The following is a 141,513-nucleotide window of genomic DNA, read 5'->3' as shown; positions in this document are numbered from 1 at the left end:
TGTGGGAAAATCGTGTAAAATTAATTGGACAAATATTTTTGTAGCTATTTTTTGTAAATCTGCAATATTAAAAATATATTTTTGTACTCCCGTGATTGAGTAGGATTCCAAATTCCTAAAAAGAACCATAAACCACTAAAAATGAACCAATTGAAAGCACAATTCATGAATTTTACGACGCAGACGGGCCGCAGACACTTACAGAATTCTAGCAATGTAGGAGTTCGTCATCTAGTGAACAACCTATCAATAATTTTACGATGCGCAGACGGGCGCGGACACTTACAGAATCCTGCCTATCAACGACCTCCAGTCGAATAAATTCTATTTAAAAAATAATTTGGCAGATTTTTAACTCTGCTTCTGGCCACTAATTCAGGCTGCCGAAATTAGCTGGAATTGGCAGCCAACAAAAATTTGCCCCTAGGTATAAGTGTGAGCATGAATGGTTGTTTGTCTCCTTGTGCCCTATGATTGGCTGACCACCAATTCAGCGTGTCCCCCCCCCCCCCCTCTGGCCTGAAGTCAGCTGGGATAGGCTCCAGCACCCCCTAAGACCCTAGCGAGGGTAAAGTGGTCCAGTAAATGAGATTTTTTTATGAATTGTAGGAGGATAATCTTGCGATATCGCCCACCTCTAGAGCACTGAATCATTGACTTAAACTTAGGGCGAGACAGCTATACCTGTGGGGAAAGGGAAGGGGGCTGGACAGTGGTAGCCCGTTTAAGCTCACTGTTTGTTGGGGTCGACTGGCAGGAAACTCGGCTGGAACTCTTGGATTGACTTGGCAGCCCTGCCACTGTCAGGGTGATGGGATTGCTAACTGGTAGATTTCCTCCTGGAGCAACCTGGGAACAAAGAATTGGAGATGCTATTCTACTGCTACTACTTTCATACAGATATTGAAAAATTGGGGCTAGGAAAGTTCATGTTTATAATTAATATGAATTCTGAATGTGACAAAGTCTGTTATAATTGAAAAATAAAAAGACTGTCATCAAGTAAAAAAAGAATCACAAAAAACTACCGTATTTTTTGGTACTGTAAGTCAGACAAGCTAAAAATGCAGGACGAAAAGGGGAAGAAGGTATACATGTCGCACTTGAGTAAGAGTTTGAATTTTTGTTTTTAAAATAATTATATTTTTTGGTAAGCCCTTCTCAGTTCATTGTATAAGTTACAGGGGATTCTATGGGTTCGTCGTGGTGACCCTTGAGGACAAAAATCCACCCACTGCCAATGTCAACACAGGTTTATCAACACAGCCCTGCAGCGCCTTCCCTGGGGTTCAGTGTAAAAAGAACATATCATATCATGTAATAATGTGTGGATAATTTAACTAATAAGACAGTGGAGTATAATTCGCACCCCCAGCCAAATTATTATTATTTTTTTCAAACTGCAACTTATAGTCCGGAAAATACGGTACGCTGTCATCATTTGTCCGGCAGACCTTTGTAATCCAAATGTCTTAATGGTTCAGTAGCTATCGATCAAGGGAGCTTGATTTTATTATTTTTTTCTTTAGATCAGCACTGATCAATTATTTGCGGACTTATTGTTGCCCGTGTTGCCTCTAGTTTAAGAGTTAGCCAATAGAGGGCAAACTCACACTGATGCTCTTGTCCCATTGCATATTCACTGAAGGCAAAATCTAAAAGTATCTGATTCTGTTCCGGCAAAAATAAAGCCATGCATGTAGAATCCGAGTTAGCCAGTAACGGATTTGCGCGCTCTGTGGGTGTGGTTATCATGCATCTTGGTTGTTGAGATATTTAGGGAATGAGCCGGATGGTCATAGTTCATTAGAACTTGTTTTAATAGTAGAGTGGCTCTAGATAGCTGAGGTAAATTCCCTGCATGCTTCTATGTTGGGTCTGAAGTTACAGATCCCCATACTTACCAACCGTGCACAAAGGAAAAACGAGGCATGAGACTGTGTTATATTTTAAAGCAACCGCGCGGCTGGGGAAGGTTGGAGGCGCGAGTCCATTATGGACACGCACTCGGCTCTGCGGACCTTCTCCCCCTCCTAAGTCCCAAGTCGCGCTTTTATTAGGTTTCAGCAATGATGTCATGGAAAAGGTACAACAGTCACTGAGACATGTTAAAGACATCATTATGATTATTGACAGGTTGTTCTTTGTTATAGGGAATTTGGATGTCACGAATCCTTGCATATAATCTCTCAATACGTGTCACGGTTAAATGTCATAGGGACCTTCAATCAATATTACAATCATCAGTGTCACCACCATCATAGGTGTCACTAAGTGTCACTGTTTGGCTGCGGATTTGTCATAGAGCCAATAGGTAATATGTATGTCCTTTGAAATGCACTTGTTATTGTTTTACGCAACTTTACATTCTAAAATACTTGGCCAATAAACTTCATTGTTATTCTAATTACAGAAGAGGAAAGACTGGTGTGTTTGGGCATCATGAGTAGCAGGACAGAAAACTCTCCAAAATGGCAGAGAAGCCTACACTGACCATAAAAATATATTAACAAACGATACAATACAATTCCGTTGTGATAGAGAGGGAGTATGCGTGTGAGGGGCTACCGACAAATAGGGAAAATTTTGGAGAAGTACTGACCCTAAGTTTTTAAAAATTTGGAAGAAAGCATAGCATGGAAAGTTCCCGAAATTCAAAGACCAAACATAAAACCTGTGTGGCAGATGAGTAAACCACTAATTCGCATTGCTGCCCTTGTCTGAGTGTATGTACCAAGAATAAACACAAAATTACAACAGTCGCTACTTACAGGACTTTGCATTCAGGCTTATTGCCAGCCATATTCATTTCTTATTTAAGTCTAATGTATTTTTACTCATATACTTGATCTGTAGTGTTAATTTATGAATTCAATTATCTATACTGTGGCAGAAGAGTGCAAACTGTACATATATTCCTTGTCCACATACCTGTGTGAAGACTAAGCCAGGCTGGCCAACGATCTGGCAGGTCTGCAAAATGGACTGCAGGCCGTTGGCAGCAGAGAGCTGGTGAGCAGGTATGACAGTGATGGTTTGAGGCACTGTGTGCACAGTGCCATTGAACTGTTTCCTCCTGGCTTCCTCTACTTCCTCTGGGGTCCAGCTTACACCATGCTTCAGTCGTTGGGCAGAGAACCAAACCTGAACATTGAAGGGAGTAATTAACCTTGTTTTTTTAAAACATTTTTATTGGATCATCTTTCTCAGCAAAGATGATCTAACCACTGCCATTTTACTACCTTAATTTGTTCTTCTGTGAACTGTGTTTGCCCTGCCAGACTGTTAATCTCAGCCATGGAGGGATAGGGAAACTTCTTGTAAGTGTTACCCAGCAAAGGGTTGATGTCCATTGCTGCGCTATATGAGGGAATGCTACTCAGAGGAATCAGCAATTGGGGTTGAGCTGATGTATTTTGCTGGGCCTGAAAAGCAGAAAGCACCTGAAGAAAAGAGGACAAAGAGAAATATAAATTAGTATAAGATTAGATGCAGGAATGTTTTATGTCACAAGTTTTATTAAAGTTGTTATTTGAAGGATTTTGTGTCTGTAGCACTTTTTTGCTAGGTTTATAATATGCTACCTGAGCCAGGCCAGGAGGAATAACGGTGGGGTTTAAAATTGATGACTTTCTTGGTTGCTCAAAGGCTTGGCTGACCAATAGGTTGCCTGTTCCAAACTTCATAGAGTCATTAAGCAACATCTCTACGGACACCATTGGTCCCAAAAGTGCTTCTATTGGCTCCTGCTCTCCTTCCATCTCAGCCTCTACACCTCCTTCAAAATACTCCACGGCTTCATCTGAGGCTTTATTCGAGACGGCAATCCTTTTAGGTTCTGATTTGGCCTTCATCCTCATGATTGGGGTCTTGCTGAGTGAGATGGCGCCAATACTTGTGGTATCTGGTCCTGCTTCCTCGAGTGTGTCACACTGCAATTCCTTGTTCAGATGGGCAGTACCCTGAAACTCAGGGGGGTTAGTAGTACTCCACTTTACTGATGGACTGAGGACGTCTTTTTCTTCTAGGCTGTTGGACTCCCCTACAAAAACAGAACATTAATTAAAACCAATGAATCAGGTTTCACGAAAATACTGGAGAGTGGAGAGAGAGTGAGCAAAAACTTTACCAATGTCTGGTGGTGTTTTGACAACCACTACAAGTTCATCATTCTCCGCTGCTGTGTGATTCTCTTCTATTGTCTCCTCCACCCTCACACCCTCTAATTCCATCGTCCTTTCAGTTGGTTCTTCCAATTCTTCGGAGGGTAGCACCATGCAGGGTGTGGTAGACTTTCGGCGGCTTGACATTGTCAAATTTTATGACCTTCTACTCAGAGTGAAGAAAGTCTGAGAGAGAAGAGTGGCGGCTCATGCTTTATGCGGCCATGTTCTTAAAGCAAGATCCAATTTCTGGTGGAAGAACAAGTAGAGAGGGAAATAGTTTGCAGATTGCCAGTTTTACATAATTAATTCAAAACTGTGTGTGGAGTTGGTCGTTTTCAAGCAGCGAACAAAATTAAATGCGAGGCCTAAAATGGGGCAGATTTTTAAAATAAAAAGTTTAATTATTGTTAAACCATACAACCACAATAAACAACCACTATGACTGATTGACGACTAGTCTGATGTCTCATCTGCCTTTCACCTAAAGACAGCTGGGATAGGCTCCAGCAACCTTTATGAGGATGAGTGGTACGGATGATGATGACGATCTGGCCCACAATATATTTTTTGATATTAATGTTCTCCAATTTGATAAATCCACAAATGTGTCAAATTGCAGCCTTACACTAAGGAGTGTTATTCCACTGAAGGAATAGAGTAAATATGGGTCAATAGTTGAGCAAATACTAATCGAATAAGGTGCATATTTCTGTCTAAGCATTACTAACAAGGAGCAGATTGTTGAGGTTTGTTTAGTCTCAGCACATATCTTGTCTAAGAGAATGAGGCATATGTTAAAATAAAACAAAAAGTCACCGCTACACAGAATGGACGACATGACTGCCTGAGGTGGTCATCCCAGGACTGCCTGGAAGGGACAAAACAGCACTACCCAATACTACCCAAGTGGTTAGCGTGTCGGCCTCACATTGAGTGACCTGGGTTCAAATCCAGGTCGGTTCACATGTGGAGTTTGCATGTTCTCCCCAGGGCTGATTGGGTTTTTTTCTGGGTACTCTGGTTTCCTCCCACTTCCCAAAGACATGCATGGTAGGCTTATTGGACACTCTAAATTGCCCCCAGGTATGAGTGTGAGCATGAATGGTTGTTTGTCTCCTTGTGCCCTGCGATTGGCTGGCCACCAATTGATGGTCTCCCCCGCCTCTGGCCTGAAGTCAGCTGTGAAAGGCTCCAGCACCCCCCGCGACCTTAGTAAGGATAAATCGGTTCAGAAAATGGGATGAGGTGGGACATTAAGGTTAATTATAAGATATTTAACATGGTTTGCCTGTGCAACATTTTGGGTCATTATGGAGGTTCAGTTAGACCTCGATTTCCAAAACTACTTTGCTGTACATTTTGCCTGAAGTACTTGTCATAATGAACTTGTATCCCAACTACCTGAATATGTATAGTTTCATTTTGAATAGGTAAATTGGTTAAATGGGAATTGAGATACTTGGAACAGCTCTCATTATTCTTAACGCAATAGTTAAAACTACAACAAAGAAAACCAGGGGAGGAAGTCCAATATTTGATATAGCGTACATGATGCCATCATAATTTACAGGGAATCATAATGTGTATATTTAGTAATAACGCAAAAGCTATATCGTTACATTAGGTGTGAAACAGGTGTTCACGTCTGTGCTAACTTCTAATCTTGGACAAGGATATGAACGAGAACACTGCCCTAAAGAAAAATGCAGCTCGGTTATTCGGAGACGAGCTAGCGATGTTAATTCATTGTTTTGAAAAGGAATGAGAGCGATTGATAATTTGGGGCGTCTATTTTAACGATGGGGCATGTAGCATGTGTATGACGAGGGCCAAGTAGCCAGTGCTAGCAGTCATGAAATTCTGTACATTGCATCTGCAAGCTAACTTACTGCAACTACACAAGCGTGAGCGAGCGCCGTGTTGCTGCCAGGCTGACGAGGCGAGGCGAAGACTAATTTCCTGGGTGTCCCCAGAGAAGCTGTCGGTGTCTTGTCTGGCCGCCTCGCTTGTCTTCTGCCCTATCAGCGGGCTAAGCATTCAACCACAGCCGGGCCGGGGCGCACTGGCGGCGCGGACGCTCGCCAGACTCGTCTGTCGGTTTCCCGAAGCCGACGGCGGGGATACACGCGCAGGCAGACCGGTAGAGCGGCTCCCAATCCCGTCAGCAGATGCTGGAACCACCGGGCATCTCTCACCCTCTTCCAAACAGGTTATTGTGTGTCCCGGCAAGTGCTGTGTATGGCTCCATGAATAAAACCACAGCGGTTACCACCATAGGGTGTTTGCCGGTGCTGCATTAGCTGACCTAATTCTCAATTTTAACAGCGCATTTTTTTAACAATGATCAGCGTCATTATTCGGATCCGATGTGACGTCATTCGTCAGCGACTTTGGGTGCGATAAAAAAAATTCGAATGTATCGGAATTGTTATTTTGCCGAAAAATAGAACTTCGCGCTATCAGTTGCGCCTAAAGAAATGTGTTCTTATTTAAAAGTGCAAGTAAGCAAGGCGTTATACGTATCTGTTGCCGTGCCAACATGTCCTGACATGACCTCGTCAGGGCAGCACGAGACGCTACTTGAGGCCAAATCTGACATTGCACCCTTTTTTTTCTTTTAATAAACACAACCAGAACATTACTTCGCAGTATTTTCAGTTCTTTAACATTGTCAACTGCGCTTGATCGCAAATTATTTTGCAAAATCACTGCCCCTGAGTCGAGATATAAACAATTCTTGAACTACAATCTTGGAATTTTAAAGTGCACCAAGAGAAAGCATTCAAGAAATATATTTCCGTACACAAATTACACCATATTTAGATACCATAACACCCACTTATGTGAATCACTTTTCAATTCCAATTCCAGATGTCCACTCCAATTTGACTGTGAGGGCTTGCAGAGATAATTTGCTGCTATCCGTCCTCGTCCAAAAGGATTGAATATCCAGCGCCGTCAATGGCAGCCAAAGAGTTAAAATGACAATAACATTATTTATAAACACTAAGCCATTTATTAAATAGAAACCATAGTAATTACAGAGGAGTTACTTTATGCGTAAAAAATATTACAATCAAATCACTGGTTGTGTGTTTAATCACTGCAGGCGATGACCATAATGTAAGAGTTACACATGTGCATTATGATATAAAAAAAATCTAATTTTTCTTTAAAAAATGTCAACAGAAGTCATCAATCTCTTGCTCCATCTCCTAGTGAATGAAAATACCAAATTAGGACATATAATTAGTAATAACCGAAATAACAAATGCACATTGCAAAAATTAATGGTTACTGATGTATTGTAATAACCTGTATCCCACATTAGCATGTCATAAATCTCCCATGAGGTGTCCTATACCAACCTTTATTAATGCAGCTTTGTGGAGGTCTCTTCTGTGTCTGTAGATACATTGGCAGAGCAGAGCATAGAGTTTCTCCAACTTATCCACCTCATAACCATCACTCATAGTCACAACTTTGTCCAGTATTCCCTTGATAAGGAAAATAAACAATACATCAGGCTAAGTTGTTTCCCCGTTTTTGGGACTAATCAAGTTCATTGTAGTTCATCTCTTGAATCATGATGTAGCACACCAATGGTCAGCACCAACCTTTAATTTGTCCCTGTCCTCTATCAATGAAGGTTTTTCCTGATCTTGGATCTGCGGAAGGTTTTCCAAATCCAACTGCGGCAGCTGAACAGTGCTCTTTGAGGCCCGTGTCATGCGCCTCGTGCTTATCTCTGACAAAAAACAAAACCACATAAAAATAAAATAAAACAACATAGCTTGAAGTCATTGAAGACAATCAAACTGGTGTACTCATGTAATAACGAATTTCTTAATTTCTGAGAACTACCGCAGTAAAGCCAAACCTTCAACTCCAAAGTGCTCTGTAGCGTCGCTGTCTATGGTGACCACCTCAATTGGTTTAAGCTGTTGTGCTGCAATCTTGCTGTTGCTTTCTTGCATCGGCCTCTGGAAGAATGTCTGATTGCCTGTATATGACAGTCCACGTTTTTCTCCTTCAATGCTAGTTGACCTGTGTCCAACTTCCAAATTAAAATGAGATTTGTCAATTTTTTGTCTTGTGCATGGTCCTCAGCAATTCTTTTTTTATCATTTTCACTCTGCTTACCGTCCATTTTAACTTCCTTGTGTTCATCTTTGTCCATCTCTGCTCCCGCTTCTTTCTCTACCTTTGTTTCTTCATCCGCATCGTCATCATCAGTGCTAAAGTGCATATTTTGTTTGGACATGCGAGGTGAGGAAGAAGACTTTTTTGCAAAGATCCCAGAGGACCAACGGCTCCTCCGACGTTTCTTGCTCTGCGCTGGAAGATCAACATACCATATTTTTAATATACGCCCCCATTTAACATACCCGGGTATATTAAACGGCGCACAAACGAGTGTAGGATCCACTACGCACTCGTTGTGACGGGGGAATCAACGTTTTGCAGACTACAACAACTTACTACTCAGGTAAGAACTACTTACTGCTGAATAAAGTCTGACATGGAATTTTAATGAACGTAAGTATCTATAATTATGCCCCCATGAATACCATGAAAATCTTGCCAAAAAAGCCGAGTTGCCGTTTAATGTACCTGGTATATTAAGGGGTATATTAAATGGCGTACAAACGGGAGGCTCAAAAAAGCAAAAATCATTTAATATTCCTCAGGATATTAAACTGCAAAATATGGTAGGTATTGGCTGAGATTTGATAAGAATCCTTGCTATATTTTTTCAAAAATACACATTTCAAATACCCTTGTTTTTGAGGGTAATATATGTAGACGAATTTGAACCACTAGGAGTCGGCACAGGTGAGCCTTTTGCCTGTTCTCTTTGTGAAACCATTTTGTTTTCAGTCTGAGGTTTGGTCTGTTTGGGGAGGACATGCTGATAGGACGGAGCATCAATAGAGCAACCTGTGAAGAAATACAAGATTAGGATGTCAACTAATTAAATAGACTGACACAAAATTGAGTGAACTAAATCATATATCAGTGATGTTAAACTCCATTAATTAAAATATGGGGCAAAATTAAAACCTTTTGTCTCCTTTGTCAAATTTGTTTTTACATTTTGCAAAAGGGACAAAAGGTTTTAATTTTGCCCTCAGAAATGTATTTATTTGTGACGCACGCACCTCTATTGTTGCGTGCATTTTTTATTTCATCACAAATCTTTTCAAAGTTTTCATCTAATTCCTGTTGTATGATGGCATGCACGGCGTCCTTCAGTGCGCATGCCTTATGTCGAATCTGACGGTCTAGAAGAAAAAAAAAGTAGCAAAGTGTAAGAATACTTGGGTCATCTAATTAGACCTTTACTCTAAATGAGAAATCATAATTGTGCACCTGAAGGGTCTCTGTTTGGGTTGTATTTAAGTGCATTCTGCCAAATGAGATCGACATCTTGAAGAAAGTCTTTCACTGTTATGTACTGATGAAGGTCAATCTTTGAAAGCACAGTTGCAAGGTCCATAGGCTTTTTTATCACAACAGCATAATCTGGAACCTATGAAATGGGTGCATACAATACAAATCAAGCATATTTTAATGTACATTTTTAATTTTAATATTTGACAACTTAGATTAACTTTGTTCAAGTGGAACTTCAAGAAGCCCTCCGACGTTATCCACGTCAATGATAATGAATTGAATGTTTTTTTTGTCCTTATACAATTACTAAGTCTGGCATTTACAATGATGAACATTATAAGTCATTTGGAACTAAGAGAAATAGTCACCTCCTCCAAATCCACAGGCTTAGTGAAAGCTTTGAAGCGTTTGTCGTGGGACAGGCGGTTTGTAACATCCCGTAAGAAAAGTCGGAGCTCTCTGAGGGTATTTTCCTCTTGTTCCGCTAGTTTTCGGGCCTCCTCTTCTTCCATCTGACGTGGCGGTAGAAGAGGAGCAACAGGAAGTAGCTCTAAGGAGTGGTCTGCTGTTGTGGAAAGTCAACAGTTTATTTTTATGGTACTCAAACAATGAATCCTAATCTATATATATATATATATATATATTGTTTTTAAAATGCATAGTTTCTCTCACCAGATTTTTTCTTAGATGGAGCTTTAGCAGCTTGAATAAGGATCAGGTCCTGAAAGAAATTCCTTCTCTCACGAATGCTAGGGGCTTGAACATTGTAAACTCCCCCGTACTCGATCTTAAACAACTCCTGAATCTGCAGAAAAACAGTGCCGGTTGAAACTGCCATTTTGAACAGTAAAATGTTCATCTTCTACCATTTAGACCAGCCTTAAACCCAATATGGTTTTCAATGAATTTCATACCTCAAAACTAAGTGAAGAATACGGTAGACTACATGTAGCAACAAGTAGGATGGGAGCGAAGGCAGGGAGGGAGGCGATGAGACTGAGGAAAGTGGCTTTTAATGCAGCGCCTACTGTCTCCCACAACTGTCCAATGTGGGGGATGTACAGGACACTTGGAGATGTCCGCTTGGCTTCGAGGAAAATCTGCAAAGCATGTAACATTGTGGCATGAACAATATGGAAAAACATACCGGGCCACCGTCTGAAGGATTAGATGGTGGAGTCCAAACAACTTTACAAAAGGAGGGCTGGTGATAACAATGAATAACGCTTAATTAATGATGAATAATAGATTATTGACAAAAAGAAATCACATATTACTCACATTAATAAATAATCTAATTTATGAGTAATCTAACCATGGTGTAACATCACTTCAAATGTAAGGTTATCGCTGTTCTCAGTCAGATAGCAAAGGTGAGATAAATTATATATTTTGTTTAGCTGGTTTCCATCATAAGATGTGATTGGTTTTATGCGAGTAGTCATCTACAAATACACAATTTTATTAGCGTTACCCACTGAATGTGACTTTTATTAGATTTACCTGTGCACAAGTTTCCTCCGGTGCTGCTGCGCTAGCTCCAAACAGCACTGCCATGTCCAGTGTGTAGACTGTAAACTTCTCAAGAGCATGAAGAACAGCAGGAGCAAGATGGGAGGTTTGACCTGAGCCATGTCGACCCACCAAAAGCAGCCGGGGACGGTAGGAGGTTGGCTGGCTCAATGCACTTCTACCAAAAGAGGGGAAGAGATGGGGGTAAACCTTTTGAGAATTGATTAAATCAATCACTAAGACAAGTGCAGTAGGGGAACCTTTCGATATTGAGGCTTTCCCTTGATACAATGGTATTTTGAGCGGTCTGTCCATTACATCGTTCTTCATCTTCACTGAAGACATCATCGTCAGACATATTGGACTGATCTAGAAACACACAGTCATGAAGTCTGGCTGATGATGGAGATTTAGTTTTTAAACCTTTCATGTACCTTTTCTCCTTTTAAAACCCTGTTCAGCATGTGGGAACAATTTGCTGACTGTGTCTAGGATCACTTGCAGAGCAGCACTCAGTAATGGACGGACTGCAGGCACCAGTGCCTTGGCAGGTGATACGACAGCTCTGTTGGTCACATTCAACATTTACATGAGATTTGTCTTATTTCCTCAAATCTTAATGTAAATCGTGTATGTTTTGTCATGATCATAAAATAAGAGATTGACATATTCAAAATATATGTACAGCTGTATAACAAAACATGTAAATGAAAGGTCTAATGTTAATAGGGGTGAGCTACACGGCCTAAAAATAAATCAAATGCTTTCACCAAAAACAAAATCTATGACTTTCCCCAAAAACCCTCCTTTTTATAATTGTTTAACATAAAAAACGACAAGAATTAGTTGCATATGACGATGTACAAGTAATAATATTGGCCATACCTCTGTGCAGCAGGCACTATCTTGGACATGGCGGACACAAAATCTTTAGCTGTGATTTCGATAGACTCAACATCAAGTACAAGTTTCTGTGACGAGGAGTAGATTTGCGGATAACGGCGCCGTAGTGCACAAAGTGCCGCTTCGGAGCATACGGCCTTGATGTCTGCTCCGCAATAACCTAAGGAGAGAAAAATTGTCTATTTAAACTTGATAACTATGTAACAAAACTTGAAATTATTTGTATTTAAAATGTATATTTCTTTCAAAACGGCGGTGCCTAAAGTTGAGCACAAGCTGCATTCAAAGATTTGGAGATGAAATTTGTTCGCTATGGTACTTAACCAAGATTCAAGTTAATTTTTATGCTCCTGTTAGTGACCTCCATGCTTTTAAACAAGCCTGATCGCACTCCCATTCATCCGTCTACTCGAGTGATTATATTTTAGTTCCCTTGAGGCATAGATGACACGGCCATTTGCTACACCTCCCAAGTCTCACAAAACCATTCATTCATTCATTCATTTTCTGAACCGCTTATCCTCAAAGGTTCCGGGGGTGCTAGAGCCTATCCCAGCTGACCTCAGGCACCAGGTGGGGGACACCCTGAATCTGTGGCCACCCAATCACAAGGCACGAGGAGACAGACGACTATCTACGCCCACATTCATACCTTGGGGCAATTTTAGAGTGTTCAACCAGCTTACCATGCATGTTTTCGTAATGTGGGAGGAAACCGGAGCACCCGGAGAAAACCCACACAAGCCTAGGGAGAACATGCAAACTCCACGCACAGGACTGACTGGGGATTGAACCCAGGATCCCAGGTTTAAAAAGAACAGGAGGATGTTAGGCACAGGAGACCTGCACTGACACATTGTTTTCAATTTTTATCAACTAAATAGATATAGTTACGAGTTACTAGATAGGATGTCAAACCCTCTCGTACGGATTGCATTGTTGTAACAGCAATTACATTTTTCTACAACCATGTCATCACTTGCAAACATACCAACACATTTATCAGCCAGCTCTTCGATGAAATTGTCAGCGAGTGGAGGTGTCCATTCTCTGGTGTGTATCTTCAAAATGTCACTTCTAGCCTAGGGGGGGAGGATTGAGATAATGTTTTGACATTGAATGAAGGTAAAGGAACATCGAGAAGGTCATCAACTTTCATGCACAATTTCATGCACCAACTATTATATATTGCCTGTCTATCATTATTTGGAAAAGATTTAACTCACTAAATAGTTCACAATGCACTCAATTATGGCTAAAACTTAAAAATCACTCTTTTTTCTATCTCTTAAATTTAATCGGAAAATTCAAAGCTGTACGAAAACCACCTCACAGTGGGTTGAGCGCAAGCAGATCCATTTATAAACAAGCTTTTTATTGCACGTTTTGGTTTGAAAAAATATTTTTTGCAGGTGCTTCAGTCAAAATTTGAAAGGGCTACAGTAATTTTGTTTTATCTTCAGATGACGCAGTGAGCTTCTAATAATTTTTGGTACAAAAAAATAACCGTACTCCATAAGGCTTTCTGAAATTCAGTAACTGAATGTATAGAAACCCATGTCCCAGTTGTGTGTTTTTCATGCTAGTACCTCTCTGTCAGGGAGGGAAAAGAGGAACTCCCTGTCAAAACGACCTGGTCGTCTCAGAGCTGGGTCGATGGAGTCCAGTCTGTTGGTGGCACCAATAACCACAATCTCTCCCCTGTTATCGAGTCCATCCATAAGAGCAAGAAGGGTTGACACGATGGAACTATAGAGACAATAATTAACCATTCAAATGTTATCTTCTGAACAGAGTGAAAGAAAACAGCTCTTAAAAAGAAATATTAAAAGTTAACCCTGTCAGGATAACACATTTTTATGTGTGATAGTTTTATAAATTGCCGATATGCAATGTTATTGTTAAAACAAATGTGGCTACTAACTGCAGTGACAATCTATTCTATTAAACCACTCTTTCAGATGTAACAGCAATTACATTGCAATGAAATGTCTATTCCTAAATAAAACCTATAAAAATACAGGATACCTCGTTTACCACGGTAAAAAGATCTGCCGCAAAAGGTGAATAACGAGATATAGGGACAGCGTTTTATTGGGTCTATCTAATATTATTTTGACTTTTATAACTCTCTGTGCTATTATTTTGATACTTAGAAGTATGTATACTTTTATTTTGACTTTTAAAACTGTATACTGTTATTCAACTCGCAAAGCTAGACACTCACCCCTTGTGGACAATGAAATACTTTCCAATTTTGGCTTGCCTTTTTCCCCCCTCCCATTTCATGCTCTTGTATCACTGTTCTTATACTATACACTTTTCATACACATTTTGCGGATCCAAGCTGCAATACGTGGAATTGGCGATAGTCGATCAGCAATGTGGCGAGATATTACTACTTATATTAAAATCACAATGCATATATACGCTATTTGAAAGTTTGCTAAACAGTAGAATATAAAAGGAGTGAGAGTAACCAAATGCCTTTTTTGTTCTTTGCCAATTAGAGCCAATAAAAGTTGATTTAATCCAAAATGACTATCATCTTGACCTCCAAAGTGTACATTAGCATATTTGAAGCCACATTTTTCAATTTTTTGCCAATCAAGTTTTTAATAATGAGTATCAGTAAAAGTTATCTTTGTGCCAAATTATATTACAATAACTCTAGACATCAACATTTATGTTGAGAATGCATGCATCCATTTTCTGAGACAGTTATCTTCCCAAGGGGGAAGATCACATTTTGAACAAGACTGTCCCTGGTTCAGAGCAGACTAAATTGATCCGTACACTGTATTTCACCATCAAAAAAAGGAATAACTATGAATTAGAATAGAGATTGCAAGCCAGCAACACACCTCCAACATTAACAATTCCTGGTCTGACAAATAAACAGTCATTCTGAATGTAAGAATAAAATTCCAAAGGTGCATTCTAAAATCCAAGTCAGCTCAAGGAAAGCTCACCTGTGGATTTGGTCCTGTCGACTGGACCTTACCGGAGCCAAACCATCAATTTCATCAAAGAAAATTATAGACGGACGCATTTGGTATGCCTAGGAGAATCGAAAATAAAATATTTTCAGGAAAAAGTGCAAAAGAAAAGGCAATGTGAAATTTTGACAAAGCATGAAATGTCTGATTGAAAATGCATTCTGTGTTAGTTTACCTGGTCAAACAGAAGACGTAGCTGTCTCTCAGACTCTCCAACCCACTTACTAAGGCAATCCGCACCTTTCCTCATGAAGAACGACACCTTGTGTTCTCCCTGACTGCATTCATTGGCCAATGCCCTGGCTACCAGGGTTTTCCCAGTGCCAGGGGGTCCATAGAATAGACAGCCCCTGCAGCCAAGAGAAAACATTGGCAATGCATTAGAACCAATTAAGTATTGTAATTAAGTTACAGTATGTGAGTTCAATACAAGGTGACATTTTTAAATCTACCTATCAGGGCCTTATTTAATGTGTTTAAAGTTGAAAAACCCACAGCATCAATATTACTGTGCAAAACATGAAAAGGAAAATATAAAATGAATCTTGAAATGAAATGATGAAAATGAGCCATCATAAGCAGAATAATTTCAGTTTTAATTGTGAGAAGGCACCTGGTAATCAGAAGTCTATCATCGTCTCTAGAAAATGTGCTTTTCAAAAAGGAATTACACATTAATTACACTTTTTTTATATTACATTAAGTCGATCCTGCATGAGGTTGCATCAAGTATGCCATGCCACTGTATGACTTTTACCTGGGTGGCTGAATGCGGAACCTCTCAAAAACTTCTGGGTAAAGTAGAGGGAAGACCACCATCTCCTTCAGTGAAGAAATGTGTTTGCTCAAGCCACCAATACTGTCAAAGCGCACCTGTGTCAAAATGTTTTGTCAGTAATAGCAGACCAAATAATAAAAGAGTGTCCAATAAAACATTTATATTAACTGTTGGAGCATACGTAACTCATTGGAACATTGAAACTATACACCAGGGGTGACGAACACGGGAATCTAAAGCCGTATGCGGCTCTTTGCTCTTTATCATATTTTGTATTTACTGTGGCTTTGCCCGTTTTCCTGATCTCCCCCACACCTTTTCCTTTTATAATTATAATTACCATTATTTTGAAATATATATACAGTTGTACTACTTACGAATGCCTTTACATACCATATATATTCAGGTTACAAACAAATATGGGAGATGGGGCCCCATTTGGATTGGATTGGATAACTTTATTCATCCCATATTCGGGAAATTACATTGTGGCAGTAGCAAGAGGGTGATTAGACAGAACTGCAAAGCAATTTGGCATAGTTGTCTGAGTATGCGTCACAACATTAAGGAGGTTAAGTTGTATGTTTTAGGTGATGTTCATGTAATCAGCTGCTACTCGAAACTCAACCCTATTGGAAAATGTCTTTCCATTTTTTATTCATGTTACTAACTTGTTAAATCATTTACTTATCTTCTTTCTCTTTTTTGCATACATTTTTCAAATAAAATTGGTATACTTCTATCATTTTTAAAGGATTTAAGTTGGGTAGTACAATTTATGCTAATTCATTGTAAAATATGCTTCTACTTATAAAAAATACAAGTTAAAAAAAACACTTCTGAAACAAATACATTTGATAGGTAGATTTATATACATATGTGGCCCGGACCATTTTTTTTTTTTTTTAAGTATATTTTCAATTAGGAAAGATTGTTTCTGTCCTCACCGTTTTGACGACGTGCATGGGGTCAACATCAGCAAGACTAGCCCCTATTTTCATGCGATCTTTGTGAATTCCGAGCAAGTCATCTTTGAGCATGTTCATCGGCAGACATCTGCATAGAAGCAAGACACATTTCTTTAAACCTTAACATAACCTATACAAATGATATCCACAATCTGCTTATTTTACACAATCAAGCAGTGTGCACCCTCTTCAAGGGTGATAGTTGTGAATGCAGTTTATACCAAAAGATAACTAAATTGCACTAATTAACCAGTCTTATTTTTGCAACCAACCAAAAATGTTTGCATGTTGACATACTATAATAACTGACTATAATAATGTATGAAAAATTATTTGAGTCTTTCCAACCCCCAAAATAGACTTAAATATTCATGTTCTATGACTTCTTTCTGCAATGACTGTTCAGTAAGATAACCAAAATGTTCTATTATCCCCAGACATAACCATTTATTACACCCTGTTCTTTGCATCTAGGGCAGGGGTGGGCAAACTATCCTACCAAGGGCCACAGTGGGTGCCGATTTTTGTTCCAACCCAAAACGTGTGTCAAATGTGTCAACTGAGCATTTAAGTTTATGCTTTGACTCTGCTCCTACCTGTTGACAGACTTGGTCCTACTTTTTCTCTTGCTCTTACTTCTTCTCTGAAAAGTCTCATCTTCTGAGGAAGTAGATGTAGAGTCGCTACTGTGGAGGGCATGTCTCCTCCTGTGAGGACAAATAAGGCAAGAGAGGACATCAAATTCAACCGGCTTTGAACATCAAACATTAACCTATGATGGCCCAAGAAATAAAGTGAATGAAATCAAGCACATGCTTTAATTTGATCCATGTTAAGAGCAAATTTTTAATATAAAAAAATCAGATAAAAACAAAACTAACAGTAGTCAGTTAAGGCCATGAGTTGCCATTGTGAAGTCATGCTCAGTTGCATTGCATAGAATAACATGTTCACAAATGAAAGGAAATGATTTACTTATCAAGTTTCAAACAAACTAGCATGTTTCACTGTGACAAGAAAAGAGCTACCCAACAATAGACAGTCAGGACGAATCTTACCTATCAGTTTCAGTCCTGATCGTAGAAGAGAATCGGAGAGGAAAAAGACATGGATTGCAAGTTGGATTTAACATGCATTGCTGATACTAACAAAAAGCAGGGTAAGAAACTTTTTTAAGAAAAAGGTTGACATATTGTAAGAAGCAGGTCACATTAAATCATGCAAACATGCAGTTTTTCACTATAGGTTTGTACTTTTGCAGTTTCAAAACTTTTGATCATATCATTTTAGTTGTTTTACTCACCAGTTGGTCCTTTTTCTGTTGTAGGGACTCCGAGGAGCTGTGGAGCTAAAGGGGAATCTGTGTCTGGTACGGGACGAGTGCCCTTTAAAGTACATGCCGCGCTTTCTTGGCACTCTGGTCTCTCTAGCATCCCTGGATCCTTATATAAGGGTACAATAAAGACAATTTAGAACTTCACACGCTGATGCACATGGTGAATTACATAGTCATGTGAAAAAAATGACCACCTTGCGGTGGCGCCTGGTATAGAACAACATTTTTCCGCTGTCTAAAATCATAACGCCTTGGATTATCTTCTTCATCGCCAGCATCCTCATCATCCTCAATGTCCTCATCATCGTCATCTTCCATGTCCTCATCGTCATCATCTTCGTCATCATCCTCTTCATCATGATTATGTTTATCGCCGATGTAAACTAGAACATATTCAATTTGTATTTGACAACAGCATATCAATTAAGTAATTATTTAGAATCACACATTAGTTTTTCATTTCTCATTTGGTTTTGTATGGTATACTACTTGACCATGAACTAGTTTTTCCCACAGATAAACAGTACTGAACTATCAAAACAGATGTGCATATTTTAATATTGGTTGTTTTCACCATAAAGACATATAGCTCATTACTAGTCTGTAAAAATAATCACAGATAAGATCTTCAGTGCCAGACCATAAAAACACTGAACTCCAAAAAGGGAAATACATGTCCAAACATTGTTATTTCTCAATGATCCTGGAGTACTCTGTGAGTGATTGTCACTATTATTGGGCCCTGCAATTTGGCTGGCATCCAATCCAGGGGTGTCCCCCGCCTGCTGCCCGCAGTTGGCTGGGATAGGCTCCAGCACCCCTCACAAACATTGTGGGGAGTAGCAGTATGGAAGATTAAAGTTTTGAATTGTTTATTTTCACATAATGTGATCCATCAGATCATTAAAAAAAACAAGATTATACTTTTTGATGCTATTCCATTCCTATTACGGATATTCTATTTTTTTTTTTCAAATGTGTCTGTATATATCAATGATAAACCCTCCCTCACCTTGGTGATTCTTGGCATCATCACTGTCCAGATTGGGTTCCAGCGAACTCCTCGCTCGGCCTCGAGTATAAACACCAAGCTGCTCAAGGAAAACAATGCTTTAAATTCTTCCCCCAATTTGTTTGTATAAAGAGATTGATCCTCGATATTGATGCAAAAATAATAATAAACAAATAAGGTCAATAGATTGATGTATCATCTATCGTGTTTGTGCTGGAATTTGGATTTTATTAAGGTGTTTTATTAAATCAATTTTGGTTTTAATTCATGTTCTTTTGAGATATTTTTTTAACATTGTGGTTTCAACACTACTGCTACGTACATATTATAAAAATGAGATATTATTACCTTTTTGTCATTGTTTAATCTGCAACGCAGGTTCTTCAAGTCATCCATTTTTTGTAGTACAGCCTCTGCCGTACTGAGGGAACAACAGAATAATCCTTGTTAAATGAATATACCACTGTTAATAATAATATTCAGACTACCGTATGAAAAATAGATTAACATCATCGGCATGACAAAATGATTATCCAACTCACTTAGTGATGAGACGATCATAAATAACAGACTGATTCCGGGAATTTAATTTGTATTGGGTGATTCTGGAACTACGACGTAAAGAGTGTTCCTCTTCGTCTTCGTGTCTTCTTAAGTTTACACGGCTTCTTTTGGGGGTAGATGACGCTTCCACCTCATCTGAAACATCTTGAATAATAAAAAATAGGTTATGACCGGATAAAACATACCCGCTCCTAAAAATCCATTCCTGATAAACAGAATGCATAAGAACTTGGAAAATAAACAACTCCATATTGACGTACCCCCTTGCAGTTTGTGCCAGGTTGATTTATCTCCTTTCTGTAGCCTGGAGGATTTCCTAAATGCACAAAATGGTTGTATGGATGGATAGAACACCTATAATAGCAGGTCAATAGTAGCATTTAGTTACATTGTTTTTTTTTTTTTTTAAAGTCCTTGTTCATTTAAATAAAAGGACCATATCGGAGGCATACTTGAACTGTTAGCATCTGTTGATAAAACTTCTCTTGTCAGGGAGGTAGGATTCTATCCATGAGGCATCTTAATTACCGTGAAATGCTTGCAAACATGCATGCAGCATTCCCAACAAGCAAGAAAATTATCAGTCTCGATGACCAGTGGGACAGAGGTTTTAGTCGTTCACCTTGTTGCGTAGCCTCCAATCTTTGGTTCCATGTCACGTTGGCCTCTCGTTTTACAGAAGTCGTAGAGACGGCTTCCTGACTGCATGAAAATTCAGATTTGGAAAAATTAGTTTGTTCTTTGAAATGTCATATTTGAGAAAGTGTAATATTAAGGCCTTGCAATCATTATCTAAATGGCAATTTCAAGACTGCCATGCTGATCGGACACATAACGTACTGTCCCAAATAAATGGGGGGAGGGGATTACTTTAATGGTCTTTGTCATTGTCATAGGGGGGTTATTAGATATAATCAATTTAGATTTTGAATGCTTCAAAATAAGCACAGGTGTATATCAGATTTATAGACAATCCATATTTCAGAGGGCGGCCAGGGAGCAAGTGGTTGGCGTGTCAGCCTCACAGTTCTGGGAATCTGGGTTCAAATCCAGGTCACGTCCACCTGTGTGGATTTTGCATGTTCTCAGCGGGCCTGCGTGGGTTTCCTCCGGGTACTCTGGTTTCCTCCCACATTCCAAAAACATGCATGGTAGGCTGATTGGATACTCTAAATTGCCCCTACTTATGGTTGAGTGTGCATGGTTGTCCTTTGTCTCCTTGTGACCAGCAATCGGCTTGCCACCGATTCAGGGTGTACCCGTGCCTCTGGCCCGGAGTAGGCTGGGATAGGCTCCAGCACCCCCCGTGACCCTAATGAGAATAAAATGGTTCAGAAAATGGGATGAAATGAGATTTCAGATATTAGTGTACAACTTAGGCCATTAACATACATAAATGGTTTACTTAAGGTACTTCCTTGAAGCTCGATATGTGGGAATTTCACTTTTATCACAAAGCTTACTTAATCGGTCCTGCAGAAGACTTCTAAGGAGTCATAAAAAATATTAATGGTGACTTCACGGACCCGGTTGACCGTGGGAAATTTGAATATTCCACCCATTCTACAGTGAGGTGACTACATTCAGGAAAATCTAAAAAAGTAGGAATGTACTGTAAAATGAAGGTCAGCGTACTGACAAGAAATTTAACTTGTGCGGTTACTGCCATTAGTTTTAACGTTTATGGTTGAAAATCTAGGTCAATAGCTTCCGTTTAGCATTGAGACCATGTTAGAGGAGCACATTTGAAATAAACGCGATGTTATGATGTTGTTTACTTTAATCTTAGAAGACTAGCAACTGCATAAGAGCAATTGCCATGAACACATCAAGGGTCTATTATGAAGGGGGTTGCATTTCTGCTCACTAGGCTTTAGCTCACCGTCACTTTGTTGTGCTCAGGGCTGCCAAGATTATCATCCAGAGCACGGGATGTCCGAGTTGATCGGGGGGATTTTATCTGCAAAGCGGGAACAAGAGATAGAAACTCCGAGCTGGTGTCCAACTCCATCGACCTCCTATTTGGAGTTGTTGCCACCGGTTGAACGACTAAACCGGCCGCGCTGCTGCGTAGTATCACCATTTCGACTCCGGTCCTAAGTTATAAACGCACGAATGACGGGCAGTCGGTCACTACAGCATTAAAATGCATCTAAAATTGAACGTCACCAGCCACGAAAAAACAAACGCGTATATTCGCGGAGGCTAAAACACAGGAGTCGGGCGTCTTCCTGTCCTTGATTTCTGGCGCCACAAACGTCAACATAGCGGTAGTTGGGTACGAGAACTACTTGCACGAGGAGAAATAGAACCGAGGTTTAATTTGATAAAACCCTATAACTCCCTGCCTGTAGTTCTAAAAAAATAGACCATGTTTGAACATAAAAATCGACCATCGCTTGTGAAATAAGGAAAGGGACAAGAAATAGGAGTTTTGTTACATTCGGGCGGATGTATACAGTGGCATTTTTTGTTCGCCGCACCACCACTTAGTTTTTGAACATGGATGGAGCGCGAATTTGCCGTCAAATGCATGCTGCGTTCATTTAAGTATAGCTTGGTCCAAATACTTTGAAATGACGCTGACAAAAAAAAAGATTAATGCAACCACAAGACACTATAACATTTTTTTTAAATTGTTTTTGTCATTAACACAAAAAGAAAATACAGACTGTGCCCTTCCAAGACATAAAAGAAAGCACGTGATGCAAAACTGCTTTCCAAAGCAAACTTATATTTAAGCAGGATAACCTTAAGCATCCAACTAGATCATGCTGACATCTGGTTAAGATATACTAGTACTTAAAATGTTGATGACAGCTTGAAATTTCTGTCAAACATGAGTCTGGAGATGTCAGATAATTTGGCCGAGAAGACTTGAGGTTTCACTTGGAAGTCGGAATCCACATTGGTAGTCAACTCTAGAAGGGAAAAAAGGATAGTATTACAATGGCAGACCTAAAGACCAAAGCTGCATTTGTGATATGTAACGGGCACAGGCTACCCCCAGCTCTGTTCCATTCTCTTGTCATTTGATCAGAAGTATTTGGAAGTAAAACACACTATTACCCAATGGCGTGTCTACAAAGGGTACTTTGTCAAAACTAATGTGCTGCTATTAGATAAGTACATCTTGTTCCAGCAACCAATTATTTTCTCACTAAAAAACTGAAAGTAAAAATACAAATATAAATCTGCACAAGTCTATTTTTGACAAAGATTTTTATAGCATGTCTAATATATTCAATGGGCTGAAGCTTTCCAACACTTGAACACTTTTTTGACAAAGGCTGTCAGCATTAATTCACTAGAAGTGGACATCCATCAGAGTAAATGGCAGCCAATGAGTGTCAGAGCTTGATTTTACTGACCCCAAAGACAAATTATCATCCCGAAATTCACAGAAAACCCCCAAATGTTGGCTCTATGAAACTTTCATAAAATAAATACAGGCCTACAGTATCCTAACAAAATTTTTGGGAATGATAGAGCAATGTTGCAGTTACCTACTACTATAATATCATCTACACATTTATTAATGAGTTTATTGAGTAAGCCCCATCACCATGCCGAAGGTGCCTATGCAATGGCTGCCAGGTAGTCTTTGACTTCTGCCGGGGTCAGTCTCTTGAATCCGGCTTCGTTGCAGATGCCAACCTCAATGTTCTCCTCAGTCATCTGACCTTCAAAGCTTTCCTGTAACCCAACATTAAGTGATTTGTATACAAATCATGAGGAATTACTCAACATTTATAACCAGGAAATGTACCTTCAAGGTTAGAATGGCAGTGTGGATCGCATCTTCCAATTCCAGGTCATTGTTATATCTAGAAAAGCACAAAAAGAAAAGGAAAAAAAATTACATTGGATTTTAATGTGTTACAAACTGTTATAAAGTGACGGCATAAATGTTGAGTGTATTTTAAGAGCGGCAGTCACAGAGTATTGAGTTTTGTTTAACTTTAATGATTTTAGTTCATACATTCTACAAAGTTTGCTTTGATGTATTGTCAAAAAAAATGTAAAGTTGAAGACCATCCACATTGTGGTGACCATCAGGACAAATTATGTCAAAAAAATGTGGGCACCCCTGTAGTAAGCATTCATTTTCTCAAGTAATTAGATAATAAAATATATATATGACAAAACCCCTCTTTCAAACTGCATATCATTGTCAGGTCATATAAGAGAATGCAAGGTACTGTCCAAGTTGAGTATGAAATAAGATACCTTTTTTCAAGGAATGTTTTTCCATTAACATAGTTTTTTCCCATGGCTGTGGCTTTCCATGCAAAATATGCCCCCTGCAAAGGGGAAGGAAGGAAATCAATTAAATAATTCTTTTATAATCATAAATTAAAACCCATACAATCAGGATGACTGGCACACAACATGAATCCATGTATTAAGAAAAGTAACAGTTGAACATACTGAGGGGTCTGACTGGAACAGGTAAGGCTGATCTTCATCCCATCCAGCTATCAACAACGAGACTCCAAATGGGCGCACTCCACTGCAGAGGGGAGAAAAAAAGTCAGAATAACCACACGGCAAGCCATAAAATATCTTCCGTGTCGCTTAAAAAAGTGTAAACTGGTGTTGAAGGGCGGCCTGGCGGGTGAGTGGTTAGCGTGTCGGCCTTTATGGTTCAATTTTTTTTAAACTGCAAAAATGATTAATTGCACATGCAACCTCATAACTAGAATGCGATAAGCTAAAGAAAGGGACACAAACAGTATGACTTTTGTTCAGTGTGGAGCGGCCCGATGCATCACCCACATGATAGCTAATAGTCAATGATAGGTGAGTGTTTACTTACCCAGACTGTGTGTACTCCTGCATTACAGATGCCACTCGCTGAACAAGCTGGCCTGTGGGGATAGGTTCTTGATAAACAAGGAAGTACTGCTGTGCCAGCTTCCTTGCTCGTCGGACCAAAACTCTACAAATACAATACTTGAATTACTTTTTTTGTGGATTAAATAACTGTAATAGCAACAGTTAATAGGGAGAAAGTTGCTACTTGATGGACGAAATGTTGAAAAGAAATCCACACCTGTAGTCAGGCCCCATGCCACTGTAGACCATCCCTATGTGCTTTGTGATTGGCTCCACTTTGTGAACACTCTGCTCATCATACAGAATAGACTTCTGTTTCTTTTCTGTAGCCAGGACGACCCCATTGGAAGCTGAAAACATGTCAAAAATCCATCAGCCATTCTCAAGTATTTTACAATAAGAGACTTGTCTTTAACAATTGCACCTGTTTACCGCACTATATTTTGTGAATAGATATGGTAAATGATTCATGTAACTGATTTTTTAAATTTAATTCAACATGTACCCAGTAGGACTGCCAAGATTAGTTCGATGTCAAAGGAATGTGTAGTAAAGTTCATCCACAAACAAATGAATTGGCTCTACATGCATAATAAGTACAGCAAATTTTAGAAATCATTACCTTTAATGCCGACTGAAGGGGCTCCGGCAGCTACAGCAGCCAGCGCATATTCAATCTGCACTAGTTTGCCCGAAGGGCTGTGGAAGAATTAAAATTATTAGGGAAACAATGATCTGATGCATAAACAATAGACTTGCCGACTGTCTCCAAGTGCAAGTAAAACCTCATTTACATTAAATAAAGAGACAGTAACAACCTATGTTCTCAGAATGGCAAGTGAAATTTACAAAGCAAATATGAAAATGTTCTCTAGGGCAAGTTTGGTTTACTTGACATCACAAATAAAAATACACGCGTGTCTAATGGTTAGCAACATGCTAACACTATTTGTAGCTGATTCATTGCACTCGTAGGCAATGGAACATAAGATATTAGTGCTATAAATATAAATAGAACATAGATGTTTTTATCTAATGCGAGTAATTTACGGAATGGCAAACAACATGTTTATCTCAAATTTTGAATTTAATGTGTATCTTAAAAACTTTACCTAAATGTAGTCAGAGAGAAACTATAGCCGCGCTCCGCCATTGTCCTTTTCTATATCTCTTCCTCTTCCTGTTCACGGCGGATTGCTATCAACAGGAATGTGTATACCGCCATCTACTGTACAAGAGTGGCCAACTTCTATTCTAGAGAAGATACGTACTGGATAAAAAGAGAAAATATATACATCAAGCCAGTCCAGTCATTCTCCCGTGCACTTCCTTAGCCCCCTTCTTTCTGTTTAGTATTTATAGTTTGAGCCCTCTTCCCAAGCATGTATGTTAGATTAATTATTCCTATATCTAACCTTGCGTGTCTTCATACCATTTCCTATCTCCCCTGTTAATATAGCAGATATTATCAAAACCTTTTTGTACAATATATGTTCTTCTGCTCTACTCATTGAAACTATATCATATGATTTCATATGATGACTCTTTCAATGCAAGGCATCTAATAAGAACACAACATTTCCAAGTGGACTATTTTTTTTATTCGAAATTATATATGTTATACTTTCAACGAAAATAATATATTTATAAATAGTAGCGATAATTGGCCGCTAGACGGCAGTAGCATTTGCACGTGTGGCCTAAACTGAAGAAGAAAATTTGTCAGATTTGTCGCGCTCTACTGACGACACAACACTGACCGTCAGAAGGAGTCCCGAGTCTTGACATGTATTAAACGAATTAAACAAAAAGAACAAAATGATGAATTTGGCTGCGTTGTTGCAAAGCTTAAGATGCTCCTTGCTACGCATTGAGAGCAGACTTATGCAGGCATCTGGAATTGAGCGACAGCAAGGTGAGTTTTACGTTTTTGAAATGTATGGTCGGGCAATCACGCGTTGGTCTCTGTAGTTCCAGCTTTGGCCATCAATGGCCCAAGTCTACTGCCTAATTTTCAAGACCAACAAGGGAAGGGTGGCCAAGACATGGAGGAACTCCCCGGAGTTCTCGACAGCATCTTCTGGATGGCAGTACCCAAGAAGAGACGTACCATCGAGGTCAACAGAACAAGGAGAAGGGCAGAACAAAAACTCATCCGGGTCAAGGTATACCTGGTCACTGCCCATGTGATTTTCTTATTTTATCGTCGTCTACAACACAAATATTTACTCTATAAATCTCAAGGGGTACCAAAGCGACATTAAATTGATAGACATGGGGTTTTGCTTTCTGGGGTGTATAGAATTCTTATTATGGTGTGCATAACATAACTACATTTACCTACAACCTTAATACAGTTTTGGCTCTATTTACGAAATTAATTGGTTCCAGAACTTGTTTCGTAACTTGGATTTTTTTTTGTAAAAAAAAAAAAAAAAAAAAAAACTTTTTATGTATATTATTTCATTAGTCCCATGGGCCTAAAAAAATAACCAACTAAACCCTTTAAAAATAATCTGAGTCTCCCAGTTTTGTATGCAAGATGTGAAAGACAAAACTAGAGAAAAGTATTTATTAATGTGTTCAAATGAATAAGAAAATGAAAAATTTGGTATGTACGTCATTTGATTGTGAGTGTCATGTAAATATATCTGACTAAAACATTCACCTCGTGCATCTCTTCTTCAGGACAACATTGAGCCATGTCTAGAGTGCGGCCATTTAAAGCAGAAACACATTTTATGTGGTTTCTGTTATGCAAAAGTACGCAATGAAACCGCTCTGATCCGACATCAAATTAAAGCGATGGAGGGTGGACCTCTCAGGGCCCCAACGGTGGAGACGGTTGTCTTGTATGCAGATGAGAATGCAACTGAGCTGGACAAAGACAAGAGGATAATCGAGAGACCCAGGAAGCGCCCCGCCTGGTTCGGCCAGTAATGCCTGACCCGTGCAAGACCCACCTTCAGTTTACTGCACGTCCAATCATTTGCTTTAATAACCTGTTTATAGTCATTGAGGCTTCTTTTTTGCCAGTTGCATGTCATGAATTTGGTTTGCTTTTATTGGTGTACACAATGTGTAAGGCAACAACTAAAAATGAATTATTATGTTTGATAAATATGTGAATAGAACAATAAAGATGCTATTGGATTGGATAACTATTCATCCCGTCTTTGGGAAATTTTGTTGTTACAGTAACAAGAGGGTGAGGATGCAGAAATGGGAAAATAGGAAGGGTCTTTTAGGCATAAAGATAGGTAATGAGTAAGTTAATAAATAAATACATGAATAAGCCACAGCTCCGGGCACCTGCAGAACAAAACCAAACACAAAAACAACAACCTACAGCATAATGTATACCCAGGCTGACAGCTGTAACAATGTTTATGCTGTTTTATTCCATATTATTGACTAGATAATGCTCATGTTGCCTCTCCAAGGCTAAGTAGAAACAAGCCCCAAAATTGGAAATCACAAAGATACTGAAACAAAAGCTTACATCAAGTTTTTAATGTGTGCAAATTACATGGCATTTATAAGGTCACTCTATGTTAACATTGTAAAGGGACTGTAAATTAACTAAGAGTAATTTTGCCATTAAAATACATGCCAACATGACATTTACTTTGTATGAAGATTCTAGTGTCACTTCAGAAACTTATCAGTGAAGTGTGTATTTCTGATACTTGTGAAATCAGTAAGAGATATATGCTAGTCTTCATGGTAGAAGTGGAGGAATTTGAGCTTATGCATCTGCACATTCCAATGAATTCCATGATAAAAACGTTCAAGATGGCTTATCAAGTAAAAGGTTGATATTCAAATTCAAAAAAGAATAGATCCAATAAATTAACATTAGATTCCATTGTGTGCAACAAATGTTACATCACACATTCTGACTTAAGATTGCAAAATAAACTATTCACACTTTGATTCATATTATCCAATGTGGATATCATTTCAGTACATTTGTACTACCTGGTTTAAGCTAAAGTGTGTCATTTGAGATGACTTAATAGGGACAAACTATTTGGAAGCATTTCATAAACTATAACAAAATATCTCATTAATACATCATGCTTATTCCATTGCTGATGCAGAATTCAAACTAAAATGATTGCCTCATTTTGTGTCGGGCTTTAGGTTTTTCCCTAAAATGGCCGCCTCAGTTCTCTTGTGTTTTTCAACAGTGACCTGCAGCTGCCAGTTCTTCAGATACACCCACATGAGACTACCGTTTTTTCTTTTGTCCATGTTCATCAGATTTGCACAGTGCTTATCCCTCTTGAAAATTTCTCTAAGATCAGCCTCCAGATCAATTTCCTCCGCGAGAGGCTCCTTGACGACCTTCACAAGTATGTTTCTCTCCATTTCCAGACGCTTATCTCGAGGCAGCAGTAGGGAACAGTAAGCATCCTGGCGTTCCACTAGTTGAGCCTCGACCTCTTGCAATGTGGCATTAGCTCTCTGGTACCACTTGTTCTGTTGATCCATGGCTTGGTGCAGCACAGCTGCTCCGGCTCCAGAATTGATATAGCTTTGCTTCTGTTCCTCTAACCAGTCACGCTCCTGTGGAAAATGACACCATTGTTTGGTAATGTCAGACCTTTACATAATTGAGTGACCTTTGAAAGTAAACCTTTGTAGCTGACAAGTACGGCGAGTCAAACAGGAGTTTACCTCTTGTAAACGTTTCCGTTCTTCTACCAAATGATGGCTCTGTGAGATCATAGCATGCTTATAGCCTTTCACCCTCTCTCTCTCCTTCTCCAGCTCCACCTCCAAGGAGGCCACGGCTTTGCGTCTCTCTGTTAATGTCTCCTCGTAGCGTGATTCCATTTCACTCTTAACCATGAACACATCCCTTTTGTATTTGGATTTGGCTTTTTCAATCTCTCTCTCAGACTCCCGAGTCCAGATCCAACCTTTTTGGAAAGGAAAATAACCATATCTTGAGCAAAAAAACTCAAGTGCAACATATTTTTTGTTGTTGTTTTAATTGAAGTCAGCATAAGATGAGAGTCAGTCAGTCGTAAATTGCAATCTGCAACCGGTAAGTTTATTTGCATTTGTATTTTCCAACATTGTAAAACTTTTTTTCCCCACTTTTGGTTCCATTTGCGGCGCTAACATTGCGTATGTGCTTGTGTAACTTACGAAATGCAGCCAGTCCTAGCATCGGCACCAGTAGAGCATAATTCCACTGGTTTCCATCTGCTCCTCCGTCCTCTCTTTCTCCTGGGTTTGGTTGAATGTTCCATCTAGGGGGGTCATTAAGGTTGTTCATGGAGCCTGCTGCCACACAAAAAAAACTCAAAACATTACACTGTGGTAATCTTTAGCTATCTATAATTACTAGAATTGCTCATTTTACTGTATCTACAACTGATCAACATTTACTGTGTTTGTCAAACGTGTATAAAAAAAGTATGAAGAAGTAACAATCCATTTCATTAATTCATAACTTGACACTGGGGGATTTTCCCCCGCACATGATAGAACCTCCATTGGAGCTGTAAAATTACAGCATAACATTAAAAAAAGACCATAGCGCATTCTATTTTTTTTGTGTGTTTAAGAGATGACAAAAAATGGCAGTGCATCAACACCATGCATTCAGCATGTACATTATTTATGTTACCATCCATCTTTTTTCACAAATGATTATCTTCTCAAAAGTAGCAGCTGTCCAACAAACTATTTCAAATGACAATGAGATAATATTCTTAACTGGTTGACGGAGAATCATAATCATTATTAAGGCTGAATCGTTAGTAAACAAGGTAGCTGTCAACATTGAAACAAGTGAATCAATGGGTAAGAGGTAAATAGATAAAGCATATGAATGTGCACGATCTAAGGGCTTGATTATATTAGTACATTTATAATATCGTATTTAAAAAAATCTTAATAATAGAAATTATTATGCAGCATTTGCACCGTGCTTTTTGTGATATTTACAGCCCAGCTAGCCTGAAACGAGGCTAGGTCAAAGCTAAAAAGCTGGCTGTCATGTTAGCTTGCGCAAAGAGTATTTCAAAAAAAGAATTTAACGGGACTTAATAGCTGTGGCAGTACAACTATAAAACTTTTTTAAAAATACTATTTTGCAGTGTTGTAGCTCACCTTCAAAGATATGTTTGAGGTCACTTATACATTTGTTCTTGCTCGGCAACAAAAACTCTGGTTACACAATTTTAGCGTGTTCATCAAAAGGGGGTTGTTTGATTAGTTTTATCAAAACGTTTCAATTAAGATTCGTCATGATCACGGGCAAATAACTATTTGGATTTTTATAATCCATAAAATATTTATATGTAAAATAATGCCCGAGTTAAAGTTTGAAAAGTGATGCAACCAACCATTTTATTTAACGTCTCCCCCCATTTGTCAGCATTGTGGTTCATTCCAGTCGAAAAGAATACGTCAGCCACCACATTGGATCTGGGGTGTCGGCGTTTGTTTTCTATCTGACAACATGGCTGGTGTTCAAGTTGCCTCTCGCCTCCTCTCCAAGAGGATACTGTCCTCCAGAAAAGCAGTGAGTACGAATACTTGTAATATATGTTTATTTTTTCATCTGTGCATGCTGAATGTAAAATCAAGTCGTTTTTTTCCTCCGCAAAGAACGTGTTCCATTGCTTTCATAACTATGCTGTCTGACTTGCGTAACTGTGTTACGTAGCGAAGGGCTCCTTCAATGTGACACTAGACTGAATTGAATATTGGCTCGTAAACGCTAACAGATCCAAATTTGTGTTGATGTTTTCTTCTTTAGTAAATATATGTATTTTTATAATATTTTACCAGAAGTGATCCCGTTCCTTCACGAGTACCCGTATGTCTCGTTGTCCTTGCCAAAGCACTCTAGCTTCTGTTGTTAGCTTGATTTAGCGGTACATAGTTACATTGTTTTGGATAAGAAACATACAAACATTCTCGTTTTACGACTGAGTTCTGTTGTATTGTAAGGTAAAGACAACACATTAAATACGTGGATAAAAGAACATTGTTGTTTATTGTATGTGATTGATAACCTTTGAAGGTTTTTATTTTGTTACCATAGACAGGATCCACTCTATTTGTCAACATGTTCTCCGTTTTAAATATCTTCTTTCGTATTTAGCCAACTGTTCAACCTTTTTAATGAAATAAAAATGTTAATTTCTCCACCAGGTCTCTGCTACGGCAGTTCAAAGTGCAAAGAACTTGCACTTTTCCATCTATGGAAAGAGAAATGCAAAGGTTTCTGATGATGTGAGTTCAAATAACCATCCGGATGCTAAAAGGACAAATCAATAGCCTGAATATATTGATTTTGTTCCTTTCGGTGGTGGTTGATTTTGTAATGCTGTTGTACTGTATAGGTTACTGTAACCAGTAAAGTGGTTTTGTTTGTTCTCAGATCTCCAATCAGTACCCAGTTGTGGATCATGAGTTTGATGCCGTGGTGGTTGGCGCCGGGGGAGCGGGACTCCGGGCAGCTTTTGGGCTGTCTGAGGCTGGCTTTAACACTGCCTGTGTCACCAAGCTTTTTCCTACCAGGTCTCACACTGTTGCAGCACAGGTAGGCTACTTTACTTTTTTTTAAATCGCGCTAAGTGTGTTGTAATTTGACGATAAAATACAATCTCATAATAAAGGTGATGTTAATAGTTTACCGTTTTTCTAGGGTGGAATCAATGCAGCACTTGGTAACATGGAGAATGATGACTGGCGCTGGCATTTCTATGACACAGTGAAGGGTTCTGATTGGCTAGGGGACCAGGATGCCATCCATTACATGACAGAACAAGCTCCAGCAGCTGTCGTGGAGGTACACACCAATATTGATTTTAAATTCACATGAAAACAGGAGAAAAAAAACAATCCCTAAAAATTGCTACTTATATGTAATTGTTCCCACGTGGGCATTATTTTTAGCTCATCATTTTTTAGCTCATCTTTTAGCGATTTAGTTGGCTCCCCCACTGGATAACTTGAAACCTGCAGGCAGCCATAACTGCAATCAATTAATTAAACAAAAAAAAAACAACTAAAAACAGCATGTCATTCCCTCTTTATCACTCCACTAGTTGGAGAACTTTGGCATGCCATTCAGTCGCACTGAGGATGGTAAGATCTACCAGAGGGCGTTTGGAGGTCAAAGTCTTAAATACGGGAAAGGAGGCCAAGCCCACCGCTGCTGCTGTGTTGCAGACAGGACTGGTCATTCACTACTTCACACTCTGTATGGAAGGGTAGGCTTCTTATTTTATCCAAAAAAATAATTTGGAAAAGCCTAATACAGAACAATGAGCATTGTTTTTACTTTGTTTTTATCTCAGTCGCTGCGTTATGATACGAGTTACTTTGTGGAATACTTTGCACTGGACCTGTTGATGGAAAATGGCGAGTGCAAAGGCGTTATTGCGCTGTGCATGGAGGATGGATCTATTCATCGTATCAGAGCTCAGAACACGGTCATTGCCACTGGGTAAACGCACACATGAGCAACTGGGCACTTGTGCAATGCAATGTTTGCTCGTACACTTCAATGTACATGTGATGTAACCAACAAACGTCTGTTTTCCAGAGGTTATGGTCGAACCTATTTTAGCTGCACTTCTGCTCACACCAGTACTGGTGATGGAAATGCCATGGTAACCAGAGCAGGTCTGCCCTGCCAGGATTTGGAGTTTGTACAGTTCCACCCCACCGGTAAGAAAAGAATTGGCTTATTGCAGAAGCAAAATATCCACCATGTTTTATCTAAAATGAATAAATCACAGCAGATATTTGCTTAATTCCCCGTTCCACATTTATACTCTACACAGAGATATTTGAGATTTACGTGTGGAAAATGACAGAAAAAGGCGGAAGAATATTTGAGTTAAATACCAGCATTAAAAACACTTTGGGCCATTTTGACACAACCTGTTAACTAATGATGACATTTTGTGATGTTATCGCATTATATTCAAATTTGAGTTTACTGTTTTACAAATATCACTGATGATCCTTATCTTCTAGCATCTTGAAGGATTAACTTTAGACTTTGTTTAAAAGATGCTACAGACATGGACTTTTGTGGTGTTTTGAGTTCCATCTGCCTATCATTTTTGTACTGAATTAGGAATACAACAAATATTTAAACCATATTTTTGTAGATCCAGCATAGAGTGAGGATTGATTTTTACACATCGTTAAAAATATGCCCAATTTCTACATTCTCAGGGATCTATGGTGCTGGTTGCTTGATTACCGAGGGTTGCCGTGGTGAAGGAGGCATCCTCATCAATAGCGAAGGTGAGCGATTCATGGAGCGCTATGCTCCCAACGCCAAGGACTTGGCCTCCCGAGATGTGGTGTCCCGCTCCATGACCATAGAGATCAGAGAGGGCAGGTAACCAAACCCAAACACTTACTGTCCTTGTTCTCATGTTTGTTAAAAAGCAACGCATGTTTTACCCTTGATTTTAAAGGGGGGGGGGGGTCACAAACTCCACACAAAGTGGTCGGAAACCCCACGATCTCAGAACAGTGAGGAGAATGCTAAAGACATTTTTAGGCCACTTCATACAAGAAATTACTATAGTACATCTAGTAGAGCATCTTCAGACACAATCTAGCACGTTACTGAAAGCACAAAACTAAATTTAGAGTAACTTTCTTTGCACGTCTGTATTTTTTTTGAATATATAATTTTACAAGCGCTCAAAAGTGAATGTCTGAAATGTTGATATGAAGTATTGAATAAGACAAACTCGCAGTGATGTGATGTTGAGAGTCTACTGAATCTCGCGTGTTTGATTTTTCAGGGGTGTGGGTCCAGACAAGGACCACGTCTACCTGCAGCTACACCACCTGCCTCCTCAGCAGCTCGCCACAAGGCTGCCCGGCATTTCTGAGACGGCAATGATCTTTGCCGGTGTGGACGTCACTAAGGAGCCGATCCCCGTCCTGCCAACCGTCCACTATAACATGGGAGGCATACCTACAAACTACAAGGGCCAGGTAAGCCAGACTCGCCACAAACCACACTCCCCCGCAGCTCCCATCAATTCCGGATTTCCCCCTATCAGGTGATCACTCACACCAAAGGTGAGGACAAGGTGGTTCGCGGACTGTACGCCTGCGGAGAGGCCGCATGTGCAAGCGTTCACGGTGCCAATCGATTGGGTGCCAACTCTCTCTTGGATCTGGTGGTGTTTGGCAGAGCCTGCGCCCTCACCATCGCTGAGGAGCACAAGCCCGGTGAGGAAACTTTTCACAAAAGCATGCAACAAAGAGAATATCATATACCGTATTTTCTCACATAAAGCCCGTATTTGTAACTCAAAACAATGACTGAATCAAGGCTACGGCTTATATGCGCACAAGGCTTCCTATACTCTTTTTCACCAGTAGATTTCGGCAAAGTAACATTTACTATTTTTGGGTTATTTTGATATTGACCCTAAGGTGCTTTTAAGTCATACGACATCTCAGAAATACCACGTGTGATGATTTTTCTTAAGATTTTCCCTTCAAACTAACACATTTGTACTCCATATTAAAACCATCAATATGGAGGTGAAAATTGTGAATCAGGATTTTAAGGGTGTGGCTTATACATGGGGAAATACGGTACATGACTGATGTATACATACAGAATATCGAGGTCTTAAACAGGGCAGCAGAATTTGTCAATAATTTGGAGACTCAGCGGTTTGGTGTATTTCTCCCCAGGTGAAGCACTTTCCCCTCTAAAGTCCAGTGCAGGTGAAGAGTCCGTGGCCAACCTGGATAAGATGAGGTTTGCTAATGGTAGTCTGCGAACCTCTGAAATTAGGCTCAATATGCAGAAGGTCAGTAAACAAGGAATATGTACACACACAGTACTCTATCGATAACATGGCAACTTATTATTATTATTTTTATATTCATCCAGGCCATGCAGTCCCACGCTGCCGTGTTCCGTACTGGTTCTGTCCTGAAGGAGGGCTGTGACAAAATGGATGCCATTTACCAGACTATGGACGATATCAAGACCTTTGACCGAGGTAAAGCTTCGCCGAGCACTCAAGGGTTGCCAACGCTAAACTTGGAGCGATGTTCAATATGTGAGAAAATACAGTGCTTGAGCAAAAATAACATCCTGATTTCCAATGGACTGCTAGGAATTGTGTGGAACACTGACCTGGTGGAAACTCTGGAGCTGCAGAATTTGATGCTGAACGGCGTGCAGACCATTCACTCAGCTGAGCAGAGGAAAGAAAGTCGAGGAGCTCATGCCAGAGAGGACTTCAAGGTACCCGTTGTGGAAGATTTAGTGGTTTTCAAGAAATCTGTCGTCATTGCCCCTCTAACATGATGTCTGGTTGTCATTACAGGATCGCATTGATGAGTACGATTTCTCCAAGCCCCTGCAAGGTCAGGAGAAGAAGCCATTTGAGCAACACTGGAGGAAACACACCATGTCTTACGTTGAACCCAAAACTGGCAAGGTACTGTACATGCCTTATTATTGTTAGCGACCGTGGCGGAGACATTTTTGAGCCCTGAAATGAATTATTTTACTAATACATCCCCAAATTATGTGGATCATCATAGGTCACCTTGGAATACCGCCCTGTCATTGACCACTCTTTGGATGAACAGGACTGCGCTCACGTGCCACCTGCCATTCGTTCTTACTAAGAACCCCTCCAAGCACAACAAGTACTCGTCAAATACTCATTTTGTGGAGGTGTCCCTACTATACGCAGGATATCAAGGGGAAATGATGCTTTACTTTGCCTGTGTGCTTTTAAAGGCTGTTTGTCACTTCTTGTGCATCACACGAACACTCCATCTTTGCCATTGTGACGTTGCTGAGCTCTCATCTCTCGGGTTTGCATTGCTTTAAATGCATTTTTTTTAATATTTCAGATTCAGGCTGGACAAGAAATTGTTTTACTGTAAGGCAATAGAGAGGTTTTGAAGAAAGTTGTAAATATGACCTAAACATACTGCCCCATTATCATGGTCGATTAGACAATTCACATTGGTCAAAGGTAAAATGTAGACATCTTCATAACAGTTGCCTTGGATAGCATACATTTGTGATCTTTTGGTGTGTTTGCACTTGACAGTAATGAAATATAATATCAATCGTGCTTCATATAGCTATTTAATGTAGCAGCTGGTATCTATCGATGACAATATGATGCATGAAGAAATGTCTCGTGTACAAGACAACGGTGTCAATTAAGTACTCAAAGCTTTTTCTTGCTACAAATGTGTGTCGAAGGATGGAATATATGGATGTTAAAGGAAAGGAACAGCGCTTGCTTATCAATACTTTCTTGAACAAGTTTTTTTTTATTATTATATGGAAATGATATCAATATGGAGTGGATCCTCTTTGAATTAAACGCACAGAATAAATGAAAAATGATATTGGTCGGCTGGCATCACTTAGACTTGGTTTCTTCAACAGCATTGTTTGAAGTGGTGTGATTTAATTTATTGCTTTTTTGACGCATTGTTTGTTTTATGATGAATAAAAGGTAGACAATACAAGGAAACAAGTGTATCTTTGATTATTCTATAGAAAAGAATACCTCAACTTGGGAATGCATTGAAATAACCACATTGAGGCTCACTATCTGTTTGTTTAAGGTTAGGAAATACAAAATCAAAATGAATAAATTGTTAGATCCATAAGCCTGAGACAGTTTAGTAATTAATAATAATAAAAAAAGCGATCAATTTGCGTTAATATTATTGCAATATCATACGTAGGAATGCGTACTTTTAAAGCTGCCACGAGATGACAGCAAAAGCATGACAACATGTTGCCCATGAATGGCAATGTACGTATATGTCAGTGGTGGACCGTCAGAGCCTGCGAGGCCTTCTCTGCTGGCGTGAAAAAATATCTGAATTACAGACTAAAACTTTTACCCAGAGGTGTTAAAGTGGCGGCCTGTGGGCCAAATCTGGCCCACCACATCATTTTGTGTGGCCTGAGAAAGTAAATGACGAGTGCCAACTTTCTGTTTCATGATTAACTTAAAATGAGAATTGTAGATTGTTTCACCGCAACTTTGAAAGTAGAAATTAAAATGACATAATAGTGATTAACTAGGATTTCTTTGACATTTCCTCATCTGAAAAGGATTTAATTTGCCTATGAGAGTAGCCAAGATGGCTTGACAGAAATGGACTTGTTTTCTCGAGGGTTTCAGTCATGGTACGTTATGAAAAGATCAAATATTATGTAACCACAATTCCGTATGTTTGTAGACATTGTCATGTTAAATTTATATGGCTTAGGCCGAAAACAAGTCTGACCTGTTAATTTTTTTTCCCCATTTGGTTTTACAATCAACTTCCCTTTGTTGAGTTCAATGGCCTTTGCTTTTTCAATAAATTCCAACATGTCCATGCAATATATTTGTATAGGTAAGATTGTTGCATCACAGGAAAAAAAAATACAATACCTAACAGCATTTACAGTGGGCTACTCGGTGGATAAGTGGTTAGCGCGTCGGCCTCACACTGGGTTCAAATTAACTCACCTGGGTTCAAATCTAGGTCGGTCTTTCCCTGGGCATGTGTGGGTTTTCCCTGGGTACTCCGGTTTCCTTCCACATTCCAAAGACCTGCATGGAAGGCTGATTGGACAAATTGCATGAGTAAATGAGTGTGAGCATGAATGATTGTTTGTCTCCTTGTGCCCTGCGATTGGCTGACCTCTGGCCCAAAGTCATCTGAGATAGGCTCTAGCACCTTGAACCAATGAGGATAAAGCGGTTTGGAAAATGAGATGAGAACAACATTTACAGTTCAATTATCATACATTGTCTGTAACTCTGATGAAAAAAAGCAAAGAAATCCAAAACTTAGAGTGACGGTTATTCTTTTTAAAATATTTGGACATTTGTTAGAAAGTACGGGATTGTTTATTCAGATTTGGATAAGGGAAGAATATAAACAATGCAGAGACAAACCTCCAATAACAATCACTGAATAACAACCGTCTCACCGTCAACATGACGGTTGAGCTGTTTTCAAACTTCTGTTTATTTTGTGACCAGCAGTACACTTCCTTATTTGGCTGCATAGAAAATGGATGTGTGCTGTAAGATTGCAAAATTTCAAGAAGGGCCAAAAAAAGTGGCATGAAAATGTCATGTTATTTGGTTTACGTGAATAAAAATATACATTTCTGACAGTTAATTATTGCTTACACGGGTAAAATGCAGAAGCGTAGTAGAAGTACTACAATAAATCTGAGTACAGATTAGAATGGGTATATGTTTGGCGTAATGACAATAAACTATTCGGTGAAACTATTTCAGTGAAACTAGGTAGAAACAATTGAAAAAGGAAGGGAAACGGATGTCTATACATTAAACTTTTGGACCATTCTAATGCCAATAAAGTTGTGTCAAACATCATTGTGTTAAACATAACTAAAACAGATCTGAATAATCTTCAAATCATGGTTTAGCTATATTTAACTGCTGCAAAGAAATGATATTTAACGTTCGAAGTGATAAACTTGATTGTTTTTATTCATTTCTGTACTGCTTAATCTCACAAATTGGTCTCTAACTGCTCAAAATTGGAATTCCTTCCTCAAAAACTAGAAGTTGGTTGGACCCTCATTGACATTTGATGATCCATATGGCACACAAGCTGCACAGAAGCCAACAGGAAAAGACTGCAGAGGGTAAACACAGCCCAAAAGATCATCAACTGCCCCCTACCTACCCTGTCCACCATCTATTACAAATCCTGGTGGCTAGGAAAGGCAAATAGCATCATAAAAGACTACACATCCTGGCTTCCACATCTTCAACCTCCTGCCTTCTGCCAGGTGCTAGATCATAACAGCCAAAACAAACAAGATTCAAGGACAGTTTCTTACCTAGAGATGTCACCATACTAAGCTCCGGTTCTGGACCTAATCAAGACTAATGTCTTATCCTGTACTTCTACTTTAGTCACTTTTTGTACCTGACTACTTATTTATGTGACCACTTATTCCTGTTGACTACTTATCTATTTATTTCTTATTGATTATTTATGTTTGCACTTTATGAAGTTTAAATCTCAAATTTGTATAATGAAACTAAAGGCATTTGATTCATTGTGAAAATGAATTATTTTTATAATCCTGTTAGCACACGACCGAAAATATGATTCTTTTACTACAAGCCCTCTTCTATAACGTTTTTGACTTCAGAGCCTGAGGTAAACCCAACTACCTACCTGGATGTAGTCTATGTGAAAATAATGGGATCTACAGATGAAATGAATGCTAGTATTGGTGCTTGGCTGATAATAGATATGAATTGACAGTATAGTCGTAATTCTATCGTCTTTTTCTGGCACCTTCTCAGGCATTGATTAGTTATATTAAAAATGGTAAGGTGTACAGATTCTGACCAAATTTTTTTTAGGACAAACATTTGGAAAAGAGGAATTTTGTTGAATTGTGAGTAAATCAAAACACATCAGATCTTCTACATCTTTTACATGGCATGGTATGGAAATGGGTTATGTGGACAATATCTACACCAAGATCAACACAACCACCAGGTAGGCAATTACGATCATATAGGTGCCGATGCCAAGTCCCAGAGACACGTGGTTCAGGGTTCTGGCAGTCCGACTGCATCGTTCGGCTGACAGTTGATCCCCACTGTAGTTGGCTTCTCGAGTCTAGAATAAAAAATTTAAAAAAAAACATTGGTTTATAAATAGAAATGGACAATATCTATAAAATTGATTAAACAAAACTGCCTTTTAGCACTATTATTATAAATTATTTTTCGGACTATAAGTCACACTTATTTTGCTTATTCATTTTATTGTAGCTGATTCATTTTGTATGTTGCTGTTGTATTATTGAGCACTTGTTTTAACTTAGTATCACACAAACTGTCAAGATTCCCCTATAATGAGGCCTTTCCAAAGAATATGCCCTTCGTCCAAATTCCTTGTGCCTTTACAAAGAACCAGCCCTTTGTCCAAAATCCTTGTGAAGTTGATTAACAGGAGGCTCCAAGACAGTCCAGACTGAGAAGGGAGGCAAACGGTGTAAATCTTCCGATCCAGGCTGATAAGGAGACGACTGGTGCTGATCTCCAAGGCCAACGGAGATGCGTGGACAATGGACAAGGGAACCCAGAGCAAAGACAGACTCTTGGACAGTCGTGAATCAGTCAACACTGTGTTGTTAATCAGCTAATGAATATTCATTTTTGTATTTTTATAACCGGGTAAACTTGCGTGTGGACACTGTTCTTCTCATCCTCTGCTGCGCATAGAAACGCTCAGCGGGGTTATTACTTGGCAGGGGGACCCGGAGCTCTGTATAGATCAATTTGTCAGAAATGAATTATCTGTGAATACACTAGCTCTGGCCTGGTCTGTCTTCTCCGATGCTGAACACGCTCCATTGTTAGACGGGATAAAGCAGAGTTAAGGAATTGGGATCAGGTGCTAAAACTAGACTTCTAACACTATGAAAGCCTGTTATATCGTTTTTGGGTTTGTTTTTTTTTAGGTTAGAGTTATCTGAAAAACTCTTCTTTTTACCAATGTGACTTTAAGATATGTTTGTTCTCGGTTCCTGATCAACAAAAAAAATGTGTAGTTGTGGAAATGCATTTGAGCAATGCCCAATTTTCTTTATAGCTTTATACCTTTATTGGTTGGTGTACTAATGTTCTTTTTGTGCACATACTTTAAGGTATTACAGGTTCAAGGACACAATGGCTATAAAGACTATTGTCTTATTTACAGTACAAAGGTTTCTCTAATAAAAACTGTTTCAAAGAAGTGTTGCAACTTGACCATTATTTAAAACATACAAAACAAGGTGAGTGCCAAAAATAAAAATAAAAAAGGATAGGGCTCAATGTAACTAAATTTTACACAATACTGTCAGATTACAGAATGGGTATTACTTTGGAAAGAGAGTCATTGATAAACTAATTGCTAAAACTTTATGAAACTTTTTTTAGTGAGCAGGGCTTAGCAAGCTGAGAAAGGAAGACTAGTTATTAAGATGTCACTTCTTTACTAATCCTTTCCGTCAGTTTTATGGATGGATTTGTTTTACGTGGTCTACTATCATTTTTAAGTTTTACTGTAGTATTTAATAGCACCTTTAAGTATGAAGTAGGCATATTTTTGTCACATCTGATTATGAGAGTAATGCATGGAAAACTGGTTGAATAATAGAAGGAAAACAAATGGATGGAAACATTCTCCATTTGGAAAACATCATCTGTGCCTTTAACACCGGCCCTAAGGCTTTAGTCAGTGCCATTCTTAATTATGCAGACAACGGAATGTTTGGGCTTGATGAAAGAGGCCTTCCCCCCTCCTATTTTGTGACATGCTCCGAGACTTGTGTGGGAGGGCAAAAATCTCCAAATTCCCCCTCGCCGAGAAAGGTGGGTTCACATTACACTTTAAATTTTTGAGGAAAAATACAAACATGGTCTATGTCTCACTATCAAATATTTCTCAATTTATTGAATTTCTGTACTTATTAAACTTTGAGAAGCTTTGTTTGTGTGGCAAATGGGAATCAGACAGTATATAAAGTCGCAATGAATATTGTATGTAGTACACAATATATATAAATAGGGTTTTGCTTTAGGAGAGGGCCCCTCTGTAAATATGAGCATGTGCATGTGTGTGTGGTTTCCGGCTGCCGTGAAAATGTTGTGCAGAGTAGCTCATGATTTCCAGCAGCTGCCTGCCCGACTTACTTTCAGTCATGGCTGTATATTTTTTCTAACTTAATGGCGCTGTCAGAACTAATTCTTTATTTATGTAACACATTACCCAGCACTGCCATCTTAAAAGTTGTGTTTTTCTTCTGACTGCAATATTTAACTCTAGTGTCGAAAGTGCAAGGAATGAATTCAGCATAGGGAACTTTTCTGTACTGTGTTGGGTAAAAGTAAGAGTTTATGTGAATTCATTGTACAGTTTGAACAGTTTCTGTCATCACCAAACTCTGGACCTTGCCACTCTGAACAATAAACCCATATCAGCCCACGCAGTTTATATGATCTTCTTTATAAGAGACTGTAATTAGACACTTCTTTGACTTTTTTTTGTGATTTGGAGCACCTGAATGGAGCCTACTGTGTTGATAAAATGAATCATACTGATTTCTATTGGCTCATGGATGGCATTGTGCATCAGACATATTTTAGTGTACGGTTGAACCAGTCTGTTATCAGGAAAAGTGGGTTGCTTAACAGGGTGTTATTTTTGCTGCTGATGGCAAGGTTTGTTGTGCCCCTTGCTGATGTTGACTTTGCTTATGGGCAAAGTCAAATGTTACATAACTGATTTTGTATCTGAATTGTGACAGACAGGACATTAAGTTAGCTGTTTGTCTAACTGATTGCCAATGGACATCATAGAGAAAAAACTTTTGAAGTCATAGTTGACCCTACGGAGCTGCATGAACTGACAAAAATAATTTTATTTTGAATGTTTTCAGTGGCTCAAAAAATGAACCTTGCGACTTGACTAATTAGATGATGTGGAATAATGAAAAGATCATCCTTATTAATGCAGAATTCCAACCCGTTTCCCGATTTACATCATAGCAAAAGAGTTCCCCCTCACCAATAATCTTCATCTGTCCAAAACACTCTATGCAGGAACATGGGTTGATAGGATCTTTGAATCTACATTGGCTACAGGCATTGTGCAGCAGACACCACATATGGGAATTGTTGTATCAAGATGCGCTTGGAAGTGGCCTGAAGCTTACAATAACAATGATCTGACTAAAACATTTCTTTATTACTATGGAAGATAGACCAGAAAAAGTAAGGAAAAAGGACTAACGGAAACAGCAAGGGAAGTAAAGTTACAATAAAATGGATTTTTGACTCAGAAAATGAATCAGAAGTAAAGAAAATAGTGAGTCAATTGCATTCAAGCTGTTTAACATTTATGTTCATGCATACCACTGAGTGTTGCTAACTGATTGTGCCTGTTTCCTGAAGTTTTGTTAACCGATTGTGCCTGTTGCCTCAAGTCCATGAATGAATACCCCATTATGGCATAAAATTCATTTATACCAAGTAAAAAGGAAATTGTCAAGGCATATAGTCGACCCTCTTTTTTCCGGTTTTCTAATTCTCTTAAATGAGCAGATTAATTTGTATTTAGTTCATTTCATAGGGAAATGTTGATTTGAGATGAGTACATCGACATGCAAGCTCCGTCCTGGAACGCATTAAGCTCATATCTCAAGGTATGACTGGAAAATGAAAGCATTTAACATGAATGAACAGATAAAAGTAGGCACCTAGGCAGGTTGATGTCGGCCCACAAGTTAACCCTGTAAGGGCACCTATGTGGCTCAAACTAAAATGGAAATCCCCTAGGCAGCTGCACGAAAGCCAAAATAATTTATCAGCAATGGTAACAGGAAAGAAGCTGACACCTCCTATTTATATCTTATCTAAACAGAGTCAGAGGATAAAAACCCTTAGTGAAGAAGACAAACACTATGAAAATGAATGTACCATGTAACATGAACAAGTTAAGTGGAATAATGTGCGAATAAATAAATAAATCTAAAGCAATCTTAATGTATGGGAAAAACTGTCCACTAACCAAAGCCCTGTCAAACCTCAAAAAAAGAAGTCTGCCTGTTTTTAAACAACAAAAAGCGGTAATTATTATTCTGTGAAATTGTAAAAAAGCAACAAACCTGCTCTTGATTATCATGCTAGTCAACAATTATATAATTTTGTTAAATTCAAAACAGCTATGGAGAAAATAATCAAAATTCAAATTATCCACAGTAGTCAGAAATCAGTAAGAATAGTTATTTATCACTTAGTGAAAGTTAATTGATATAAAAAAACTTTGTGCGTGTGATTAAATTCTTTTTCTGTTGAACATTTGTGAAAGTTAATTGATATTATGTGAATCACTTGTGTCTAAAAAAGTATAAGACGGCAGCAGACACAAAATGTGGGACAATAACCAGACACTTTCACTGCATTTTTTTTTTTCTCCCTTATGTCAATGATTTTTTTTTGTGAGCCAGGTGAAAAAGCTATAATTGTGGGAACGCTACCTTACAAAATAATCAAACTTGGCACTATTTACTCAACTTCAAAATGATTAATATAACAAGCATGAACATCGATTGTGTTTTCTGCTGCCCTTAAATTAAATGAGTCGCGGACCATAGGTCCGCACAGATTTTTCAGAAATATTACCAATCCATAGCAAACTTCCTTCTACTGGCTAATAACTCTTCAATTAATTAATCATCCCTAATACTAAAATTGGGCTCCAAGGATTGATAGATATTGGCCCCTGCTACATAGATACCTAGTTTTAAGGCAATCAGTTCAGGAATGACAGAGGGGTGGGATTTCAAAGTTAGTGTCTACAAGCACAACAACAACTCGAGTGGCGACTTGACAGGCCTTGGGCCTCTAAAAATGTTGCCTGTAGTTTGCGACTTGCCTGTGGGTGAAGAGTTACAGGGCAGCCTTCAGCTTGCAATATCACACACGTTTGTTTTCGGTGAATTAACACTCAGTATGATTTGTGAAGAGAATCATGTAAATGAATTAGTATAGGTACATATTTTGAGAAGCACTGGAAAACGTCAGTGTCGTCTGATGAGGGCTGTTCATTCTCACCTGCTTCAGCGATTCAGCAGTAGGGCAGCATAATATACAGAAATACAAGGGAGCCAACACACTTTAAAGGCAAAACACATTCATATTATAACAATACAGTGTATATATAAAAGCACACAGAACGTATGTGCATGTTCGTGTTCGAGAAGATACTTTTTGTGTTTTTCTACAAGAGAATTTCACTATTCCTCATACAATTGAAAAGATTCCTTTGACAACATACTGGTAAGAAACAAAGGAACTTATAAGAATATTTTGACCACCTGCTTATTTAAAAATGTAGATTAGAAAACAAATTTCTACTGCAGTCTGTTCACATTAATAATTGTGATCCTTTAATGAATACTACTTTGGAAAGTAGCTGACCAACTGGAGACAGCAAATACTGATCATATCTTCAGCAATGTAGCTGAACGTACAGAGGCTGATATTGTCCATGTTTTTTTAAATGCTAAACTATGACAAAAAGCTGATGATTTGGCGAACAAAGAAGTACTTGATGCCATGGTCACAGGACCCTGTTTGTACCGATATTCGAGAGGATGCAGTGCTCAAAAATGACATTTGTTTCCAATAAGAATTTACCATTTCAAAATCCTTCTAACCGAAAGTAAAAGAAAACCATGCCACTCTCAAATTAAGCCCATCATGACACTAGAATCAAGTTATATTGTCAAATTATTTCAAATTCAAATAGTTTCTGCACAGTTGATGTGTTTTTCAAGTTTCTATAAATAAAGTATATGTATATTTAGAGTCTTGTTATCATCATTAGTGGATGTCCTTGCGGATCCACATACTTGTCAACACTGCCAAGCATGAAAGCACAACAGCTAAGGTTATTACGGACGTTTGTTCTTGGGTTTAGGCTTGTTTGGTAAGTTTTAATCAGTAGATTTGTGTTACACCAGGAGCATAATAAATAGTCCCTTGCCTTTTTCTCCAGTGGACACACAAGAGGCAGTTCCTTGTCATGTACAGCTTTGTTTGTCAAAGTGCATGTGAATGATCACAGACAATGTTTCCCACGTCATGTAATCAGACAAGAAAACACGCTTGTAAGATTTAATATTTTTGTCTACTGTTCAAACTGCCATAGAGCTGTGGTCTACCAAATCTAAGTTTCATAATAAAGTGTGTCTTACTCAGTGTTAAGCTATCGTGGCCAATGTCGTAGAAAAAACACATTTAGAATGTCAAGTAGGGCACATTTCAACAGCTGGTTTAATGTCAACCAACTATTTTTCCATCCCATTTTATGCTCTTTCACTCTTTTCACCATTTGGGTTATTTTCTTTCTGAATGTAATGAAAATGGATAAAAGAAAAAGAAATAGCAGAGCGGCGTAGGGGAATTGCTACAAGCCTTTTTCAATGACCATCCTCATTGCAATTGAAAATCCTGGAGGACAACCGGACAGTTGGACTTAAAGAAAATGCTTTTCAGGAAAAAATTATAAAATGTCTTAAATGGTTAATGAGTAACAGGATCTATCCATGGATAAACAGCGATCGTCATGATATATGAGTGTGATTGCATCATGGAAAATTGTAGTCTTTTATTTGCTATCAGCACACACACACAAATGTGTCATTGTTATGTTTACACAGCTTTGTATGTTAGTTTTTAATCTATCACGCCTCACTGTGACCTAATTTACTACCTACCTGTCGTCTGATGGCCCGCAACATGTGAAAGTAACACGGCAGACCAGATCCAAAGTGTGTGAGAAACGTTCCAGAGCAGTGCCAAATGATTTACAAGTCAAAGTGTGAAATACAAGTCACCCAAACATAGCAGATGTTCAACATTAAGTACACAAGTAACAGCTCACAAATGAAGTCCAAATTGACTATTAATTCATATAAGCCAGACAAATGAAGATGTCCCACCACACCTTTAGCTATTCATAATTTTCCCATGTTTGAACAGGTGAATTATTCAGGATTTTGGTAGTCCAGCAGTCAGATATGAAACACGTTTGAAATCTACAACGGATGGGCATAATAATCAATTGTTGACAGAGAAATACAGGTGACTCACTTTTATAATCTCTTATCAATCTACAGTACTGAAATAATTTGCCTTCCTCATTTCTCAACAACCGCATGAAGATAAAAAGCCAGAACATTAAGAGACTAAATTAGTGTTTCAAAATTACAATCAATAGACCTAAATAATGTAATCATGTATTCATTAATTTCTTTATTTAGGAACTAACTAAATCTTTTAGGTGCGTCTTTCTGAAATTGGAATGGACAATTCTACAACATTACCAAAGAGTGAGGTGAATTAATAAGATGTGTCTATGCACTATGAAATGCTATTTTTTTATTGCTGGTGTTTGTCTTGTTTCTCACACTCAGGGCTCTGATACCATTGGCTTGAGATCCAAGTTGTCATTCTAACAAAAGCCAGACTTGGCCCTTTTCACAGCAGTATGTGGGCAGGGGAGAGAGGAGGAGCAGTACAACAAAATGGCAAGAAATCGTAGAAAGTTTTAAAAAATATCTATCAATAATAGGTAACATATTTTGGGCCCAGGCATGTCAATCAGAAAATCTCTAATTATTTTAAATTCTGAAAAAAAGTGGATCTCGCATTTCAAAACTCAAGTATTTTTTTGCTTTGCCCTCCGAAAACATTTTCCAGAACAGCTGTTGCAGGGAAAGGAAGTGAGTCAGGAAGTAATAAGAATGGAATGCTTTTGCCATAATTTTGTATGTTTCATCAGAAGAAAGTCAATTTGGAACAAACTGTTATGTATTACTCACATTTATAATTTCACAATAAGTTTGCCTTCATTCACATTAATCATTTATCATGTTTGTATTATTACTCCCTTGACACATGTATTTACATTAATATTTAACTTTTTTATGTTTAATGTCTAAATCCTTGTACTTCCTAAACACAGTACTCCATTGCGCTGCAATTTAACCTCGTAGCTTAGGCCTAATAATTCTTCCTTGTGAGCTCTGGTTGTCTCTGGCTTGAGACAGGGAGGGATGGGACATACTGACCCTGGACATGGTACCTGGATTCATTAGTAGGATGCCATTATTACTCTCAAGCATTTGAGTGATAGGCAGTTTAATTGCCAAGACCTGCTAGCAGTGAAAAACAACTCCTTATTTGGACATTCAAACCTAAATTGAAACATCCCCTTATACGCTTCAAATAAGTTAACAAATAAATTGTCATATACAAAAGGTCAAGTCCCATTGCCAATGTTCTCTAATGCAAAGTAAACTAAGTAAGAGACAAAACATCAAGAAGCCAACAAAGGTACCATACCTTCAAAAGACAAAAATGACAGTAATACAATAAAATTGTCCACATTTACCCATATACCCAATACTCAAAACTTCAAGCCAAGTAGATAAGTTAGCACGACAGAATGTTTATCTTAATTGTAGAAGAAAAGCAGGCTCCAAAGAGAGTTTTTTCCCTTACTCCTCAATTGTTAAAGCCGACCACATGGATGCAATTAGCTTATGTTTCACCCACATCAAGACATTTTCTTTCCTCATACCATTGAAATGAGTCATTGGTCTTCAGTGACGTTGGAAACTCATTGAGTGATCTGAATCTAAATACTAAATGCAAATCCATAATCAAGTAAAATTATTATTTTTACTAAAGCTAAGGACGACAGAAGTCTGACATGCTGAAGTGCAGTCCTGCTTCTGGGAAGTAGCACGGTGGTGATGGTGGGGGTGGATGGCACTTACGAGAATCATGAGGCAATAAAAGCTGTGATGTTTCACTTGGAATGTACCTCATACAACGCTAAAGGTCACATACTTCTCTTTTCTACATTTTATCCTCCTCGAGACAGCTGAGAGCAAATGAGATAAAACATATTCCCACAGACAATATACCTGTGAAATCAGGTGCCTCTATTAATTATTGACAAACTTTGGAGGATTAAACTGGACAAGAGTTCAAACTACGTGTTGTACGGCAATTAAATATTGGTAAGGGTTATATGATATACCATAAACGTCCGATTTCTCATGTGAGTCTAATTTAATTGAATGTCATTCAACCTAAGTAAATTCAGGTGTGAAAATCTCTAGCCTCTCAATGGACTTGAATATCTGATGGACTTAAGTTGTATGGTTTGATTAACAAACAAACAAACTAAATAATTTCATAGGACATTGGCCAATAAGGTGGCTCAGTGTTTAGCGCGTCAGCCTCACAGTGAGGGACCTACTATATATAATATATATATAATATTTTATTAATCCTGTGATTGGAGTAAGAATAAAAAAAATAAACAAATAGAGTGGTAAAATACCGAGAGGACCAAAGCTCCATTTTTTTAGTTTTATTTTCGTGAGCCAACACTTTCTTGACCAAATTTGGCATGTCAAAACAACTACCCATTCCAATATCCCAACCTTTTGACTTCTGGTAACTAGTGGAAGAGTGGACTCAAGGACAAAACACAACAACATGGCAAAGAGTGGAGGAAATGAAAGCATAAAGAAAGTGCTACCTTGAAAAGTTGATTCTACAGGTACATGCTTAACATTTGGAATGCTTTATAAAAATGCATTGAGTTGTATTTAACAGGCCACAAGTTTTTAATTTTGTCATAATAATTTCAGTTTCCCTTTGTGTTGAGGGGAAAAATTTATTCAAATATAAGAATTAATCAATTTCTCTTGGGGAGGCAAACCTTAAACATCCACATCACCTGGGCTGTACTATGGTTTGCAAATGTGTGTAAAGAGGCAGCTTTTTAGCAAGGGAAGTTTGCACCTTTTGTTCCCGACTTTCTCCTTTTTTGTGAGGGCTTGTTACAGACATGCCTTTTGTTAACACTTACTTGCAAACAAGCAAGTTGTTAATTGGCAGAAACAGGATACAAAGGGAGGAGGGGACTAGAGTCGGGGAGTTGTTGTTTTTCTTTGCCTGGCCGAAGAGTTTTGGGGTCTCAGAGCGCAGACCCTTTTCTAAAAAATTGTGCTTTTCCCCTATTTTTTTTAAATTACATGATTTTGTTTAAATCAATGTATGGTCTTAGAATGAAGTTAGTACATTCTTCTGTACACTTAAGAGAATGAAAGAATATACAGTTAGAAGACACCGGTCCGGCTGTCTAATAGATCACACATAAAAAATAGCATCTTCTACAATAGTGTTAAAGATTGTGGAACAAATTACGGGAACTCAATGTAAAATACGCTTCTACTTATGAAGAGAAATAAGTTACAAAACCACCTGTGGAACAAATTAATTTCATAAGTAGAGGTACTACTGTATTTTTACTGTAGATAAAATAGTTACAATACAATAACGACCTTCAATTCAAGCATTATAATTAAAACAAAAAAATACAGCATGCATTCAAGTATTTGTGTCTTTTATGTCAGAGTAAGTGCCAATTTTAGTTTTTGGGCTGATTAAGTGGCATCATGGTTTTGTTTTGGGTGAAAATTACAAAATTGAACAGTGGGTAGGTGTAAATAAGAATGACTTTAACTCACATTAATTGAGTAGATAAGAGCAGCGATTCCAAGGGGCAGACAGCAGCACAGCAAGGTGCAGATGGAGTAGCACAAGTAGTCTTTCACGGGGTTCTCCAGCGGCCCTCGGGTCATGAACACCGTAGGTTGGACGGTGACCGCACCGGGTTGGGGTGGGTACTGTTGACCAACCGTGTACTGCTGCTGTCCATACGCTGCACCGCCATAGGGGGGTGGGTATAGAGACTCCTATGAGTGCCACAAACAGAATTTTAATCTGGATATCCAGTCTTAAAATATAAATGACAGATGTGACAGGCCGGCACTAATTTGTGTACTTCATAATCACGATTGAGGAATCCAGATTGCCTGAAAATCACAATGCAAATAACTAAAGGCCCACCCAACGATGCAACGGTTATTCCGCCTGTTTTCAGTGTGGAAAGTCTGGGTTCGATTCCGGCCAACCAAAGGGCACAAACAGACAAACAATCATTCACACTTAATTAACCTGCAGTGTTCAAATAGTTTAGCATGCTTTTTTGGTGGAATGTAGGAGAGAACAGGGTACAGAGAGAGCCTGGTTGGAACCTTTCATCTCAAAATAAGAGTTTGATGTGGGAACCAGGGTGCCACTGTGACTCTAACAGTTATGTAAATATTGTTGAAAAGATAAAAACATGGGTGAATGATTCAGAAAACCATCCTAGTTGTGTTATTTTTTTAAACGAGGGCATGACAACATCCGATGACTTAAAGCTCGCAAACGTCAATTTGGCACCCATCCAAACACTCCCTTTCAAAGTAACCAAAACATTTCCTTCCAGGGGTTGTGGGAGTTTCCTGGAGCAGCGGACTTTGAGCGAAAGAAAGACTTCTAAAATCATCTGCCCAAACAATTGCTGATTAATGGCTAGATGTATGCTTAAAAATGCTTTACAAACGAGCTTCACTTTTACAAAATGACTTTTTCTCCAAATTCATATTCAGGTAAAGAAAGATTGAGCAGCAGGACCCAAATATTGAACGTATCACAACGGTTGCAAATCAATTGAATAACGCCATACAGTGCTACCGCATCATTTATGATGAAAAAAAGAAGAAAACTGCAATCGTCATTAGATAGCTTCTTTTGGCCAGCTTCTAGTAAATCTCTCTCTCCATTTCTCTAATGTATGTATACAGTACTGTATGTATTCTCTCCATTTTGTTAAATATTTTTTTCAGTAAAACCAATGCTGGTTACTTATACAAGTCTTTAACATAAAAATGCACTTATATAATCCTTCAATATACTTATATAGACCTTAAACATAAATTATAATACAAAATATAGCACTGAATCAACTTACAAACAAATTCAACTTATGAACAATCGCTCGAAACGTAAGTCGTTTGTAAATAGGGCAGGGTCTGTATACCACTAAATGTATATGCTTTTAAAGTTACAAATTAAAAATGTATACTGCGTTAAGTTTTATAGTGATGGTACAGAATTTATTTTGCAGTAATTTACTTTGCTGTTGCAAGTTAATGAGTGTAATTGTTGTTTACAGGAAACTATTTGGATTGTTTTTTTTTTTTTTTTTAACTGTTTTTTACTTTTTTAACAGTTTATATACAAAGGAAAGTAAGCGGCTGGAAAACAACTTCACAATGCCCTGCATATAATAACAATAAAATGATTTGAATCATTTGAAAGAAGAACTGAATTCAAATCAATAACAGTCAATAGAATAAAATACTGTAGATATAGTTTTAGTGTTTGACGTGAAATCGTTGAAGGGTATATTGTAATTTATAGTAGTTGACTTTACTTTATAGTAGTTGACTTGCTCGGCTCCGCGGAAATCTCTAACTTCCCAAGTAACAAGTTGCTTTTATTAAGTTTGTTAAAACAGAGATTATAGACATCATGGACAAGTACAACAGTTGAACACTGAGACGTGTTTAAAACAGAGATTATAGACAGCATGGAAAAGTACAACAGTTGAACACTGAGACGTGTTAAAACTGAGATTATAGACAGGATGATCTTTGAAATGCACATGTTATTGAGACTCCTGTTTTTAAGAAACTTCATAGGGTCTCTAAACTTTGTTCTAAACTTTGAATAACGGTCACTCGTTTTTTTTAAATCAGTAATTAGGCTACATCATTAAAGAAATTTAGAGAGAAGGAGAAAATAATATAACAAATTGAAGCAAAAAGTTTACCTGCGGATAGGGAGGGTAGGCGCCCGGTACAGGCTGGGGGTAAACCGGGCCAGGTAGCGGGTATCCCGGCTGGGGATTGTCCTGGTAGGCCGGTGGAGGCGCTTGGCCCATGGAAGACTTCTCATTAGTCCATTCCTTCTGGGGGGCAGTGGGCTCCATAATGAGCTGATTGTTAATAGAAAGGAGGGGAAACAAGTCGCGTATGTCTATAACGAGCGCAAAATTGTTTTGTTTGAATTTGTCAGGGAGTGGACTCAAAGTTGTTTGAATTTGGGGACTTGACAAATTGGGATGGGGGGTTTCGCAATGGTGTCAAATTTCACCAAGAACGCGGCTGTTTCCGCTCAAACCTGTCGAAATAAAAGCTAAATATGTGGAACAGGAACTGTGCTAACCAAAATGTATATTTTTGCCTCTCACTGTATTTATTTAAATTTTAGTATAATTGGAGATTAGGATATTTTTTAGGATTAAGGTTATATGACAAAATTTGCCATTCTCTCTACAGTATATTAGTCGATTAAAGTATATTGCTAGTTTTCTCATTTGCTTTGTTTTACTGCCATCTTTTGACTGGTTTTATATTATATTAGAAAAGACAAAAATTCCGAGGAGTTTGGTCCGCTGTAATGTAATACCAATTTGTGGCAGTAGATGGGAGTACCTACTCCTCAGACAACCGCTTTGGTTTATAGGTTAACTGGTTAACGCAGGGGTAGAGAACCCATGGCTCGGGAGCCATATATGGCTCTTTCCATGGGTGCATATGGCTCTCCACTAACCGTCTCCTTGTGCCCTGCGATTCAGGGTATTCCCCGCCTCTGGTCCGCAGACAGCTGGGATTGGCTGCTTTTGAAGGACAAATCGGTTCAGAAAATGAGATGAGATAATTATTTTTTCAATTTTTTATTTTGAAAAATTAAAAAGGCAAAAATAAAAAGCCATGTGTCATAATAATAAAAGCATAATTCTAAATCAAATAATTGTATTTTTCTACAAATTTAAACTAAACATAACAATTCAAAACAAATTGTGATAAATTTGGGAAAAAAATGAAGAATGTAGACTTTGATTCAAATTGGTGTGGTTTGTTTGTATGTTTGGTGGATTTTTTTTCATTTTTATTTTGTATTGTGACCCCACAACCCTAAGTCGTTGGGCACCATTGCCGGATCAAAACGTTTTAAGTTGGATTGTACGTCTATTTTTTTCAATAGGTATATATCCAATATAAATTTCTTTTTTCTTTTACTAACTACCAAAACACATACTCTGTGATCTGGACTATAACCGAATGATTTGATTAAATGATCATTGTGTAATAGTTATACACTGGGGAGACCACTTTCTCCTAAAGGGTTAAATGCACAAAACTGCTTTTCAACACTTCTTTAATTAAAACATAGCGTAGCAAGTGTTTCAAAACATTGACATCTATTGTGTTGCCCATAGAAGTTTTATAGGAATATTAAAAGATTAACCGTCAGTTATTCAACACAGCACATAACATACTATACTAGCCCATAAAAAAAAAAATTACTTGGTGTATTTGACATGGAAAACTGAAACGTGCGTTAAGCTGCTTACAATCTGCAACTAATGCCTAACATTCATTACATGATGGTACCTACACAATACCGCCCACTGTAACACTACATTGTATATATTCAACTAGTTTGATACTTGACTTGTGTAATGGAGTCTTATATATTTAAATCAATTGAAACCTTTCACCCAATTTGATAGATAACTATGACTTACTAAAAAAAAAGCTTGAATTCAATGACATGGAAGCGACATTATACGTTTGTGTGTGCAGGGGTATTTTCAAGCAAGTGTATTCAGAGCTGTCAACTTCCATCGACCCCATTTCAGGAGTACCTTTGTCCCATTTCTGGAGTTTTTCCAGAATGAATGCAGTTCACGCAAAATCGATATAAAATGTAAAAAATAATAATAATGTAGGACGATTTAAATCAAATTGTTATTATCTTGTTTGTAATATTATTTGAAACATTGTGTTATTTCAAACTATTGAAATAGTACAGCATAATGAAAATGAGTTCATCTTTGTGTTTGGGTCCTTCTACGTGCGTTTTACATTCAGTTATTCCATCATGTGTCACGCTGAAGTCGCACATGCACGTTATGCAATGTGAAAATGTCGGTCCTTTTGGAGACGGCTTCAACATGAGATATTTTGTTGAATACGAACCAATAAACTTCTGCAGGTGTGTGGGTTTCTTTTTATAAGTTTCATCCAAATTGCCATCCATTTTGCGCTTAAACCCTAGCAGAAATATTGATAAGCCTTAATAGTCCTGTGTATGCCTACTTTCTTTAGAACAACCCTAGAAATGATAGGATTTGTTTCAAAACAAAAGACAGGTGGTTTAGTCAGCCTTCTTAATACTTACTTCCCTTACGCAAAAAAACTAAAATCAAAATGTTAAAGTGATAGAGGCTACCTATGCACTTGATTCCGAATCGATTGCCAAGCTGAAGTCGCAAAAGACGGATCATTTGTCTGAACTTGTATCTCGAATGATTCACAATGTGAATTTATTCAGTTTACAGTGCAGTTGAATCAAATGCGGAAGCCGTAGCGATGGTGTAATTTTCGAGGCATTTAAATTGGAAATTTGGTACCGAAATGGTTGTTGAAAAAAACTAAAGTGACAATTTTTTTGATTTCCGGAGTTTAGGGAGTTTGTCCGGAGTGCCAGAGTTTAGGGAGTTTGTCCGGAGTGCCAGAGTTTTGCATTCCTTGCCCGGGTAAATTCTGGAAATTTCGAAGAAGTTGGCAGCTCTGATGTTTTGCAAAGTGCCTGGAATAGCTGGCTACAGAACAGTTATCAGTCACAAATAAATCACAATCTCACATTCTACACTTTCCTTTTGTCTTTAACAATGTAAATCCCCTCTAGTTGGTTTTCAAAGGTGGCCGCTTCTGCAGGACTCGACCTCATGGCGTCATTGCAGTCTTCAAATTCTAGCAATCACAGGCACGACCTGCAAACAAATAATATAAGAGGCATCTTTAACAGAACCCAAGCCGATAATTCATATTTTTCCCTTCAATTTCTTCTGTAACTGTAGTAATCAATGTCCTATATCAACCTTTTATCAGATAACTAGTTCCCCCTTCCTGCCAGACACCACCTGGGGAACACCGTAACGTGGACCAGGTCATCTCGGGCCATCATTAAGCAATTTGTATCAACTACTGTGTGAGAAGAGGCCATTCACAGTCAAACAGATGGGCAGAGTAAATAGAACTTTAGACTTTGGCAGGATGGCAAATGGGTGATAAATTTGTCAATATTTCTGCAGCAATGGAGAGCATATTACATACACTGTAAACTATGTGAAGTGGTAAAAAGCACTGACTAAATACACAACCCAATAGTGTATGTAGAAAGGTCAATTTTAATTTATCCACTCAAAATTTGATCTATCAGCTTTCTGTGACAGTCTAATCTGCTGCAAGCTTTCAGATTCATGCAGTCGGATTTAACTTCAAATAACTAACTTCATGCACTATTTATTTAACCCATCAGATTTCAAATTTGACCCAAATGGTTGACTGGTATGCCTGAATAGTCTTTGTTTTGTTGTTGTTTGTTTTCTGACATGCAAAATACATTAGTATTACTACAAGTAACAATCATGATCTCATATGTATCTGCCCGCTGAATACACTGTTTACCTTGGTCGTTGAGCATTGCCTTTGTGTTGCTTCCTGCCCTCCTCCTGCTGAAATAATAGCACAGACAGTAAGATAAAGCTATCTTTTAATTTGTAAAACATTTTTTTAACACCCGACACGCATAAGTGAAAGTATCACCTCTTATCCGGCTTGAACTTGCACCTGCAGTGGCCACCTGTGTCAACGTAAATGTGTAGAATTTTAATGATACAGGGTTTTTCTTTTTCAAATTATGATGAAAAATGTATTGGAAAACATTTTTATGACCTTTTAAGTTACATGTTTATGTGCTTGTGTGAGTGTAATTGATGCATCTTACTGAACAGGATGGTAATTCCAATGAGACAAAGAACAGCTGCTAGAATCAGACCTCCAACACGCAGTCTGTGGTAATCTGTGGGGGTCAGATTTCAATAAAATGATGCAGAAACATTTTCTCAAAAATCTAGCTTTAAGTCTTGAGATAACATTCCATTTATACGAATGATTATTTGACAATTATACTCTTTTGCCCTCTACAGGAAGAATTACTGTGTTCTTTTTGCAGGAGCCCTGAATTGGGGCCAGCCAATCGCAAGGCGTAAAATGACAGACAACAATTTAAGCTCACAATCATGCCTAGGGGCAATTTAGAGAGTTCAACCAGCCTAATATATATGTTTTTGGGATGTGGGAGGAAACCGGAGTACCTGTCTGAAGTCTGAATTTGGGATTGAACCCTCAAAATCAGAACTCGGAGGCCACCATGCTACCATAATCATATTTATTTGTTTGCATTTTTAAACAACAGTATCAACGATATATTAAACTCTTGAATAATTTTTCATTTCATAGCTTTAACTTGCATCAACTGCTTTTAGTTGCAGTGAATAGATGCCAACTGCATTTCAAAGCCAAATACCAATACACTCTGTTATAAAGACTCAAACCAATTTATTAGAATAATCCACGCAGATAAGATCGTAAAATTGATTCTTGGTGAATTTTAAGAGAGAGAGAGGATTTACCAAAGGTAAATGGGTCGTCTTCCGCTGTGGAGACAGAAACAAAGTTGTTATGAACATGAGTTACATGACATACAGCAAAAGATGTGGCAACAAAGTTTGAATACTATCGTCTTAGTTGGTGTATCTATATGTAAATGACTAATTACTACCCATATAGTATAGGAAATAAGTTTAAAAATATATATATATATATTTATATTATATATATATATATATATATATATATATATATATATATATATATATATATATATATATATATATATATATATATACACATATACATATACATATACATATATATATATATATATATATATATATATATATATACATATATATATATATATATATATATATATATATATATATATATATATATATACACATATACATATACATATACATATACATATATATATATATATATATATATATATATATATATATATATATATATATATATATATATATATATATATATATATATATATATATATATATATATATATATATATATATATATATATATATATATATATATATATATATATATATATATATATATATATATATATATATATATATATATATATATATATATATATATATATAATTGCAGGAAATGGCAGCAGTGCATTTATAAACAAATATTCAGAGAAAATATTGTTAAGCTTTAAAAATTATAAAAAGTGATTATTCCAACGCTAACACTTTTGCAAGACAGAAAACTCATCACACAGTTAGAATGTGCACGTGTCCTAAAAAAATACTTTGTGTGAACATTCGATGGAAAGTACTTGTAATAACGCACATTTTATGATGACGTTAACATTTGAAATTCCCTGGCTGAGAAGAACATTACTAATATATTATAATTTAGCATTTGTGACACGAGAGAAGATTCTGTAATGTGTTAGACTCCAGCGAGATTATTGTCATTTTTGGACTATAAAACACTATTAATTTTCTAATTTGAATCCTGCAGCTTATATAACAATGTGGCGTATTTATAGATTTTTTTTTTTACGGCCAACAAGTTTCCTTTTTTTTTCTCTCGCTATGAATCCAAAAAGAATGACATTCCGTGTCATGGTGACACTGCCATTTAGCGTGTTTTATGTCTTTAACTACTAGCGCCAGTGTTCCATTCGACAACTCTCTAGAGTTTTAGTGCACTCCAATGCAAATAAATCCTTAGCTTTGTGTTAGGCAGACAACAGTGGAATGTGAAATAAATCTACTCAGTAGCCCAGTCTGATTACTTCAGTAAGGATTGACCAATGCTGTTGAGATACTGCAATGTGCATTTTTTGTATATTTAAAAAAACATTTTGGGGAGAAAAGTTATTTAAAAAGAAGTCAAGTGTCCTTACGTTTTTCTTCTTCTGCAACCACGAGGGAGATGGCTGCAAAAGATGGAAGAAGCAAATAGTGGCATTATGGGATACATGAGTACATATTGTATAAATAGTGCTTTAGAGGAGACCTTTTATATATAATATATATTTATATAGTATGCATGATTACACCTTTTTTAAAGGTAAAATGGAGAAAATCCCTTCAACAAAAAGAAAGTACAACTATTATCTTTAATTCCTCAGCTAAAACACACCAGAGCTTCCCTCACTTAATGTAATCAAGAGACTTTTTCAAGCAACTCTGGCATTGTTTGTCTTATCTGTCCCATAAGAACTGGTGATAACTCAGAATAGTCCTATTATTTTGCAGTAGAACATTTTTTATGGCCTTATTAGAGATGATTTAGATATACTTTTGTCTCTTCTCATCTCATTTTCTGAACTGCTTTATCCTCACTAGGGTCACGGGGTATCCCAGCTGACTTCGAAACAGAGATGAGGCGTTGGACACCCTGAATTGGTGGCCAGCCAATCATAGATATTCTTTAGGATTCATACTAAATCCTTTTAGCAAAGATTAAATAATTCTAGATAAATTTGACTTACTTGTCATCAACACCAAAGCACATATCTTTGACATCTCTAGTCCTGCTGATGTTACACCTGTAAGACAAATATATATTTACATGTAGAGATAAATTGGTATTAAATACAGCTTTAGCAACAATAAATGCCATAGTGAAATCAGATTTTTTTCACAACTGTCTTATCTTTTTGTTTTGGGGCTTTTTGTTGTTGTTACATTACTGCTTCCTGTTTTGAAACCAACTGCCTTGTTGATTGTTCTTAAACCGGAATATTTAATTCCCCTGTCCTTTTTTTTTCATTTTCTGAACCGCTTTATCCTCACTACGGTCGCAGGGGGTGCTCGAGCCCATCCCATCTGACTCCGAGCCAGAGGCAGGGGGACACCCTGAATTAGTGGCCAGCCAATCGCAAGGCACAAGGAGACAAACAACCATTCACACTCACACCTAGGGGCCATCTAGTGTCCAATCACCCTACTATGCATCTTTCTAATGTGGGAGGAAAACAGAATACCCTGAGAAAACCCACGCAGGCCCGGCGAGAACATGTAAACTCCACACAGGTGGCCCAACCTAGATTTGAACCCAGGAACCCCATTGTGAGGCCGACGCACTAACCACTCACCCACCAGACCGCCTTCCCCTTCACATTTAAGAAGAAAATGACATACTTATTTGCTGCTCCATCAGATTTTCCAGTCAAAAGAATTGTGCAAATGTGTCTTAGTGTGGAATTTGATATTCTCATGTGGTCCAGTAACAGTGGCACTCTTATCTAATCATAATAATTGTCATCATTTGTGCAATGCGAGAAGACATGAAAAATGATCAGTGTGTTTCTAAGGAAAGACATTAGAGTTTTAAAAGGGCACAATCTCTCTCTTCTTCTTACTCTCTCTCTCTTTCACTTTGAACCAAATGCAGAAATCGGATCTCTTCCTGATGGCACAACCACAGTGTAATGGATTTCAGTGCAGCCACTTTTTAAACCTTGGTTTATTACAATGAATGATAATGGTTTTTCGCAATAGAGCTGCCATAATGTGTTTCTGCCTATACTTTTTCTTAACAAATTAAGTCTGCCTTTTTGTAGAAAAAGCAATAACAACATTGTTCAAATCTAATAACCTTTGAAAGGAAGGTTATTGTATCTTGTCTGTATTCACTTTTTTTGTCTTAATACCTTGACAACTGCAATTAGATCTCACAGCATTTCTCCGGCACGCCGTGGCCATGCAACTATGGCAACGCAGCAGAAGGTAACACAAACATGTTCTACATCACTAGTGATTTTCCACAAGTGCACTTTTCCACTCAGAGCTCTCTTAACTACTGAGTAAATACACCTGGGCCTGTTTTCTTGCGGCACATACATATCTACGACCTTTAACTTTCATGATAACGTATGTAAACGTACAGTGTCCATCCATTTTAGGTAAAATTTCTGTAATCTATGGAAACATTTGAATTCGTCAACTATCACTATCGTCAACAAGTAATATTTATGATCTCTGGGTAAGAAGAGAGGAAAGAAGGCTTTGCTTCTAGTATTTTAAGCTTGGCAGAAAAGACAATGAAAAAAAGGGCAAATGCTTCTCTCTTGGTGCTTCTCCACAGCAACACACAACGAAGCAGTAGGAATGTCTAAGATGGGAATCAAGCCAATAACCACAAGAGGACGGTTTACCTCAGGAGACAGAATACACACATGGAGTATCGTGATGAACAAGAGATGACTGGGATTGAAATAGGAGAGAGGAGGGCACAGTGAAAAAAAGAAAGAGCAATCAGGGGGTAAACGGAAGGTGACTGAACTAAAAGGGTGAGTGAGCGTGTGATATGAGGGATGAGGACACAGAAGTGCATAGGATGGGCGGTGCAGGAATAATGGCGCCCTCCTACTCTTGTTTAAAGATCAAATGAATGTTAGTTTAAGGTGGAATGATCGGGAGGAAGAAGTTCATGATGCATATTTGAATTGAGATGAATGGTAGAAACTCTGAGTTTCAGGTCTCTTCAGACTTGTTCCATTTTTAAAATATATTTTTATATTCTAAATAATCAGGCCGCCTGGTGGCACGAGTGGTTAGAGTGTCGGCCTCAAAACTATCATCCATGTGTAAAAAATGACAGCAAAATTAACCTTTTTTTTAATTAAATGATGAGTTCCAGTTTATGAACTGTAGTTATGCGCAGATGACTGGGTAATCATTTGATAAATATGTCATGATATAGACTTTCTATTTCACGTCGGGAAAAATTACGACACAACAACAAAAAACGATAATACTGGATCAACAAGTCTAAAAATGTGAGGTATCACATACGATGTATTGTAGAAAATGTAAATCCAATTTTAAAAAAAATACTAATAATAATGATAATACATAAAAAATAAAAAACAAGCAGTCCTGAAAAAAAATACTTAAACTAAACTAAAAAATGCAATGTATTTGTTGTAGTCTTAAATGGATGAAAAAAAAGTTGTGTTAACAGCTATAGATGAGTTATCCATTTGGGCCCACAATTGCACAGTCCAGATGAATTGAATTGAATGCTTTTATTGTCCTTATACAAGTACATTGATAAAGACTTTGTCTGTTCTCATTCTGCATTGCTGGTCTACCTAACTGTAGCATTTTGTTCTCTTTTCCATTTACCATTCTTTTGTTCATTGTTTCGTTGTCAATGATTCAACCCTTTATCTACAACCCATCCAAGATTCCAATTCACACTGTAACAGAACTTAACTGTTGCCCACCTCAACCATGTGAAAGTCACGTTTTCTTATTATATGATTGGTCACATGCCCAAAGAGTAACAAATATTTTGGGTGCCATTTATGATTGTTTTTTGTTTACAGTTCTTAAGTGAATTCACTGATGAGTTGTGGTCTGTGTATCCGAGGAGCTGGTTCAGCTATGGACACAAGCCAGACACACCCCAAAAAGAAAACACAAGCCGGATAAAAGCTTGACGTTTCACCTTCTAACATGCTATGGCACGCTGAATTGAAACAAAGATACCAGGCAGTAATGGAAAAAAAAGGGAATCATCCAACCAGAACTTGCTTTCATTTACTCTACCAATAGATTTGAAATATCATTAACGCTGTCCAAAAGTTCCAATGTTAATACGTGAGTCAATTTTCTGCAATTAGTCTTTACTACGCTCATTTAGCATTTAGGAACTACCTTTTCTTTTCAAATACATGATCCTTGTGGCTCACTTGCCAGATATTATTAATCAATTTGCAGCTATACTACAATTGCTATGCAAATTGTCAGGTGTGCTGAAAAAAGTAAAGGGTAAGTCAGTAGTGTATGGGTAAATAAAGGTAAATCCAAAGGAAATGGCCTTCAGGTCAATATTTAAAAAGTATTCACTCCTATCCGGCTGACTTGATAACACCAGACATACTTTTACAAAAACAAGCACACATTAAGAGCTAATCAACCTTTGGAAATCAATTCCACATTGCTGGCACCTAAGTTATAAATGTTTATCATTCCTCAACTTTGTGTGTACATGACATGGTGATTTATGGAATGTGTTGTGCACAATGTCTCTCTCACATTGTTTTTTTTTATCCTTACACCCACCCACTTGAATTCTGCACCAGTATGTGCGTCTTCCTGTAGTTCATTACAAAAGACAGCTGTTGTTCTCTGGCATGGTACGTTCCGAAATTAGCAGCACTGGATTCCAGCTTCTTTTTTTTTTTTTACTCTGAGCTTTACTTTGAGATAAAGATGAACTTAAGCTAAACAATGTAAACTTCAATATATAGGAGATGCAATTGAATAACTGGGAGAAATGTGCCAATCTGGAACATTATGAACATGTGAGGTACAGTTAAAAAAAGGACGGCAGCAGCTGTAAAAAGGACTAAAAGGGATGCAATGTAAGGAAGAAAAGGGGGAAAAAAAGGAGTGGAGCATACTGAGGAAGTGAGTCACACTCAGTAGAGCTGGCATTGAGTTCACAAGTTAGACTTATGTTCATCATTTCTCTTCTGAAAACGTAGATTTTTAAATGCTCAGCTATAACACTACCGGTATAAAATTGTAATTTTTCAAGCACAGTGGCAAAAAGTTACAACAATATTTTTAATATTACAGAAAAGCGTTTATAAAATGACACTGTTTTGATTACGATTATATCGATGACATTGTTGTTACCTTGACAGCAACCCAACAGTCCGAATTTCATTTTCCCTATTAAAGGCTGTCTTCTTCGTGCAAAAAAAATATTTCAATCACGAAATATGTTAGTGGAAGCTAATGGATACATTTGCTATCCGTCAAAGCAAATCAATATAATGGCAGATACCGTATTTTCTGGAGTATAAGGCTTACTAATGTTTTTTTTCCTCTGACCACCAATGCACTATTATGCTGTTTTTTAGGGTATAGTTATCTGTTAACAAATGCCTTTTAGCCTGTAGTTCTTTTTCTGTTGTTACATTTAAGTATTTTGCTCTGAGTTTCTGATAAAAAAAAATTGCCTTCTCAAAAATGTGACTTATTTTCCTTGACTGGTACAATTTATAGTCCAAAAGACGGCAATGGTTCTAAATTCAGTGAAGTATAATCAAATGTAATCTCCTGACCGCTTTCCCTTTGCCAGTTCTTTTCATTCTGTCATGCAAGGACAGAAGAAGGAAGAGTCTGTCTCATTTGAGAAGGGAAGGAAATAAAAAGCTGTCTGTCTGTTACCCCTTCCTCCCCTCTCAAGCTCCCCCTTCTGTGGTCACTTGAAAAGAGTTGTGGTGCATTCAAATCCAAGGAAGCCAGAAAAAAACTGGCCTTCAAATGACATTTTTACATGTGTACTCACAGTACAATATAGTTGTGTGCTGCTTCTCTTTGAATTTGATTATGAGTACTATTATTAACACATGATCTGTACAAAATTGTCTTTGTAAGCAATATTTGATTGTGCCAATACTAACAGATGCTGTCTTTTCCAGCAGACCTGGGACAAAAGGCCTGGACTCGTCACCCACCAATCATGGCATACTACACATATAGACAAATAAACTAGAACTAAAAATCAGTAGAAGCCTTGAATTAACCTGCGTTAACTTGTTTCTAATGTAGGAAGAAGTCATTGTAAGGACAGAGCCAGAGAGCGAAAAAGCAGAATATACAGAGCAACCACTTTTTGAACAGTACTGTGTCAGAAGCTCCTTCACAAATACCCAGAATTTCTGTAATGTTTCAGTATGTCGGAGGGGGAGTTCCCAGCGGGATTAAGCATTGGTGGCCATAATGGCAGAGTGGCAAAGGGTGGGATAATATGCCATGGATGGGGTGGGTCCTAAGATAGAAACTTGCTTGTAAAAACTAAAAATTTAACATCCAATAACGTTTGTGCTGGCATAGCGATATCATGCTGTTTCGGCAGATGGATACACACGAGTCAAGGCAAGGGACGCTTTGATAAATGCCCTTTTTTGAAGATTTCTGGTTTTGGAGACACTCAAAAAGTGGCTGTCATACTTCTGCCTGCTAAGCTACAGAATATCGCATTATGCTTTAGTATGGTCACGATCCACTTCTTCCTCCTCCTCTTTTCCATAACATTGCCACATTTAAGAAGTAGTAAGCAAAGACCAACCAAAAACTCTGATGGCAAATTTACAAAGACAAACAAAAGACTGAATTGAAGACTGATTAATCTTTGGGCTGTGGAAATTACTGAATTTTTTGAAGGGCATGGTGAACAACACTAAACTTTGGCACAAAAAAAACCAGTGACATCACAAGAGTACACAAAGAGCAGAGTGGGTTTTTAATGCCCTAGTGTAGTAGGGTTATACATCCACTAGATGGAGCTGTAGTAGGAGTAGTAGTAGTAGTAGTAGTAGTAGTAGTAGTAGTAGTCGTAGTAGTAGTAGTCGTAGTAGTAGTAGTCGTAGTAGTAGTAGTCGTAGTAATAGTAGTAGTAGTTGTTGTAGTAGTAGTAGTCGTAGTAGTCGTAGTAGTCGTAGTAGTCGTAGTAGTCTTAGTAGTCGTAGTAGTCGTAGTAGTCGTAGTAGTTGTGGTATTAGTAGTGGTAGTAGTAGTGGTAGTAGTAGTGGTGGTAGTAGTAGTGTCAGTAGTAGTGGTACAAGTAGTGGTAGTAGTAGTAGTAGTAGTAGTAGTAGTAGTAGTAGTAGTAGTAGTAGTAGTAGTAGTAGTAGTCGTAGTAGTCATAGTAGTAGTGGTAGAAGTAGTAGTAGTAGTAGTAGTAGTTGTAGTAGTCAGAGTAGTAGTGGTAGTAGTAGTAGTAGTAGTCGTAGTGGTCAGAGTAGTAGTGGTAGAAGTAGTGGTAGTAGTAGTAGTAGTCGTAGTAGTCAGAGTAGTAGTGGTAGAAGTAGTGGTAGTAGTAGTAGTAGTAGTCGTAGTAGTCAGAGTAGTAGTGGTAGAAGTAGTGGTAGTAGTAGTAGTAGTAGTCGTAGTAGTCAGAGTAGTAGTGGTAGAAGTAGTGGTAGTAGTAGTAGTCGTCGTAGTAGTAGTAGTAGTCGTAGTAGTCAGAGTAGTAGTGGTAGAAGTAGTGGTAGTAGTAGTAGTAGTCGTAGTAGTCAGAGTAGTAGTAGTCGTAGTAGTCAGAGTAGTAGTGGTAGAAGTAGTGGTAGTAGTAGTAGTAGTCGTAGTAGTCAGAGTAGTAATGGCTAGGAGTTGTGTTTATACATCAACTAGATAGAGTTGTGCTAAAGGGAATTCCATACAATGATTAACCAATATTGATCTACGTATATATAAGGCGCATCGAATTATAAGGTGCACTGTCGAGTTTGAAGAAAATTTAGGTCATTTAATTGCGCCTTATTGTGTGGCAAAATATGGTAATCAAAGAATATTTTTGCCAATTTGGTTGAGATAACTAATTTGATGAGGTTAGAATTCATTCATTTTCAACACACGGCCACCCGATGGTGCAGTGGTTCTTCTGCCTGACTTTTGCGGGCAATCTGGGTTCGATTCCCACTCGGTGGCAGTGCGAGTGATTGTCTGTCTCTCGCTCTGTCCCCTGCGACTGACCGGTGACCAGTCTAGGGTGTTGTCTGCCTTTCCCCAAAGCAGTTGGCTTAGGCTCCAGCAACCATTTCGAGGATGAATGAATGAATGAATGATGAATTTTCAACACAGTGTTTTCGTGTTAGGCTCAAGGAGTACTGGAGCTTATCCCAGCAGACTTGAGGGAGAGGAAGAGTACACCCTAAACTGGTCCCCACTCAGTCAGAGGGCACACACGGAGAGATAATAAAACAGTCCCAGTCAGAATGGCACCACCAACTAAATTGGAATCGATCCCCCGCTGCCTGCACCTAGGTCAGACCAATCTAAAGCTACACTATCACCGACTTCAGGTTAGGATTGTCAAAGGATCACATATTGTAGTTATGCAGCATGTTTAGTGTTGTATTGTGATACAAAAATCCCTTTTGAATCGAGATAATCCAAGTAGTAATAATCTAAAAATATTGTCATCATCAAAATTAAATTTCCAATGTAAGACTTGAGAACATGTATTGTGTCGTGCCATTGATGAATTGTAAAGACCGTTTGTGGATATTATTTAATGTACTACAGAAATAGAGCTATAGCAACACATCTAGTTTAATTTCTCAGATTTTTTATAATCTGCGGCCATTTTATTCAGTTGAAGGGCACATATTTGTATGAATTTATCTGTCATTATGCCACATGGTAGCAAAATGTTATCAGCACTGCTTTTATCAGCTGGCTTTTTCACAAACGCGCGCACGCACGCACACACCCACGCACACGCACATACGCACGACTATAAAAATGATTAATTAATGTGCAAATGAAAGTTTTTGTGTTGAACAAAAGAAAGCAAACTCAAATATCTCACTCACAATTCCCCTATTCAAACTCAATTCAGACGAAAGTACATTATTAATATCATATTACTGTTTTAATGCGGTATTTTAAAAGTAACTCTTTGTAAATTCGGCAATTACGAGCCGAATAAAACGATAAACATTATATAAGCAATAAACTATGATGAGTTGAGATGCTCCCAAGATAGATTTCCTCGAGGAGGAAGAAAATCTCGCTTACAATAAAAACTCTTGGGTCTGTTTGACTCACCCTTAACGCTCTTGGTTCCAAAAAACAAACAAATATTTGATCGTCTCTGGAGGACAATAGAAGAATATTCGAGTTGAGTTGTGAGGATTGTCGTCTGCTCGCCGCGTCAACACCCTTCCTTACTGAAACGCTCCACAGGTTGGCAGGCGTTTTAGGAAGGGGAAGTTTAGAGAGCGTCAAACGGTGGACCGTGAGACAGATCCCAGGTCAGTTTTTCTGTTGCGTCTCGTGGAGCAGTGTATGTAGCACCGGGCTGACGAAGTGCGTTAGCTGTTCCTGAGGCAGTTTGTTGAGGCCGGAGGGGAGTGTCGCTTTAACGGGTTACCGAACAAGAGCGAACATGTATTTTTGATCCACAATGGATCTTTTAATGCCAATAGTTCTCTGTGATATTACCATATAGCACATAAGTTATTCAGTGTTATATTTTTTCTTAATTATAAAGTAAAAGTTCCCCGAACAGTTTTTATTTGATTTCAATACGCCGATTCACTTGAACAGCAATTTTTACAAATTGAATTTTTTTTATACTGACTAAACATCAATATACGTTAAGTATAGAATTCATAGTTGATGATACAGCAGTGAGCCACAGTTATTACATATCATTTTGCATCAATAACATAATTCAAGGATCCTCAACGACCCAGATCTTATCAGGCAAACAATACTGTATTAAACCTTTCAACCAGATGTTATTTTCTCCCTGAAATATGCAACTCAACCAAAAATGGAGCATTTCTTCACAATGTACAGCCACCTTTTTTCTCTCCACCTCTCTCCTGTTTGCTGTTCTCCCAAAAGAAACCTGTTTGTCAGGTTCCATATCAGATTTCACTGCTGTCATCTTCGCCTTTCCTGGAATGGGAGGTAAGAGAAGAGGTTGCCATAAGTAAGCATGAGCAATGACAATTGGGTTGGGGGAGGTCGTTCTACTGGATTGTGAGGTTCTAAAAAGGAAGAAAATACTTACTTGGGGCCTCTGGTGCACTTGTTGTCTGTGAAAGCGAAGGCCAAAAAGTTATTTCAGTCAAAGCAGAGCAATTATTATTGACTGAATAATAACACAGCCATAGAAAAGACAAAAAACTTTGCAGTTATGCTTTGTACCAGTTTTTACTTTTATTCCCATCACTGAATATTAAACTTTCTCAAGAAAGTAAGGACCTGTGAAAAATGATCTATGTAGGAAATGGTCAGAAAACATGTCCTAATGGACAAAGGGAATAAATATTATTTTTATTTGTTGTTGGGATATTGGATCTACTGTCTTTCATAACAGCTGTAAGAATGTACATGGCCATGTAACATTTAAATGGTTTAATACCCCCAAGCACTCATTTTAATTATATTGACTGTGTAGCACTCCAAATCTTTGTCTATGCTTTTCTTTGCACCCTTTTCTCTGTTTATTTCATCATGTCCGATGACGATTCTAATTAGGACGTTTGTGAAACTTTCAAATCCAAAAACAAAAGTGTCCAGTTCCAAAATTATCACTTTCAACTCGTTGAGAATGTCAAAAAAGAGCAAAAATGTGAAAAAAAAATGGCATTATGTCACTTCAGGTGTGTCAGCAATGTGTTTGTTGGTTTAAAATAATTTGTCAGTCAAGTTTTACATGTTTAAGAGTTATCACGTTTTTCAACATATTACAGTTGTCATATTAAAATTGGATGATGGTACTTACACAGCAAAATACCCACTCCTCCGATGAATAAAAGGCCAGAGCAGACTAGACCTGCAATCCGAAGCCTTTCATAGTCTGTGAAAATAACATTTCAGAATGTTAAGTAATCCATTTTGATTTCAAATGTATACATTTTACTCAACAAAAGGACATTAATTATGCATACCTACTCCCACATGAATACATTTAAAAATTATTGATTTCAATGTTTTGTGCAAACTTATCGTTCATCATAAATATCATGCTCATGGAAATAATAAATTATAAGTAATGAGCCCTTTAAATAGGTGATATAAAAGATATATACTTACTATAAACAAAAGGACCTACACAGCAACCACAAGGACAACAGAGAGAGAAACGTCAATACCAAATGTTATAGATGAACAATTTTAACACCTCATCAGCATTAGTACAATGTCCTTTGGCCAAATGACCCCCTGCAGGTTTTATATATACATATATATATATATATATATATATATATATATATATATATATATATATATATATATATATATATATATATATATATATATATATATATATATATATATATATATATATATATATATATATATATATATATATATATATATATATATATATATATATATATATATATATATATATATATATATATATATATATATATATATATATATATATATATATATATATATATATATATATATATATATATATATATATATATATATATATATATATATATATATATATATATATATATATATATATATATATATATATATATATATATATATATATATATATATATATATATATATATATATATATATATATATATATATATATATATATATATATATATATATATATATATATAAACTAAATCTGAGTGCAAATTAACATAACAGAAGGATAAAATTTTCCCACAAAACAAGCCTCAGGAAAAAAAAGGATGTAAAGTTTTCGTCTTACTTGCTTCAGTTTCAGTGAAGAAAGTGAAGAGCACTACAACAAAAGAAAATGGAAAATATGACAGTTCATTATTTGATCTTTTTGTTTTCCTTTTAAATGTTTACGAGAATGAGATCATGTATGCTTTAACATTTCCGTGAGACAAAACTAAGATAATATATCAGTTTCCATGGGTTTTAGTAGTACCTGCTATCACAGCCACAAGTGTGAGATGTCCCATATTCAACACTGTAAGGACATAGAAATCAAGATGAAAGAAAACATGACTGTGAAATTGAATAGGACACACAATTTGGTCTCATGACTTTGGCTCTTTTATACACATATAAACCCCCCACACCCCCAGACATCCTTCTCACTCTCCCCAGGAGGCATGCCCTTGTGGTTTGAGAGCTTAGCATCTAGTCAGCAGGGCTCCATTTTGTATGTTTAGAGAATAAACAGCAAAGTTTCCACTTAACATTCATTCCAACTCTCAAAAGAAAAAAACGGTTTGTATTTCTATTAACTACCCAGGATTGAAAGTGTGGAATTCAAAACAATAATTTGCATCTAAAGATTGACCATTCATGGTGTATTATGCGTGGATTATAAACTAAATTCATGTACATGCATTTTTTTCCAAACTGTAACTTTAGTGAAAAAAAACGAATAAAAAGATGAAAAAAAAGAAAAAAATATATATATTAGCATATTTTTAGCGTTATTTATTACATAGTCGGCTGGGATAGGCTCCAGAACCCCCCGCGACCCTAGTCAGGATAAAGCGATTCAGAAAAACTAATGAATTTATGAAAAAGGGTTATTGTAGCATATTCTACTGCAGAGCCTTTTTAAAAAATCTCAAAAAGGAAGGCTGATGCAAATTATTGTTAGTTATTTTCCTTAATGAAGTGAAAGCAAGGTCAAACTAAGTCTAAAACAATGACAAAGGAGACATCAAAAAGATCCTTGCTGTTTTTCATCGTGTCCATCATTTGCAAGTTTTGTCATTAATCGGTCCCAGAAGTTTAAATAATGGACATGGAATTCAAGTGAAGATAGTAGCAAGATTTTGGGCTTCATATCTTTTGATCATTCGTCTTGTAGTATGACCTCTGTCTAGAGGTCGCGGTGACGATAAAGCTAGCATGACATGAGTGAAAGGTCACACAGCTCTCTGAACTCACATGGATGGATGCCTCGCAAATATTAAGAAAGTAATTAACACCTTTCAAGATATTCCTCTCTTAAAATATTTGTTTTTGATAACAATTAATAAACTGAAAGGTCATTGACACACAAACACAGGACTTGCAACAAATAACATGTTATGATGTATAGCGGTACAGGTATGTAAATTAATTTAAAAAAAAGTTTTGACCTTAACTCCCACAAAGCCTTGCTTATTCTGACCTTGGCTTACCTGAAGAATGGTGTACCGAAGTGGACAAGATGGTGTGAATGTTGCACAACGGCAGGCTGGATAATGTCTCTTTTTCCAGTTTCAAATGATTTTGTAGCAATTGCTCCTCCTCTTTGTTTAAAGTGTAAACTTCTCTGGATGTGCATCTAAACTAGTGTGTAGGTGTGTGTTTGCGCTTGCAAGGGTTTGTACCATCACTGGTGTCCATTGGTAGTGTTTTCCCGTAAATATCAGCTCATCCTTGAGTGAAATATTTGTCTAACGTCATGTTAATTATTACAGTCGTAGTCAAAGGACATGTCACCATGAAAAAGTATCTAAATTTCACATTTCAAGATAATACGACCACAATTCTTTTCAAAAAACCAAGACAATTTCAAAAAATTGATGGATGAATAATATTACTCAATGAAAGAGAATATAAAATATTGTCTTGATTAAAAACCCTAAATTTTCATCTACGATTTCAAATCATATTTTTTTTCTTTAATGAATTAAACAATATTTTCTCCCCTGGGATTAAAGGTGTGTTATTTTGCTTTAAACCTACCCCCAAAACAGACAATGGTGGAAATGAGGAGTTTGGTTTATTATGGCCTGTGGTCTTGGAAATAATATATATGTATTTTTAATCTTGAACACTGGGTTATGTTTTAAACGTGACAATGATATAATCAGCACGTTAACAATTTTCGGCATACTGTGAAGACGATAATGAGGTGCTATATCAAGGGTGTCAAACTCGGGTTGGTTCGCGGGCCGCATTAACCTCAACTCCATTTCATGTGGGCCGGACCATTTTAGATCTAATATCTAGCTTTTTTTTTTAAAAAATTAAAAATTGGATTGAACTGGACCAAATGCCCTTAATCGTCTGTTTTTATAGATCTAAAGCAATGTTTATTTGACCTTTTTTTTCTTAGTATTGGAAAATGTTTTTTAATCATGTTTTTTAAAATGGAAAACGTAAAATATTTGTATATTTAAACTAAAAACACAAAAGAAAAAAGTTGCAATAATTGATTTTAAAAAGGGGAAAATCAGAAAATGTAATGTACATCTATAATCATTTGAATTTGATCCTAAAAACAGAAAGTCGCTACTCATGATTTACTTTCCCGGGCCGCACAAAATGATGCAGCGGGTCAGATTTGTCCCCCGGGTCGCCACTTTGACACCTGTGTGGTATATGCTAAATATTGCATTCATTCATTCATTTTCTGTAGTGCGTCATCCTCACAAGGGTTGCGGGGGGTGTTGGAGCCCATCCCAGTTAACTTTGGGCCTGAGGCAGGGGACACCCTGAATCGGTGGACAGCCAATCGCACGCCATAAATAGACAAACAACCATTCACTCTCTCACCCATACCTAAGGGCAATTTAGAGTGTCCAATCTGTCTATCATGCATGTTGTTGGAATGTGGGAGGAAACCAGAGTACCTAGAGAAAACCCACACAGGCTCAGGGAGAAGACGCAAACTCCACACAATTTTTACCGACCTGGATTCGAACCTAGGACCCCAGATCTGTGAGGCTGACGCACCAACCACCCACCCATCCGCCAGACCACCCCACGATAGATAGTGTATGTCTTTATTAAATTTTTGACCATATCGGCTATTCTTTAACTACTATTGTACGTGTTAAAATTTGGTTTACTACCTGAGGTCATCTTGAGAACACACGATGAACAGTGGAGGTTATCAGTGGACGTGTACCAGCGAGTACACATCCGGATACTTCAGTCACAGGTAGTCAGACTGTTATGGTGGTGTATTTGTCTCTAAACAATGGACGTAAAATACTAAAAACAGGTTGGTTAAGAATTCAGAATTCCTAGTAGTAGTATAAAAAAAGAGGACTCGATTCTTATTCCTGTAGACTCGAGACACAGAAACACATTTTATGTGAGCAGCTGAACCAACAACGAGTTGTGCACGATACCTCTGTTGTGTCAACTGCAAGATGTGAGAGAATTTGCTCCTGCTGATGTGCACGTGTATATCAGGCACAGGTGTCACAACACAAAGGAATGGGAGAGAAAAAGAGGTGGGTGGATTTTATTGTCTATACATTAGCGTTGGTGAAAAGAAATGTGCATGATTAGAATTTCAGGCCTATCAGTCAGATTTTTTCAAAGTTTGGCCAGGCATTGCAACTTATACTTATCTGCAACTTATTTAATGTTAAAATATGGAATATTTCTCAAATGTTGTTTCACACTGACTGACCAAATAGTAAATATTACCCAGAACCAGCTGTGAAAAGATACATTTTGGTTTGATTAAGAAGCACCACAAAGTTAAGCTTGGATAAAGCATATATTTACATTTTTTTTTTTTTTTTTTAAAATAGGGTCAGGGTCGTGGGAGCTGGAGCCTATCATAGCTGACTTTGAAGGACTCAACTTTCATCTGTCTCTGTGTTCTTTGATCAAACAGCACCTCAATAACAATAGTAAGCAATGCAATTACCGTATTTTCACGACTGTAAGGCGCACTTAAAAGTCTTAAATTTTCTCCAAAATAGACAGTGCGCCTTATATATGGAAAAAACAGAAAACCACCACTGTCGGATATTAAAAAAACAAAAACGCCTGAACTGAAACAATTGAAACTGTTACAAAATCTTCCATCGTATAGCTCCTCCCCCACTGCAAGATTTTATACAAAAAAATCCAAAACGTCAACAATGGCTGGCTCTAGAGGTGACTGTGTAGTGAGTGCTTCATATGTGGAAGTCAATAGCAATTACCGTATTTTCACGACTATTAGGCGCACTTCAAAGTCTTACATTTTCTCCAAAATAGACAGTGCGCCTTACAATACAGTGCGCCTTATAATACAGTGTGCCTTATATATGGAAAAAATATGGTCATTCATTGAGGGTGCGCCTTATAATGCGGTGTGCCTTATAGTCGTGAAAATACGGTAATGAAACAACCCCAAAAAATTCATAAAATAGATAAGCCCACCCATCATCTGGGAATTGCACAGCCTAAACAATTCCTTATTCTGGATTCATTTCATGCACAAATCATATTTTAAACCACTACCAGGGCACTAATTTAACTTACCGACACAGTAATTGCTAATATTTAAGTTTCTTAAATGACCAAAAATAGTGACTTACCTTACAAAAGGTTAAAAGTCGTTGTTATACATTTTCAATAGATGACCACTTTATTGACTACTGTCCCCAAAAAGTCTAAATAAACACTCATAAATTCATATTAGGTGAATTTTTATTTTAAATGAGAGATTATCAAATACATCAACCACTCTCATGTCCTCTTCCAAATGCAGACATTATCTAAACCAGTGGTGCCAGTAGTTCCTAACAGTCATTTAATCTGATTATAATTGTATGTGGTTTGAATCATTATTGTGTCACCGTTTTTTTGCCGTCACAGATTTTTGGGAGACATATTGCTCTCTCTCTCTCTCTCATGCTCTCTTTTTGTCCTTTTTTCTGTTCATCTTGGCATTAGACGGAGTATTACTTTTAATTCTAATTCATCATTTGATCATCTGTTTGTATCAAAGGGTATGGCGTTTGTTCATTATTATTTCTCCTGCTTCCCAAATTCCTTATTTATAATTGACAGTGTATCATCATCTCCTCCCTTCCCACCTGCAAAAAAAATATACATATAGAAGTTAACAAGGCATGTGTAATAAAAACCAATACAATGAAAATGTTGAATCTTAGTAAGTACTTCGATTTATGTGAAATCTGTACTTACCAAAACATTTCTGAAAGGCCTTAGATCTCTTCAGAATTGCAAAAGACAGTGCAAAGACCAGAAGGCTACCAAAGAAGCCACCAATGACGCAACCAATGAGGATAGCCAAGTTCCTGCCATTATCTAAGAAGGACGAAAACATGGAAGATGGAAAATGAATACTAATACATCTTTCATCTATCATGAAAATGCTTTTCTCCCTCAATTTAATTTGTCATTTTTATAACATTTTTTTATGTATTAAAATTATAAAAATGAACGCCATGGTTGTACTCATATCTCTGTTCCCAAATCATAAACTTCAGATATTTGACTGACAATAAGTTTAGATATCTTCTAGCTCTCCTGCGATTCAATGCAGTCCAATCAATTCACCAGAGGGCAGTAGAAGTCCTCACCATAAACACGTAGAGTGGCAGTGAAAGAGTCACCTCCATTTGGCAACTGACAAACAACTTTTGTGTGGTTGTCTGTATTGGAGGTTCCTTTGATAGTCCACACAGCCAGTGACTGTCGCTTTTTTATTTGACATCTTCCATAAATAGCCTAAGGACAGAGATGAGAGCCTATGAGAAATAAGCACTACATTAAGAACCTTCCCAAGCTTTTTTCAATCTAATGAAAACAAGAGACAAATGTAGATCACTTGCTGTCATTGTAAAAAAGTATTAAATCATTTGAAAGTTAAGATGAATGAAACTTCCCTTTAATCCAAATAAAAATAATTTAAATTAATTAATTGTGCTAATATGTGTCTAACAAAATATGATTTGAACAGGATAATTAGTTTTGATGTAAAAGGCAAGTGAATCAGGACACAGTCTTTATATCATGATACGTTCCATTATAAAACAGTTCAAATATACTGTAGCTTGAACTGGAGTATTTAGAACATGATTCATATACGACTGTCGTATTGTTCGGACTATAAGTCGCATTTTTAAGGATTCTTTTTTGATAAAATCCTCCAAAAATAGAACACACGTCATCTTAAAAGGTATTTGAAATAATAAATAAAAATAAGAATAGAGGCTGAACAACAGGCTGAATATAATTTCTTCTTTCTTTTGGTAAGCCCTTCTCACTTGTTTTCATAAATTGCAAGCGACCCCCGAGTGGATACGCCAAATCTCCAACCAGCGGTAATGTTGAAATTATCAGCAAAGCCCTAAAGCCCCTTCTTAGTGTTCAGTGTAAAAATAACATATGAAATGATATAATAGTGTGTGAATAATTTCACACATAAATCACCCAAAAACTGTGACTTATAGTCTGCAAAATATGGTAATTGTGATTCAAAATGTTCATCAATAGACAGCACTACATTTGACCAACAATCACAATGGCAAAAGTGATTTTCATTTTCACCCAAGCTATACACTGCTTTCTTAAGTTCCGGTCTGACCTGAGGGATATCGTTCACATTCCCACCCGGGCAGGTGAGGCTGTAGTTGCCATGATCGCCAAACAACGCGAAGGTGACAACAGGAGATGTTTCAGGAACAGCACAGATGAACACGGCTGGGTCCCCCACAAACACTGACACATCCACTGGTCGGATAGAGATCTCGGATGATGTGTTTGTAGATGCTGTTGTTGTATTTTGGGCTGCAAAATGAAAGAGATAGGGGTTATACATTTACCAAAGGTCATGTAACAGCTATGAGACAGGGTTTAAAGCAAATTCTTGTGATGAAGGTATGAGAAAATGTGCATAAATACGACATTCTGCCGTTCAAACATTAAGGGATCTTAAAATTTGATGAACCCAAAGCTTTTTAAGGACCACAATAAATGCTATTTGAACAATCAATTCATTCCTTTATTCTGAAAGCGTTCATTCATTAATTTCCCGAACTACTTCATAAACTTCAAATCTTCTAGGCAACTTCATATCGAACCACATGTAGTATAATATTTGTGTTGGTGTCACAGTAAAAAAAAACATTAAAATAAATACATAAATAGATAACTGTACATAATAGCCAATATTTTCCAGAGGAAAAGAACACACCCTTAAATGGATCAATAATTCCTAACAAAACAGGTGTTTACGTATACCATTTTATTTTTCAATCAATGGAAATTTGATTAAAAGTCTGAAGCATGTACATATGGATAAAAAAAAGTATCTGCTTATGAAATTAAAAGGGAAGCATACAGTAATATAAATATCAACATTTTAAAACCTTTTAAATTGGAAATGCTATATTTTAATACTTAGGATTAACACTTGGGCAACAAATCTGCAATAAAATTAATAATTACATTTGAGATTATGAATTCAGCCCTTTTTTGTACTAAATTAAATGTCACTACTGCACATAAGGGCTGGGAATATGACTTGCCTCTAATCTCAATTAAAAATCACAAAGATCTATTCTCAACACACAATTATATCTGGAACAGCTTGTCTTACAAGATTTTGCAACAGTCTCAACTATGCCATTTGAAAGACAATAAAATGGACATGAAAAATAATGAAGAGAGGGAACAACAAAAATAATAAGCTACCATAATCATAAAAGTGGCCCTGTCAGATTTTGATTGTCATAGGTGTGTTCGCTGATTGTGTTTAAACCACGCCATACTCAGACGCCACCTGAACGAGGACGTGGATTCGATTCCATGTCCTGTTGACCTAGTTTAGGTGTCCTTAAATGCTATTGCAGTTTGTTGGTATTTGTTTTTGCATGAAAATGTAGTGTTTTATTCACGGCTTTATCTTTTGGTGACAGGAAATCAATACACTTACCGTATAACTAGGTGATTTTCAATTGAATTTAATCAAACTATTAACTAATTGGCTAAAAGACGACAAATGTATTTGAACTAGGATGACTGGCAATGAATGTTCATGTTTCAGTGCCATTGACGACTATTTTGTCCTGCCTGTCAAACTGGATGTGATATCTTTCCCAGAAAAGGCAGCAATTTATATTTTATGATATAAATATACAAACCAAATCAGTCAGAACAGTAGGAAGTGTCTCTTTGTAACATTCTTTCAGTCACTGTGTGGTGAATGTAAAAATGTTTTATTTTTAGAGCCAATGTTTTATTTTTATTTATCACCATTGACAGCCAATTCATTATTCAGATTTGATGAATTAATTTATCCCATATCAGATTTACTTTATATTGCGAAATATGTCTTAATATAAAAATGCTTCATTGTAGAATTTATAAAAAAATATTTTAATAGCTTTGCAACGGAAAATGTAATGTCATTCTTAAGAGCATTTTGTTCATAACTGAGTCCAAATTTCTGAATTTTTTCTCCTGAATTGAACAATTCTGGCTTCAGGGGAAAAAGTAAAATGCAAAAAGGAGCATATGTGCATCCCAATTTGACTCAAAAGATTAAATAAAAAACATACCTGATAAGGGTGTGATAATCAGAACCAGGATCAACAGCAAGAAGGAAATGTTCTTCTTCATATTCAGTGTACTTTCCTTTTCAATCTGTTGAAATGTGGACATGGTAACTTCAGATTACCAAGTAAAATCATGAATAAAAGTCTATGTATTTGATTCAAATTATATATTTATCTATCCATATGAATTTAATTTGCTATTTCAACCTAGAAGTAAACAGCACAATAATTAGGACAGTATAAAGTATACTATGTACTCTCTCATTGGAACTTGAGTATAAATGGTATTGTTCATAGAACTGTACTAATATGATTGTATTTGCTTTGCAATTGAAAGTTTCAAACAATTGGATATTCATTTTTTTTTAAATCTGTTCAGCATTGAACAGAAAATGACTAATCTAATATTCATAAAACTACAACTAACCTGAATATGAATGGTGACTTTCCAGTAGATTTTGATCGCTACAGCGTTTCAGTTATAAATCCAAAAGCCTTCATGAGTTACTAATAATAAATAACATCTAAACAATTCAAAAAAAATAAAATGGTCTTCTTTCCTCTTTATGTTGAGGCTGACTGTGATTCAAAGGAAAGCTTTGCGGAACGAGTTTCTCAGGTGAAAAAAACAAAACAAAAAACAAAAACAGGTTGAGCTGGCCCTAAATGGCAGTAATTTACATTCTACTGTTTTGAAAATTACTTCACATACAGGCACTAATAATAGAGATAGAAAGTCTGAACGTTTAGACAGTGCAAATTAGCATTATTTTACGGTACTCCCAATAAATTTTACATTTCGAGAGAACTTGTTAATCATTTTTTCTTAGACTATTTTTAAATTGGGCATTAGTATTTATTTTTTACCTTACATTATTAAAATATTGGAGTTTTTCCTAACCACAAATAAAATGCCATTACAACAAGTGATCAAAGTACATAAATTAATACATTAAAGGTCAGTTTTCTCTTCATTGACAATGAGTTATCATGGTCAAACAGCTATGCTGCCCTCTTGAGTAGGACAAACATAAGCACGCTAATGGAAACATTTCTTATTCTTATTCCTCAACAACAATAATGATAATTCAATTCATTTTTGCATGTAATGATTTCAGGATTTTAAAAAAAAATTCTCTCTCAGGCAGGGGTGGCGAACACGCGGCTCTCGAGCCACACGCAGCTCCCGGCCAAAATGGATGCAGCATGCCCTAATGCCGTTTAGTGTATTTCCATTTTTTTTTACCCAAGCACGGGGATAAACGTACAATTTGGAAGTAATATTTCAGGATTTTTTTTTAAAATTCTCTCTCAGGCAGGGGTGGCAAAAATGCGGCTCTCGAGCCACATGCAGCTTCTAGCCAAAATGAACGCAGTATGCCCTAATGCCGTTTAGTGTATTTCCATTTTTTTAACCAAGCACGGGGATAAACGTACCATTTGCAAGTAATATTTCAGGAAAATGTTTTATTCTAGCTCAAGGGTGGCGAGTCTCTTGAGCCACATGTGGCTCTTTGCTTCTTATCATATTTTGCATATGATTTTTTTTAAATTTCTCTTATTTTTATTCTCTCTTAAAACACACCCATATTCATCAAGGCCCATTAAAACCAATTATGTGTGTGGAAGAAAGTGTTTTGGTTAACAATATGGGTTTAAATGTGTGTTTTTTGTGCGTGTGTCTCTCTGTTTTGGAAGGTCACTACGTGGCGTGGCTCTTTGACTCTCCCAGTTTAAAATGATTGCTCTTTATTTCGAACTTGTTCGCCACCCCTGTTCAATCTTATTTGATTGTTAAAATATGGCAACTGTTGAAAATATGCACACTGATAGCCACACAGGATGTAAGCAAATAATTAGTAGAATGAAGTCTTGGTGTCTAAATCCATTTTGTAAACAAGTACTCTGTTGTTAGGAGTCATTGTCCTTCTGGTTTTCATCTTCATCTTTTCCTGCATTCTGCGTAATATCGAGTGATGTGGTCTTATCACTCGCTGTAGAGAACTTGGCAGTTCACACTAACGCAGCTTTTTTATATCTCCCTGCTTGTTTAATTGGCTCTTTCCAGATACACTGTAACTGTAAATGAAAAATATACACTACAAATATGATTTAAACATCTGTGAATTATTTATGGTGTTTGGAGGGAATGACAGAATTCTTATACATTCCAGCGGAGAGAATTTTGTTTAGTAAATTGAAGAGAAAAACAGTGACAAATGTGTTTTACCTGTACATTTAGTTAAGAAAATGGACAACCAAAGCTAGAATTTTCAGAAAGTGGCCAAAACTACACAGGGTCAGATATTTTGTTAATGTTGAATTACAAATTGCCCACTCTTGCTCGTTAAGACATTTATAATTATTATCAAAAGTACCTGTAATTGAGTCTGTTGGAGTGTGTGCGTGGGTATATCTGACATAACCAAAGCTGTGTTGTGATTCATTATATATTACGAGTGGTGAGCGTGTCAACCTCAAAATTTTCGGGTTGATGGTTCGATCCCAGGTCGGTCCTCATTGTGTGGAGTTTACATGTTCTCTCGGGTTTGCGTGGGTTTTCTCCGGGTACTCCATATTCATCCCATATTCCAAAAATATGCATGATAGGCTGATTGGTCACTCTAAATTGCCCCTAGGTATGAGTGTGAGCATAAATGGATGTCTGTTTCTTCGTGCCCTGTGATTGGCTGGCCACCAATTCAGGGTGGTCCCCGCCTAGTGCCCAATATCGGCTGGCATAGGATCCAGCACCCTCTGCGAACCTTGTGAGGATAAGCGAATGAATTAATCTTAAAATTTCCAGGGTTATGACAGTTTATCTGAAATACAGGTTGAGTGAAAACGTCACAACGCTAGCCCCTCCTTTCCTGTCGTTCTGCTTTAACTCTAACAGGAGACCACCCCTGAGAGACAAAACTTCGCTTGAAACTTTGGAAATCCGTTTTTTTTTTTGTGCGACCATTCTTTCAGATGGTGTTGCACTTTATATTGATGGCTGTCACGGGTGGTTTTGGTTGATTTAAACTGTCGGGGAACAAACGACGTTGAAGCCATTTCCCCCAGAACCTCGTTCATTGCTGGGGTCAGTAACCTGCGAGTTAACAAATAGACAATAACTGTCGGCAAACGTGTATATACTACTTCTATTTATCGTCTTATGTGTCTATTTTTTCGCCATGCATGTTTTACCCAAGTGTTCCAATGCAAATTACCATTCAGTTCTGAAGAAAACCAACGAGCGTCCAGAGACAGGTGAGCCTATTAAAAATATGTATTACTATTAAATTTGTATTGACAGAGAAATAAGGTGAAACCATAACTAAATGTTTCATCTGAAAAGTGCATGTTTATATCTATTGAATGCTGTCAGTAAAAGTATTTTCCTTCAATTCACATTCACACATCTACCTTTGACAATCTAATAAAAATAAATCAGATCTAAATTGTATTAAAGGAGTTAAAACGAGGTTGCCAGGTTCAATATTCAGAACGCTTAATCTGTCCTTTTAGTTGAGTTGGTGGCATAACTGGAGGAAAGGAGATAACAAGACAACAGGAGCATCTTCTAATGTTGACTTTGACCTCATCTTCTACAAAGATGTGTGCTGCAAAAATTCCAAAAGAAAGGAAACTAGGTAATACCACTCACTGTCTTCATATCTTCATGCAGGATTTATGATTTTATTTTTCTTACATGACCTTATTACATTCAAATACAACAGGCATCTCAAAAGTATACAATATTTCCCGATTTCACATGTATCATAAGTACTATTAGTGTTGCCTGTTCATATTTCGCAATGTGCAATAAAATAATTTTAAATAAAATGAATGAATTAGTCGGTGGAACCATTTCAGGAGAAATAAAATAATTAAAAAAATATTCTAATTTCAACACTAAAAAATACGACATGCGAATAAAAAAAATAGCATTAGTAAAATATGTTGTTGAAGAAAGAAAGCTCTATTTTCCTTTCCTGGTTCGATTAATTTGGGATGTGGAAGGTGTTAGTTGTCCAAATACTGGCTAGAGTCAATGGACAGTTTTTATTACAGAATATTCCGGGCACAGGCGAATTACATGCAAAGGCTGTCGTCCACAAATCTGCATAGACAACTAAATTTTAATTGCCTTTAAACTGTCAGAAGGCTGGTACGGAAACTGATCAAGGATGGGATTTTCCACTTCATACCGTAAGCTTTTGGTTATGAACCAGCAAATAAAAGATAACAACAATATTGCAAGTTTTCAAGAAAACATATAGCTACAGGAAAGAGCTCCACTAAAATACTACTCAAAATACATATTTTAATGAGATCTACTTCACTATATTGTGACCTCCCATATATCTTTGGCTATCATTGACGGCATTAGTCGTCCTAGCCATTTGAACTCGATCATTTGATCCACTTAAAATGAATTTGACATCTATTACCATCATTACGTCTTTTCAATATCAATTTCCCTCTTTTTTATTTATGACCACAACACATATTCTGTGACCTGGGCTGACAGTGTGCACCGTCCCTGAAATGGTGAGAATTATATGCTGGTCATGCCAAATGTTGTCTGCATTTTAAGACTGAACAGACATCAGTCCATTTGACTGTAGTTAATTATTAACAGATTTGTTCCAAGCAGACCGGTTTAGCTTTATTTGTCAATTCAAAACCCATGACAAGATAAATCCTCTATTGGCAGAAAGTGTTTGTGGTCTTCTTTGCCACGCAGAGGGGATGCAAAAGGGTTTGCCATGGTTAAGTACGTTTCTGAAGTTGTAGCTTTAGGCCAGAAAGATGTGGTGCACAAGAGGTGTATGAAAGATTATTATGGGTGTAAATTGAAGGGATATACACATTCCTGGACTATTGTGCTGTAGTGTGTTGCTATGCAGTCTGAGACCTCGAATGAACTGAACTTTTGCATTGATTTTTTTTAATTACTATTTATGTTTCAGTTCATTTCAATGCAGTTTTCATTTAAACTGGAGTGATGTTACATTTTTTAATCCAGTTATTTTTATTATTTTTTACGTTTCGTATTCTGAATTACTTTATCTTCACTAGGGTCAGAGGCAGGGGACCCCTTTAATCGGTGGTTAGATGATCACACGGCAACCCTGTTTTTTGAAAGAAAAAAATCTAACCCACGGACAAATGAAATAAGGCACTTCCTGGATTTGTAGTTTGCTTCAGGATCTTTTTCCCAAAGTCCAAATGTCAGCACTAGGTCAAAAAGATATTTATCACAAGAGTGTAAACGTCACTCACGCTAGCCTTTTGGAATGATACAACCCTAAACCCTAATGGGGCATTTTCAATTTCATTCCTCAGTGATTACAAAAAAAAAGTTGAATTGCTATTTAGGTGTGAAAATGTGTGAAAATGAAACCACACATAACCTTTACCACAGATGAAACAAGGAGAATAGATTTAAAACAAGCCAGAATAAGCGGATCTGAAAATATAATATTGAGTCTAGCATAGCAAGGCAATAACACAGCCACTAAAAATATTCATGTATAAAGGTTGTTCAATAAAACATCTCGACGGCCTGGCTCTGGGGTCCTGGGTTCAAATCCAGGTCAGTCCACCTGTGTGGAGTTTGCATGCTGTCCCCAGGCCTGCGTGGGTTTTCTCCGGGTACTCCCACATTCCAAAAACATGCATAGTAGGCAGATTGGACACTCTAAATTGCCCCCAGGTATGAGTGTTAATGTTTGTCTGTCTCCTTGTGCCCTGCTACCGGCTGGTCACCGATTCAGGGTGCCCCCCGCCTCTGGCCCGAAGTCAATCAAAAATGAATAAATGAATGAGTTAATAAAATATCTCCATACTGCTTTACCTGGAAGCATCGGCCTGCATTTGTGCCCATAATTATTGAATTTGTTCTTGTATACACTGGTATACATTTGCTACATAATCAGTAATTATACTGATTTCTATTCTCGTCATTGTAGTCACCATCTCTGCTAATCAGATGTACATTCCTTCATGTGTGTGTGCTCAGCAGACAAGGAGATATCTATCACCTGTGTACTCACTCCTTGCCGGCTGTTGGGTGTCTTTGGGATCCTGATGACCTTGGGAGTCATTGGAGCAGCAACCTGGGCCATAGGTAAAAAAAAAAAACACACTCTTTAGCATAAATAGTCATGTTCTGAACAAAATATACACATATTAACATATACTTTTCTTGATCTGCCTATAGTAACGTATTTCACTGTAGAGGAAGACACAGAATACTATGATGGTAATGTTTTCAATACTTTTATATATATATTGGAGATTATTTTATACTGAATTGTTCAAAATGTTGTGGCTGGTTGTACTTACAGACTGTGCAGTTAAAAAAATAGCATAACTGTCCCATTGCAGGAAAAAAAATATAAACCATCAATTTTGACCCAAAGTCACAATAACTTTATATTCATTGGAGTATTTAATAAAGATTTTACTGACCACCACAACATGAATGAGATTAATAAGACTAATAAGAATACATGAATTATATTGAAGGCAAACATCTTTCTTGTGTACAACTTTCAAATAAGATGATGATATAATCATACACAGTACACGTAAATTCTGCTGACCAACATCTCAGAGTCTTTGACTCCGCTCAGAAGAGGTGGCGTCAGGTGTGTTCCTCCTCAGCTAATGAATTGCTGGCTCGTATCAGCTGTGAGGAAGTGGGCTTTGTCAGGTGAGAATAATTTCAAGGTGTGACATATAACCAATATTAAACTAATGTGCGTTCCTTTTAGCATGACGAATTACTCCGTTGCGTCTGTGCAAGATGTCAGTGGTGATGCCGGAGAGTTTTTCTGTGTCAAAACCGAAGAGCTGAGCTATGGCAAGAAAATCAAAGACTCATTGTTTCCATGGTAACCACACTGATAAGGTGTTACATGTCACTTATTTGCGTCTGTTGTTTTTCAATCGTTTAACGTATATATGTTGCATACCTCTGGAGTATAATTTTAAGATGTGTGTGTACATACGGTTTACTCAGCTGCCACTCAATTAGAAAATATATTTGTATTTCTAATTCATTTTGTTGGGTTAATAAATAATTTTAAGGTTTTTTGCATGCGTATGTACACACATTTGCATACAAATTTAATAAGAAATTGGTATACTTTTATTATTTTTAAAAGAGGTAGTATTAAAGTTTATGGAACAAATTATGCTAATTCAAAGTAAGATATGCTTTTACTCTTGAAAAATCCAGGTTACAAAACCACTTATGGAACCTATTAATTTTGTAAGTAGCCGTACTACTGTAGTCCAAAAAATTAAGATATAACACTGTATGAGAAATGCTGTTGAATTAAAAGACATCAGGCTTTGAAATTTTGTGCTCTATTCATGTCATGATTTTGAGTCAGATTTCAGTGTATTCAAAATTCAAGTTTAACATTTGTTCACATATTGTATCATTTATGTTTCAGTGACTGTCAGAACAAGGAAGTACTTACGTTGTTGTGCCAAGGTAAGATCTTACCTCATGTTTTATCGTCCTCACTCTTGCTTTGTTTTTCTTTCACGTTTCCCTGCACCATATTGAACTATTCCACTGACACTTCATCCATCTCTTGTTTCTCCTTTGCAAGACTGTGGCAGGCGTAGTTTTGCAGCAGACCGCATCATCGGTGGTGTGAAAGCGAGGGATGGTGTCTGGCCATGGCAGGTCAGCTTGCAGTATGGTGGAGTTCATCAGTGTGGCGGTTCCATCATCTCAGATCGCTGGGTTGTCTCTGTAGCTCACTGCTTCCCCAAGTAAGAGATAGAATATGATTTTATGCAATATCATACAAAATCAATTAAAATCTAAAATTCCTTCCTACCCGCATTTGGTTAAAAGCGGCAAGTACCATTTATTTTCATTGTTATCAAGTCCCTTTTTTACTTTTCCATTCTTTCAAGAATTTTGGAGGGTGCTTGAGCTTATCCCAGCCAACTAGGCGAATGGGAGGGGTTTACCTTGAATTGAAGGCCAGCCAATCGCAGGACACAAGGAGTCAGACAATCATTTACGCTCATATTTATGGGAAATTTAGAGTGTTCAATCTATCCTGGATGTTTTTGGGATGTGGGAAGAAACCGGAGTACCCGGAGAAAACCCACAGAAGCATGAGGAGAACATGGAAACTCCACACAGGAAGGTCGGAATATGGGATTGACTTTTACATTGCCTTCATATACCAGAATATGATGTACGTCCCAGTGTTATCACTTCATTAGATTTTGTTTTTCTTTCAGCACTAAAAGTTGGTGAATGTTTTATGCTTTCAAAATTCATAACAAATTGGCAATGTACAATAAAATACAATATTTTATGAAATCATAGACAAACTACTAATCAACAACTTTGTCTTTTTTTCCATATCTTTTTAATATAGATCCAAACGTATCATCAGTCCTTGGCGTGTGTTGTTGGGCTCTAACTACAACAACCCAGCCAATGCCACTGTGGCAGAAGTGAAAACTATCATTTACCACAGCAGATACCTGCCTTTTGTCATTGAAAACATGGACGACCATAGCAGAGACATTGCTGTGGTGGCTCTCGCGAATCCAATAACCCTCAATGGTAGGACACCATGAAAAAAAGAAAGAAACCAATCACCATTTTGTCACTTGTGGGCACATTTTATATTTACTCCATTTTTAATACCAGTACAAGGTAACTTCCAGTATATCGTGGGTTTCACCATTGCAGAAAAAAACATATGACAAAGCACATTTCCTCTTACATATAGCTAAACCCCTTTTTAGCTAGGATTTTAAATGAGTGCAAGTTCCAGCTCTGAAAAAAATCACATATTGATGTGTAAACTGAGGTATTATATGGAGAAAAATATGCAACCACAGCACACACCAACTGTTCAGCATTGAAGAAAACGTGTGCCATCTCGTGTTTTCATTTAGAACTGCATTTCAATCTTTCCAATGCGAGAGCCAATGTAGATTTTTTTTCACAAACTTTATCTTTTAGAGCATATTTACATTGAATCATTTAAAAGAAATAACAGAACTGTGTGTCCACCCTTTCTCTTATCTATGTAGAATACATCCAACCCATTTGCCTACCAACGCATGGCCAAAGACTGATAGATGGCCAGATAGGCACAGTTATCGGCTGGGGAATAACAGGATCTGGTAAGTTAATTTTTCATTCATTCATCTTCTGTAACGTGGATCCTTGTAAGGGTGGCGGAGGCTGCTGGAGCCTAACCCAATTGACTCCATGTAAAAGGCAGGCTACACCCTAGATTGGTCGCCAGTCAGCTATCGGGCACACATTCCTTACAGTAGAAGTAAATGATATACATAAATAAAATAAGATTATATTGATTATTTGCATCACTTGCAATGCTGGCAGCTTTTGGCAAAAATTAAATGTGGGGCTTCTTATCATATTTTGTATATACAGTGTCTGATTGCCTTGTAGTTTGAGTTTGATTTATTCAAAAAGGGACAGCACATATTAATGGCCTTATTTGGTGTGCTGACTCTGGCTAAGTTGCATTTGATGTGTGTTGAGAGTGGACACTTGCCTTGAAATGAACACATGGTTGTTTTGTAAGGAGAAGAAAGCAGAATGGTCAATTATATGGTTTTAATTGTGTGTTTGTTTTGGTAGATCACTGATTGGCCGTTTAGATTTTTTCCTCTTTGTGTTTAACTGTGTTCACCACTCCTGCATTAGAAAATTAGTGGATTGAAATGTTATTCCAATGTGACACCAGGTGGATGAAAAATATATTCATTTTTTCTCAAAAACTCCCTTATAGAGAGAGGTTGGCGACAGACATAATTAATTTTAGATGAATGAGATGACAACAAAAATCTTTAGTTGGCTGGGTCTGGTACCCAATATGTGTTTATTCAAAGAGAAAGAAAGTTGCAAAGCTCAAGGATTCCAAAACAAAATGCCATTAATCAAAAAGAAATGCTGAAGAATATGGCAAATAGAGAGGGGGAGAGGAAAGCAAGCATCACTGTTTTAGCATAAAATTGTTAATTTTCTTTCCAATAATTTACAAAGATGACTTGTACTTTTTTTTAAACTAAAAATATCCAATGCTTATTAAACCTTTTTACTACTAGATGTTGCCTAAAACTTACCCAAATGCATTTAAAACCTCTAGTTTGAATGCTGATCTAACAAAATAATAGCATTATCATTGAGTCACATCTAATAAGACTCCATATTTATGTTAAGGTTATCAAACAAATGTTCTCCAAGAGGTGAATGTCCCTGTCATTAATGATGCAACGTGTAATTCGCCTGAATACTACGACAACCAGATCACTACTAGTATGTTCTGTGCTGGCTTCGAGAAGGGAAAAGTGGATTCCTGCCAGGTTAGTGTGGCACTTTTCTTTTTCATGTGAGCCTTTTTAAATTATTTTTGAATTCTGAGTTTTCTGTGTGTGTGTCATAAGTTTGTTGCACCTGTGAGATTTTTGCCATTGTGTAAGCAGTCAAATAAATGGTCCTAATACAGTACCAATCTCTGAATGCTTTTTAAAAAAATGTTTCTAAACTAATATTTGATTCTCTTAGGGAGATAGTGGTGGCCCCTTTATGGTAGAAGACCGCCTCTCTAAAACCAGTCGTTATCGTTTGCTGGGCTTGGTAAGCTGGGGAATCGAATGCGCTGAGGCAAAGAAGCCTGGCGTTTATACTAAAGTGTCTCGTTTTCTGCCTTGGATATTTACTGCTATGAGGGTGAGAGGTTTTACTATCAAACAGTATTTGATATGTTAACATTTTTTTAAATCTGATTGTTTATCTGTTTTCTTTTATTTGGACCCACAGAACTATAGTGACTCAGAAGGGTTTCACAAAATGGCACGGACATTGTCATGAATGCTGTGGAGTGGAACCCTTGAGCAAGAAGCAGGCCAACAAGAGAGAAATGCTGGTGCTCAACTTAGGAGTTTTAATGAAAAATAACCATGCAAATTCTTTAAAAGTGGGACGAAAAGTTAACAAAATAAAAACTAAAAAGGGGCAATACACACCAACTAACAGGAAAACATTACTTACACGAATGGAAGACCAGAAACAATACCCTCACAAAAACGTAACAAACCACGGGGTTTAAATACACAGATAGGGTTTGATGACAATTACAAACACCTGGGTCACACACGGGAAGGAGAGCCAAAAGGGACACATCAGGCTAAACACATACAAATCATGCAGACAGGACACACAAGGAAACACACCCACCCACCAACCCCGCAAAAACGTGACAGACATGACTTTTGCACCCATGTTCGGATGGCAATATCATTATTTTTTTATGTTTTGCTCATATCTCAGTTCCTGACTTTTATTTCTTGGATTTGGTTATTTTTTTTGTATTATGTAATGTTGCCACCTGCAATAGTTAAAAAAAAAAAAAAACAGACAAGGAGGACAGTCTGCTTTTATTGCCCATTTGCAACTTGATCATTTTTGTCTGTATACAGACCCAAGGATTAAGGACCTTGTTTTAACAATCTTTTGACAAATTGATGGAAATGATGGGTTGTAAATCCACACTCTCAATATACTTAAACTATGTAAGTTTATTTTTCTCCAGGCATTATGAAAACAGAGGACCATTGATTGCAAATGATGATCCCACCAAAGCACTTTTATGTGAAATTGTAGTAGTGTGCTATATAGAACTAGCATATCTCAAAAAAGCAAGTAATGCATCCCCAAAGAAAAACAGTTGTAAACTTTTGTGCTATATAGTCCCATGGGTGCTAAGAGTGCAATATAATTCTTCTATATGTAGACTTGCTTATTTTTGGAGCAAACAAATATAATTTTAAAGAATATCTTAATGTGCAATGGCAATTATGTTTCAATCTTCATGCCTTGATATCCTTTTTTAGATTGTGGATAGACCAATAATATTTGTATCAATATCAGGTGGTTCTGTTAATACTGCAATGATTTACATGTCTTGTATATGTAGCATGTTTTTTTTATTCATTCTTCTATGAATTTCCCAATAATTGGTGGCTACTTATGTCCACATTGTAATGAATCACGTTCTCAGGAACAGAAAGACAGACAGACGGCTATATAATTTTGATCCATTTTTGTCTCCTTGTCATACTGAACATATAATGATTTAACTTTAACATGAAAAAAATGCTTATAAAAGGCAAATAATGGAAAATATTTTTCCAAAATATTTGCAACATAAAGTGATGGCTGTATAACGGCTCCATTTGAAATTTGTTTAATTTTATATAATTAAATACATTTTAAAAAGTTGAGTTGTGAGAATTGCTTGAATATCTATTTCTCTTTTTTTACAAGTTTTCTTACATGTGGTGACTATTTTGTACCAATAATACATGAAAGTAGTAAAATTGTGACTGCTTCCTTTTTAAGTTGACTTAAACTAGCACGGTGTATGATAAGATAACATTGGTCAGACTGACCTGACTGTTTTGGTGTTATTTACATCGAAGAAAAAAATCCTGCTAGTTTGATGCAGTATTTGCACAATATTGTAGTTTTATTTACACACGAAAAAAACAAAGTGCCCCCATTTGGTGACATTCCTTCGTTATCTGTTGGTTCTCAATAGGAAGTGCCTGAGCCTATCCCAGCTGGCTATGAGTGGGAGGTGGGTACCATTTGAAAAGAATGAGCATTTATTGACCTTCTGAAATGGATCACTATTTCCATCAATGGCATGCAATAATTGAGATATTATTCAGGGTAGGCACAACCACCCCTTGCAACATTTGTGAGGATAAGCGGTTCAAAATATGAATAAAAAATCAGCTCTAGAGTATTACTTGTGTTCAGTGTGTTAGATTGTAACTGTATTCATAAATTCAAATGACAATTTTTTGTTAAAATTAAAAATACGTTTTTTCAATGACCAAAAATAGTCCCTTGGCCTTTAATGGGGTAAAGGTCTTAAGCAGGGGTAGGGAACCTATGGCTCGGGAGCCAAATGTGGCTCTTTTGATGGGCGCATCAGGCTCTCTGCTAAACTGTGAACTAAAATATGGAAACCAGATACTAAATCTAGAGCTGATTTAATATACATATTTTTTGCATTAGACTCTTCTGGAATGCATACTCTAAATTATTAGCAACGGCATAAGAATCTGAAAAGTAGTTTTTTCCACTTTAAAAGTGGTGAAATTACTAAAAAAAATAGGCACCCATTTGTATGTATTTTTACTTTTAAATTCTGAGAATGGCTCTCAAGGAATAATGTTTGAAAATATGAATTGTTTATGGCTCTCTTCATCAAAAAGGTTCCCGACCCCTGGTCTTTAGTGTAAGAAAAAATAAAAAAGTCACTTGCACTATAAAGGAATGAAGGTGTTTAGGCCCAATTTATAAATTGCTCTTCGCTTTAGTGACCACTGTTTCTGAAAGTTTACTTTGGCAAATCGAAACTTCATCTCATTCCAGGTATTTATGCGCAACAGTTCTCAGATCAGCTGTCTGCAGATGCTTAGGTTGGTTGGTGTGGCCCTGTAGAATGGCCTCTCAGGTCCCAAAATTTTAATACCACAGTGAATAATGAAGAGTTACAAAACATAAATTATTTTGAGGAACTTATCACCAAAGCAGTTAAAAGCAAAAGTCCAGCTGACTAAGTATAGGTTCTTCCATAGTGGAGGACACACAGTGGGCCAATGCAGCAGTAATAAACACAAATAGAAAAAAAAGATACATTTTTACCGTAGATTTAAAGAGACATCGCTTAAAATAAAGCAGTAGGACTTGCTGGGAAATTAACTTGTCATCTATTTACTTGAAGTGTTCAGGTTTAAAAAGCGGAAACTGGTGTAATGTTATGGGGTTTTTTGTGTTAAATGTATCATTAGTTTATCTGGATTTTAAATCTGGTCCAGGACAAACTGAAATTGCCTTACTTTCATAAGCATATGTGGACGAAATTGATTGATTTTTTTTTGCCAGCACAAAGGTTTGAAAACCTCTGATTGGGAAAAACAATGTGCAATGGTTAGACTGCTTACTAAATAAGCTCATTTAAGGGATAGATATGGTTTAAATTATTGTTTTTCTAAAATTATTTTTTTGGATTGTTCGAAAATCAAGTTCAGTGTTCTTGAAAATAAGGCCCAAGATAGTTGATTCCATAAGGAAAGACTGTTGGGAAAGGAGCAGGAAAATATCAGACACCACATTTTCAAATAACAGTATGTAAACATATTGATTGTATTGTGAGCCAATTAGATGTGTAAGTGAACCACGCCTGTGGTCATAAGTGTCACCAAAATTGAATTCAACTCAATGCACTTACCTACTGTAAAATGTACAGCATGTTACACCCTACTAGCCCTCCCAGGTAACTAGTGATGATGGCCATGCAGCAGACTGTAAACAATTTTGTTGCACTCCTTTGGTTTCCTATCGCCTCCAAATGGCTGATTTTGGGCCTGTAGCTGCGCCGCCCTGCATCAACATCAGCAACAAACGGCAACCATATGAGCTCATGAGCACATCTGAATCACATCATGGGTATTAGTGCATGAAGCTTTTTTCCTTTTCAACAACACAAAATGTGCGAACAATGAGATGATGACGCTACAATATAAACCTGCAGTTCCACTGTCAACACTTTGAGAGGGAGTTGCACTTCAGATTCCAAATTAATGATAAATACAGAGTGCGAAAATACAAGCATAACCGTAGCATAACAAACAAAGCCATTAAAGCAATTACCTTGTTGACTTTGAGTAATGGACTGTGATGTACTTGGAGTCAGGGCTGTTTTTTTCAGCTCTTGTGATTGGAGGAGCATCTTTAAGTGGAACAATGGCAGGGTGTGAGCTGTCACTCAAATCTTCAGGTTCTTCCTGCACAAAAGAGTATGTCTTATAATGGTTGTTCCTCTATGCAAACTTTTTATGATACTCTGATGTACTCACTGGTATGTCAGACATTAAGGCCTCTCTCACTGGCACCATCGGGTGGTTCATCTCGTAGAACAAGGTCTCAGGTGTAACTGAGGGTCGCTAACGCACGCACACACACACACACACACACACACACACACACACACACACACACACCATTTCATCTCATCTCATCTCATTTTCTGAACCGCTTTATCCTCGTTAGGGTCGCGGGGGTGCTGGAGCCTATCTCAGCTGACTTCGGGCCAGAGGCAGGGGATACCTCGAATTGGTGGCCAACAGGGCACAATTAGATGGACAACCATGCACACTCACACCCATACCAGGGGGCAATTTAGAGTATCCAATCAGGCTACCATGCATGTTTTTGGAATGTGGGAGGAAGACAGAATACCTGGAGGAAACCCACGCAGGCCCGGGGAGAACATGCAAACTCCACAACTGGATTTGAACCCAGTAATCCAGAGCTGTGAGGCCGATGCGCTAACCACTCGCTCCACCAGGCACACCAAAATTACAATAACAAGTCTATTAAAGTTGCAGTGAGACACTATTTGAAAGCAAAGCGACATGAGGTTGTCAAAATGTGTTTGGATGAATAATTTACCTTATATTGAAATAAAAAGAACAACAGCAAAAAAACATACCTTGGTTGTTGCCTCTACTGGTTCCATGTCAACGGTGTGCATGTTCTTACTGTGAGCAATGAACAAAATTTATCACTTCTATAAATAAATGAATATATAAAATGTCCGTTTTGCATTATTCTTCAGTAACTAAGTACAAACTTTAAGTCTTTAGATTGCAACCTACAGCAAACTGATATGAAACAGTGGCTTAAAAATCAAGTTAAATTTATATATTGCGATCACACCATCAAGTTTATTTATATTTAACTCATATCTTAATCTTGTTTCCAAAATTAAATTGAATACTTCCCCACAAACAAAAACAACAACTCACATGTTTTTACTGTGGTTTTTATCAGGAAGCAAATAGCACTTGAGTTTGAGCTAGTATAACTGCCACATCCTAGCAGGCTCCCTTTGAAAGTGAATCACAATTTTTAATTAGGCTTTCAATGTTACCTGATCATAATGGCCACTGTCAAAGTGATGAGTCCAGCAGACACGCCCACTGCAGATGCCAAAGCAATAACCTTTAGTCGCCCTGTGATGGGGGAGAGGAAAGGAGAAAATAATTGGGATAGACATAGTTGAGCAGACATAAAAATAGAGTAAGACAGAGTTTAGAGATATGGAAAAAGAGCTGTGCATCATTTTGCCAGTGTCTAGACTCATGTCTTGTGTTTCCAGTTACCATTTCCAACGCCAGCTTCCCTTCTTCAGCTGTCTAGCCTCAAATAGTCATTTTCCACAACACCTCATCTCCTCCTCCTCCGCCCTTATAAGTATGAAGGATTTACATGACTCACCATGACTCATAGAAACAGATGCAACACAGTCAATAGAGGACTTGGAAGGGTTCCTTGCACTTATCCACTCAAATGCCATGAAATTAATTATTGCGTATTATACTCTGAGTGTATACTGGAGTAAAGATCAGCAACCTTGTTGGTGACACTCTTTGTTTTCCATCCAAAAGTTTCGGTAAAATGTGACACAGGGTAGAGATGAAGTATACTAGAATGGATTCCAGGCTTTACGTACTTGAGTGTGACTCACACCTTCTCTAAATTCTGCCGCAACAATTTGTGTCTCACTGTTTGCTAAAGTTAACAGCATGCAGCTTCCTTTTCTTTCCATGCTGCTGTCAAAAACAAGTCTTCAAATTTAGAATAAATTCTGTTTAGATGTTCCTGTAATTGCACTCCATGAAGGTTTATAGGTGATATTATACATCATGATTAATGTATAACAAATGCAGCAAATAAACCACTAGTAGAACAAATGAGATGTAATTATTTGCCATTTTGTTCCCAGAAACTTAGTCATCATTTAGTTTTTAGTTTGGTGTAATGGTCCTGGATAGAAAGCAGGACAATTTGTAGAAAGTTAAAAGTTTGGAAGGAATCTTTATAGCCATCACATAAATATTTGTAATAGTACTGCCTATTTTTCCTATGTTCAATTCACCATGAGGCCAATTTAGGGCACGTTGTAATGTTTGTGGTACCTCTAACGCGGACTGTGAGGACAGGAGAGCTGTGGACTCCAATGGGATTTCGAGCCTCACAGTAGTACTGACCACTCTCTCCAGGCCCGACCTCTGAGAATGTGAACACAGGACCAGTCCGGCTGCCCCACGCTGCATCAGAGAGGAGAGAGTGTGTAAATAAATGAGTAGTGCCTAGATACGTTGAGCTTGTTTTTTAATTGATCTTGTTATAAATCGCTTCCTATTCAGTGGAGGTGGAGTATATGTCTTTTTGTATGTCTGGTTTAGTCTAATGGGCTGAGATTTGTCCACTTTGAATGAAAAAAATAAACGAGTGAACAGGTTTTTCAATTTTTTTGACAAATTTTTGAGGAGACCAGGGAGAGGAGAACCTGCTTTGTCCAGGCCGAACATAAATGATGAATTCCTGGAGACTCGGAGGACTGTGTGGGAAGATTCCTATCTAATTGGACTCGTTGGTGGGTTTTACTCTAATTTGTCTAAGTGGAACCCTTGGCACCTGCTATTTCAGAAGGGCATTATTGGCACGCTCTGAATTGAATCAGGTACACAAGTTGGTTTATTGAAGGCTCAACTAGGTTTGGTGGCTCTAAAATGAGGAGCTGCATTGCAAGCTGGATGCATCAAGTGATCAAGTTACGAGGATCAACCGTAAGCTGGACACGGTGCTTGAGCTCCTTCATTGGAGGGATGCCACCTAGATGGGGACACTGCAGTCTGGTATGAGAGAGGCCAGAAACGGCATACAATTCACTGGACGTGGCAGGACTGTTATGTAAAAAAAAATTACGGCCAAACCTGAACTGAACTCTGGACTGAATGAACTCTGAACTATGACTGAACATTGCAAAGGGTCCATCCGTGATCCATCACCCCATCCTCACACCACCGGCAAAAGGATAACTTCATCTCCTGAGAAGGCTCCCTTTGTCCAACACTGTCCATTGCCTATCAGACGTGCGCAATCCAGTCCTCTAGGGCCGCTTTGGGTGCAGGTTTTTGTTCCAACCAATCCAACACAGACAGTTTAATCAATTAGTTTTCTGCTGAAACAAGAAACACCTAACTACAGTCCACTGATTTTACTTCTAAGATACCAGATTGGTGGAAATGTTTCCTCTTATGTGTTGGAATGAAAACCTGCACCCAATGTGGCCATTTTTGCAATAAGTTTGGCTTGTATCCCATCAACTATGTGATGTTATAACCTCTCGGTTGTGCTGTACTTGGAACACACTTTTTTTCTACTCGTGTAATGATAATAAAGTTATCAATTCCAAATCCACTTCCAAAAAGTAATAATAATTCGACTAACATTGCACTGATGCTCCATTGTGTGTTAAACGATGCCAAGTGAAGTTGTCCACAGCTGGATTAGCCTGACTGCTGCAGGTCAAAGTCAAAGGTCGGCCGGCATCCACCACACTGGAAGGTCGAGCCATCACTGAAGTATTTTTGGGAGGGTCTACATGAATGAAAACATAATAACTTAGACTTATTTGTAACTCTTTTGGTTTGAAACTGACAAACTATGTCTAAATTTTTATTCTGAAAACGCAGATTGTTTTATTTTTATGTATGGGTTAATTAAAAATAAAAATTAAGATTAAGATTCCGAAAGAATAGTAGATAGCTCTAAATTTTCTATGGTTTGACTTTTTCTACTGTAGACATGCATATGCTTTTGTGATCACATTATAAGATAGAGTACATTTTACCAATAAATCAAGTGGATTAAAAAAAAAGGACAAACAAATCAGGTTTTCATAATAAATAGTGGACTAAACCTTGCCGGGAGGGTAAACGAGGCTGTTGGACAGACAAATAGGGAACGAGAGACAAAGTTTGACTAGAAAGTGGCTGAAGAGGGGATGCAGATGCACAACCTGACAAGTGACAAGCCATTCCTGGGCTCATCTCTGATTGATGGCCCCTCGGTTAACCAGTATGGTTTCAATTAAACACACACAAACAAAACTTACACAATACGGTGAGAGCGACGGTATGAGAACTTTGGTGTCCTAATCGGTTCCATGCTGTGCAGTAGTACTGACCAGCGTGATGGGCACGCACTGATGGGAACATCAAATTCTTGACGCTTCCCTTATCTAACACCTGGTCTCCTAGGATGCGATACCAAGCATACCTAAATGAGGATGATAATTATCATGATGATGAAATGGATTCATAGGACTGAGTGATAAATAAGTTACTCATAAGTACAGCCATTGTTAAACTGCTTAGGTAATATACAAGGTGACCCAAAAAGACGCGTACCCATGAAAATGTCTATTTTGACTTTGATTAAAAAGCTATTTATTTCAAATTACAAACACACATTATTCAGTTTATGGAAGACCATTCACCTGAGTTTGAGCTATTTCTGTCCATTTTTAGTCAATTTATGGCTTTCCCAAGATGTGTTCCAAATGTCCACCATTCTGTTGCAAGCAAACCTGCTGTCAATCACTTTTACACACTCCTCTTTCGGGATGATTCTTCTTTTTGTTGTGATGGCAGTTTTCAGTTCCTGAATTGTTTGTGGATTTAATTAAAAAATTGATTTTTTATCGAATTAAAATATGGATACGCATCTTTTTGGGTCACCCTGTATTTGAAAAATGCCAATTCAAATACAGCGCTATTTCAATAAAAAAAATTGACAACTACAATAACCAAATGAAAAACACAACCAAAGACGGAGCAGACGACAGTAAGACAAAGTGGATTTTGTGGATAATGATCATTTTCAAGGAAATACCACCTGTTGGGAGGAGGGTGGGAAGTGCTGACACAGCTGAGGTTCACATAGGTACCTTCTCGGATGTCACCAGGCGGTGTTATCAGCACACGGGTGTTTTTTGGGGGGACTAAAAAAAGGAACAAAGAACACTCTGTGACTTAAACCACCTAAAGTACCTTCCATACGTGACATTCTTTACCGATACTGTTGATATTAGAAAATCCACTCAAGTTCTCTTGAGATGTTCAAAAAGCAGGACCACATAAATATATAAAGCCCTTAATTATAATAATTCCTCAAAAGGGCTTCACAGCCCAGAAATATCCCTAAATATTTTCCCCTTATTAAGTGGGAAAAAATGAAAAAACCTATCAATTGACTCCTTTTCAGAATAAAACACTCACCAAAAATTAGAGAAATAAATGAGGGGTCTATGTTAACAAGCATGTTTTTGTACTTGTATGGATTTGTAAAAATTATCTTTTTTAATTTGTTTTTAGCCCTGTGGCTCCATTTCATGAATCGATGCATGGCTATTTTTTGGGGTTTCAGGATTGACTCATTAGAACTGGGAATTTTGCGAGTCCAACACAAACATCAACAACAACAAAAAAAAACCAAGATTTATGTGAACCTACTATATCGATTTACTAAAATGACTGTTAAAATCATTTTTTTTCCATTCTTCTGAGTTGTTTGGACATATTAATCTAGTAATTACCATTGAGTCTAACGCTCTTACTTTTTAACAAAGAATAAAGAGAGAAAGTACATGTCATGTTGAGAAAAAGTGGTTTGGAGCGTTCGGTTCCAAGGGAGTTTCGCGCCACACAGAAGTACTCTCCTCTTTCAGTGTATTTGAGGCGGGAAAGGTGAAGTTTTGGCCCATAACTGTTTGGGATGCTGCCAGTCTCCATGTCTATGAGGAGGAAACATTCAAATGTGACACATCATACATCCCCTACTGTATCAAAAATATTTATTCTTTCATTTTCTGAACCACTTTATCCTTACAAGGGTCACAGGGGGTGATGGAGCCTACTCCAGCTGACTTTGGCACGAGGAAACAAACAACCATTCATACTCATGATCATATCTAGGGGCAATTTAAAGTGTTCACCCAGCTTATCATGCATGTTTTTGCAATGTGGGAGGAAACCGAAGTACCTGGAGTAAACCCACGGAGGCCCAGGAAGAACTTGCAAACTCCACACAGGTGGAGTGACCTGGACTTGAACGCAGGACCCAGAACTGTGATTCCGGCGCGCTAACCACTCACTCATCTGCTTGGCTGCCCATTATCAAAATATACATTCATTTACTTTCTGAACTGCTTCACCTCACAACGGTCGTGGGGGGTGCTGTAGCCTACCCCAGCCGAATATGGGCACCAGGTGGGGGACACCCTGAATGAGTGGCCAGCCAATCACAGAGGACAGGGAGACGAACAACCATTTACGCCCAAACTCATACCGATGGGCAATTTAGAGTCTTCAACCAGCATACCCTGCATATTTTTGGGATGTGGGAGGAAACCAGAGTACCTGGAGAAAACCCACGTGAGCCTGGGGTGAACATGCAAACTCCACACAGTGAAGACACACCTGGTGTTGAACTCTCGACCTCATAACTGTGAGGCCGACTCGACCACAGGTGGGTAAGATACTATAACAACATTATTTTAAAAGGCATTTTAAATATGTTGGTTATTGTTTAATCGAAAATACTATGGAATGCGATCATGTCCTACACAATTACGTCATTTGTCTATGAAGTACCTTTAAACCAGGCAAAGCTCTCTACTGGAGGGGCTGCTTCACTACTGCACAACAGAGTGACCGATGCACCTTCTGTCACTTCCCCTGAAGATGAAACTTGGATGGATGTAGAATGAGGAACATCTGATTGGGAAGGTGACGAATAATACATTAGCAATCGGTCAATGTAATTGTTTCATGTCATGCGTCCTTAAAAAACTGTGGCTGTTATGAATATGGTATATAAATAGATTTGAGTGAAGATGAGCCTCCTCTCAGCATCCATGTTAAACTTCTTCATACAAGAAGACCACATAGGGGCACTTGCTTAACACAAAAAGAGAGTTGATGTGGTGTAACTTTTGTCTGCAAGTACTTACAGCCAAGAGTCAACGAGAGGGGTGGGGATTGTACATTCTGTGGTGGAATTGGTCGACAGATATATGCGCCAATGTGCACTCTGTCAAAGCTTTTGATAGTCATCCATTTCTCATAGGAACCCAGGTTTCGACCATTCCTGTGTTAAAATTATTCATCCGTTCATTGCTTTGGATAAATGAATACTACTTGATGAACATGTTGCACTTTTGTACTCACTCACCTGTACAATGCAAGGCTTCTTCCTGGTGCAGCACATCCTGTGGCCTGGCAGCCTACAAACACAGTCTCCCCAAAGCCAAACATGTTGGCTGGCCTGGTTGGATGCATCTGGACCTGGAGGTCTGACAAATGCACACATTTGCACAAAACCAAAGTCAAGGCTTGTGTAAATGCCTGGCAAGAAAAGTGCTGCTTGGACAGACTTCTTGAATTTCACCCGTAGTATCTGTCACAACTGATTCAGCAGTTTTTGTTGGCAAAAGAACAACCTGTTACGTCAAGAGTGATGGTGTCTGGAGAGGTCCATCGTCCCAGTGGTTGGTCTGTCTCAAATCTGAAGTGGTACTGGCCTGCGTCACTCAGCTCGACAGCACGAATCTGGACAGAACAGCTGGAGAAGCTGCCGCCGATGTAGCTGCAATCAGAAGAGAATGTGAAAAGTAATCATTGGCTTAAAGTTATGAGATTGTCTCAAAACTATGCAGAATATGGACACAAGTATTAGCATTCAAACCCCACTCGAAGGGAAAATGTAAGAAATTATGACTGATCTGAGGATGAGGGTCAAATTCATCTCATGCTTTTTAACTGGGCTCCAAAACCTTTTCTGACTCATAATTACAATGCAGTAATATAGTACTTTTTTCCCATCTGCTGTCCAATGTGTTACCGTGTGCGCCCGCGATAAGAAAGGCTGATTTGGTTTTGGTCTGTGTGATGGGTGAAGTCCCGACGACCATTTGCTGATACACGAAACCACATGACTTCCTTTACTGTGTGACCTAAAAAGATGATGAAAAAATATGATGTAAAATTAACATTATCTAAATTAATCCAATATTATAGTATCTAGAGCTGTGCATTGTGAGGAAGAGTGATTCTAAAGACTTTAAAAAGCATCCACTGGCCATAACATTTTTGTTCCACTTGTACAACGACATGATATTCAATAGGAAAGCTGCCACTAAAATTAGTTACAAAAGTGTGTGAACTCACAATTCAATGCAATGAAGTTGTAAATGCCTGCAAATTTAGCCACTCTAACGAACACATGCAAATACATTAAATTTGCATATTTTCTGCACTATAGGGCGCACCTTTAACAAATGAACTATCTTCAAATTTGTTTCAGGTATAAGGCGCACCGGGGTACAAGATGTAGTAGTGGAGGAAGGTGGTGGTAGTGGTATTACGAGATTATGCTATGAATCGATTAGATGGAGCCGTAGTGGAATGGGTTAGAAGTTATGTTTATACATCAACTAAATAAAGCTGTGCTAAAGGGAATTTAATACAATGATTAATCAATATTCATCTACATACTATCAGGCACATGGAATTATAAGGCGCACTGTCAGAAAAATCTTTTAGTTGTGCCTTATAGTACCAAATATACAGCAATATTGCCACCTTTGTAACTAAAAAAAAACAATCTTAATCATTTTTGCAATAATCATGCAGCTATTGCTTTCGGGATCATTCAATTGACCATAGTGACATAACACTTTGGTCGTGGAACAGATTATGCTTGTACCATGAACATGAAAACAAATGCAGGGAACAGGGGCGGGGCCAAAGCACAGCTGATCAAATTTACTCCACCGCAACAACATCAATTGGCAAACTCTCTTGTAGGGGCACATGATGCTGATATTAGAATGTAGAATAGATTATTTTGTGACAAATAAAACATGTAATAAGTGCATCTAATTTGGAAATTATATTCTATTTCTACCAAATGCACTTTTGTTTTGATGTGGGATTGCACTTTTTTCCCGTTATTTATTGGAGGCATAAAAACAGATTTTTGGAGTATGCATGGGTTGAGGATCCATGGATTTTTTCCCTTGTAGCCCTAAGAGACCCTAGAATCCACTGGCTGAGATACCTGATGGATAGTCATAACGGCAGGGTAGTGTGACAGTAGTTCCTGCCCACACACAGATCTCTCTTCGAGAAAACGACACACTCCACCCGCTTTGGCCCCCTGCAGAACAATATTACAGTTTGTTAACATCCACGTGTAGTTTTAAGAACTAACAGCACAATGTACAAGGCAACCAAAAGATCTATTCATTCTAATCCAATGAATTCAGCTCCAACTATATAAAATGGTTATGTTTGTGTAAAATGGTGAACAGAAGTGTTTATAGATTATGGTTATGGATATGCATTAACCAGAAGAGAGATTATTCCTCTGACACACCAGAAGAAAAATGATGAATATCTGCTGTATTGTCCGGGTGATAATATAACTATGGACACATAGTTTGTTGACAGGAAAAATGCTCTTTGGTAGGTTTTCTTTGGAATATATATACTCCAAGACAAAATGGAGTATTCCATTCCAAAACACACAGGCAAAAATATGTGTCCTTGGAGAATTAAGTGTCAAACAACATCAAATCAAATAGAAGCCTTGAGAATGATAGTGACATTCTGTGCTGCTTGGAGCCAACAAGGGCGACTAGCTTGCACAAAAAGACAATCAATACTTATAAATAACCTGAGTGTAAAGGCAAGGGCACTTGAATGCAGGACCTTATTAATTTTGAATGTCAGATTCTTGATTAATATGCAGTTTAAATCGTACAAGGCCATATTTTATACATTTGACTATGACATATGTACTTTTCATTCAAAAATATAGAACAGCATTTCTGTTCATTTAAATGATATCTCTTGTTGTATTCCTTGAAATGATGCTAAAATAATGTAAATACACTATGATTTTTAATAGTTGGTTTTAAATGATAAAATATCTTTATTGGATGTAATCACCTACCTGGTAAAGTTGTAATGAATGTGCAGAGAAGTAATGCACCTGCCAACATCTCTGCGGACCCTGGAAAGTCACAGGAGATGAAAACAGTGAAGCAGCAGAAAACAAAGTCATAGACTGCATCATGTCATATGATAAGAAAAAAAAGCTCACCCTCCCTAAAGCAAAGTCTCTTCATTCAGAATGCTTCAGTTGAACAGAGATAGGGTTATTTCCAGAGCAATGAAAGTTGCTGGGTGATCAGAATAATTGAAGGAAGGCGGAGGAGAGGAGAAAAGGAGGGGTCAGAGAGAGTAGAGAAGGTGAAGAGATCACCCTAATTGTGGGTGTCAACTAAGTTACTGTCCCAGAATGAATCTTCTGGGTGTTTGATTTTATTTTTACCTCATGTAAAGTGCACTAGTTTTGGTTGCTTTATATGTATTAATTCAAAGAAATAACACTAAAATAGTTTATTTTTCTTTTAATATTTTTTATATGTAAATATAGATGTGTGTATGTATATATATATATATATATATATATATATATATATATATATATATATATATATATATATATATATATATATATATATATATATATATATATATATATATATATATATATATATATTTATATATATATTTATATTTATATATACATAATCACTGGAAAAGATTTTTAGCTATTGCAAATATGACAGATTCGCTCTTTGTTTTATAAGTCCTTTATACAATTTGTGTTAGGAATGCAAAGCCAACTTTCTGGGTCGACGTGTCAAAGCTTTTCTTGCGTTTTTAACCCCCTTGACTGTTAAGGAAGCCCTAAGTGTAAAGAAAGGATTAAGTTTTCAATCTGCATGGGTTGATTTTCTTGGCGCTGTACGGCAGGCTATTAACTGTGACATATTATCAGCTTTTATTCACTTTAACGCATCCACAGAGTAACATTAGTATTCAGCCGAATTGGTGGTTCTGGCCATCTGATAGAGACACAAATCAAAAGTTCACTCTACATTAAGTGCTGTTTTGTTGCTTTTCCAATCATCTCCAGAGGGAAGAATCCAATATTTTATATAATAAATTTGAAATAAAGCTCAACATGCAGATATTTAGTTTAAATTCTCAAGACTCCTGAGAGAGAACTTTCACAAGGGTTGTGCAAAGTGATATCCATCTTAGTCAGACACAATAGAAGTGACAATATGCAAACAATAAGATTTATTTTAACAGTAGAATCTAATGTAAGTAAAATATCTTTTAAAGATTGAATCAGCTATAAACCTTTCTACAGCATAATTGATCATCTACTAATCGAGAATATTTCTTTATTGAAAGTCATATTTATGAATACATTAGTTACCAACACTTTAAGCATTTGAAGAGTGCTTTCATCCCCTATTTACTGAATTATTTTTTTAAAAATTTAGGAGAGAAATCCATCTCTAACAGACATGAGGAGGTGGAAGACCTTTCAGTCAACCGTGTCCGCTTAGCCTGATGAGTCTCAATGAGTTTAACATCCAGCTGTGGCAGATTATGACCAATAGATGTCATTTTAGCATCATGATAGGCCCCCCATCATTACACCATTAACCCATAAAGTGAACAGTCTGGCAGTCAAGTCATCCAAACCAAAAAGAGAAGCTGGAAAAAAAATGTTATTTAGAAGTTATATTGTGATCAACATCTGGAAATGGAAACTCTCTGTTAGATGTGTTCACAATACCATATTAGTGTTCTAATGAGGGTGATGGTATCAAATAAAAAGCCTATTCATTCTTCATCAGTATCCTAAAATCGTTGTACTTTTAATAAATGACATCTGCATTGTGTTTAGTGAGAGAAGCTGAGTTTTACTTTGAAATGTTAGGTTAATAGGGAACAGGAATTTGTTGGTAGAAGATGAGATTATATGTACAATATATTCCAATTTACAGATTGCATGGGTGGGTTATGGTTTGGCTCAAAATGGGTCGCAGACAGACACTTGTTTTGTGACTCCGTGTGATGGAAAAAGAATGACTTAGTATTCTAAATAAAAATAAAAATGTAAAAAGCAATTAAAATAAAGGACTGAACATTCTGAGAACTGACTGCATTGGCCCTCCTTAGAATATAGCATGGGTTGCCTATAATCGGAAGAGTGGAGGACATTGAGTTTAACCTGTAACCACAGAATGACTTCAAAAGGAACGCAACACGCTAATAGGTCAAAGTCTGATGTAATCTTAATCAAAAGCAGACCTTGCTAAATGAATGAAGAGAAACAGATGGATGGAGCTCGATTAAGTGTCAGTGACCACAAACAGAGAGGAAAGAGTGAATCTGGAGAGGAGGAAAAAAAAGAGATGATGAGGTTAAGGTTGCAAAAGAGGAAAGGAGGCAAAGTCAAATAGTAGTCACTAACGTCAATAGAGTGATAATATACCAAGAGTAGTGTGGTAATGGCATCTTGAGTTTTTTTCTTTTTTTTGTCTAGCGTGTTGGTGGGTGAGGGGGAGAACTAAATCTAGATCTAAATCTGGCTACACATACCTATTTTTAAAGGTCTGTTTGAAGAAAAATCTGAGATCAGAGATTCTATTTTCTGCTGAAAACAATGATGATAAACCTTGTAGTACTTAGTTCTTGATCTCATTTTCGAGCGGGTGTTGATCTTTTCAGGGTTTGCACACAATTTAAAAATGTGCCATTGGCTCTTATTTGGGCATGATTGAATTCCACTTGGTGGTAAACACCCCAAAGAAAACCGAATTTGCCAGAGTCGCTTCTCTCTCTAGTTTCCAAATGACAAGACATAATAAGACTTGAACATATTGCACATTTTTAAAATGTTTGAATACATTGTTGACTGTCCACCCAAGGAATTTCGCTTTTGTCTGTGTCCAGAAGCCTCAGGTTGCTTCCTTTATGCCAATTTTACAAGTTTATGTCACCATACAGACGTCCATTAATCATGCCTTTCTATTGCATTTTGAGGTCGAATCCTTGCAGGTTCCTTTATAACTCAAACACTGAAGAAATATTAATAAAGGAAAATGCTGCTTTGGGGTTTTTATTTCACTAAGTTGACACCTCTCTACTAAACAGGACAAACTGATCAAAACAATGCTTTTTTTCATAATGCTTGGAGTTAACATGCACATTTTGGATTACGAGATGGGCAAAATTTTATTTTTAAAGCGTTGTATTTATCAGACGGACAAGCAAAATCATAAAAGAAATACAATCGTGTGGGAGGAGAGAAACAGGGTGAATAATGGACAAATTTATGACAGCATTTATGGTCAAAATCCTGTTTTTAAATCGTTGTATTTATCAAACGGACAAGCAAAATGTCAAAAGAAATACAAACGTGTGGGAGGAGAGAAACAGGGTGAATAATGGACAAATTTATGACAGCGTAACCAACCTTTATGGAGGGGAAGGTATCCATCTCCTCACCACAGATGAAGTGTGACCGTCTGGTGGTCAGTGTGGACTAGAATTTTTTCCACTGTTGCAAAACACTTCCTGCCTGCACTTTTTTTATGTAATGTGACCGACCACTCGCAGTTCCTACCGTGACATTCTTTTTGTTTTGAAATATGTTATTTGGGTGTTATTCCAATGCTTACAGATTAGACCCTTAAGCGCCCCAGGCAGGCTCCCTGGCGTTGGAAATAGTCCACACAAGCAAATAATGCCTGTCCAACATGTGTTAGTCTTCATGCTGAGTGGCTCTCTCCATGGGGGAAATCTGGGCAAGAATGATGAGGATCAGAGCTAAAATCATTTCTGACAAGGTGATATGTTGTTTTTGCGCTGCTTTTGAGGCTCTCGACGCCACGATTTGATGAGTGGGACTTTGGCCAAGAAAATCATTGCAGAAGGTTGGGATTCAAACTGAGAACAAAAAATAAGCCAAAAGCTTCCTCATTTGGAGTGAAACATTTATATCTTATCAATAATATGCTGAGACACCGCAATTAAACAATAAATGAGCCAATGCAAACTCTTTTGTGGCATAGTTTTAAGAGCAGCAAGAAACAGGGCTATGAAATTATTCCAATCCCATTCACAAACTCTGCTGCTTAGTTTTCAGTTACACGTCTGCCAGAGACCTGCTTGTGGCTGCTGTGGTGTTCTATGCTGAATGAGTCATGTCTGCTGGTTATTATGGGAGCATTTGGCTGCCCCCTCCCCACCCACTTCCATTACCCCTTCTAGTGGCAACAGGCAAAATTACACATCCCCACACACACACTCTGACTTGTGTCCAACAATCCGGACTAAACTCAAGTTCTAATTTAACAAGCCCAGATGAGTACAGTTCACACGATAGGTTGATTTTGTAAGCATATCCTCTGTTAATAGAAGTCAAATTGGTCTGAAGTAAAGATGATACACACACACACACTCACACAAACCTTACTTTTCGGTTACATTGGTCATTTGCCCATAATATCCACAATACATTTTGATCAATGCTGATTTGGAAAATAACATTTTACACAAAATAAAATTGCCAGTTATTGCAAGGAGAAAAACATTCTTTGGCACATGGAACACATTTCTCATTTACAGAATGATATGGGGATGTTGACTCTCCCCAACTGACCACTCGGCAAAGAGACTGACACTTCCTATCCGATACAAAAGTGTCCACACAAAGACAAGTGGTGTAAATTACCAATTTTAATTACCATATGAAACCAATTATTTGAATAAAGTTTCGATTATTATCGGTTTTAATTGTCAAGTGCCTTCCATCACTTAAGTTTGTTGTTGTGTTTAACACAATCAGTTACTTTTACTACAGTTACCTCCAAAATCATCTCAAAGCATAAGCACTACCAGCTTATTTTATACTTTGTGCTGTAAGTATTAGTCTCTGCATTAAATGCTATTGGCCTTTTCCTTTTTATGGTCACAAATACAAATAGAATGCAGCCTTGCAGGCACTAAAAGTCCTCCGTTAAAATTGACACAGTTCATTTTTTGTCACAAAGCTACATTATCATTCACAATGACAACATGTTTACATTTAACACCCATTACATGATCAAAATCCTACAAGAAATACAATATAAACCACTTTGTCATTTAATGCCTTATTTCATTTCTTTCTTGGCAAGTGACTTAGACTAGCAAATGTTCTTGCTTAAGTCATGATGCATGTTTGTTTTCCCCTTATGTTGCATCATGAACAAACTGCTACTACATGTACTAAATTAGATAGGACTTTGGGAACCTCCCTTATCACAGTATATTTGCAAACAGTTGGATGAAAAAAGTTGTTTTGCACCTTTAAAAATTGTCCACATTTGCTTCTTTGGCAGCTCTACCAATGCTCCGCATGTTGGCCACACGCTGCCATTCAGGATCGGGTTCTTTATACTAGAGTGGATCCTTCCAGTCACAAGGGGCTACTTTCCTGACATCCAGGATATGGTGGTAAATGTATGAAATACTTTCCTGCTTTGACAGTGGAGAGTTGGATTCATTCCTACTGCCTTACTGAGATTTGTGCTATTTGGTTTCCCCACTTCTTAGCCAAATACGGCCCACTCATTTGATGCAGCACACAAACAAATCTAAGTAGATTGAGAGTTAGACATTTTTGTAAAAACAAAAACATCAGGATTCATAACACTAATGATATCTTCCTATCTGATCTGCCTTCTGTTCAAAAATATACCAGGCCGTAAGGAAACATCAATTGAGTTTGGATTTTTGGTACCGACTTTGTCAGTAATTTGATTACAAATGGAAAGAACTCATATGATTTGGTTTGACTACCAGATGTGAACACAGTCAGGTGACTTCACCATTCTCACGAGATCATTGTTGTCCGCTTTAAAAATGGTCTAACCAGGTGGAGATGCCTAATTAGCCAAATTAGGATGAACTCAATGATTCATCTGTCGATGCTTGTAGAAGTCTTGGAAGACGGTGAAATTTCTCAAGTTTCACAGCAAAGATGACGGGTCATTTAAGGTTTTTTTGGGGGGGAATTATTTGGTCAGTCTGTCTGGGGAAGTTGGGGTAATTTTTCTGAAGAGGAATAAACAAAAGTTGACTTTCCATCATGAGTCTGATGCGTGTGTCAATGATCATTCCCTGCAATTGTCGCTCAGGTCTAAGGTTTTGCAGATGTAGAAAACGCATGTATTGTCCTGAAGGTAACCTTGTGTGTGTGGTCTGGTCTCATCATTTAATTATCAGAAATTAAATCTGTGGTGGACATACTGAACAAACTACATCTGTATGTGTGGGTGTCTGGAGGTGTTCCTAGAGAAGTTAGTGGATGTGAGGCTGCCCATCATTCCACCTGGAATCTACTTGACAGGAAGTCTAGGATCCAGTTGCAGAGGGAGGAGTTTAGGTCTTAGCTTCCTCAGCTTTAGAACATGCTTGGCAGAAACTCTGATATTAAATGCTGAACTGAAGTCAATAAACATCACTCTCACATCTAGTAGGTGTTAGCCAAGTCCAGGTGGGAGAGGGCGATGTGCAACAATGTGTGGAAACTCGAGACACACTTTGTCTCCATGTGCATGGGTTTGAGTTGCATTTCAACGGATTCTTACAACTTCTTACTGCAGTGCTACACTCATTTAACTGTCAAGGAGCAGCCTCTTTGGAGTGGTTTCAAAATCGCTGCCAAATCATCACATGACAGGAAGATCAGGAGTACTTGCCAGCACACCTTGTTCTGCTCTAGTGTCCACCTACTCCCAGCTGGTCTAAATCTTCAAGTGTGCAGTGGCACAAATTATTTACAGAAAGCCAAGCTTCCCCACTACCTGTCCCCCACTCTATTTCTTGTGTTTTCAAATAGAAGTAAAAACCATTTCCTGATCGAGACCAGGAGAGGCCATGTGTGTCCTCTGTGTGTGCGCAAGTGTGTGGGAGTCTGTGTGTTTTGAGTGCCTGTGATGGTTTTACCATGTGTGGAGTCCCTCAATGGGACTGAATAAAGTCGGATATGAAGGAACCTGTCAGGTCTGGGCTACTGTCGGAAACCCCATTACGTCCTCCTCCACGTCCCCCTTTTCCTCTTCATTTGAACATCTAACTTCAAAAGAGTTTGACCATTGATGTGTATTGCTTTTACCTGTTCTTTACCACCCTCAACAGGGTCATGGGCAAGCGAAATTTTCTCCTGAATTTGGGCGACAAAGAGAATACACCTTCACCTAACGGGCAGTCGATTTCTGACATGATTTTTACATCGGATGTTCAGTTACCAAGGTGTATATGTTTTTGTCAAAAAAATTCCCGTTTCACTAAATGGAGTACGAAAGTCATCATCACAGTAAGTCAATGTAGATATAATATTCATACCAATGAGAAAAAGAACATTTTCTTTATTTAGGTGGCACGAATTCCATTCTGAAGCGAATTCATTTCGAGATGTTTTTCATAGTTTAAGAACATCATAAACCTGGTGTCACCTGTATGAATATCCTCATCGATAGATACTCCTTCTTTCTTTGTAATGGACTGTAAACAGTTAAAATTGAATCATCCATTGAGTGAAACACTATCCAGGCCTGTGATTACAACTGTCCTATAAATATGATACAATCATGTACACCCTGGAAATAAATGCACAAAAGCAATATGAATCCCATCATAAATTCATGTTAAGCGTTTCTCATTTGCGGCATTTGGGATATAAAGAACAGCGTGGTTAAGACGATCCATTTTAACAATTTGAAATTGGATGATTCTCTTACCTTTTATTTCCTTGGCTTGTAACTTGATGACGACCACCAAAATGAGTCTCGGGGTACACTGGTTGAGTTGAAGGCCGTAACTCAAGGCCAGGCGTATCACTCTGGCTGTAAATATATAATTTACACATTTTCCATAGAGGACTCTGTCAGTCAGGGGTCCACCAGCCCGCAACCCACGGCGAGTATTGTAATATCTGGCAATGAACTGCAGAGAAAGAAGAAAGAACAAACTTTTCCCCCCAAAAAAAATCATTTAGATGGAACACCTCCTCTAACAATTACTTGCTTTTCTGCTCAATTAGAGTCAAAGGCACCCAAATTGATGGAAAATTAAAGCTGTCTGCTTAGTGACTTTGACAAAGATGACAAATGTTTTTCCACTCAGGTTTTGTGACACCCAGGTTTAGGTGAATCACTATATACATATGTTTTATATGTTTTATATATAATTATGAATATATATATATATATATATATATATATATATGAATATATATAATTATGAATATATATATATATATATATGAATATATATATATATGAATATATATATATATATATATATATATATATATATATATATATATATATATATATATATATATATATACACACACACACACACACACACACACACACACATAAACTGTCATGTTAATAATACCAGCTAGTACAGCAAACATATCCCATAAAAAATAAAACGTCACATCACATTTGATTTAAGATATTTACAGCATTTATAAGGAAATTGAAGGACCTGAACATCATGGTGATATTGTCTTTTTATCAACATATACAATTTTTGAAGCGTATTCGACGATGGACGTCCGTATTAGGTCAAATCAAATGACCACATTCTTGAACTGATTTCCACACCGCATCAGTGATCCTTTTTGAGAAACTAGAGCTATGAACTCTCCAATAGTTTTGCAAAGGTTTACAATTATGGTTAAATGTGTTCCCAGTAGAGATGACTCAGCTAAAAGGTAATAGTTCTAGTAATACGAAAAAAAAAATATCTTCAAAGATGATGCAATTTTATGACTAGAAACTCTAAATATCTAAATATATAGTTTGGGGTGGCTGAAAGGCAGCATTTACATTTGGAGTGCGTTCACTGAGTCGCCACCCTTGCTTTCACGTTGTCCACATGGAACAACTCAATGTTGGACTTTCCTGCAATCCCAAGCCCAATTCTAACCTTAACCCAAACCCTGTAATTAGTATTTCTAGAGGAAAAACAGTCCACACAAGTCATTTTCTGGTAATTGACTGCAAGTAGAGTTTAAATGGTCACAGACACATGTACAAACACATACACGTATTCATATACACACGTAGCGCACCCATAAACACACAGTCAGTGGCGGTACAGCTGCGGTGTGTGTGATAATGAGACAATCCTTGGAGGGGCTCATCTGGAGTGTGTTATATCATCTCCCTGGAAACAGTCCACAACCCCAAAATTGGTGAGTTTGGTCCTAGTCAGCTGCAGCATGATGTCATCCAATATAATTCCTACAATCAAGAGGGGATACCTAATGACACATGAGTGTGCTGCAAATAGTGGTTTGCTCGGAATAAAAAAAGAGAGCGGGTTGTTTGTGGTTGTGTTTGCTTTGCCTGTTTGTTTCTTTGTTCTATTCTATTGGACTCAAAAGCACAATATTTTCTTAGAGGTCTAATTTATTCTATGCCATTGATAACAGGACATCATAAAAAGCATAGCTCTTTCACACAGTAGAAATATTGTATCCAAACAATAAAACACATTCTAATCCAAAACACTTGGAATTACAAATAAATGGCAAAAGTATCAAATCTCCATATAATTCTAACACTTAAACAATTAATTGAACAATTACTGTCAATAATGACAATAAAAGCATTCAATTCAATTCAAAATAAGGTATTTTTAAATTATCGACAATGTTCTAATGTGAAGGCACCTCTCGTGCCAATTTTAAACATCTTTTACTGGAAATATTTAATGTTCACTAATGTTGATTAATTCATATATTCATTTTCTGAACTGCTTATCCTGACAAGAGCCATTGGGGCACGAGGCCAGGCACCACCACCTTTACGCCACAAATCAGTGGCCAGCCAATCGCAGGGCACAAAGAGATGGACAACCATTCATGCTCACGCTCATCCCTGCATGTTTGGGGGATGTGGGAGGAAATGCCTAGAGAAAACCCACGCAAGCCCAGGGAAACCATGAAAATTCCATACACCAAGGACCAACCTGGGATCGAACCTTCAACCCCAAAACTGTGAGGCTGGTGATTGCCGACACTACTCTTGAAGTACTCCATAAATTTGTATGAAAAAATGCTTTCCCAATTGGTTAGTGACTCAGTCAGGGTGCACTCCACTTTCTGGCAAAAATCAGCTCCTATTGGATACAGCTAACCAATTACTCTTAGAGTGCCCATTGCTTTCTAGATTGTAGAAGGTAATCTAAATGAGAAGGACATCTAATCAACATAAAGCTGTATGCCTGTGCTGCTTTACTAGCCCATATAACACAAACATTTGTCTGAATGTGGCTTTCAGTGCATTCTACACCTTGGCGAACACATCTCGACAAGTCGTAGACAAAAGATGAATAAATCACTAACATGTACAACAACAAAATGCAGTAATGATAATACTGATAGAGCTTATCAATGTGTAAATGTGTGTTTATTTACTTTGTTGGGACAGATCTCCTCGCAAAAATACAAAAAGCAACATGCACTCAGTTAATGCTTAATTCTGGCTCAACTAAGGTCATATGAGGTGTGTTGGGGTTCTCATATGCTGAACTCGGAAATTTTGGCGTCATCAGACTTACCACAGGTCTGAACTACACAGTTACGCTGTATCTTTATTTTAAATTGTGTTTTTCGGCTGTACATCAACAAGACGGTTGATTTGTAGGATTCAAAGCCAGAGATGTTATTTTTTTGCGACAACCAGTAATTTCTTCTCTCTGAGAGGATATGAAGCTGTATAACTGTGAGTGTGACCGTGTCACTCTCGCCTCAAAAGGGCCTCAGATCGGTCGGGTCTGGTCTGTTTCCTCGGCGATAGCTTTATTAAAGACTGGATTACTGTGTTTTTCTCTCTATGTGCTTATGTGTATGCACACACTCGAGTATGTGTGTGTGTGTGTGGTTTACTAGCCGGCTGCGGTGGCTTTCAAGGGACAGCCCTTTCCAGCTGCCGCTTTACAAGAGTGTAACATCAAACACACACACAATGGTTTGACTTTGCCCTCACCTCTTACTCTCACACACTCTATGGTGCCCTCACTTTCTCTTTCTTAGTCTTAGTTGAGGATTAAATATGCTGTCATGAAATAACTATTTTCCTATTAAATGTATTGCGCACACATAAAGAGTGAGTGTGATTTTCCAGAGTTAGTTGGTTATCATCAGGTGGAGTTCCATAGATGATGACCACTGGTGACTTCATTTTACAATACAGAACTCCCATCAGCCAACATTAGTAGAAAAAATGAAATGTCTCAATCTAAGCAACTTTTTTCTAGTTCTGGGACAGATTTGCCTTGTAAATTCAGATTTTGAATTAATAAAGATAATAATGACTGTTTTGTAATGTGTTATAGGTTCATTTTTAATGTCCTTATAAATATAAAATGTGTTTCTAATTGATTTCTTAAACATTGGAGCAACTCTCAAACCAGCAATTAAACCTACCTGTTATTTTCTGTGCGTGGAATTGATCGCAACTGGTTGAACTATTCAACAAGAGACAAAAAAACAGTTCTTAGCTTTCTACCATGATTGATTGAATTTGTGTTTACCGGTTGAAATGTGGATCTGGTAAAGATCAATCAGAAAAGCGTAACTCATATTTCACTCTGAACTTTTCACTGTAAAGCCTAAAATGTCTGCACAACTTAAAATTGGTTCCACACAAGGACCATGGTTGCCAGTTAGTTAACACTGCTTTTCAGTAAACTAAATATGGTTTTATTCCCAAAACAAGTTATAAGGATAATACAATGTGAAAACCCCTTATTTTTAGAAGTCACTTATTGCTACACAGGAACAACAATAAACTTATAATAAATGTTGTCATCTCTAGTTCCTTGGAAAAGGCCTGTACCACTTCTGTCATTCTCTTTATGGTTCAGTAATGTGAACTGCTTGGCATTTAAAGCAGGCAGCGATTACAGCAAGGGATTTTCTGAAGACAACTACTAGTGTCCCAAAACTTTGGAAAATGTTCCAATCATGTCATAACTTTATCAGGACTGATTCTACAAATGATATTTGATTTTTTTCGTGAAGAAGCAAGGTAAAGGGACAATTAGAAGCACGCCCCCGGAACAAACTTCCCATTTCCATTGACGTGAGGGACTGGAAACTACTGGCCTACCGCCTGTATGAGCCCAAGTGGGTACGCTGTTAAATGGAGAGGGTGGCACATGAAGGGAGATGAAAAATATAAAGCAACAAAGAGACTTTTAGAGTGTCATAGTGAGAAGCTAAGGTGGAGGGAAAAAAAAACCACACATATCACCTTAAAATGACTCAAAGCACTTGCTTAGCATCTTATACTGGAATCAAGCTTGCAGCATTGATGTCATTGTTAAATCAAGGCAGAAAAAACTTTACTTGATTTGATATCAGTTACATTTGTTCTCATTTGTCTAAATTCAACAAGCTAATGACATCAAAAAGCTGTGACTAATCCTGTCTTCTTCTGTTTTTTTTAAACATGTTCTTGAATATACACGTCAGGTTGTAAAATATCTCCAAATATTAAAACCCAGATCATGTCTTACTTTTGAACAGAGATGTCTCCATGTAACTCACCACTGTCCCATTTTTTATTAGTTTATTCTGAAATCAGATTAGAAAAAAAATTGTTAAAAAAATGAATAGAATGTTTTTCTCAAATAAGATGAATTGCGTCTCCTTTCCCATTTTTTGCATTCCTCCAACCCAAAACTGGTGCATAAAATCTGTAAGATAGGGAAATGGTAACATATGGACAAAAAGTAAGTACTAATAAATCTGACTAGTTTTTCTTATATTTTTATTTACAGTTCAAACTTGGCTGAGGTTTGTGCTCTCCTGGGTGTCTTTGTAGTTATTGTGTTTCTTAGCCTATTTCATAATGTTTGGAAGCTTGAATAGATAATCCCGAGTATATTTGGAAAATAAATGGAAGGTTTGGATCATGTGCATTGCAGCCGAATGAATCTAGTTTAACAATTTAAATTAGAAAACTGAATTAAAAATGTACATGGTTTAATAATAGAGAAAAATGTCAATAAAACTCAATGTTTCGAGGAAATAGATTCAATTGCTTTTAAATGCCAGGACCATTTTAGCCAATCAAATCAATTACTACCATGCCAGATACATTACTCATCCATTTTAAGCAAATTGAGCTATATTTTGAAATACTTTTTACATTACGTACATTACATTTGTCCAAATGAATTGCATGATTGCAATTATACAAGTAATGTGTGTTCATTGGAAATAAACATCGATTAATCAATATTCTTTCTTATTATTTCTAATATACTTCAGAAAAGATACACCCTAACTAAACCTGCCAATCACAAATTATCTTGGCAGCAATATATAATTCCAGCTCAAGATATACTACAGATGTCCAGATCCTTTCACCAAGAACTGGACTTTACTCTTGTTTGGAAATAAAAACCAATTGCAAACCTTTCAACAGAAAAATTCTGCTACTATTCATCCATTTTCAAGAAGCGCTTATCAAAGGTCGCAGGGTGCTTTTGATCTTTTGATATGCTGGCTTCCACGATATTTACTCTATGTATATCTATGCATGCGCATGTCACCCTTTATCGGTATTGCCATACGCACTGCTAATAAAATACATACATTTCGATGACAGTAGCGTCGTTGGCTACCAGCCTTCGAGACTATCTGGATTTTAGCCAAAACGGTCCTGTTGAGATCGGTTTTCATAAATATTGGCAATTTAAAAAAAAAAAATCCCCGTACAAAAGTCGGTGTACGGCGTACATGACTTGAAATGGTAAAAAAACGTATAAAATACGTATAAAACGTACAAGTTGACAGGTATGCTCTTACAATCACACAGCCACCGAACGGGAATCGAACTATCAGATGAAAATTGCAGACAAAGTCTTACTTTAGTCATGAGTTGTAGTAAATCTTATTAGCCGTATCTGAGCAGATCAGTAGCCGGTAGCTTCTGCTTGCCCCTTGCCGAAGTGCAAATGTGTGTCTCCGTATGTGTGACGGCAAAACTTCCCGGCAAGTCACCATGCAGAACTAAACGTAGACAAGCTGCAACAAATTGTAAATGAACACCAGCAAACAGATTAGAAACAGACTTCCATTCTAAGTTTCTTTTACGCTCCAATTATTTGCAAATCTTGCAAGACTCAAGGGGATAAAAGAGACATCTACAAATATAAAATGACAGCCTTTCAAGCAAAAGCAAATAAAAGTCACCCAGACTTTCATTTAGCAGCAATTGTGCCATTTTTTTTACAGCAAGGCGACAATAACAATCAAACAATAGTTTTTTTTATTACGTGCTTGAACCCAGTGCACCACCAGCGTGTTTGTGAGAAACTCTATCACTCCATCATAAAAAGGGATATGAACGGAAAAAGCTAAAAGAGCGAGCACGGTTTCAACTGATGTCTTCCAGTTGTGTGACCTCTCTTTCCTTGTGCCTCTTTTTTTTCTGTCTCTCTGACTCTTTCGCTTTAATAAGGCCAGCTGTAGAGTCGGCCTCTCTAGGGGGAAGCAGTAGAGTGTGGCTGGAGCTGAGGCTGAAAATGGGGCGAGTGCTGGTGGTGGTGGGGGTTCAGGTTAAGGAGAGAAGGAGGGGTGCTCTTCCGGCCATTTTTCCCCATGTAAAATCCCATCAAGTCTAGAGTTTTGGCAGCCAACTTTCTCCCCTTTGGTTTTCTTTACCTCCCTCTTTTCATTTCCTTCCCTTCCATGCCACTTTTCTTCCTCTGTCTTCCCATCTCTTTCTCCCTTTTTCCTTTCCTTCTCATAATCTTCCTCCTGCTGCAGTGCCCGCTATGGAAAGTAGACAGATGCTTTAGGACTTTTGGTAATGACCCTCCCCAGACGTCTACTGAGCGGCACCATAACAAGTCCCGAATCTTCTTTGCTCCCCCCTCCCTCCTCCTTTTTTCTGGCTGCTGTCACTTTCAAGCTAAAAACGAGTGTCCAAGGACTGCGATATATTGCTCACTTCCTTGGAGACTCTTTTACCCTCCAGACGTATGCTCTTATGGCATTGCGTTGGGTCCAGACCTTGCTTCCGAGTTCCGACAGGTCCCACACCAGAACTTTTCAGTTGGGCTCAGACTGCGGGGGAGATTGTGGCGTGTGTATAAGAGAAGGCTGTGTTGGTGGGTGTTTTTCATCAGACTAATGAATAATACGTCTGAGCTGCGAAAAGAGTATCAAGCAAGAGGAGGAGAGAGAGGAGGCTAATGATTCTCAGATGGTTTTCTACTACTGTGCTGCTGCCGCATGAGTCTTTCAAGGGGGTTACCCCGAGATATATAAAGTAGGATTATTATTTTAGGGATGTAATCATATGGTTTTAATGTATGTTTGGAAAAAAAGTTTTTTTTTATCATTCTCCGAGCTCCCTTCATGTGAAGCGAAAAGAGCCCTGGATGTTATTGTTTTTGTGTTATCCTCTATACTTTTGCGTGCATCCTTAAAAGGCATTTAGTCATATTTTAAGTTGACAATGTTTGCATCATTTGGTGACTGTATAGAGACAAGGAGCAGTCACACTAATTTAGTATTACTTAAGGAACTCAGCACTTATGTGTTTAGTGTCCAGGCTGCCACAACACTATGTACACCTGCACAATAAAAGGCTGTTTTGACAATGATATGGAACACTTAAGAGATGCTGTGCAGAGCTGTGATTTAAACAATGATCCATTTTCAAAACCACTTATCCTCACAAGGGTCGTGGGGGGTGCTGGAGCCTATTCTAGCTGACTTAGGGCCAGTGGCAGGGGCCAGCCTGAATAAGGGCACAAGGAGACCGACAAATATTAACACTCACAGTCATACGTAGGGGCAATTTAGAGTGTCCAAAAAGTTTTTGCAATGTGGGTGGAAAACAGAGTACCCAGAGAAAAGCCACACAGGCCGAGGGAGAACATGCAAACTCCACGCAGGAGGACCAATCTGGATTCGATCCCAGGACCCCAAAACAGTAAGGCCGATGCGCTAGCCACTCATTTGCTGGGTTGCTGTTGATTTAAACATTTGCAATCTAAAACTAGATTTTTTTTATATAGGTGAAAAAAAAACTTTAAATACCCTCTTTAATCAGTCAGTCATGATAAAAACAATCAATGCGATAAAATGTTGTGAGTTTCCTTCCACCATCTAAAACATTAATGGGGGGTTCATTGAAGTCTCTAAATTGCCAATAGAAATAACTGGTTGTTTGCTGACTGTCTGTATCTTTTGTTTTGACAAAGTCAGATGTATAAAGCATGCCTATAACCTAAGAGAGGATAGGAAATACAAAAGTGCTTAGATAATTAAATAATTACTTCTCTGGCATGCGAAATGCATAAAAACGTGTTTTCTTTAAGGGAGATTTTTGAACATATCTGACATAAATAGATAATGAAATGGAATGGAAGTATGCCTTCTGTTTGTCAAAATAAGGCATATATAAATCATTTTACATAGAGAATGAGCACTTTGCACAATGAATTTAAAGATTGTCATTAAATTCAGTGTACACACTACATGCTCTGCATGAACAACTGTAGATTGATTCAGAGAAATGCACCAAAATGTATCCCTCATTTGAAAAAGGAGAACACAAACTTCAAGTATTTGCCCAAAATTCTAAAATATACACCACATAGTATGACATCCAGGCATACTAATGGTGACCTTGGTTCACCCTGTCATGTCATTTTATGCAAATGTCACAATTACTGAGCTGTAAATCAAATTATTTAATCTTGGTACATTCTTTTGTAAAATGCTGCCACGTGTGGTTATGAAAAGCCCCTATGTCTGCATTATGTTTTCTGGCCTGAAGGCATCAATTCAGGGAGAATTGGATACTGTGTGAGATCAGACCCACACATGTGAGATGCAAATCAGAGGAAGTAATGATGGACCACTACGTCTGAAACAGACTTGCCAAATATCTCAGTGTTTTATTGCCCTCGCCCACTCTAACGTGGGCCGTTGAGGTTATGAACACCACTTCAACTCTTGATTGGTTCCACAGTGATGAAAAGATCTGGCTATAATAGGCATAACCTCTAATGATTTCAATAGTCCTGAAAGTTCACATATATGAAATGTTTTGGCACCTTCGACACTACCGCTGTACAGAAAAAGAGTCTACATTGGTAACGACACCATTCATTTTCTGAATCATTTATCCTCACAAGGGTCGTGGAGGGTGCTTGTAGATTCTCTTGTCCCTCCACACTCTTTTTAATGCCATGATAACCTGGATACATGTCATAAAATAGCATAAACCGTTTTTAGAAAACCTAAAAAAACGTTATTTGAATGGAATTGTCAATTGATTATTATTATTAAATACAGTTGCTTGTATACTATTGCTACTATGCCACAATATCTTAATATAAATTAATGGTAATGAAGGCCAGATGGCGACCGAGTGATTAGTGCATCAGCCTCACAGTTCTGGGGTTGAGGGTTTAATCGCAGCTCTGCACCTCCCTGTGTGAAGTTTATGTGTTCTACTGGGCTCGTATGGGTTTTGTCAGGGTACTCCGGTTTCCTCCCACATCTCCAAGAATGCGTGGTAGTCTGGTTGAACCTTATGAATTGCTACTAGATGAGTGTGTGGGTGAATGGTTGTCCGTCTCTTTGTGCCCTGTGATTGGCTGGACGCTGATTCAGAGTGCCCATAGTTGGCTGGGATAGTCTCCAGAACTTCCCTGATCCTTGTGAGGATAAGCCTCACGGAAAATGAATGAATGAAAAATGGAAATTAAATGGACATACAGCATGTCATTCATTTGATACAAAAATGAGGTCTGGCACCGGAGGGGATCGAATCCATACATGTGGAAGTGGAGAGGCAAGAGTGATGAATGCTGACTGTAACTTTATGTAACGATGACAGATTATTCATTGTGCTGTTCGTTTTCAACAGCAACTTGCTGTTGCCAATTTATACAAAACAGGCAATACTAGCAATGGCACTTGGGTTTTGAGCTTTCAGCAAATGACCACTGAGTATTGTGCACTTCAGAGTCTACTGTCAACATTCACGCTCCACAAATTCATATGAGGAAAAAATACTTAAGGTCAGTCCCTTGCTTGGTAATAACCCATAAATTGTTCAATCGTATTTGATCAAATCCTAAAGCCTTTAAATAGCAGAGAGATTGTAGTCCCTGTCTGTAGTTGATCCATAGAAATGTATGAAAAGACAAGAAAAACTAAAAATGATTGCTTTACTTTGTCTTTTTGTGTTAAGTCAGTCATAAAAAACAGCGGTTATGTGGTTATTTGTGCCTAAATTATATAATTTAGTCCTTAACATGCTTTTCTTTGGAAGATCATTAGTCATGCAGATACAGCTACTCTGTACATACAGAGACAGATCAGAAGTCTTCTCGTATCACCACTTTTACTAGCCATCGCAGGATAATTATCCAGTTCCCGATTTCAGCCGCAAGCCTCGACTGATGGCCGGCTTCCAGGACTGCGGCTCTTGGCCGCCAAGTCTGCTGCTGTCCAGAGACATAAACAACACAGATGGGGGAGGCTGAGGGAGGAAAAGATGATATGGGGAATGGCAAACGATTGCTTCACAACTCAAGCAAGCTCTGTGGATGTCAAAAACGTGGATGGACAATATTTTTTTAAAAACAAGGTTTTTTTGTATTGATTTCGAGCAAAGTAAGCAAGGAACAACAGCACTGACACTAAGTACAAGTTGACGCCGACCACTTTTGAATACTTATAATAAATCTTGATCTATAGCAGACTTTTGCCACTCATCTGCTTAAGTCTAGACAGCATGCTGCCTTTTAAAACGTTAGTAGGAATTTTTTTTAGTCCAATGTGAAGACCCTTTTCTCCAAATAAAGATTGCCCACTCTTGAAAAGTTTATTTCTTCATAAAAGGCTATATTCTAAGGAAAATCCATCAATGCTTTATGCCCTACTTTGTCGTCTTCTGTAGTAGTAAAAATTCAGTTAACTGTGCCAAACTGTACCGTAACTCTCTCTCCGCCCTTGACACCGATAGACATCCAGCCCATTTTGACCAGAAGGGCCAGCAGTAAATGATCACTGCCTTCTCATTCATCGCTGAATGGGCGTCTAGTGTTGTCAATGGCAGCAGAAGACATAAGTTATAAGCAAGCATTGTCTCCATATATTAATATTAACGATTGAGCAGCAAAACCACACAGTCAACTAGTGCGATGCAGCTTGTGTGAAAAGGTGGAATCCCCCTGAAAGCTTCTGGTGTACAGCCAAAACAAACTCCTGTTGATGGTTTGCCCCTTGCCTCCTGTCTCTCTGGCCTACTTCTAGACGGCAGCGAAGGGACCAGCGCCTCTCCGGAGGAGGAGCAGGGGAGTCTTTAGGCCCTCCCACTGGCTATAAACCCTGAGGCAGACGGAAACACTCAGACAGCAGGCACACGTGGAGCACAGCAGCAAAAAGAAAGACAGGGAGAGACAGAAACAAAGTGCTGCCACAGGCGGTGAGTCATTTTTCTACTTGGGACTGAAGCAAGCAAAATTGACTTCAAGGTCACTCGAAGCAAATCAACAACACACGTGTGGAGGCTTCAGCGTATCGTTATAACGTAAATTTCTTCCAGAGGATATTGACAAAGTGATTCTTGGGATGTGAAGAGAAGAATACGATCCTGGAAGCTGCAACCACCTGTTGCACTGCAGTTTTAGCATCAACCGGGGGGAGACACGCCATTGTTAAAGGGACAAGTTGGAGAAAAAAAAATCAACGCATTTACCTGGTTGACTAGTTATCCAGTTAAGCATCTACTAAATTGTTTCCCTTAACAAACCTGGTCAAAACAGGCTTAAAGGGATTGACTCGTAGCATTTAAGATGACTTTTGCAATGCTGCGAACGGCGTCTCCTGCAGGCCGCTTCTTGTACGGTGACATCGCTCTCCTCTCAGAAGATGACGACGAGAATGGCAGCGAGGGTTCAGGCTCAGAAGAGCGCTCCACCAATTCTGCGACCTTTCGCCTGTCATCGTCGTCCCCGTCTGCCTTTCACATCAAGATGAGCAGGAAGAGAAAGCTGTGCATGGGGGGAGCGGGCGCAGCAGCAGTCGAAGCCGTTCTGGGGAGACTGGGCCCCCCGGGGTCATGTCCCCCTACTGAAATCCGTCAGAGGACGGCAGCCAATGCTCGCGAGCGAGATCGGACCAATTCTGTCAACACGGCATTCACGGCGCTACGCACGCTCATCCCCACTGAGCCTGCGGACAGGTACGCAAACCTTTCACGTTACCCCAAATAAATTCATTTTTCACGCATCTGTATAGTTTTTAAGGAACTGCTTCATGATTGTCATCAATGTCCCTTTGATTCAAACACTAGGAAACTGTCAAAGATTGAGACTCTTCGCCTGGCCAGCAGCTATATCAGTCACCTGGGGAACGTTTTGCTCCTGGGCGAGGGTCTTCATGACGGACAGCCCTGCCACGCTCCATCGCCCCCGTTCTTCCACGTCAACTCCTCTCCGAATCGAGGATCGGATCAATCAGGCCAGCCTAAGCACATCTGTACGTTCTGTCTCAGCAACCAGAGAAAAATGGTGAGCACTCCAAGAAAATAATATCAATTAGTGTTGAAACTGTCACTTTCCCTTAACTATTTATAGAGCGTCAAAACAAACACAACACTTGAAATTACAAGTTCTTTTTTTTTTTAAATCCACAAAGTTGAGCCATGCTTTAAGGCCTTTTTGGTGATTTAAGCTGATGTGAGATCAGTGACGAAGTCTGTAAACCTGATTGTCCTCAAGGGATATAAAAAAAAAAATTGAAACTCTTTCATGTCGGCTTTTGGGGGTAAAAGGCTGTATAAGTGGACTGTAGGGATTTAGCATTAGTAAGGCAGGTGGCTTGAAGGATCAAGGTGGTGTCTAGAACGGGTCCAAAAATGTTTGATGAAAGCAGCTTGTGGATAAAAAGCAGATAACTAGAAAGTCTCGGTTAAAACTCATTTTACTCTTGTTTAAATTAGGTTATCTGTACCCAGTCTGTCACACTAGGATAATAGAAACAGTACTAAGTATCAGAAATTGAGTTCATTCAGCATGGTAACTGGATGATAAGATGGACAAAACTGTCACTTTAACAAAGGAGAGCAGAAAATATTTAACTTGAAATACATACAACTCTGCCCTGCAATTGCCATCGATTCGTCTGGTGCCCATAGTTAGGGTCCAGCACCCCCTGCAACCCCTGCGAGGATAAGCGGTTCAGAAAATGAATGAATAAATAAATACAACTCCAGTCTTACATCAGGAGCGAAAGTGATAGAGGTGATGTCCAAGGAACTTTGCCTCTCTAATCTGGGTTTTGCCCATTTAGCAGGATTTATTAGGAAAGAGCTGACATCTGGCAGACCCCCCCTTTGCCCTAGCACTATGTGAAAGTCAATACTTTCTTCAATGTCAAAACCCAGAGAACCTTTCACTGACAAATAACCGGAATCTCAGTGGTTTGTCTCTCCCTCCCCTTGTATCTACATGAATTGTCTCAAGCCAACCACTGGCCTCATGTTACATACAGAGAAGAATAATCCAGGACAAATTATAACACTAAACCTCTAGATATTAGATAACATCTGGCAATATTGACCAAATGTTGACAATATGAAAAAAATCCATAAAACAAACACAATAATAACGTCATTTGCATGCTAAGATCAATTATTGGAAATGATACATTGAAATTTAACAACATAATCCATGTCTACTAAGGAAAAAGCATTAAATATATAAACATCATTACAGGTTACTGGTTCTCAATTGTACTTGTACTTTTGCCTAATTGCACAGTAAAGTTTGGAATTGCATTTCTGATGCCATTGCTTCATTAAAAACAAACTATTTTCCAAATATTTAAGATTTTAGCTTTGGGAGTGTCACCTAAAATTCCCATAAACATGACTTGAGCTAAAACTTTCCACTGTTTCCTTCAAGTTTCCTCTAAATCACATGTGCCCACTACTCACCTACGCCTCCATTTCATTTTCCTCTCATGAGCTTTCCCCCAACCCCTTTCATTCCCTCACCCCTGCGTCAGCATATCGATCAGCTCAAAGGAGGTCAGCGCTGTCAGTAGGAGAAGTGTAATACTATCTCCTGTTGTCAACTGCTGTTCCTGATGCATGATGGGCCTTGAAATGCATGCTGGGTAGAAAAGTGCTTTGAAACTTCTGTCTCCAGAGCCACAGCCTCAGCCACATTTTTCTGTTTCCTATTAGCCTTTTGTATGCCGGACAGGCAGTTTATGTGTTCATGCAGGGAACTGGAATGGCTACCTAATATTATTAAACTCAAGTAAAGGAATATTCCAAAATAAATTTAAGGTTACTACACAAATGGAAAGGGCTTTTTAGTTCTTTTTTTTTTTTTGCTTGCTTGCCTGCCTACAAAAAACATGAAGTGTTTTTTGTATTGCCTTTTTTGTTGTTGTTGTTGTTATTCTGCTTGCTTTGGTAACCCACGTGACCCGTCAGGAACAGCTGCAGTAAAACAATAAAAAAGGGAGGGTGACCCCTTACTTTAGTACCTTATTGTATTAGCACCACCTTTAACAATAAATATATCACATAGTGTTTAATAATTTTAAAATCAAACTTTGAGAGGCTGAAATTAAACAGTCAAATTCTGACTTTAATCTAAAAGGAATATTTGTTATTTAATAAATAAAGTGTGTTTTAGAGTCTGTATCTACAGTGAAAATGAAATTCCCATTTTAATAAAATATTCAGACAACACAAATATAAGCTCTTACTATTATCTTACTTACTGCCTAAATCATCTAATATGGCTCAATACAACCGTATCTAATATTCAACCTTTAAATAGAAAATTATAGTAAAGTTTCACACAATCAGAGAACTATTATTTTATTTAGAATGTTTTTTAATATATTGACAACATTATTTTTCTTTCCTATGAAGTTGCCGGATATTGTTTATTCTTCTTTGGCTCTTTAAAAGGCCACAAAACCAATTGTAATTTTACAGACTCATCAATAGAAAAAAAAGGGGTTTTGATTTTGATTCATTGATCTTGGTGATGCAAAAAAATAAAAAAATTAAAAAAATGATTGAGAGAGAGAGAGAGAGAGCTAAATTTGATCAATCCTATTCCCACATGAGCGACCGTGCAAAGCAGGGACCAAAAATATATGATTGCATATTTATATATAGTAATGTAAACTATCTACTGTACCATTGACGGTCGATGCGTGTAGTTTTATGATGCTAATTACAGCAATGGAGTTCTGCTGACAAGAATAAGACCTTGGTCACAATTTTCCAATATATATTGCCCTCTTCTTTCATACTACAGTACAACAAACGAGTGTGGATAAACGGAGAAACCATATAATTGCATTTTGAACCACAACTCCACAATGAAAATATTTAAAAGCCGCATAACAGCCAAACTGTACTTGTGCCATTAATTGAGGAGTGAAAGAAGGAAGCACAAATCTATATGGTATTTAAGGAGTTAACTTTGATGGGCATGATCCAGGATCTATTTAAGTGTTCCATAGCAGAGTTGGAATGGGTTATTATAGAGGGGAAATGATTGGGAAGGTAAAATGAGACTCGGGTGCACTCTTTGTCCATTTGCGTGAACGTTAAGTTTCATCACAGCTGTTTCGATGCCTAGCCTTTGCCAAATTAATCACATTTTCCAATTTCCAGTGTCAGTCATCTTTGTCAAATTGTGTAGTTTAGTGCACAACTTTAGTGTCTTTTGGTTCTGCACATTACATTTACTGTAAATTTGTCTTCATAATAATTAATCCACCAAAGATTTAATTATCAATAGGGTTTAATACATTTTTTCTAATACTTAAAAACAATGCTAAAAAAAGAAGAAACTATGCCAGGGTTTAAAATGAGGAACCATGTGTAGATAAAAACATAACAAGAAGATAGTGTGTGCCAATCTCCTGATTTAAATCATGAAAAGCCTTTAAAAGAACTGAAAGTTTTAAAAAAATCAAGGCATGTTTCCATTTTTACTTCCCTATACACACATCAGCAAAAAAAATAAATAAATAAAAAACTTAAATAGCCGGATAAGTGTACAACTGTTCATGCTCCTTGCTCTCTTAAGCAGTAAAGTTTGGAACCAAAGTAAGGCAGTGAGCATGTTAAAATTATTTTTAATCTTTTTCTATGACAGCAGAGAAATGTTACAATACATTTCTTCTATTTAAATTATTTTTCATGGGGAAAATTAATTCTAAATCCCAAGGAATTGGAGGCCGAAAGCATCCCGTCCCGTCCATTGTATTTCACATTAGCTTTTAAGTTAATGTCATCATCTTCATGTAAGAGTTAAATGATATTTTTTTCTTGTATTATTGCCTGTATACATTCATCACTTCTTCTAGCCCAATTGAATCAAACTCCAATTTCATAATCAACGCATCAATCTGTCCAACTGTGCAATCCAGGTATTTTCCCCTAAAGCATAATATCCATATTTCCAATTCATTCAGATAACGGTAATTTCATTATCTTCTACATATAACAAGAAATCTAAAGGATAAAAATCCCCAAAAGCTCTAACATTCATTTTGAAAAAGTATTATTTACAGACAATTATTTTAACTCTTGTAATTTGACTATTTAGTTTTGTCCATTTGTAAATTTTTAGGGTCAATCAGGGTGACGATTATTAATCACATCAAATGTGAACAAGAAGGTATTTGGTGTCACCCCCCTGAAGTTTAGTAGCCTACGTAAAATGCTTGCGCGGCTCACACATACACTTGCTGTCAGAGTCTGGAAGTCATTGGCGGTGGAGGGCAGAGCAACAAATGAGCTAATTGTTCTGAAAAATGATTTATCCTACGCTGAGGCCGGTACAGCCAGTGTTTAATTCGGCTGCTGCTATTAGAAACACATTGACGTTAACCTTTGATGGTGACGTTAAAGGAGCCTGGAAAGTGCTCTATACCCCCCAAACCAAAAAAAAAAAAATCCCTCCATGCTCACACTCACACCCTCTCACACATAGTTACACACATGCAAAGCACGCACCCATTGGGCACAGTGTGCAGTACGAAATGGACTTGATCAAAACCATGTCATTTGCAAGTCTACTCGTTTTTTTCATCCAGAGCCAGACGGCAGTTCATTGCTTCTTTTGTGACATCCAAAAAAGCCCTATATGATTACTCAGCTATGGAGGCCTGGATCACGACAGCCCTTTCAACACGTCTTAACTAATGGCGTGCAGGAAGTTGTGGAAACAGACATGGAGAGGGAAAGAGAGAGAGAGAGAAAACAAGGGAGAGAAATAGCCACAGACTCAGTGGGATAATCAGCCCACCATTTGTCCTACAGTTTGGACAGTTTGCTTTTTTTTTTTTGTCTGAATGCCACTTTGCTTCTTTATGGAGACCAAATGGAGCACATACTATGAGGGACTACCTAACTGCATGGATAGCACTTTTAGGAGCAAACTAATGACTGTGGTTTTTACAGTCATTTGGTTATTAGTCTGTTTTGGGTGGAAAAAAAAGGATGACATCACTTGTGCGTATGAAAGTAGACATTTCAAGGTCATTGATGAGAAGTAAATTACACTCATTTGCTGATACTGCTGCCGTTGCCACTTTGCCTTTAATTTTAACTGATGCTAATGATGTGCATCGAAGGTGGCTTAAATGGGAGTGGCAATTTACGTATATACTATATTGCTACCCACGTCTGACTGGCGTGTGGGTTTGCCTTGATCAGAGTTTGTGACTCTGTGCCGTCATGCGGGGACCTGTCGGTATGTTCTCGGCACAGATGGAAGCAGTTAAACCCCAATTTAACAGGGATAGATGAAGCCGGGTCATAGAACTAACAAAATCTATTAGAAAAACTATCATTTTGTCGTCAAATTCAGCTCAACTAAAAAAAAAAGAAAAAGAAAGGTATATTACCGTATTTTCACGACTATAAGGCGCACTGCATTATAAAGCGCACCCCCAATGAATGGCATTTTTCCATAAATAAGGTGCACTGTATTATAAGGCTCACTGTCTATTTTGGAGAACATGTAAGACTTTTAAGTGCGCCTTATAGTCGTGAAAATACGGTAATTGCTATTGACTTCCAGGTATGAAGCACTCACTACACAGTCACCTCTAGAGCCAGCCATTGTCGATGTTTTCGATTCTTTGTTTAAAATCTTGCAGTGGGGGAGGAGCTATATGATGGAAGATTTTGTAAACTAGGATGGCATCTGCATATTTATTACTATTGTTTCAGTTCAGGCGTTTGGGTTTTTTAAATATCCGACAGTGGTGGTTTTTTGTTTTTGTTTTTCTGTTTTTTTCCATATATAAGGCGCACTGGATTATAAGGCGCACTGTCTAGTTTGGAGAAAATTTAAGACTTTTAAGTGCGCCTTTTAGTCGTGAAAATACGGTATAAGTTATCTAAGATATTTTATTTGACAACATTTTGACTGACAGCGACTGACACGGAGTACTCGTCTCCTTCTTTTGAATAATTACTTTAACATCCTATTAAAACTGTGGGTTTACATGCGGTGGATTAGGCAACCTAAAACAAACCCAGTGTTTTTCAGAAGTCATGAGGATGCTTATTTGCAAACCACAGCCAGTGTGAAAAGCAAGACTAATGTATCCAAGCCACATAATGGCAGACTACGGCTTAGTTGGTAGTCATTTCACTTTGCTGCACAATTTGATTGTGAGCCTCTAAATCTAATCAGCTGTCAAATAGACAATCCCTTATGAGGACAGTTACAGTTTGTATGAGGTATTGCCGTAAAATAGCAACCTCCCTAAAAGGAAGGAATATGAGCAGTTTTTATTTCATGCTTGAATACCAATCCCCATATATGATTTACGGATGATTTGTATTTTCCAACCAGATATTCCTCCTCTTTGTGCCGCCAGGAGCTAAATTATATGCTTGCTTTTGAGAGGAAGGCTTAATACAGGGAAATTGACCGAGAGCATGGAAAATCCACATAAAAAAGGACGACCTGTGTTGATTTTTTACAGAAAAACAATATTCAAGTTCAGTTATCTTTTTGATAAGTGTAAGTGTTGTCTTCCCTTTTAGATTACTGCAATGTTCGTTCAACTTCAATGTGCTAATATCATCATATCGTAAAGTAAACGTCATCAGGTAATCATATTAGTGTTGGACAAATGGCTCCGAAGGGAAGCCTCTGTGTGTGTGTGTTTGGCGAAAGAGAGAGATGGATGGAAATGGTCTTCAAGAGATTGTTTTGACTACCCAGTCAGCTTTAAAGACCCCCTCGACCCTTCTCCCCCTGTTTCGAGTCACACCCCAGCTGGACTAAACCCTACTCCCCCACCCACAGCTGTGGCACTGTCTCTCAGCACATACTGTTGAGGTGGCACCCTTCCAAGTGATGGTGGTTAGACATAAATTGATAATTGTACAAATTGGAGAGCCAGACGACTTGGATGCCTGCTTTCCCACAGTCTGTTGTCTACCCATAATGTTGTCATTTTGGTTAAGTCAGGTGAAGTAATTTAATCCTTTGTCAGGCTTAGCCATTTATTTGGTCACTTAAGTGGAAGATAAATGGAGCTGCACACCTCACTATGACGCAGTGAATTTCTCTTAGCCAATCAGTGAAAGACATTTATTGCATTTATTTAAAGACTCAAAAAAATAGTGCCACAGGATCTTAAGCTTTCGTCCTAACTGAAAATCTAATAATGCCAGTGACAACTGAATGTTGAAATGTGCTAAAGTTGAACGCCTGGAAGGATAAATTCCTTACATTCCAACTTCCTCATGTGAACTGTAACATAAAAATAATACAAATATATTTTACACTAAACAATTCAGTCTTTTGAATAAGTTAAAATCTATTTTCATCATGTACAACATATATATATATATATATATATATATATATATATATATATATATATATATATATATATATATATATATATATATATATATATATATATATATATATATATATATATATATATATATATATATATATATATATATATATATATATATATATATATATATATATATATATATATATATATATATATATATATATATATATATATATATATATATATATATATATATATATATATATATATATATATATATATATATATATATATTTTTTTTTTTTCAATAAGTTACAGTTTGCAAATAAAATAGCATGTATGGAGTTTATAATCCACACATAATGCAATTTTTGACACAAAAACTACACAGCTAATCTTACTACTTTGTGTTTGGATTAAACATCAATATACTTTAATGTTCCATTCATCCATTAATCACCCTAATATTATAAAATACTCCCCTGGTTCACTTGGCAAATGTTTCATTGTGTAACCATAACCGCACTATTTCAGAGACAGTCTTTTTTGGAGACTTGCTGTTGATCGATGTACACAAAAGACTTATTATGTGGCAGCTTCTGTGGTTGTAATTGTTCTCATCCAGAAAGGGAATTAAAGATACTATCTTACAACCAGATGATATAAATCCAAAATGAGGTTCTGTATTAATTTGCCTGGACAAATACATGAATACATTCATCTCAACTTAGTGAGTGGGAGGACAGATTCCTGCCCAAATCCAATGATCTCACCCCCTCATTCTGGCCTGATATCCATCACTTATCCACTGTTGTTGATGTCAGTCAGTTGATTTTTTTCTCCAAACACCTACACCTATTTCACTGTCTGGAAGGAAATTTGGAACAGGTGTTGGGGCTGATGAGTGGGTAGCGAGCAGGCTCGTTGCACACGATCAGTCGAGACTATCCAAGAGGGGGGTCAGTAGAGGACAAACAAAGGGGGGTTACGACCGAAAAGAAAGAGCTCTTTTTCATCTGTAAATTACCTGAAAGAGATGATAATTCTTAATCTGACACCACATGTAGAGCCAAATTAAATGTGTGTTTTTTTTAGCGTATTGTATTGGATTGGATAACTTTATTCATTCCGTATACGGGAAATTTCATTGTCGCAGTAGCAAGAGGGTGAGGATGCAGAAATACGAAGGGCATTTTAGACATATATATATATATATATATATATATATATATATATATATATATATATATATATATATATATATATATATATATATATATATATATATATATATATATATATATATATATATATATATATATATATATATATATATATATATATATATATATATATATATATATATATATATATATATATATATATATATATATATATATATATATATATATATATATATATATAAGCACATATATACATACACATACACATCATCCTTGAAAACCAATAAACCTCACTCAGTAGTTCGTTTGCTGAAATCCCTCTGGCATTACTTGAAAGTTTAAATAGTAGCCGAGAAGTGAAGGGGGAGTGAAAAAGTGATGATATTTTCCTGGCCAGATAGGAAAGTCGTCCACCAGCCAAGAAATCAAGAGTGCACTGCTCTGATACCCCAGATAAATATTGTGTCAAATGCCAGCTCATGATGTCAGACACCAATCCTATCCAATTAAAAGCCTGCCCCGTTTAAGAGTTAATTCTGGAGTTAAAACTATAACTTCATAATACGAGGTAAGCTTTCCACTATATTGTATAAACAAACATCAAATACAGCAAAATAATTTATAGGATTTGGTGCAGCTGGATGTTTAACTCATTTCCTACTACTGACAACAATAAACGTCCAATTCACTTAAATAATGAGCTTGCCAGAGAACGTTCAGCACTGAAAATTAAGAGATCTACTTCTTTATTTGACATTATTCCAGGGATGTTTCTAGTTGATATGACATCATTTCAGATAAGTGGTTTAATGGTTTCATTGACCCAGTTTGTTAATTTTCTCTAGATGATATATTCCAACTTTTGTTTTACATTAAATGTAATTGGGTAAAAAAAATAGGCCACAAACTAGGCAACTAATTCTAGAGTGAAATGAATATATACATACATACATATATATATATATATATATATATATATATATATATATATATATATATATATATATATATATATATATATATATATATATATATATATATATATATATATATATATATATATATATATATATATATATATATATATATATATATATATATATATATATATATATATATATATATATATATATATATATATATATATATATATATATATATATATATATATATATATATATATATATATATATATATATACATATACATATACATATACATATACATATACATATATATATATATATATATATATATATTTTTTTTTTTTTTAATTTTTTTTAAAGTTGTTTACTTTGAATTTTGGGTATTTAAAATACATGTACCTTGTTCAAAAATGTAAAACGTTTACCCCATAAGTGGTGTTTTTAAACATACTTTGTTCTCAAAGTGTATTTGGCTCGGGTGCACAACAATCTGAAATTTTCTTCTCTTGCAGAATAAAGACAGAGACAGGAAGACAGCCATCCGAAGTTAACAACCAAGAGGAGGACAAGCTGATGGCTTCAGAGATGAATTACTTTTGAATAGTACAGTAATTTGAGGACTCAACAGACGTGTTATGCGTATCTGTGACTTGGCTTCAAGTACGAAAGCACTTATCTTCAACTTTTGGAAGAAACCTTACAAGATATGTTTGTATAGTACCTTTTTTATTCCAGTTATTTTTTTATTTTGTCTTCTGGGTTTTCGAAAAACAGCATTTCAAGACTCTGTTTGACATGCGTATTAGTAGCCAAGAAGACCCTTTAATTGTGGGACGTTATTACTATATATAAGGAGCTCTTGGCACATGATCCCAAAACACTCAAGCCTATGAAAGACAAATTTGTATTCATCAAAAGCTGTGTAAACTGTAATATAAATGTATATTTATGTGACATAACATAAATGAAACTATGTTATTTAACATATGGATTTCTTGGAAAAAACAATTAAGATTCACTTGCACAAAACCTTGCCCTTTCTTACAAATTTAATGGCATTATGTGGTGGTTACATGCTGGAACTCTTGTTGTGGTTTTTCTATTTCTGAAAATATTTTTTTTGTGTTGTGCTGAAGAAATAACTCAAGATGGTAAATAAATTGTTTTGTATCTAGTAGTACATTTCTTTCATATTTTGTTGTATTTTAAGTTTGCGAAATCTCTTTGCAAAGCTTCTTGTTGCTGTGGATAATATTAAATATGATCTAAACAATTTTGGAAAAAGAAAGAAAAACAAAAAGATAGAAGGGTATGGTGTAATAGTCTGGCTTTCCTTTTTTTTAATGACTGCGCTTCCCTGAAATCGTACTTTTATTTTCAGGTTCCTCTCATTGCACTTTAGACCAAACGTGGTCTCCCCACCCATCCTCTCTTTCCCCCCTTTTTTAGCTCTTTGGGGCCAAAAAGATCAGAGCTTAGGGAAACACAAGGATACAGCATAAGACGAGCTCAGAGGAATGTGAAAAGAGGGGGAAAGAGCTGGGATGGATGAGGTGGAATTGAATCTGCAGGTATAGCTACTTGGACATCTGCCTATGTCCCCTTGTTGTCCTCTTCTTTACCTCCCCACATGCTCTTTTTTCTCTCCACCTCCTCTTTGGCTCTTCCTTCCTTTTCCCTGGAGAGCCACTGGCTTGGTGGTGATGACTTTCCAGGGTGTGTAGGATCACAAACTTTGTTACCTTCTTTCTATCTGTCCATCCGTCCATCCGTCCGGCCGTCCAGGTATTTATCCCTCTCCCGATATATCTATAACTTTTTCCCTTTCTCTCCCTTTCTCTCGGTCCATTGTAGATTTACCATATTTCCTTTAGCCAAAATATTGTTTCCGGGCCATTTGGAAATAGTGTACATTAATATTAGATTTATTTTCCCCAGCGCATTTTTTGTTAGTCTGTTCTGTCAACTAATAGAAGCAGTGACTCATATAAGAGTGTAAATCTGCTGTTTCAATAAACTATCTAATAGTATTATTTGTAATTGGACTCTTACCTACTAATTGAGCAACAAGACTATTTATAGGAATAAAAGCAGCAATACTATGTATAGGAATAAAAGCAACAATACCATGTACAGGAATAAAAGCAACAATACTATGTATAGGAATAAAAGCAAGAATATATGTATAAGAATAAAAGCAAGAATACTATGTATAGGAATTAAAGCAACAATACTATGTATAGGAATATAAGCAACAATATTATGTATAGGAATAAAAGCAAAAATACTATGTATAGGAATAAAAGCAACAATACTAAGAATAGGAATAAAAGCAACAATACTATGTACAGGAATAAAAGCAACAATACTATGTATAGGAATGAAAGCAACAATACTATGTATAGGAATAAAAGCAACAATACTATGTATAGGAATAAAAGCAACAATACTATGTATAGGAATAAAAGCAACAATTCTATGTATAGGAATAAAAGCAACAATATTATGTATAGGAATAAAAGCAACAATACTATTTATAGGAATAAAAGCAACAATACTATGTATAGGAATAAAAGCAACAATGACATATGCACGTAAAAACAATACTGAAAGGTCTAATAATGAAAAAAATGATAAAAAAAGAAGCACGGATTGGCAAGTTGGCAACAGTACAGTAACATATTCATCTAATTAAGTGGTTTGCAACTAACACCTAATCTAATATATTGCTGAAAATGCTTTTTTTAATGTATGTTTATTAAATTAAGCTTTGTCAAACAGCTACAACAAATACTCAAATAGCAAAATATTTTTATTGGCTCATTTGCGTAAATTTAATAATAATGCAGGAAGAAATCCTCCAAGTGTTTCATTTTATAGAAGAAAAGTGAAAGTAACTTGGGGAGAAATGTAAAAAGAGTCCATCAAAAATGTAGAGATTGCAGCCAAAAAAATAAAATAAAGATAGTTGTGGAATCCTCTTGGGAAAAGAATGCCATTAAAGCATATTGTGCTTGAAATTTCCCTTTTATCCTCATTTGACAGAGATTTTCTCTTCCCAACATGAAACATTTGGGAAACAAAGCTAACAAACCACAAATAGAATGTAAAAGGATTTGAAACCTCTTGAAAATGATCTAAAACTTGTTGTTTGGAATGGGTTTATTTAGAATTGAATCTCCCAAACTCCACAACTCTGACTCAGACGTGCTAACCATTCGTTTTGAAAACCTCAATGTTAGGCCTCTTCTAATTGCTTAGCAAAGGGTCATTCTATTGGCAGAATATGGCAACTATTTTATAGCGGTTGACCTAAATAACATGCCTGCAGAAAAAAAAATCTGCCCCCCCACCCCCAAAAAGACTTACTGGCCTATATTCATGCATGTCTAAATCTAGACAAGAGTCTAAGACAGGAGTCACCAACTCTGGTCCTGTATATGTAGATGTATATATCTACCTAATATTCAACTCATCAGCAATAAACGAGAAGCTTGATAATGCTCCTGATTATTTGATTCGTGTGTGTTGGAAGAGGGAGATGTAGAAAGAAGAAAAAGAAAAAATACCATCAGCAAGTTCAAATTTTAAGAGATCTGAACAGTGCAAGAGATTTTGGAGCTCATAATACCCTATGTTACTTTTGTTCATGTGTTCTTTTCCATGTAGAAGTCCATTGAACTTTATCTACTGTCTCAGTGTGTTCTGAAATGGTTGGAGCCTGGTCACAGAACTACTGAGAGCAATTTCTATTCTCTCTTTACATGTGAAAGTGTGACTTGATGCAACCCGGTTCGACAACCCAGTGACTCAGTTTGACCCGATTCATCTTGAATAGATTGCGACTCAGCTTGACTCAATATAACCTTGTGGCTCAACTCAATTTAGACTTTCCCACAACAGGAAAAAATTGGATCTTGCTTGTAACTGTCGCCAAATGACTTGCAATGGACTTGGATGAGAGGTAATTGGGCAGTTGTCTGATATTTGATTATTATGAGTATAATTTTTGGGTGTTGTTATGTCTGTATCTATAATTTGAATAATATCCTTTGGAATTCATGGACTTAGTATCAATACCATTTGAATTGTAGGGTTTAAGGTGAATAATTGCACTGAAAAGTTGGCACCCCAAGGGTGTAATTAGAAATTGTATCTATTATATCCAGAGTTCTGAGAAGAACCCAGATTATCTTTATTTATGACCCACTGTACCAATGACTTTCCGATTTTATTGAGTAGTAATAGTATATATCAGGGTTCGGGAACCTTTTTTTGATGAAGAGACCCATAAATAATTCATATTTTCAAACATTATTCCTTGAGAGCCATACTCGGAATATAAAAGTAAAAATACATGAAAATGTGAGCATTTATTTTTCATTTCACCAATTTGAAAGTAAAAAAAAGTCTGGATTCTTTTGAGAACATTATTTCACTGTCGCTAATCAATGATTATCACTGAGAGAATGCATGCAGAAGAGTCTAATGTAGAAAAATAATGATTTAAAAAGGCGCTAGAGATAGTTCCGGCGCCCCATTGCCGGCGTGATGCTCCCATTGGTGCGTCCGGGACTTAGGTGTCTCACCAGCTGTTATTTTCCCACACAGGTTCGTGGAGAGCCATATACACCCATCAGAAGAGCCACACAGGGCTCCCGAGCCATTGGTTCCCTACCCCTGGTATATATGATAAATATGCTATCACATAAATAAAATGAATTCAAACATGACAACATTAGAATTTTTATTCATCATATTTAGTCTATGATATCTATTTATTATTAAAATACATACAAGTTCTAATAGTAGATAAGCAACAAAAAAAACAGAATCTCAAAGACGACCATCTATATTTCGGTTTCGATATTCCTATTTTTACATGCTTGCTTAATTGTATTCTCAATTTATGGTATTTAAGTGGTGAAGCCCAAAGTGCTATTATTTCTCTGGGCCCCAAATCCCTGGCAACGCCACTGGCGATGCTACAGATAATATGAATTTAGTAGCAGGAAAAGAGAGTGCTGATGTCTAGTGCGTACTAATGACTTCTGGTTCAGTTGGTCTGACAGTCTGATCTCTCTAACAGGCCGTCTGTCTGGGCAGCAAAATGGGGGGGATAGAGGTGGTTCCTCCCACACATAGACCAGATCAGATTCCCTTTACGCCTACACACGCACGCATACACATGAAAGTTTGCAAACTGATGAACTTCCGTGCACAAATAAATGGACACATGCATAAATGTGCAGTCATACACACTTAACAGGATCTGTGATTTAGCTTAGCTTTGGAAATGATCTCTGATTTTTACATTGGTGAAAACACATCAGCTGAGGGGTAGACAGCTGTTGCGTATTTCAGTGGGCGGGTTTGGACTAAGGTGAACCGGAGGTGGACAATTGGCAGGCTTCTTAACTATAAAATGCTCTGTGAAGAAGATGCCCTCATGGAAATTTGGCTGCTGAGGAAGTAAAGCGATGCTGGTAAGTTCATCTGAACAATGAAACGATATAAAGAGATGATTGATGTGGAAAAATAAAGCCATTCAAATGAGCACACGGTCATCGTATGATGATGATGCTCTCTGGTAAGGAAAGGAATTTTATTGACTCTTTAATGCAGAATTGTGGGCTGTACATCCGGTTTCATCTTTTTTTTTTTTTTAAATATCATCTGGAGTTTACTGAATTTGATGCATTGGTACTACACAGACAATAAAATGACTCTTAATTGTTCCTAGGAAGAAATATGATTTTCTAAAGAGATTCCTTGGTAGTTAAACCATCTAGTCTTTTGAATAATGTATGAATTTACAACCCACAGGCAAAAGAAGAAATTGAAATTGTTGTACTCTTTTATCATTGATTTACTAGAACTTCACCTCAAGCTATTTGTAATGCCCAACAATTGAATATATTTCTGGCCCAAGAGACCCTAGCCATGCCACTAGTCAACAAAATGAAATATTGTCAACCCAAATGATTAATTTAATCACTACAATGTTTTATTACCATGTACATAAATGAGTGTCAACTTTAAATGCAAAGTTCAAGTAACAAATTGTGAAAATAGTTACCAATGTTGTCATGACAGATGGGTAGCCCTTAGTCTTAATTTAACATGCAGAATCCATCTGCTCTATGTTCATTGAGTTGTGCTCAAGAAAGATATGTTGCCTGGCCATAAAGCTATACTTATACTTTCCACTCATTTTACTTCTTATCCTCATTAGGATTGTGGAAAGATAGAATGAGATAGATAATGCACATCGCGCACCAGTTTGACTCAGTTCCTAGCAATAATTATTTTATTCATATGGCTACAGTACATTTTCAATAAAAAGTTCAATAAAATGACCACTTTTGAATACATTATTGTAATGAATGTGATTTAGCTCAATGGACTCATTGGCTGTATTGAATCCATTTTGATCCTTTTGGGAAATGTGGTTGCACATCTATTGCTGTCAATGGCAGTGAAACATGATCACTCAATCCGGCCTTTACAGTGTAAATGGATTTGGTGTCTCTCAACTGTCAAGACCAGTGCAGGAGTTAAGCTCACACAATTAGAATTAGTAACATTTGTTTTTCATTTAGTTGCCTAAAAATCCTACTTTCTAATAAATGTTTCGTAATGTACATATAGATTTTTTTTAAGAAAGCTCAAACTTCAATTTTACTACTTATGAATATTGTTAACATTTTGGGTTGACTAAGAGTATTGTGGTTGTGAATCAAAAAATACATTTTACCTAAAGATTGTGCACACAATGTTAAAACATGTTAATTAATAAATGTTGCCAACGATTCAAAGTAAAATTTCATATTCAATAAACCTGTAAAAAATCACATTTTGTAAATGTAACAGAAAGACAGGAACTTTTCCTTGAATATGGTATATTTAGTGATCTAATAATTGCATGATTAAAATGTTCTTTTTTTCCTTTTTTTCCTTTTTTTCCCAATGTTGGCATTAATTCCTCTTCAACTTTGTTTCTAGTCCCTTATTTTCCAAAGTATAAAACTGCAAGGACTTGATCTACCCAAAGGACAAAAATGTACTAATTGTAATTGAGATCACTCAGAGTTGCATCCAGTTGTTTTTCATTTATTCATTTTCCAAACCAGTTATCTTTATTAATAATGAATAATAATGATTAGTAATAATAATAATTAAATCATTAATATTTACCTTTTCATTTAGTTCCCGTTAAGACATTGACATGTTCAAATTTGTATTTAAAGTCTCTAAACGACTGAGCCTTTCTCAAAATAGTTGCTAAATAATTTTATAATGGATTAAACAGGGAAACTCTCATACCAGCAGGCCCAAGAGTAAATCAGCTGGTATACATGTAAAAGATTGGGCCCCAAGGGAATCAGTAGCCGTCCTTGTTTTTGTGTTTAAATGGTACCCACTTGAGTGAGCTATATCAATTAATGATTGATTGGAAGTAGGGATGTTCCCAGAGCATAACCTTGTTGACTTTAGAGCATACGTTTCCTCTGGTATACTCTCCTGCTCTGTAGACTTGATGGCCAACTTCCTGCCTCGACACAACCTGTCTCAATAAAACAAAAAAGAACAAAGATATAAAACGGGCAGGAAAAGGAAAATACACCTTTAGGAGTATTCGTCTTTCTAACCCAACTGGGAGCTGAGCTATGCAAACACACCGACACGCAAACACACACTCTGACACACGCGGTCACTCTCGGCGGGAGTCTAACTGCTCCGAGTGGGAGCTGTGCTGCTGAGGGCCGGATGAAAGGAAACACTAAAACTACAATGAGGCAAAGACAGGTGGCCCG

General features: G+C 37.4%; 12 protein-coding genes across 19 annotated transcripts in view; 4 read left to right on the top strand and 8 right to left on the bottom strand.

The window, feature by feature from the left end:
* The window catches only part of zhx1 (zinc fingers and homeoboxes 1), a 13,041-nt gene extending 6,345 nt beyond the window's left edge, over window positions 1–6,696 (bottom strand). The window contains exons 1-6 of the mRNA XM_077720176.1: window positions 6,056–6,696; window positions 4,130–4,412; window positions 3,585–4,042; window positions 3,243–3,443; window positions 2,932–3,144; window positions 685–849 (exon numbers count right to left, since the gene is read on the bottom strand). Coding sequence (XP_077576302.1) covers window positions 685–849; window positions 2,932–3,144; window positions 3,243–3,443; window positions 3,585–4,042; window positions 4,130–4,310 — 1,218 coding nt within the window. The 5' untranslated portion in view covers window positions 4,311–4,412; window positions 6,056–6,696. The remainder of the gene's footprint in view (window positions 1–684; window positions 850–2,931; window positions 3,145–3,242; window positions 3,444–3,584; window positions 4,043–4,129; window positions 4,413–6,055) is intronic.
* Window positions 6,697–7,159: 463 nt separating this feature from the next.
* atad2 (ATPase family AAA domain containing 2) lies at window positions 7,160–21,915 on the bottom strand. 2 transcript variants are annotated; one of them, XM_077720175.1, is made up of 31 exons: window positions 21,518–21,915; window positions 20,258–20,337; window positions 19,896–19,951; window positions 19,614–19,779; window positions 19,420–19,492; window positions 19,072–19,150; window positions 18,254–18,442; window positions 18,027–18,165; window positions 17,782–17,796; window positions 17,320–17,430; window positions 16,703–16,811; window positions 15,735–15,850; window positions 15,153–15,327; window positions 14,951–15,039; window positions 13,568–13,727; window positions 12,970–13,060; window positions 11,961–12,138; window positions 11,510–11,640; window positions 11,336–11,444; window positions 11,067–11,253; window positions 10,478–10,663; window positions 10,236–10,368; window positions 9,932–10,125; window positions 9,540–9,699; window positions 9,329–9,451; window positions 8,946–9,107; window positions 8,310–8,504; window positions 8,047–8,223; window positions 7,784–7,914; window positions 7,535–7,663; window positions 7,160–7,381 (listed from the first exon to the last, which is right to left on the bottom strand). In XM_077720175.1, exons 1-31 carry the CDS (start codon window positions 21,716–21,718, stop codon window positions 7,349–7,351), a joined length of 4,077 nt encoding a protein of 1,358 aa, XP_077576301.1. In that variant the 5' UTR covers window positions 21,719–21,915; the 3' UTR covers window positions 7,160–7,348. The 2 variants fall into 2 exon arrangements, with proteins under 2 accessions (XP_077576301.1, XP_077576300.1); XM_077720174.1 differs by having other exon boundaries at window positions 9,932–10,128; window positions 21,518–21,913.
* Window positions 21,916–22,349: 434 nt separating this feature from the next.
* psma2a (proteasome 20S subunit alpha 2a) lies at window positions 22,350–25,743 on the bottom strand. Its single transcript, XM_077720177.1, has 9 exons — window positions 25,587–25,743; window positions 25,097–25,173; window positions 24,692–24,824; window positions 24,455–24,577; window positions 24,067–24,148; window positions 23,866–23,939; window positions 23,405–23,462; window positions 23,201–23,331; window positions 22,350–22,556 (listed from the first exon to the last, which is right to left on the bottom strand). The coding sequence occupies exons 1-8, from the start codon at window positions 25,625–25,627 to the stop codon at window positions 23,215–23,217; spliced, it is 705 nt and encodes a 234-aa protein (XP_077576303.1). The 5' UTR covers window positions 25,628–25,743; the 3' UTR covers window positions 22,350–22,556; window positions 23,201–23,214.
* Window positions 25,744–26,186: 443 nt separating this feature from the next.
* Window positions 26,187–27,642, top strand: mrpl32 (mitochondrial ribosomal protein L32). The gene is made up of 3 exons (XM_077721897.1): window positions 26,187–26,389; window positions 26,446–26,639; window positions 27,163–27,642. The coding sequence occupies exons 1-3, from the start codon at window positions 26,293–26,295 to the stop codon at window positions 27,412–27,414; spliced, it is 543 nt and encodes a 180-aa protein (XP_077578023.1). The 5' UTR covers window positions 26,187–26,292; the 3' UTR covers window positions 27,415–27,642.
* Window positions 27,643–27,967: 325 nt separating this feature from the next.
* On the bottom strand, window positions 27,968–30,840 carry LOC144199979 (coiled-coil domain-containing protein 127-like). 2 transcript variants are annotated; one of them, XM_077721896.1, is made up of 4 exons: window positions 30,604–30,840; window positions 29,635–29,769; window positions 29,158–29,402; window positions 27,968–29,046 (listed from the first exon to the last, which is right to left on the bottom strand). In XM_077721896.1, exons 2-4 carry the CDS (start codon window positions 29,762–29,764, stop codon window positions 28,600–28,602), a joined length of 822 nt encoding a protein of 273 aa, XP_077578022.1. In that variant the 5' UTR covers window positions 29,765–29,769; window positions 30,604–30,840; the 3' UTR covers window positions 27,968–28,599. The 2 variants fall into 2 exon arrangements, with proteins under 2 accessions (XP_077578022.1, XP_077578021.1); XM_077721895.1 differs by having other exon boundaries at window positions 29,635–29,772; window positions 30,604–30,839.
* Window positions 30,841–30,860: 20 nt separating this feature from the next.
* Window positions 30,861–37,010, top strand: sdha (succinate dehydrogenase complex, subunit A, flavoprotein (Fp)). Its single transcript, XM_077721893.1, has 15 exons — window positions 30,861–31,018; window positions 31,654–31,734; window positions 31,883–32,044; window positions 32,150–32,293; window positions 32,553–32,717; window positions 32,805–32,953; window positions 33,053–33,177; window positions 33,694–33,862; window positions 34,278–34,473; window positions 34,542–34,713; window positions 35,188–35,306; window positions 35,390–35,501; window positions 35,619–35,749; window positions 35,832–35,945; window positions 36,052–37,010. The coding sequence occupies exons 1-15, from the start codon at window positions 30,956–30,958 to the stop codon at window positions 36,136–36,138; spliced, it is 1,989 nt and encodes a 662-aa protein (XP_077578019.1). The 5' UTR covers window positions 30,861–30,955; the 3' UTR covers window positions 36,139–37,010.
* A 1,354-nt stretch (window positions 37,011–38,364) lies between these two features.
* LOC144199981 (proline-rich transmembrane protein 1-like) lies at window positions 38,365–53,146 on the bottom strand. Its single transcript, XM_077721898.1, has 3 exons — window positions 52,837–53,146; window positions 50,642–50,869; window positions 38,365–40,155 (listed from the first exon to the last, which is right to left on the bottom strand). The coding sequence occupies exons 1-3, from the start codon at window positions 52,993–52,995 to the stop codon at window positions 40,006–40,008; spliced, it is 537 nt and encodes a 178-aa protein (XP_077578024.1). The 5' UTR covers window positions 52,996–53,146; the 3' UTR covers window positions 38,365–40,005.
* Window positions 53,147–55,553: 2,407 nt separating this feature from the next.
* Window positions 55,554–67,997, bottom strand: fxyd3 (FXYD domain containing ion transport regulator 3). Of its 2 annotated transcripts, none has more exons than XM_077721274.1 (8): window positions 67,606–67,997; window positions 59,520–59,576; window positions 58,929–58,961; window positions 57,553–57,576; window positions 56,865–56,939; window positions 56,684–56,720; window positions 56,546–56,589; window positions 55,554–55,848 (listed from the first exon to the last, which is right to left on the bottom strand). In XM_077721274.1, the coding sequence occupies exons 2-8, from the start codon at window positions 59,551–59,553 to the stop codon at window positions 55,829–55,831; spliced, it is 267 nt and encodes an 88-aa protein (XP_077577400.1). In that variant the 5' UTR covers window positions 59,554–59,576; window positions 67,606–67,997; the 3' UTR covers window positions 55,554–55,828. The 2 variants fall into 2 exon arrangements, with proteins under 2 accessions (XP_077577400.1, XP_077577399.1); XM_077721273.1 differs by having other exon boundaries at window positions 56,546–56,592; window positions 67,606–67,975.
* A 6,892-nt stretch (window positions 67,998–74,889) lies between these two features.
* Window positions 74,890–79,643, bottom strand: LOC144199369 (uncharacterized). Of its 2 annotated transcripts, none has more exons than XM_077720961.1 (6): window positions 79,213–79,643; window positions 78,789–78,896; window positions 76,814–77,016; window positions 75,807–75,954; window positions 75,409–75,531; window positions 74,890–75,296 (listed from the first exon to the last, which is right to left on the bottom strand). In XM_077720961.1, the coding sequence occupies exons 2-6, from the start codon at window positions 78,889–78,891 to the stop codon at window positions 75,229–75,231; spliced, it is 645 nt and encodes a 214-aa protein (XP_077577087.1). In that variant the 5' UTR covers window positions 78,892–78,896; window positions 79,213–79,643; the 3' UTR covers window positions 74,890–75,228. The 2 variants fall into 2 exon arrangements, with proteins under 2 accessions (XP_077577087.1, XP_077577088.1); XM_077720962.1 differs by having other exon boundaries at window positions 78,789–78,873; window positions 79,213–79,495.
* A 2,031-nt stretch (window positions 79,644–81,674) lies between these two features.
* On the top strand, window positions 81,675–90,166 carry hpn (hepsin). Of its 3 annotated transcripts, none has more exons than XM_077721647.1 (14): window positions 81,675–81,870; window positions 82,008–82,040; window positions 82,299–82,423; window positions 84,799–84,906; window positions 85,000–85,041; window positions 85,365–85,494; window positions 85,556–85,675; window positions 86,243–86,283; window positions 86,405–86,570; window positions 87,194–87,384; window positions 87,861–87,953; window positions 89,020–89,162; window positions 89,365–89,529; window positions 89,620–90,166. In XM_077721647.1, the coding sequence occupies exons 3-14, from the start codon at window positions 82,357–82,359 to the stop codon at window positions 89,668–89,670; spliced, it is 1,317 nt and encodes a 438-aa protein (XP_077577773.1). In that variant the 5' UTR covers window positions 81,675–81,870; window positions 82,008–82,040; window positions 82,299–82,356; the 3' UTR covers window positions 89,671–90,166. The 3 variants fall into 3 exon arrangements, with proteins under 3 accessions (XP_077577773.1, XP_077577774.1, XP_077577772.1); XM_077721648.1 differs by having other exon boundaries at window positions 81,983–82,040; window positions 84,802–84,906; XM_077721646.1 differs by having other exon boundaries at window positions 81,983–82,040.
* A 2,583-nt stretch (window positions 90,167–92,749) lies between these two features.
* LOC144199784 (B-cell receptor CD22-like) lies at window positions 92,750–125,791 on the bottom strand. Of its 2 annotated transcripts, XM_077721642.1 has the most exons (21): window positions 125,711–125,791; window positions 111,449–111,653; window positions 103,894–103,972; window positions 103,744–103,803; window positions 102,847–102,945; window positions 101,629–101,740; window positions 101,228–101,373; window positions 100,960–101,080; window positions 100,739–100,875; window positions 100,380–100,502; window positions 99,374–99,520; window positions 98,623–98,728; window positions 97,841–98,004; window positions 97,174–97,323; window positions 95,856–95,987; window positions 94,808–94,889; window positions 94,367–94,415; window positions 93,732–93,818; window positions 93,526–93,659; window positions 93,104–93,255; window positions 92,750–92,949 (listed from the first exon to the last, which is right to left on the bottom strand). In XM_077721642.1, the coding sequence occupies exons 3-20, from the start codon at window positions 103,916–103,918 to the stop codon at window positions 93,153–93,155; spliced, it is 1,977 nt and encodes a 658-aa protein (XP_077577768.1). In that variant the 5' UTR covers window positions 103,919–103,972; window positions 111,449–111,653; window positions 125,711–125,791; the 3' UTR covers window positions 92,750–92,949; window positions 93,104–93,152. The 2 variants fall into 2 exon arrangements, with proteins under 2 accessions (XP_077577768.1, XP_077577769.1); XM_077721643.1 differs by lacking the exon at window positions 103,894–103,972.
* LOC144199785 (basic helix-loop-helix transcription factor scleraxis-like) lies at window positions 123,135–134,770 on the top strand. Its single transcript, XM_077721645.1, has 3 exons — window positions 123,135–123,955; window positions 124,067–124,283; window positions 134,209–134,770. The coding sequence occupies exons 1-3, from the start codon at window positions 123,567–123,569 to the stop codon at window positions 134,245–134,247; spliced, it is 645 nt and encodes a 214-aa protein (XP_077577771.1). The 5' UTR covers window positions 123,135–123,566; the 3' UTR covers window positions 134,248–134,770.
* The last annotated feature ends 6,743 nt before the right edge of the window (window positions 134,771–141,513 follow it).

This window comes from Stigmatopora nigra, chromosome 7, assembly GCF_051989575.1.
Source record: "Stigmatopora nigra isolate UIUO_SnigA chromosome 7, RoL_Snig_1.1, whole genome shotgun sequence".
Lineage (NCBI taxonomy): Eukaryota > Metazoa > Chordata > Actinopteri > Syngnathiformes > Syngnathidae > Stigmatopora > Stigmatopora nigra.
This window is presented reverse-complemented; position numbering and strand designations above follow the sequence as displayed.

Excerpts from the sequence above, each read along its gene's own strand:
- LOC144199979 (XM_077721896.1), bottom strand. The coding sequence starts at position 29,764 with ATGAACAACCTTAATGACCCCCCTAGATGGAACATTCAACCAAACCCA. Across the intron at positions 29,403-29,634 it reads GCTAGGACTGGCTGCATTTC|GTTGGATCTGGACTCGGGAG; the intron begins GTAAGTTACACA and ends CTTTCCAAAAAG. Across the intron at positions 29,047-29,157 it reads AACGGAAACGTTTACAAGAG|GAGCGTGACTGGTTAGAGGA; the intron begins GTAAACTCCTGT and ends CATTTTCCACAG.
- LOC144199981 (XM_077721898.1), bottom strand. The coding sequence starts at position 52,995 with ATGGAGCCCACTGCCCCCCAGAAGGAATGGACTAATGAGAAGTCTTCC. Across the intron at positions 50,870-52,836 it reads CCTACCCTCCCTATCCGCAG|GAGTCTCTATACCCACCCCC; the intron begins GTAAACTTTTTG and ends TGGCACTCATAG. Across the intron at positions 40,156-50,641 it reads CTCTTATCTACTCAATTAAT|ACTCGAGAAGCCAACTACAG; the intron begins GTGAGTTAAAGT and ends TTTTTATTCTAG.
- mrpl32 (XM_077721897.1), top strand. The coding sequence starts at position 26,293 with ATGATGAATTTGGCTGCGTTGTTGCAAAGCTTAAGATGCTCCTTGCTA. Across the intron at positions 26,390-26,445 it reads TGGAATTGAGCGACAGCAAG|TTCCAGCTTTGGCCATCAAT; the intron begins GTGAGTTTTACG and ends TGGTCTCTGTAG. Across the intron at positions 26,640-27,162 it reads AAAAACTCATCCGGGTCAAG|GACAACATTGAGCCATGTCT; the intron begins GTATACCTGGTC and ends TCTCTTCTTCAG.
- psma2a (XM_077720177.1), bottom strand. The coding sequence starts at position 25,627 with ATGGCGGAGCGCGGCTATAGTTTCTCTCTGACTACATTTAG. Across the intron at positions 25,174-25,586 it reads TTCTCTCTGACTACATTTAG|CCCTTCGGGCAAACTAGTGC; the intron begins GTAAAGTTTTTA and ends ATTCTTCCACAG. Across the intron at positions 24,825-25,096 it reads CCCTTCAGTCGGCATTAAAG|CTTCCAATGGGGTCGTCCTG; the intron begins GTAATGATTTCT and ends ACATGTTTTCAG.
- sdha (XM_077721893.1), top strand. The coding sequence starts at position 30,956 with ATGGCTGGTGTTCAAGTTGCCTCTCGCCTCCTCTCCAAGAGGATACTG. Across the intron at positions 32,954-33,052 it reads AACACGGTCATTGCCACTGG|AGGTTATGGTCGAACCTATT; the intron begins GTAAACGCACAC and ends TCTGTTTTCCAG. Across the intron at positions 35,946-36,051 it reads TTGAACCCAAAACTGGCAAG|GTCACCTTGGAATACCGCCC; the intron begins GTACTGTACATG and ends GGATCATCATAG.
- fxyd3 (XM_077721273.1), bottom strand. The coding sequence starts at position 59,553 with ATGTCAAAGATATGTGCTTTGGTGTTGATGACAA. Across the intron at positions 58,962-59,519 it reads TGCTTTGGTGTTGATGACAA|CCATCTCCCTCGTGGTTGCA; the intron begins GTAAGTCAAATT and ends CATCTTTTGCAG. Across the intron at positions 56,940-57,552 it reads AGACGACCCATTTACCTTTG|ATTACCACAGACTGCGTGTT; the intron begins GTAAATCCTCTC and ends TGACCCCCACAG.
- LOC144199785 (XM_077721645.1), top strand. The coding sequence starts at position 123,567 with ATGACTTTTGCAATGCTGCGAACGGCGTCTCCTGCAGGCCGCTTCTTG. Across the intron at positions 123,956-124,066 it reads CCCACTGAGCCTGCGGACAG|GAAACTGTCAAAGATTGAGA; the intron begins GTACGCAAACCT and ends TTCAAACACTAG. Across the intron at positions 124,284-134,208 it reads TCAGCAACCAGAGAAAAATG|AATAAAGACAGAGACAGGAA; the intron begins GTGAGCACTCCA and ends CTTCTCTTGCAG.
- LOC144199784 (XM_077721642.1), bottom strand. The coding sequence starts at position 103,918 with ATGAAGAGACTTTGCTTTAGGGAGG. Across the intron at positions 101,374-101,628 it reads TCTTATCGCGGGCGCACACG|CTACATCGGCGGCAGCTTCT; the intron begins GTAACACATTGG and ends TTCTGATTGCAG. Across the intron at positions 95,988-97,173 it reads CAATGGAGCATCAGTGCAAT|CGTGGGGCAGCCGGACTGGT; the intron begins GTTAGTCGAATT and ends TCTCTGATGCAG.
- atad2 (XM_077720174.1), bottom strand. The coding sequence starts at position 21,718 with ATGGTGATACTACGCAGCAGCGCGGCCGGTTTAGTCGTTCAACCGGTG. Across the intron at positions 13,061-13,567 it reads TTTCCCTCCCTGACAGAGAG|GCTAGAAGTGACATTTTGAA; the intron begins GTACTAGCATGA and ends CTCCCCCCCTAG. Across the intron at positions 11,254-11,335 it reads GAAAGCCTCAATATCGAAAG|AAGTGCATTGAGCCAGCCAA; the intron begins GTTCCCCTACTG and ends CTCTTTTGGTAG.
- LOC144199369 (XM_077720961.1), bottom strand. The coding sequence starts at position 78,891 with ATGTCCACATTTCAACAGATTGAAAAGGAAAGTACACTGAATATGAAG. Across the intron at positions 75,955-76,813 it reads ATGTGAACGATATCCCTCAG|GCTATTTATGGAAGATGTCA; the intron begins GTCAGACCGGAA and ends CTCTGTCCTTAG. Across the intron at positions 75,297-75,408 it reads GGCCTTTCAGAAATGTTTTG|GTGGGAAGGGAGGAGATGAT; the intron begins GTAAGTACAGAT and ends TTTTTTTTGCAG.
- hpn (XM_077721647.1), top strand. The coding sequence starts at position 82,357 with ATGTTGACTTTGACCTCATCTTCTACAAAGATGTGTGCTGCAAAAATT. Across the intron at positions 82,424-84,798 it reads TCCAAAAGAAAGGAAACTAG|CAGACAAGGAGATATCTATC; the intron begins GTAATACCACTC and ends GTGTGTGCTCAG. Across the intron at positions 89,530-89,619 it reads GGATATTTACTGCTATGAGG|AACTATAGTGACTCAGAAGG; the intron begins GTGAGAGGTTTT and ends TTGGACCCACAG.